A 144,179-nucleotide genomic window follows, 5' to 3' on the forward strand; every position below is an offset into this window, starting at 1 on the left:
GTCGGCTTGTGAGCCATGAGGCTCACGCCTTGAGAAATGCTGCTCTAGAACAATAAATGAATTTTATTGCATATTCAAGCCTACTGGTTTCAGAAATCCTTTCCAGACTTCAGAGTTGGCGCAGATTATGTCATCACTGCTAAATTAGGTATTTTCTTTGTTGCAGGCTGGAAACAGGAATCATCTTTCTGCTGGGTCAGGCAAGTGAGGCAAGTCCAATTACATTTATCTTGCTGAAAAGTTTCCTTTGTCCTCAGGAGCAACAAGGTGACAAGAAACTAAAGCTGAAGAAGTCATAGGAATATACTTGACATAACAGTAATAATATATTCGTGGGTTGAAGAAACAACGCATGATAGCACAATATTCACGATTCCTACCAGGCTAATGCACAACCAGTATGGCCTTTTAAGTAAGAGAATAGTCAGGAAAAAGATAAATGCATGCTTATTGAGAATGAAGTCCTTGCAAACAAAACTGCCAGCACCATCAGTTTCTTGAGAATTGGGACGCTTTCTCTAATGCCTCAATGCAAAGCAATGTTCTCTTTCCAAAGCACTTCAACATGAATATTTTAACAGTAGCTGGCTGGATAGGAAAATAAACCATGAAGTTCCCACCTCCAGTTTTGTGCTTCCCCTTTCCTCTGTACCACCTGGATTCTCTACAGCCCAGACAAGCCCGGATTGGACACTCTCAAACAACCCAAGGTACTTGACCTTCTGGATAACCTGAGCCTGTTAATCCTTATTATTCCATGCTATTATACCACCACATACCCAAATCTCTGTACCCTGGTCAAAGAAAGGCAGGAACATAAAATGTACCATAAAATGGAGAGCATTCTGTTAAAACAGGCACGCTGCTACCTAACTAAATAAATAAATAGAAGACCTTTAAAACTATCAATACAGAGACAAATGACAGTAAGCTAGTCAGTAAGCTTTAATCATCTCAGTTGCATTTGGGAAGAAGCTGAAATAGAATATTAGCTGTGCATGTAAAAAGCTATTGTACTAGAGCCCATTTTAGGTTGGATTCCGAATTAATCAGAACAGATCCACTGATAACTATGGGACATAAGCTAGTTGTGATTAGCCTAAATCCTGTTGATTTCAATAGGTCCACTCTAAACAGGACTAGGCATGAATCCAACCCATTGTCTATGTGGTTTGCCTTTGGGGCGAGGGTAGCAGAAGTGGTTCCCTTCAGATGTTGCTGGACTACAACTCCCATCACCCCCGATCCTTGGCTGGGGCTGGTGGGTGCTGGGGGTCAGCAACATCTGGAAGGCACAACATTGGCCACTCCTGCTCTAGAGGGTTGCTAGAGCTTTGCATGGCAGTGGCAACAGGAGCTGTCTACAGTCTCCATCTTTAGCTCAGGAGGTACACTTGCCTGAAAATGCAGAAGCCCCACCCTCATTTGTATTAGCCAGCACGGGGCTCAAATACACAAGCTTTGGTACTCTGATCACCACATTCTGAGCCAGTCAGCTACAGGAGGGAAGAAAGTGGGGGGGGGGGAGAGAGAGAGAGACAGCATTGCAAAAAGTTCTATTATCTATCGCTACTGTTTCCAGATAAGGATGAGAAAAACGCCTGTCTGTCCTGGAGAGCTGTTTCCAGTCAATATCAATACTGAGCTAGATAGCTCAATAGCATAAGGCAGCTTCCTGTCTTGGACTTCTTGTGCTTATATTCAAATAGGCCTGAGCAGCTTTATAGGATCAAATGGGACCTGCTTGACTCAGTGTCTATCCTAGTTGAGCTGGTAGATGCAATTGCACCCTCTTGCCACCTGCAGTGGCAGCACTGAAACATGGAAAAGAGCAGACCAACAGCTCCCTCCATTGGCAAACTAGCATTGTTGCGGAGATTAAGGCTCCTGTATAGGAATGGACTAACCTATGTTTCTATTTTTCATGGTTCCTCATTTTTCCAAAATGAAGTTCAGTTCTCTACATCTGTTTGTTATCTTTTCAGAAAGTCATAATGAAAATGCATTTGAATTTTAGTGTGAATCTCTCTTAATATACGCTTTGGAGTGCAATTTTGCCTAATACACAGTTTTGCAAGCAATTTACCTAAAGCGATGCATTTTGTATGTTTTTTTTATCCAATGTGCACATTTTTATGCACACTTCCCTAGTAAATTCATTTTTCTACATATAACTTGCCTGCAGAACCGCATTGCAAAATTTGGAGAAGCGTGAATTTTAAAGAGCAGTTGCATTTTGTTTGGCATCATGTTTCAGGAAGAGCAGGTGAATTCAGTTTTATTTTAAATGCAAACTGAATTGAGTTTCTTGTCCCTCCCTACTCCTGTTTCTGTGTGGAACAAAAATGTGAGGACGTCTTGTTCATTGCAGCACTCTGAACCAGCACTCTGTGGCCAACCACAAACGCATCACCGTGTACCATACAGAGTTTTCATTTATTTTGAGAGACATGCAAAACAATTTCTACTTCCACAAAATGAAATTGTGAGGCATTAGAGGAAACAGTTTCACAACCCGCTATTTTATTTATTTTGGCAGGCAATGTTCCTAAAGCATTTCCAATATAGAAATTTTCTAATTTATATCTGCATAAACAAATTGGTCATAATGGAAACTTATGAAAAACATTTTAAAAATCTCCCAGGGGCTGGCTAGTCCTGTACTTTTCTCCTTCATGTCCTGTTCTTATCATCTGATCAACCTCATTGTGGTGGTCATATACACTTTTATATTCTGGAAACTTCATAGCAGAAATAGCATTACTAGTTTCATTCAGTTAAACTCATATCTCTCACAGCCCTTCTTTTTTATGCTTCTGGCCTAAACTTGTTATTCTAGGGGACTTGAAATCATACCAGCGAGAGCGCACCCCTGCGCTAACCAAAGGTTTTTTTTTGGGGGGGGGAGCAGAATCAACACTTTAGAGCATTTTCTTCCCCTGTGGATATTGTTGAGGGCAATTATTGTAAGCACTGAATAATATTTAGGATTCAGTAATAATGACAAAATAACATAGAACATGGCTTCAGTTTCATTTATATTTTTCAATTTAAGCTGTACCAGACATGAATTCTTTCTCTCAGCAAATTAGCCAAAAAAGAATGCTTAGCTGGTGAAATTGGTGCCTCATAAATTTATTAAGCAATATAAAATCAGATCATGCTCGATGGCTTTAGAGATGCATTCCCCTGGAACTTGTCTTACATCCTATCCAATTATTAGCATTTCAAAGCTCCCGATCTCCCTTTTGAGCTTCGTAGGAGAGGTTTTTATCTGTATATTAACTTTCTCTACTTTGTAGCTGTGGGATCTCTCTATTTTAGCTGCTAGAAACAGCAACACTGTGTCCTAAACTGGGGTTGGAAAGCAGGCTTGCTCTTTCAAAATGGCTCCATGACCTAACAGATATTATTAAACCTAAACTGTGCAGGGAAATGAAAACCCCACATGAGGGATACATATTCAATGTGCTTCGCTTAATTTGGGCTTGGGGGATTTCCTTGGGCTGTGCACTGGATTTGGCTGAAGCCAAATCCTGAATCTGGGGCTGCTGGGAGATGGGGTATCAAGTGGGGAAGTGCTTGAGAAGGGCACCCTACAAGACTGAATATAGCTGAATATAGCCTGCACATATCAGACTTATTCCCCATCAGCTGATGTCAGTGTTGCATTTCATATGGAACCTGCTGGATTGTAGTTTCATCCATCCTACTGCTGTAATGGTTAAAGGCCACACCTGCCAATGACCTGGGGCCTTTCTAGCCAATGGTTGCCTCCAATCCAGGTTGAGTGATAGTTGTATGGCTCATATGACTACAGCTGCCAAGGTGGTGCAGCCTGAAACCTTGTGGAAACACCATGGAATGAATCCATGGCTAAGCGAGTCCCATGTCATAACAAAGTCCAGTTCTCAAATATCAAGGGGCTCAGAGGGTCCCTTGACCCCTTTACATTTGCTGTGGTTCCCTTGGCTACTCTTGCTAAAAGGTTGTGAGGAGCACGATCCAAAGCTACTCTCCGTGAACATTTTTGCAGGTGGGAACGGAACCGCTAAAGTTCAGTGCCACCAATTCCCATCCTACAGAGTCAGTCCAGGAGAACGTTGGTATTGAACACCACCGAGAAGTCAAGCGTCATCCACAGAGTTGCAGTACCCCTCTCTTGATAAAAGCCATTCATCACAGTGACCAAGACTGATTGGGTCCCAAAGCCAGACCTGAATTTGGACTGAAATGGTTCAAGATCATCGGTGTTTTCCAAGAATGTCTGTGGTTGTGCTGCCACCATCACTGTTAGCAGCTGGCTGATAATTGTCCAGCACAGTTTTTCAATTGTCCAGCACAGTTTTTCTTCTTTAAGTACAGTTGTATAACAGCTTCTTTTACAGTTGTTTAGAGAAAAGATCCTGTCTACTGTATCAAGGGCTGCCAGTTATAGTTTACTTCTGTCAGCCTCTCTGTATCTAATAGTGGGATGGGAGAGCTGAAAAAAATAATCTACCTATGTACTATCTGAAACCAAAGCGGTGCATTGGTTGCCTGCCAGATGCGAAATATATTGGCATTATTTTCAGCAATCTCACCCCACTATAAGGAATGTGACTAAATAAACATGTGGTTAACTCTGATAACAGCCACAGGGTGATTATAACAAGCAATTGGAAGATACATATCTAGTTTCAGTGCTTCTCAAACAGTTTAGATCAGTAGTTCCCAAGCTTTTTTTGGCCATGCCCCACCTAAGCATCTCTAAAATCCTGATGCCCTCCCCCTGTGACATATAATTCTTATTATTCAAAAAGTGAACTCCTATTCACATGAAGGAAGCCCAAAAGGCCATTAACTTGGTCTAACTCATTCTCGAATTGCCCCTCTTAAAAATCAAATTGCCCCGCTGTGGCAGACTGTCACTATTTTACAAAAACAGTGACAGACTGTCACTATTTTACAAAAGCAATGAAAGAAAATTCAGGTATTAAATTCAAGTATTAAAGTGGGATGAATTAATTAGAGTGGATTTTGTATGAAGGTAGGTGGCAGGAAACTAGGGATGCAGGTGACGCTGTGGGTTAAACCACAGAGCCTAGGACTTGCCGATCAGAAGGTCAGCGGTTCGAATCCCCGCAACGGGGTGAGCTCCCATTGCTCGGTCCTGCTCCTGCCAACCTAGCAGTTTGAAAGCATGTCAAAGTGCAAGTAGATAAATAGGTACTGCTCTGGCGGGAAGGTAAACGGCATTTCCGTGTGCTCCTCTGGTTCACCAGAAGCGGCATAGTCCTGCTGGCCACATGACCCAGAAGCTGTTTGCGGACAAATGCCGGCTCCCTCGGCCAGTAAAGCGAGATGAGTGCCGCAACCCCAGAGTCGGTCACGACTGGACCTAATGGTCAGGGGTTCCTTTACCTTTACCTTTAGGTGGCAGGAAAATGCAGGATAAAAATTGCTTGATGTGACACTGTATAACCTCCCCACAAACAAATCAGATTGCATGCTGAATAAACAGCTGGAAAGAACTAGCTGCTCAATAACCTCCCTGAAAACTTTGGACAAATACATCAGGATGAGTGCTGAGTAAACAGGTTGTCTAGAAGTGAGTTTCATCTATACACCTTCAAGAAAACACAAATATATACTGTATATTGAAAGGACTTTGGATCTTCTTCTTTCTTACTGGAAGCATGACTTAATCAAGATGAATAGGTTACTTTAGAGTGCTATCATACTACAGCCATCTATTAAACAGATGTTGTTGTGACTCTGCTGTCAGATTTATTTATTTTTTAATGTAGCTAAGGAGATAAATACTGCGTTGTTGTGCTGGAGTGGGATTGCTATTAAAAAATCTGGATCAGAGCAGAACTTAGGCACAGACTGCTCAAGAGAGGTCACTAGGAGGACTCCAGTGATCATTAGCAAAATTAGGCCATAGCTTTTTCATTGCTCACCATTCTTTTACGGTAGCCTTGCTGCATAGCAACAAGAAAGATCACACCATTAAGTTTGGTGGGAGGGAGGGATTTGAAAGCATTGCTCTTAGCAAATCACAGCATCGTTACATAACCTGATTTCACTTTCAGCTGCTGCAACCAATCCTTTTACGATCGCTCCTTCCACAATCATCATTCAATTTAATGCCTAGCAAATATTGAGCCTTTTCATCTCTGTTCTCAAAACCGTAATGGATATTTGTATTTGTATTCCGCGTTCGGTCTTTGTTCCTCCCTTGTTTGAATTGCGAAGACTTGCCTGGATAATTTTTTTGTTTTTCTTTGCCATACTATTATGAATTCCATGTCTCAAGCTGGTTATTGGAGTGCACACATTAGTGAATTGCTAATAATTCCCCTCTGATGCATATTTTGCATTGAATTCAAAATATTATTAATCCCTAGAATAAAAAGTCAGTACAGTACAGTAAATAGAGAAAATAACATAAGAAGAAGCTGCTGGATCAGGCCAATGGCCCATCTAGTCCTGCATCCCGTATCACAGTGGTCAACCAGATGCGTAAGGAAACCTGCAAGCAGGACTTGAACACAAGACCACTCTTCCTGCTCCAAGTAGTACAGTGACACCTCAGGTTACAAACACCTTGGGTTACAAACACTTCAGGTTACAGACTCCGCTAACCCAGAAGTAGTACCTCGGGCTAAGAACTTTACCTCAGGATGAGAACAGAAATCGTGTGGCGGCAGCATGGCCCCATTAGCTAAAGTGGTACCTAAGGTTAAGAATGGTTTCAGGTTAAGAACGGACCTCCGGAACAAAGTAAGTTCGTAACCAGAGGTACTACTGTATAAGTAAACATGCAATGATGGAGGAGAACAGGCGCCATGTTATGGGATGGTCTAGTGCTCTCAAAACCCAGATCTTTTTTGCTGGACCTGAGGTCTCCAGACCCTTCCTGTTTTCCAACTCCCTCCCCCTGAAAAAGAAAATTGCTTATAGGGAATCTGAGTGCACTACTAACTGCAATGTCAGTGAAACGACAGCCACTCTCCATCTTAATTGACCCAGAAGCCTTTGCTTTAGTTCTAACATGTGCATTAGCAGCAGTTCTTGCTAATAGACTGAAAGGTCATGTGGAGGGCTCAATCCACTACATGCAGGGCATTTCCAGACTTGTCACTATTTGTGGGTGGGATCCAATCACACAGAAGGAAATTCAGGTTGCAAAATTAGAATGGATTTGAAGCTCTTGTGCAACAAACCAACTTTCCCCAAAGAGCTGGCTTCTTGTGGTAAGGAAAATGAGGGGGAAATGCACTGGGAAGTGTGGGATAACACTCGCTCTGACATAACATCACCTAACATCTGTTAAATCAAGTAAAAATAATGCTCAATAAATAGATTGCCTGGAAACACCCAAAGTGTACCAGGCCCAGAAAAACCTGCAGATACTCATAGCTCTGAGTACATCCTAACAGGTGGACTCCCCTGCCACCCACTCAGAAAATCAGCTTACATTCGCATCTATACATACAAATGGATACATGCAAATTTATGTCATGATCTGTGCCCCAAATATTTTAACTACTGTATCTAGGAATATCCCCGGAGAGGGAGCTATTCCCTCCCCCCTCAGTTATCTCTTTTAATTTTTTTTCTTAATCCCATGTGATGTCAGATCTAGAGCTGGAGAGGAGGTATACACTCTAAGTTGAAACGGTTTTTAATATGTAAGTATTGGTAGCCTTGCATTCTTCCTTTTTCTTCTTCTAGATATGGTGAAACTTGACCTATGAAGCACCACGTTCTTAAGGGAATGTGATTGTGAAAAGGAATCCCCCATCATCCATCAACAGATGTGTCGGCAGAATAAAAACATTTTTGGAGAAATTAAGAACATCTATAACATGCCATCTGACTTGATATGTGTTGTTTTGAACAGACGGAATTGGATATTCATTGAAGTTGTCTGTCTTCTGCTGATTAGTTGTTCTATATGTACCCAAGAAGGCAGTCAAACTTTTCTTTCCCGGGACTGATTCGAGTAATTTCAAAGGAGAAAACTGTTTTTGATCCTACTGTGTGATGGAAAGCAGACTTACTTGCATCCTTGTTTTGTTCCCATCTTATGATTCTGCTAGCATGAAGCTCATAGAATTTTGATTATATCCACATTGTTGGAGTTTCCTATATCGGTGTGCAATGGTCCCCTGACTTATACTGCTCATTTCAGAACTGAGGCAGAAGATTTAACACCGCGACGGTTTCCACTTCAAAACAATTGTGAATGCAGATGATAACAGATGGGAGTGTTCCTCCCGAGTGCATGTTTGTGCCAGATATCCTCGTTACAGCTTGTTCTGAATTGCCTAGATTTCAAGAGCTGCTTAATTCCAGTGAAGGTGAAGAAACAAATAGGATGCTACATGAAAGGCAGACTCTGTGCATCCTAATGAATTTGCTCTGCTTATGTAGAGAAGAAGGATAAGTGACAGCTCAGATGGGCAGGCAAAGAGGCTGCTCGGTAAGTAGAATGAAAATTTTCGAAAGGCTGCTCTTCTCCTGAGATTAATAAAGAAAACAGAGGGGCAGCAGAATTTAATGAGAGGCTTCCCTTCTTAGATCTGATACCTGGGAGGAAGGGATGTAACACATTTGCTAACCCAGCCAGTGAAGAAGGCATGGCCTATGTGGGGCTAACACCCATTTGCTTCAAAAGCCAGGCGATTCAGGTGCAGAATGGCATTTGCTGGGACACTGGCAAACGGGAACCCTTAAACATTTTGTGAACCTAGGTTTGGCCTCATTGAAGGGCAGTATTTCAGTATGAGTAGGAAAATGAGAGTACCCCTAAACATCTTTTTTTTTAGAAAAAAAAAGCACTGCATAAACCTTTGCCCTGCTGTGGTGACTACTGTTCAGTTGTCTGTTTTATTGTGTATTAAATATATGGTAAGCTGCCTCAAAGGACGCGGGTGGCGCTGTGGGTTAAAGCCTCAGCACCTAGGACTTGCTGATCGAAAGGTCGGCGGTTCGAATCCCCGCGGCGGGGTGCGCTCCCATCGCTCGGTCCCAGCGCCTGCCAACCTAGCAGTTCGAAAGCACCCTTGGGTGCAAGTAGATAAATAGGGACCGCTTACCAGCGGGAAGGTAAACAGCGTTCCGTGTGCTGCGCTGGCTCGCCAGATGCAGCTTGTCACGCTGGCCACGTGACCCGGAAGTGTCTGCGGACAGCGCTGGCTCCCGGCCTATAGAGTGAGATGAGCGCACAACCCTAGAGTCTGTCAAGACTGGCCCGTACGGGCAGGGGTACCTTTACCTTTACCTTTAAGCTGCCTCAAAAAAATTTTAGTTAGTAGGCGGGGCATAAATACAGCAAAATTTTAAATTTAGGTTTTTATTGTATAGTTTTACTTTTTTATTGCTGAGAACTGCTTTGATTATATTTTAATGGCGTAGCAGTATACAATTTTTAAAGATGAATAAATAATAAACTACTGCTGAATCTTCATTGTTCAGCTCCATAGGCCACCAATATGTTGGGATACTGCCAGGGAGACAAAGCCCATCACTGCCTCCACGTCGACTCCGGACGTCCACCAATCTCCCGTAGATACAGTATCAGCAATTAGTGACATGAGCTCCAGAAAATAGCTTCCCACATTCCTGGGCTGATGCACGCTCTATCAGCAGAATTCACACAGCGAAAGATGCACAGCAGGAGAGCATTTTTCCAAGTTTATTCAGCGTTGGTCAGAACAAAGAAAAACATGACTGCCTGCTTGCGTGTTCAAGCACAGAGAGAAACGAAAGCAATAGAAAACATAAACATCCTGTGAACAGGAAATACGCAGACTCTGTGACTCACATAGCCTGCTCCCTTTTAAGGTGGAATGGAAATATCCTAACACAATACACACACACACACACACACACACACACACACACACACACAAATAGATGGGGAAATCCAAATCAATTTAGCATATTTCATCAAATAACATGCCTTCAAAAAGGAAATAAATAATGTCCCCTCTCCTGAACAAAAGGGGCACTGATGCCTGCCATTAATTAGCAGATAGGGGTCCCCCCCCTTTAATGCCTGTCAGAGACTGGCAGGATACTGAGGAGTGGGCACCGGGAGAAGGGAGGTTGGATCCTGACTTGGAAGAAAGGATCAGTGATCTGGGGGAGCCTGTGACAGCCAAGGGACAAGAGCCAGAGGCAAGAGAAGCTGCAGGACTGGAGAGTGAAGAATGGGCACAGAAGTAGGGAAAGATAGGTCAGGCTGGTGTAAAGGCTTCCACACCTCCTCCTGCTGCTGCCGCCGCCGCCGTCCCCACCTCCACTGCTCCACTGTCTCCTAGGACCAGGCGAGAACTGAAGAGGGAGAAGCAGTAGCAGGTTACACGCAGGCGTAGTCTTTGCCTGCTTGCGCACAGCTCGGGTGAGGGAAATACATAAGCTAAATAAAGTAAAAAAGGTACAGTATTTATAAAATGTGTCCTGATCTGTTGATTATTTTCCAAGAGCACCACTGACTTTGAGGCAAAGCTAACTAAGTGTTCCTTTTCTGCACCCTCTAGATGTTTTTCAAATGTTTAGCGGCATATCAGCAGTTGCCAGTGCTTGGTAACCGGCACTGCTTTGCATAGCAAGACAGACAGCAATGTTAACAGCAACTCAGAGATACCCCCTACTGGCAAAACGGAGCTTCCTTGTGGAAATATAAAATATATAAAAATATATTATATAAATATATATATAAATATAAAAGCTCTGGATATTGCTTTTATAATTAACTTCTTATTTTTAAGTGCATGTGCACGGATGTTTCCATTCCAGCTATTTTTCTGGGGAGTGGCTGCTGTGAGTTTGGAACTGGCATCTTTTGTTACTACTGCTGTATAAGGATGCATGTACAAATGGTTCATTCTCATCCATTCCTGCTAAATATTCACACTTCGATATAGCTTGGTAAGCTTTCCAGACACAGCCATTTTCAGTTATTTTAGCACTGAGTACATAGGATCATGTTGTAAATCTGCTAAGGACAGAGCAATAGAAAACTTCTGATTATCTGTGTATGCACATACTATTTTCCTAGCAGATTTAACTCTCCTAGTTTTGTTTTGTTTTCTGTTAACACAAGAATGTCTCACTGCAGAATATGTGCTTGAACACTAATTAGAGGCATTGCGTATCTCACTAAATGCTGCTGCGCAACCCTCATGCGTACCTTGCGATTTTCAGACTTTCTCCTTACAGCCCTGAGTCATATCTAGCATTCTCACCATTTTCTGTAGCATTTTCAGTGCTCTGGAAAGCACAAGCACTTTGCTCAAGAACACGAAATACCAACCCAAAGCAAGTAACAGAGTGCTGCTGAAGAGCAGGCCGCTTCATCAAACCAACCCAAACACTTCTCTTAGCAGCAGGCAGTAGAAGCTGGCAAAATCCTGAGGTAGTTCCATAGTAAACATTGCCTAATAATAATAATATTTGCACCCCTACCATCTGAGTTGCCCCAGCCACTAAGTAGCCTAGGAAGGCCTGAACAATTACTTTCCTGTGACTTGCAAAAAGCTCTCCTCTACTGACAAACACTCTAAAATGGATAAACTGTTCTTTTCTTTTCTTTTACACAGTCATTAACATTTTCCTGTCGTTTCACACCTCATAGTACTATTTTGATGTTATTGTTCTTTGTTCTATTGTTTCATTGGTTTCTGCAGTCCAGATTCGAAAAGCCTAAGACTGATTTTAAGGGGGGCAAATCTCTCCCACAAAGAGCAGGCTGGATAAGGTTTTGCTCAAGTGTGCACATTTTCATCAGTTGGACTGACTAGAGAAACTAGGGTTCAAATCCCAATGAAACTCACTGGGTAACCCTGGGCCAGTCATTGCCTCTCAGCCTAACCTACCTTGTTGTTGTTGATTATTAGATTTCTGTACCACCCTTTATCAAAAGCTCCCAGGGCAGTAGACAACATTAAAAACATCTTTCAAGGAACATAATAATAATAGCATAATAATAAAGAGCATAATAATAAAATAATCATAACAGTCGTCGTCCCCTTAAATAGACCATAGATTATTTAATGGCTGAAGGTCTGGGTAAAGAGGAATGTGTTTTCCTGGCGCATAAAGACATGTAATGGAGCCAGGCGATTCTCTCTGCAAAGAGCATTCCACAGATAGGGAGCCACCACACAAAAGGCCCGTTCTCATGTTGCCACCCTCCAAAATACCAGGCAGGGTTCAAGGATCCTTTCAATTGCAGCAAATTAAATTAATGCCACCTGCCCTCCACAATGAGGGGTGGGGATGGAAAGAAAGGCAAACATGGAACTTTACCTCATGCCCTTTTGCAGGATTCCTGTACCTTTAAAAGCCTGATAATGACAAGACTCCCATCCTGACAATGTGGAGTCTCTTCAGGATTTGCACCCCAGGCCTTTGCTTTGAAAGCCTGCTGGTTGGATAGCAGCACTGCAGCACTTGGGTTGAAAAATGGTGGGAGCACTGGTGATTTATTGTAAATATTATTATTATTTCTTAGTATTATATATGCAGTGCTTTTTTCTAAAAAAATAATGTTTAGGGGTACTTTCATTTTGACTCAAGAAAACCACCATTTTATAGTTCAAATCAGGGAAAATAAATACAGTAAATGGGCAAAAGTACAAAGAACATGCATTACTCATATTGAAATATTGCCCTCAATGAGGCCAAACTTTCATCAATAAATCACCACACATCCACATTCCACACTGCTTCACACATTAAATGCTTGCTTCCGTCTGAGACTCAGGAAACACCATGACAGGGAATGAGGCGGTCATCGGGGGTAGCAATGGAAGTGACGATTCACTGTGCTAAAGAAACGAAAATTTCAAGAGTTTCTTCTCCTGTTAAGTCACAAAACGTTTAGAGGTATGCACCCCTCTGTGTCCCCCCAGGAAAAAGCACTGTATATGTTTCTCTGACCATTATTGTTTTAATATTATGTAAAATGACGCTATAATCAAATGCTATGGGTTTGTTTTCGGAGGCTGTATTAAATTTTACATAATTTAAAAAATGATTAGTATTATATGTTTCTCATCATATAACAGCAAGCAAAGAGGTGTTTCCAATGTTAGTAATGATTTACTTTCTTGTATAAGATAGCATGACTTTTTTGGCAGAGTACTCCTCAGGGATCCAATTTGTCACAAAGGTTGGTTGTTATTATTTAATGTACTGCTGTTATAAAAACTGAATAAAAATAATTACTTAAAAAAAAAAAGCAGCAGCAGCCAGGTCGGAGTACTACATTTCCTAATTGCCTATCCTTCAACCTTTTTACAACAAACCAGGCTCTTGAGCTTCCACGCTGTCGTCTTCCAGCCCAGTTAATTTCTGTTCCAGGGGCCGCTGAGGAGGTGGGCAAGATGGCGCCATTATCTCCAAGCACTGCACTGAAGAACTGGAACTTCTAACGCTGGCCTTTTGTTTTCCCCTCGACCCCTCGAGGTACCTATTGCATCCACGTTGGGAGGCTTTGAAATGGTTCTGCTGAAAAATTAAAAAGCATATAATGGGCCAGAATGGTCTTATTTGCAATGGGGGGCCATTTGCTTTGGAACAGGTATGGGCCAGCTTTTGGGGGCTAGTGGGGACATTTCAAGTTTTGAGACTGTTGTGGGCTCCAGTCACAAAATGGCATGGCTCGATGCAACATGGCTGCCCAGAAGGAAGGCATGGCGCAACGTAGAATGAGAGAGTATGTGGCTGAAGCTTCACCGATAATTGTGCTTCCATATCAGAAAAGGCTTAATCTGTTGAATTTCTGCCTGGCACACAGCTCTTAAAGGCACGAGAACCCCGTTTTCACCAATTATCAACCCTAAACTAAAGCGTGGCTTAGTGACTAATTCATGTAGGGGTGCACAAAGAGGAGAGGTCTAATGAAGAGAAATATTTCACTGTAGCTTTTCAGTTTTTATATGAATGTGCAGTAGCAGGGTTTTTTTAACTCAATATTTTAACTTTGAATTATAAATGAGTCTTCTCAAGAGTAGCAACGACTTTTAGGTGCTGGTTTCAGCCATACAAAACAACTCAAGTGTACTGTTCTTGATCACAGCTCTTTATTTTATTTTTTCAAGTGTACAAAACTATTGACCAATGGTAGAGCTTTAAATTTACAAATGGCCTCTTAAACAAGTTGGAACTCAGCTGTACATTTAAGCATGCAGCACACAATTTCCACTTCTTTTAAAGGAATTACTTGCTTCTCTTATCACACTGCATGCAGCATGATTTTTTTTAAAAGAAAACAGTGCAATAATAATGCTACTTTACATGATATGTAGAAACAAAAAACTTTCATGAATAGGGTTTTCTTCTCTCTATATATATAAAATATGTGCATTAACATTCACATTGTCTGACATAACTTCTTACTTTTCCTTACATATATTGTATGCACTGGATTAACCACTGGTCTGTACAGCTTTAGTAAAACAGCCCATTTTCAGTTAAAAAAGTGTAACAGTATAAAAATCCAAGCAATGTGTTAAAGTAAAAAAAAAAAAATGTGGTGGGAACTGTGTGAAGCTCAAAAACTAAAGAATGTGAACAAGAGTTCAAGAATAGCAGAATGCTTTATATTTAAAAGTGCTTTCCAGATTTGAGCCAAAGTTTAAATCCACTAAAAGTGTTTTTTGGTTCACACAAGGAAGCTATTTGATTAGAAGTGTTCTTTTCCACAAGCTCCATCAAGAATTGGAGACCTAGTTTTCTTTCAATTCTTAGTAATTTTCCTCCTCACATCCCACACACACTTTTGTTCACAAAAGTTTATTTTCTCAGAATGTTTTGACCCATGAAAACCAAAGTGAAGCCAAAATAATCTGTCTGTGATGTTATGATTTTTATTATGGCTATTTTTGTAGTATCACAAACAAAGCATTGCAGCTTCATTGTACAAGAAGACACACTCCAAAATCTGGAGATCTTGTTGGGTCCTAGTCATTACTAGTTATTCAAAGAAAAAAAATTTGATGTGTTCTTCAATAAATGTACCATATCTTTTTCAAATTGTTTGTCTGATAGTTAATATTGGAAATATAGCAACTTCCAAGTTTAATGAATAGATATGGCACAACCTTGACAACATTGTTATCATAAACACACCTCATCTCTGTGTGAATTCCATCAAGGCACTATTACAATACTCAAGTTTCTGATGGCCTGCTCTCAAAAGATGCCCAAAAATTGAGGATACAGTAGAAACATAGCAGTCACAAGAGTTTAGCAGTTAAGTATTCTATTTACAACAGGATAAAAACCATGAAGAAAGTAGTTGTTAAAGCAAGTAACTACCATCGTGGTAGATGAGATGAATGTATTTAACTCTCATTCCATTTCATTAACATTGAATTGGCAAGAAGTTTTTCCCCAAAGGCACAGGAGGGCAGTGAACTGTAACATCCTTTGATACATACAGATTAGCTGTTAGAATGAACTTTTCATGAAAAGGAAGCATGCTGTACTCCTATAAGGGATGCTTAATAGTTAAAAACTAACCTAACACGTGAGTCACAAGTTTTTGTGTATTGCCAGAACTCTATTTACTACTTTACACCCAACACATTTAGTTTCTTTTTAGGTATGTTAATGGTTACATGGCATATTAAAGGCTTATAGTGCATTTCTTTTAAACAAACAGCCATAAATATGGCAGTAACAAGCAATTCTGAATATTTTCTACTTCTGTACATAAAATATACACAACTGAGTGAGAAATCAAGTGCTCTGCTTTAAATACTAAAAATTAACAGGGACGTCATTGCCTTCAGAGTTCTACAAACTGTACAATCAGGGTTTTTAGAACTATGTGCAGAAAACAGTTGGTCTGAAGGAATTTAAGGTCGTATACACATAGCTAAATATTATATATGAACAAACTAGGCCTATAATCAACCACATTGTATAAAAAAATTAATCAGGCAATAAATTCCTTTGCTTTGCTCAGCCAAGGAATTCTGTAAAGGAGCAAAGCAGGAATTTAAATTTTAAGAGCTGTGCTTTTTATATTTGAGACAGGAGAAGACAGGACTCTTGTGACGTAAATTTGCCACAGAAAGTTTTCTTAAAAGCAAATAAATAATGAAATGCCCCAAAGAATAAAGCAATTGAATACGTTTTCCAGCTCTACAAAAAAAATGCACAAACAGAACATATGTGCAAGCAGGCAGACATAGAATATATTAGCTATGCACATTAAGCAGACAGGGGCGAAAGTCCAGTGAAAGCAAGTTAACATAACAGTTTTGACCACTGGGTATTGCAGTGTATGAACAGCTAGTTGTCCCAAATGCTCACGAATACATATAGATCATCAACCTCAGCATAAATATTTGGTGGTGCTACTGTCACTGGAGTTCTTTTACCAACTTGTATTTGTAACTATGACAGCATCCCAGACAATCTGTAAAGCATCCAGCTATGCAGACTAAACTGCCTGCTACAACCACATTAAATCTTAACTTTTGATTTGCAGCACTAGAAACCTGTTAATACACTGTTATGGAATTGTGTGTTAAATGTGCACTATTTGATGCGTATTTAAAGATGATTTTAAAAATTTGGATTTGGCAAAAAGTCCACAAGGCAGAACAAAAGGGAAAGACCTGAAAGACAGGCAAGACCAGGATGGGAAGCCTGTCCAAATATTGCTGGACTCTTCACTCTTCACTTTTAGAGCCAGTAATGATGGGAGTGAAGAGTTCAACAATATCTGGAGGGCCACAGGTTCTCCATCTTGGGCTGGACATATGCAAATATTAAACCAGAAAGATTTGAATCCAGGATATCTTACTCTGCTTAAGTTGTTTTAGACTACATAACAAAAGTAGTAAATTGACAGCTTCTTATATAACATTTGACTGCTAAATTGATCGACAGCGTGCCACATACGCTTGTCTTACTGAAAAAATTTATATTTGCTGTAAAATAAGATCACTGAAAATTGGGACATCCTACTTTTCTGCATGTTGCCTTGCATCTTAAATTCATACTATATATGTCATGTAAACAAGCAGAATAGCAGGACTAAAAATTGGTTTTGAACAGATTTGTCTTTTGGAAATTTGAAAGCATCCAGTAAGATCTGAAGACTGGGTTTTTTTTCATTTACAGTGAGCGCTAGGATCTAGGCCCCCTCAAAGCAAATGTTTATAAACAGCACTGTGTGGGAATTACCTGGCTCCTGGGATTTATTCTTGAAACGCTGAGGTTGCTACCCAAGACTGTATATTATAGCATAACTGTTCAGACACAATTACATTCAAATGGCTCCATTAAACCCAATGTTTGTTGAAAACCATGCTGATGCTTCATTACCCTAGAAAGTCTTTTCTGGTATCAAACAGAACCCTTTTTCTACCCCAACAGTAACCACGGCTTCCACTGTCTACATCTCAACATAATGAGTTTCTGAAACTGTTCACTGTATAATACAGCACCTTGCAATTTGCCAACAGACGATGCTGTTTGGGAAGAAATGAACTGAATGTGGCTGAGCACACAAATCTCTCTCTTTGGACTGTTGTAATGGTATTTCTCCTAAATTCACTAATGTGATCAATGGTATTCCATTTTCATAAACTAAGGAAAACTGCAGACAATCACAGAAATGTGCGATTAATGAAATGTTGGACTAATTGCGTAAACATCTTTTAATGGCAATGAACAACTGAGTAGTTTAATCTTTTTACCACTATTAAGTTTCCAAATGAGTATCACTGGATATAATTTTCCTAATGAATGTATGAAGACCATAATTCCCACTAAACTCTGAAGACGTTTTAGGTTAGAATTCACTTGTTTTGTTAATATGACCACTGGAGATTATATGATTACAGTGAAGAAAGATATGTGTTTTTGAATTCCCAGACTGCTATATTCTGTACTGGTATTTATCAGAGCAGTCTACAACACTTTAGAATATGCAAGGCAGTTATCCAGCGTTTTAAAGATGTAAAGAGAAAGGTACTGGTATGTAAGCATTGTTCATGTCATCTGGATAGGACGGAATATAACAGACATTGCTCCATGTGAGCACAGCCTTTTAAGGCCAAGACTTAAATCTTCTGTGTCCCTATGTTTTAGATAATATTGCCTTATTTGACGCCAAACCAAGATGAAAATATGGTCCCACGAAGAACATGATATTTCCACTTCATATATTCATCTGTCCAGTCATTCTATTTAAACCAGTAATTGATTGCAAGCTGCAGGAGAATCATCAGTAAAATGAAGACATAGTGCTTGAAGTTAAAGAAGTTATTATCTGGAGTCTGTGAGTTTGAAGTCATTCTGGTTCTTAGAGCTGTGATGTCTCTGCAAAAATGTATGAACAAAAGAGGTGAATTCAAAAGGTTGCTAATTCTGAAATCAGCACCACAGAAATTATTAAAATATCACATACTAAATACATAGCAATTAGATTAGGATTTGTTTCAGCTATTTTAGAAATTCCTACAGTACTGGTTTTCACCAGCATCAGAGGCCACAATTAGAGCCTTGGGATGAAACCCCAAGTTCTAAAAATGGGAGACCAAAGGGGGTGGGGTTCACTTTAGAGCTGGCACAAATATGTGGGCCCAACTTCTACAAGCTCCAATAGTGAAATATTTGGAAATTTCTGCTCCAAAGTAACTTTTGCAAAAGCATATATTTGGCTATTTGGGGCATGAGTAAAGCAAAAGACAACTGTTTTAGGGATGGTAAAAACTGAACAAAAAGAAATACCATATGACTATCCTCTAAGCAATGCTCCTATACAGTTGCCATTAATTTCAAAGGGTTTTGGCGAGAAACACACATTAGATCGACTCCTTATTTAGAAAGCTAAAACAGAATCACATTTTTGGTCTGTGAAGCTTTAATGAGTTTCAGTAGTAGATTTATCAACTAAAGTTTTAGTTAATCTACCATAATAATAATATAGAAATTTCTGGTAATCCACTTCTTCAATGTGGAAGATTAGACCTAGATATTAACTCTCATGCCATAGACAAAAATGCCTGATAACTATTCTTAAGAACATAAGAGATCTTATGATCGAATGTTGTCTTGTTTTGGCCAAGACAAACACAAGAAACAAAACAGAGGATGAATATTGTGCAGATCTAAAGGATGCACTGAGGCACCTGAGACAAGTACTCCATGAAACAAACATGGAATTTTCCTACTACTGAACAAAACACGGGTAGACACACAATAAAACTAGTGAATTCCTGGTCCACCCCACAAGTACAAAGAAACTGGCCTCAGAGATTATATTGCGTTCATTTAAGAAACTGGTCATGCCTCACTAAAGAAGTCTGATTTACACCTTTGAGAACTGATGACCTATGAGGATGATTTGATATAATGTATTTATTTAGCAGTTGATTCATGTATAAATAAATGGCGTTTTTTATTCTGAACAAAGCACTCGCAGTAAAAACAGACAGAAAAACTTTCAAAAATACACACCTTCTAATGTCTTCTTGCGTCTCTCTTATAGATTCAATGGCACTTTGCAGTTCACCAAGGTCTAGTGTCTTCTTTCGGATTCTTGCACTGTGTTTGTGTTGCCCTTCAGAAGTAATTCAAATAATGCAAGATAGGTTAAAGAATGGAAATCTTTAAAGGCGGCAAATGCTTTTAGTTCACCAAATAAAATCACGCAACTTTTCTCTTTTTCTGCCTTTCATAACAGGACAAAAAAACTGTTCCCAATCCTAAAATAAATGCACCGTTTTACAACACAACCTCTTTAGTCTAAAGGAGAACGAAGTAAAGGCATGTAACTACTACTGCATTCTATCCGAAAAGAAAAAAGGATAGTGTGAACTTACCTTCACTACCAGAGGAGTCCTGATTATCAGGTTCTGGCGATGAGAAGCCACTCTCCCCTTTCTTCGATTTTGCAGACCTCTTTATTTTTGCAACACTAACCTGCAATTCATAAGACTTATCTGCTCAGTAACAAGACAGATAAAACACTTGCTGTGACAACCTGCTTTGATATTAGAAAGAGGGCAGTCTGTTCATCATTTTGACGAGGAATTGTGCACTTTAGAGTGGTCTCTGTAAGGCTGGAGGGATTGACTCTGGTTGTTGTGAACATTGTGGGGTGGAAGAAACATCTGACCATGTTATATGAGACTGTTTGAGGTATATGGAAGAAAGAGAGCCTCTGCTTCATAGAATTTGTGAACTGGGTACTGCTAATCTGTTCTTAAGGGCTGCTCTTTGAGACCAAAACCTCTGGGGCTTGGTGTTGGAGATTCTATGGATGTTTTTGAGAGATACAAGGATTTATAAAAGACTGTAAATGAAGTGAAATAATACTGTTTCCAGTAATGGGGCCTTTCCTTTTGGCCTTGCAACACCATTAAACCCAGGAAAAAGGAGAAGAAATGAACAACCAGCTTTCATGTTTGAAATGCAAGGTAGGGATGGGAAGGAGTTATGCTGACTGTCATTTAGCTTCTTCAGTTCTGCTAACAGTGAACTTTCCTTGCTTATCATCAGGTAAGAAGGAAGGATTTCATTAGAGTTTTAATCTCTCCAAGGCAACTGGCCATGAGACAAATATTGGACTCTGCATTCTAAAGGATAATCTACTGTTTTTTACTTGCCCACTTAATATCATACAAGAGCTTACCATTGGTGTCCGATGTCTGACTTTTGTTTGGATAGCACAATCTTTTTCAAACTGTATCATATCATTCAGTGGATCCCAAGGTCTTGTGCTGTGGGCAACAGAGAATGGACACAGTACAAGTTAAGTAAGTCTATTCAAAAAGAGAAAAAAATAATAATCCTGTTTCTTTTCAAAATGCAAGGTACTAGCATTTCATGAAGAAGATCAAGACTGGAATATGCATCTTGTCTGATCTGGAGGGTCATTACATCTAAAGGAAAGCATTATCTGATATATCTGCATGAAGGATCATATTACCAGTCAGACTATAGACCACAGCCAAGTATGTAGTATGTGACAAGCTGTTTCAAAATTGTTTGCTAGTATCCCAAGTAGAAAGGGAAAGCAAACCAAAACTTACTCTGCAAATCTGTAGTTCCATTCCCCTGTGAGTGGATCTGGCTCAAACAGTTTGCATACCCACTCTTCATCTGCAAGTTTCCTTTCTTTGGCAGCCTTTCTCTGTGCTTCTTCAAGAATACATTTCTCCTGAGTTGCTTCTGATTGGTCTTTGTTATTTATAGCTCGGGTCACATGTTGCCAAAGTCTAGCACATACAAGTAATACAACTGTTAAGGATCAGACACTGGTCCAAATATATTCATTGCAAGTTTATTTCTGCTGTATCATCTGAACAAACAATTACCACATAAGCTTGATTTCAATTTGTTACCTATTTTAGAAATTATTTCTCCAATTTACTCCAACTCAAGTTCCTGTATTTTTTGCTGTACTATGTTTTTCACCCTCCACCCTTCCTGCTTCCAGCCATTAGCTGCATGATGCTTGCTATGTATTAATCTATAAGAAAACAGGTTTAATATGAACTTACTTCTCTGACTCAAAGTCACCTTGCTCCTCAAACTTCACTGTGTATCTTCTTAATCTGCGCTGTCTGATCTCAGGTGTTGGATTCCAGAATGTCTCTGAAACATCTGTCTTTTTGTCCCTAATAATAACTTCACTGTCCTGTAATGTTTAACATATTAGATTACTTTGTAGTCAAAGAGTAAACAATCTTACAAAGTCAATAAGAACAAAGACTTCCTTCAGAAAGTCACTTTTTGCAACCATGAGGTTTGTTCTGCCAGTTTGGCATACGTGGTTGGGGACAATTTAAAGTCAAATCTGAAAATAGATCTCTTATTTCAGCAAGAGGAACTTGATTTAAGGGAACCTGAATTACTTTCAGTCAGGTTTTGACCTCAGATGCAGTACTTCTGCAAAACTTTTTGCTACCAATGGAATCTAGAAAACAAAGAATCTGAGGTGGAAGTTCAAATTCTTGAAAGGCCTCTGAAAAGGTACAATAAATATTTGATCTGAACGGCAATTAGGGTAATCAAAGGGGGATTGGAGGGGGGAATGTGCTATTCTTAACAGCATTATGTGCCAATAATTCAATGAATGTAAGAGAAATTTTAAAGGGCTACCCAACAATTGAAAATAAACATGCTACTCACCCAGTGGCCTTCCAGAGTAGCTAGCACTTCTTTTCCAAGCTTAATTTTCCCCATTATCTGATTAACACTGTCATTGCTGCCCAAAAATGGCTATTAAAGAAAAAATATTAGATGCTTGATAATGCTGTGTAGAACTTTATAAGATAATGTCTCAGTTAACACATTGCATTATGCCAATATTTTAAAACAAACGATGGGTTTAACGTTAAAGTTCCCATAGTGCTCCTTCCTTACACCTATTGTGCTGCAGATGAAGTAAGCCAAAGGGAGGCTTGCCATGTCTTCTGACCCAGGCACGTGGTTTGTTTATTCCCAAATCATGAGCGGAAACCAATATTTGTTCTACTGCTTGTGGTTTGTTTGGTGAGAAACCAAAAGCTGATGTTCAGAGGACACAACAAGTCAGATTCTGGCATGTTTGGTCTGCAGAAAATGACAGCAGTAGGAGAGAAGTTCTTTGGGAACTTCTGAGCAGTGTGCACCAGCATGCTGCTCATTCACATCAATGTACTATTTATTTAAAGTAGGGTTTTGTGTGACAAGCAAATTAGGCTACTAAAAGCTGCTAAGAGGTTTCTGAAATGTCAGCCTAATGTATTTCAAAGATAATGTCTGTCATCATTCCCCCAGAACTAAGTAGAATCAAATACTGAACTCTTCTTTCATTCCTTGAAAGATATCTGAAGAAAATTATCCACAAAGAAAAATTACCGTATCTTTTGCTCTACAGGACGCACCCGACCATAGGACGCATCTTGTTTTAGAGGGGGAGAACAAGGGAAAAAAATTCTCCCCCTCTCTGCTCAGCGCCCCTTCAGCGAAGCGGCAGGAGAAACGGAGCCCCTTCCATTTCTCCTCCCGCTTCGCTGAAGGGGTGCTGCGCAGCTCTCCCTCTCTGCTGAAGCCAGGAGAGTCTTCCAAGTTCCCGCTGGGCTCCAAAGGCTTCAGGCGGCTATCCCTGAAGCCTGGAGAGCGAGAGGGGTTGGTGCGCACTGACCCCTCTCGCTCTCCAGGCTTCAGCGAAAGCAACACGTAGCCTCCAGAGCGCGGAGGGAGTGCTCCCTCTGCGCTTTGGAGGCTTCGCATTGCTATCGCTGAAGCTAAGGATCCTGCATTCGCTCCATAGGACGCACACACATTTCCCCTTAATTTTTGGAGGGGAAAAAGTGCGTCCTATAGAGCGAAAAATACGGTATGCTGGAAGTGCACAGAACACATCATGACTAGAGCAACTAATAACTATGGCACTATATCTGAGCTACAGAAGTATTAAATTTACTACTTTATTTTTATTTAAATCAGTGCTGGGGGGAAATCTATGGCCTCTGGATGCTGCTGGACTACGATTCCCATAATCCCTAGTGTCCAACACCATTTGGGAGGCAGCAGGATCCCCATCTCTGGGTAAAATGAATGGATTAATATAAAAGTCTTGTTTTTCTGCATAGTTTCTAAATAAATGTTATGAACTATTCTACTGATTAATAAATACAGCTAACTTTGGGTCAGATTTTTTTTAAAAAAACAGAGAGTGATTTTTTTGTCCAAAACTGTAATATGCTTAAGGTTGTGCTGTTTACTGAGAAATACGTCTCACTGAGTTCAATAGGTAAGTGTGAAAAGAATTACAAGGTACTGGAGGGTTTATCATGATGATTATCACCATCACCACTAATATTCAAAGGTTGCTTCCAGCATTTCAAAAATAAACTAGGCCAGTAAAAGAGGTCTCATTTCCTCTGCAGAACCAAAAGAATGAATGCACTACTCTGTATTTTCTAACGCTAAATCCTCTTGTGCCTATAAACAGGTTTAACTAACCTTTAGCTTGAATTCAAGTGCTGCACTGTATCCAGTTTTTTCACATGTGATGCTAACAGTTCCTCCAAGCTCTAAAGTCATTGTGCCATACAGAATTCCTGTTAAGAAAGAACTCATTTTAATTCTAATTCTGTTACAAAGTTACCTCCATTTTGTACTTCCATTTCTACCTACAGTATAATGAAAGATGGTATATTAAAGCCCATGCCTTTTGTTACATTCCAAGAAAAATTAACTGATGGCAAGATGAATAACAAGAGGAAAAATTCACCAATATGGCTAATCCTTTTCTTTAAAAAGCCACTGTCTATCAAAGGCTCATAAGCCCTCAAGCAACAAACAAAGTCAGCAGAAATCTTCAGCTGGTTAAATTCAAAAATACTAAAATCCTCACCGGAAGACATTACTTATTGGAAGTAATTATTTAGAAGACATTATTTATTTGACTGCTTTATCTTCACTGCAGAAATTCAGATTGTTTATAAGTTCAAATATGCATAACTACTGTGTGATAACCAACAGCACCATATACGGAGTAACTCTGCTGATTTTAATGAGTCTGCTCTGAGTGTGACCAATGTTTGCTATCATTCACTGTATGTAGCACTGTGTCCTTCATTGTCCTGTTCTTAGGTATACAGAGAACGCCCTCCAAATGTCCCAGCGCTGTGCAAAGCTCAGTTATGACCTACAGCTATCAATTTCTCTCCCCTTGGAGACTCACAACCCTAATCTTCTTTTAGAAATGATGCAAACTATCTGGACTGTTCTTTCACAGAGAGGGCTCACTTTTGCATTGAGTAGGAGGGTTTTAGCATATTTTAAGTTCCATCTATCATGTATACCCCATTATTCAATCTTACATGAAATAAAGGACACCGCTGAATGAAGAAGTGGCCTTTGTGCAGCACAACTAAATATTTATTGAAGGATTTTTGCAGACAGAATGTGTCTGCCAAATTAGGGAAGGACGAAATTCCCACAAAAAAATGATTTTTTGTGTGAAAATTGGGTCATACTCTAGTCCATGATTTCTCACGGGCCAAAACAAGCAACAGTTACTTTTTAGCAATCCTTTTTCTCCCTGAGTTATGGTTATGAGCAAAAGAAGAAACAGTAGTCATTTCTTCTCCAGTTTCTTCACTTAATCACACCTCCATACAAGTCGGCCCAGACTTTGTCTCATTCTCAAGCTACCTGTGCTTGCCAGAAGTAAGTACCGTAGGCTGGATTGGCCAAACTGGTATTTTTACCTTTACAATGTGCATATGGCATGGTCATTACATATTCCTCTCCTCTGTTTAGGAACAGCAGCCGTCCTTCACCATCAAGAATGGCTGATAATGAATTTCCTGAAAGACAATAAAATGTTAAGATTCAAAGAAGCACATCCAGAGAGTGTACAAGACTAAATAGTGTCCTCACAGAAAATTCTGTAGACTAATATTAATTTAAAAGAACTATGGCACTCTTTTTTGTGGAGAGAAAGCTATTTCAATTCATTTTTATCACTGCATTCATCAAATTCTTATTATTTAACACACTTTCATCATTAAAAATAGGCACATTTTTGTAGACACTGAAAAAACTAACCCAAGATCTTACCATAAAATTTGGATTTGGCCAAGATATTACCACTAAGGCAAAATCCATCCTTTCGATTGCTTACATAGAAGGCAGATATTGGAGGATGATGAGATACCTGTTGAAAGCAACATAATTCAATATAAGCAGGTGAGTTGCTCTGAAAATCTGTGGCAACAAGCAAAGGGTGCAGAAGAATTATTTTTTGGAATCCTAATCACTAGGCAAGTGGATGTAATTCACCAAATATGCAGCTACACACCAAGTATTATTGAAGATACTTGTGCAAAAACATGACATCAACATAATTAAACTAACGAACTAACCAGAAACCTGCAGTAGTTATGACTGCTGATAATTGGCTTATTGTTAAAGAGAAAGTAATAGTTACAAATGAGTCAAACTGAGATACACATGTACATACCTCACTATTGCATTTCAGGCACCAGTTTTACTACTAGACAGAGCCACCATCTTTTCTTAAAAATTACTTATTATTTTGCCCTTAAATTAGCATTCCACTCATAAACTCTAGTCTGTTGTGGAGAACCCATCAAACTTGAGATACTCAAACATATATCCCAAAAGAATATTTACACATGGGCTAGAAAATTTGAGAACTGTAACATGTTATTCTTAATTAAGGTGGGAAGTACAAACAAGTCATATCCAAATATAGAGAACCGTTCTCAAACTTCACAAGTCAGTTCTCAAGTGAGTTGATTGCGCATGTCCTGCATATAGACACATATATCACCACAACGCTTGCCTTCAGATTATCAAACTTTGTGAAACAAGTTTACGGGTTTCAAAACATCACCTAGCATATCAGAAAGAACCTCAAATTTTGTTAGAATTCCCGGCTCCATGATTGCAGTCATGGGATTTTTGTCTTTCACATGACAGTATATGTTTTGACTCCACAGAGTGGGAAGTGACGGAGACAGGATGTTTGTGTTACTGTGTTCCATGAAGTGGGACTATTGCCCTTTGTTCTTTTTCTCTTTGTTGTCTGATGCTAGAGAGAGAGGGAGCCATGTTGCAGTCCTCCGTGTGTGTTGATATGTAAATAAAGTAGATTAGCCAACATGCTGAGTTGCTGAGGTCTGTCACACGCATGATGCGCAAACTCTGCGGATCCCTAAGTGCGCTGGTTGGCATCGGTCGCTGTGATGTTCGGGCAGAAGAAAGCTTTTGAAGCTCCCAAACGATGGACCAGGAGGGAGGGAACATGCCAGTCGGGCATGTGTCTCTGCCAGGGTCCTACTCGAGTGTAGGCTGAACTCCTGACAACTCCTCAACAAAGACTTAGGATGATGTTGGCTAAGAGATTCCTGCTGACATTTGAAGGAGATCTCCACAGTGTCACATGGAGTATTTTGGAATCAATGCCATCAGCAATGGAATCTGTCTAATCTGTGCAGTTAAGATTCTTTTGGAAAATATGTTTAATGTATATCCCAAGTCTTATGGGTCTTCCACCCTAAAAATTGCAGTCCTGTACACCTTTGTATGAAAGATTTATATGATCTGAAGAGAAACCAGTCACTTGTCCTTTTGGTGTTTCCTTCAACATAGGAAAGAGCCCTAGGCCTAAAATAATAAGAACCGTAATCTAACCAATATCCCTAAAACAGGAAAGGAAAGAAGGGAAAATGAAACATGCTAAAATAGAAGTGTTATGGTTCTATTATGCCAAGCTCTCCTCTGGTCATCTTCATTTATTTGATGACACTGTAAAGAAATACAAAACTTGAAGAAATGCTGTTAGTTATAAAAAAAAATAATTGTTACATCTTTGGTAATACCTGTTCAGCTATATAGTAAGTCTTGCTATTTGTTCTTGGATGAACCCACAAGCAACGGAAGGTCTCACCAAGGATAGGGTTGTAGGGTTTTTTAAGTCCCTGAAAAGAGAGACAATTTTTGCTAAGAAAATACATTCCAACTGTAAAAAGAAGGGCCTAATAGTTTTCAATTTGTAAGTATTTATAGGAAAGCCCTATGGTGACATTCTCTCTCAGGATAAGCTAAGGTAAATTTCATATTTGTAGGGCATATAGAGGCACAGCAACTATGGAAATGTATTTCTGTGACTCACATTACATTTTATTAAACCAGTCCAGTAGTCAAATCACTAGACAACACTGCCTGCCAACTTTGCACTGTAGTACCGCAGTGCTCACATCAAAAGCAGAAGAGACAGCACTGTGTGTTTATTTGACCAAATACTAGTTAAGTATTGGATTGACTGCATTTTTAATCCACATTTCCTCCAAGGAGCTCGAAGTGGTATGCATGGTCCCTCTCCCCATATTATTATCACAACATCCCTGTGAAGTAGGTTAGGCAAAGACACTGTGGCTGGCCCAAGGTCACCAGTGAGCTTCATGGCTGAGTGGAGCTTTGAATCCTGGTCTCCCATGTCTCATTTCAACACAGTGCCATGCCAACTCTCCATATGGCATGTATTTCACAGGGACCTTTGCCATAGCTGCTATTTGGTGTCTGAGGAGTCAGTCAACCAGACATAGAGATGACTGATTACGAGTGTTTAGGGAGAAAAAATAATGTGCAAAAAGTATGCCTTTCTTAACATAGAGGACTATATGTACTGATTGGTGTATATTAGTTGTGCTAGCAGAATGGTTTGTGCAGGAGGATAGAAAGCCAGGATGGTTCTCGAAGGTAGTTGTGCAACAGACTGCTGAAGCCCTGATACTTTTTGATGTACAACTTGCTGCATAACAAGCTACTGCTAACACAACTATTGTGCTAGATTTTACACTGCACAACCATTATTCTCACCCTTAAGCTCCCACAAGAGCTGTCACTATTTTGGGGCTGAGGGTAAAACTGACCAACGGCCCATCCTCCAGAAGCCACATGGCATAGTGAGCCAAAAGTGTTTATGGTCACAGAAGACCTTTATAATTAAATAAAAATTTTAATTCAGGAAGGTATAGAGTGGCAGAAAAGGGCCCTCTTTAACCCACCCTGCCTGCTACAGATATAACCAACAAACACCATGATTAAAGCCACCACCCTACCATCCTACAGGCTTATTATACTAGTATCCAGAAATATCCTTCATGAGTATATAGGCAAATTTTGATCTGCACCAAAGTGTATGGGGGTGGGGGCAAGGAAAAAGAGTGAAAGGGGAAGGGATCTGCTACCATAAAAAGTGTTCGGAAAGTGTTACCTTTGGCTTTTTGTAGAATCCTGACAAATACCATTTCACAACTTGTTTCATACGATTGTAAGCATTCTCTTCAAGGGCAGCTCTAGAAAACAAGATTTGTTAGGCAAATCTAAGTACTTTTTTGGACACAGTCTTTATTTTAATTAAATAAAAATGTACAATAAAATTTGAAACTATTAACATGTGAATAGAGTAAAAAGCAGATCTTGTCTGCACACAATAAAGAGCAGTGTACAAAAGTGTGAATAAGAACTAATTCAAATGCAAGATGGAAATACAATTAAAGCCAGTAAATATATATAACAAGGCAGAAGACAAAACAAATTAAAACTAAAAAAAAATCTCGTGTACAAACTAGAAATAATAACAACGCTAAAATGCCTGAGCAAATAAGAAAGCCTTCTCAAAACACTGAAAAACTTGCTGTTTGAAGTCCTTTAGAAAGAAATTCTAAAGTCAGGGCAAAGTCTAGAGCATAAAAGGCCCTCTACCTTGTAAAAACCATAATGAACCCCTAACTAAAGGCAGTACTTGGATCAGCACCTTTCTTGCTGCTCTCAAGACATGGGCAGGTTGGTGTGGGAACAGACACTCCTTCAGATACATGAATCCCAAGGTGCTTAGGACTTTAAAGGTAAGCCCCACAAAAGGAGGGAAAATTCCAGGGGCTAGAAGTATGATTTATTGCAGGCCTGACATGTTTTACAACTTATTAAGAAAGCAATGTTAAAAAATGCTTCTGAAAACAAAATACTGAGCGGATACATCAAGTTAGTTTTTATTGTAGAGGAATGAAATCAACTCACTCAGATAAGAAGTCTGCATGATAGTAGTAATCAGAGAGTTTATCCAAGAAAGAACGAGTTTCCAAAATAAACGTGGGCAGCACCACCTTGGAGAGGTCCATTCCTGGGCGTACTTGTTTTAGTAATGTCCATATCAAGCTTTTGTTCTCTTCTGATACTGTTTCTGTTTGGGAAGCTTCTCCTGCCTTCAACAACAACAAAGCAGAATAGAACATAAACATGATACTAATTGAAAGAGCACATTTGCAGAAGGTATTTGGTTTCAGTCACTGTGGTTCAAAACTGCCAATGCCTTCTCTATGACGTGGGGTGAATTCATATTTATTTTGCATTGGTCAGAGCCCATGTTTGTTAGTAAACTTGCTTTACCCACCCATCAAAAATACATAATGCTGCAAAGGACAACTTAAGAGAAAGCACTCCAATTGACTCAACTTTGGGCAATTTATTCCTAAGCAGTTTTGTTTTTTTAAATTAAAACCCGGAGCCTGCAACCCTGAATGAGCAAGGGCCAAAATATAACATGTGAAGCAATTCACATGCTGCACTTGGGAAACATGAACTATTTTTTTAAAAACACCGAACAGCTATTTATCAAACCAAGGCTAGATAACCTGCAACACACTACAACTTCCAACTCAACCATGAGATTCAAAATTTGTGTTTCACCTTGATTAATGCCCTTGGGCATGTCCTCGCTGCTGTTATCCGTTGTCAATCTAGAATAATCTCTGTTTACCTTTGGGTCGGTTCAGGTGAATGGCTGGCTCTTAGTGTTTTGATTTGTCAAGTTATTTCTAAATCTGCATCAACTTTAGCCAGCCATAGTCCCTTGGCCAAATCCTACCAGTTTCTTTTGCTTTTTATGGTGGCCTCTTATGCTTAGATATGCTTTAAAAATTAAGCAACCAAAGCAATTAATCTACCAATGGTCTGAAAATTGACCTACAGCTAGAGGGACATTAGACAAGAAAGTGCGTGTTAAAAAGGCAAAGGAAACCATTTTGCAATTCAAATGTTGCCAAACTGACTGCCTTTCCAAGGTACAATTTTAGTTTCAAAACCTTAAAACCAAAACATTACTACTGCATAAAAACACTTTTTTTTAACCTCTCCAAGCTCTTCATGAACTTCTTCCAAATACGTTGTTTCCTTGATATGATCAGGTTCAGGGTCAATGTACGAGTCATCCTGCCGCTCAGATGTGTCAGTGTCACTTTCTCCCAAGCCATCATTATCCGATTCATCGCGATCATGATCATTTTCCCTATCTGATTTATCAGAATACAGATCTGGATCTTTGAAGTGATGCCTTTCAATTTCACTATCATTTAGCCTAAAAAAAGAAGAGATAGGTTTCAATCCTTTATACAATTTAGCAACTTAACTCAACTTATGGCTTTTGAGTGGTCAGTTCAGTAAACATTAGGCACAATAAAGTCAAATTTAAGCACTTTTTAGTCTCACTTAATGGAAAAATTAAAAGCATATTTAAATGAGTGGGACATAGGAACACTTACATCTGGCTGGGATCTATCCTAAGTTTTAATTTATGCAACTTCAATTCCTAACCTTTTTCATATGGTTTTACCTCTGTTTATACTATAGCATCAATACTTTATCACTAACCAAGTAACTATGCTTAGAAAAAGAACTGCAATTACTACAGCTTAGACTGCAATTGTATGTTTTTCCTTAGGTTTTATAACAGACCTTACCCCATAGACTCAGAGAAACAATCCATACTTTCCATTTTAGCTGTTTAAAATACATTTACACATACATAGGTAGTGATCAAATTAAGAATGTACTAAGCTTGCCAATTAAAATTGTAGATAACATTTTAGTATTAAAATATATGGCTTTTCTTGCAAAATACATCAATATGAGTTAATACAGAAATGTTTGTACAGCTACAACACTGTAATTAAAGAAATCATTGCAATAATTTATCTTTGAATTGAGTGCTACAGTCACAGTGTGGGGTCTTCTAGCAGTTCAAGCCAGTGGTAAGTACCAGCATTGTGACTCACAGCTAACTCAACCAATCACCGCTCTGTAGTTTGTTGCTCCTGCAGTTGTATTGAGTGACTGAAACATAACAAGTGAGCTAAAGAGGAGTAGTAGGTGTGTGGCAATAGTTTCTATTTGTAGCTGTTTCATAACTTCTGGCAAAACAATAACAAACCAGTTCCATATCATAATGAATGTTTACTACAGGTGCAAACCCTATTCCAGAACTGGTGGTACTCAGCTATTTAAATGTCTTTGGGAGGGAGAAGATTACAAGCAGCTCCCCATTTATGCACGTTCAATATGTGTCCAACTGTGTATATGGAAGTGTATATGGAACTGTGTATATGGAAGTGACCAGGAAACGTCATAAAGACATCACTGAAATTTCACTAAAAAAGCAGGGCAGGGGGCAGAATGGGGTGTTTGCAGGCTTTTCCAATGGCTTTCAAATATACACAACTTCACCAACGTGTGTGATGCCTCAGAACGTAACCCCTGTGTAAACTGGGGGCTACCTGTGTAGCCTCAAGGTATGGTGGAAATGGCCAGGAAATTCTATTTCCTAGGTCCCTCTACAAGTCAGCTCTATAATATTGATAATTGGGGGTTTTGGGGTTGTTTTTTTAAGGAAATCATTATTGTGTTAGCAGGGAACAGTAAAAAAGAATTGTAACATTGGTGAAGGGTGCAGGGCCGGAGGCGGCTTTTAAGTCATTCATTTGCCCATTTACCTTGTCTACATGGACCCTCTAGCAGTGTTAGAAACTGAGATATGGAAGCACCTTAAACCTAGCTTATGGGCGCAACAACGGAATGTCTAGGCACATTTTTAAAAAATTAAAATACAAAGCTGAAAATGAATGAACTGCAGCTAAAATATTGTGTTCATTTTTCACATGGTCTTGTCCTTCCCCTGCCCCTAATATTCTTAAGAGGATCTCTTCTCCAGTCTTCAGAGGGTAGCTGGAAGTGGGCCCTCCTTTCCTATCACTCTGCAGTTTTAATCCGAAATCTTAGGCGCAGTACTGCACCCAGAGCTCAGAAACTGCTTGCGCATTAATGAACTTCCCCGTCACAAAATGTGCCCAGAACAATGGGAGTTGCGAACACTGCCCTCTAGGATAGGTCTTCACCAGCCTATGAGAAGAATATGAGGCGGGTGTAAAAGAAAAAGGGAAGGATGAAAACGTCTCTTCCCTCCATCTTATGTCCTTCCACAACCATAAACTAGCACATATATTAACACAATTGCATCCTTAAGCATATCTGTACTCAACAGGTTAACATGTGAATATATAAAGAAACTAAAAAGTTACTTTTAGATACCATTATTTTCATACAATGTGCCTTTTGTGTGCTTATTTAAAAATTCTAGTGATATTTTCAGTAAGTATAGCAAGCAGCAGTTTTGCCAAGACAGTGAAAAAAGTAACCAATAAAAGGACCAATAAAAGAAAACATTGGAAAACTATTTAAACGACAGTAAGAATTTAACCTTGGAATAGGCTTCATGACCCCCCCACCACCACAATAAAGGTTGTAAATCTGAACAACTTACGGGAAGCTTTCACTACTATGCACGTTGTTTGCACGTAGCAGACCATAGAAAGACACGTGTGCACCATCTGTTAAGGTCACTTCATGCTCTTTACCTTCTCTAATCATTGTGCGCTTGAGCAAACCTGAACACTTCAAAGCCAGCTCCAATGCATCCATCCAACACCTACCTAAAAATACATATTTTGGTTAGTATAATACCCCATGTAATTGAGTACACCATTTGAACGGTATGCTAGATCTGCATTTCATATGGATGTACCTTTAAAGCACAGAACTAGGATTTTATATCTGACCTCTTAAGACCAGAAATGATTATCTGTGCTCTTTCAACACATAGCCAGATTCCAACTACCGTATTTTTCGCCCTATAGGGTGCACCGGCTCATAGAGCGCACCTAGTTTTTTGGGGGAGGGATAGAGAAAACAAATTTCCCCCCCAGGCGTGGGGCTGGGGCGGGGGAAGCCCGAGCTTCCCCCGACCCCTGCCCCCAGAACAGGCTGCTATCCGCAAGCCTAGGGAGCCCGGTGGGAAGTCGCGCCGGTCTCCCCAGGCTTGCGGATATCTGCCCGAAGCCCGGGGCATGCTCTGCTGTGCTTCCCGGGTTTCGGGCTGCAGGCTGCTGTCCGCAAGCCTTGGGAGCCCGGCGGGAAGTCGCGCTGGGCTCCCAAGGCTTGCGGATAACTTTCTGAAGCCTGGAGAGCGAGAGGGGTTGGTGCGCACCGACCCCTCCGGTTCTCCAGGCTTCAGCGAAAGCCTGCATTCACCCCATAGGACGCACACACATTTCCCCTTCATTTTTGGAGGGGAAAAAGTGCGTCCTATAGGGCGAAAAATACGGTATATTTTTGGTTAAGTCTCATTTACTTCAATAGGACATGTTTTTATTCACGTATGTTTGGGACTGCAGCACTAGTAGCTTCTGATATACTGGGGGGGGGGGAGGCACTGAACTTCGGTCTGTATCCAAAAAAGTCTTCCCTCGTTAGCACAAGGAGTTCCTCTCCCTCTTCTCTTTCTGCACATCCCCCCATCTGTTCTCAAGGTTCCCCCCCCCCAAAAAAAAACCCCTATGGAGCAGAGGCGGGGAAGAGGAAGTCTCATTGCAAAGGCAGGAGTCTGAATATATAGCCACAGAATCAATGAGTCATGTACATTCGACCAGCTGTGCCTTATAAGTCTTATAAGGCTGAAGTCTTCTGCAGGGAAGCCGTACCTATATTGCACTATCTTTGTATTACCTAGCTCTGGTTTTCATTTTTTTTAATTTTATCTTACTGTGAATATTTTGAGAAAAAGAAATCTGGGGACAAAAAACATCTGGGCTACACACGGTGTTGCTGGTAAAAAAATATTTCCTGAAACTGTTTAATCACATTAGGATTTACTGTGTTGCCCTTCGCAGAAAATGTTATTGACAGAATGTGCTTTTATTTACCATCTGATTCTGAAGCTGCTCGGATGATCAAGTAGCTGCTGGGTAATGGTTGTGTTATGGATCCAACAGCTTCACCTTTAGGACCCTTAAAATACAAACAATATAGATACAAGAGATTTAGATTAATTTGAAGGCACAATTTTAATAAAATATCTAGGATTCTCTGTCAATCAGCAATTGCTATTGCAATAACTATGTGACCAATGGTCATACTTCACTGGAATCTGCTCTTCAGATTAATTTTAAAAATATCTCCTATTTTGGATCCCCCTCCTCCTCTTAAAAGATCTTTAGAACTAAAATTTCCAGGTGCTTCTCCCACTCACTCCTGTATTATTATTTTTCTAAGGAAAAAACATTATAGAGGCCAAAATATTGGTGGCATTAAAAACTCTGATTACTCATTCATGTTGGGGTGGGAAGCAAGAAAGAAATGACAGCAAGAATACATTTAAGCAGAACATGCAGCTGGCGAAGAAGAAAGGCACAGCCAACACCATCTGTACGCTTTCTTTCTTCAATCACTGTTGAGAAATTGGAAGGTAGCTCAGCTACAAGAAAAACGTCACACATTTCGGTCTGGAGAGTTGGAATGATCCTCATTTGAAGCTCATGGACTCCCAAATGTGTGTAGATAAACAGGAGGGGGTGGACAGAGGACACTACAACTTAGTACATAAGAAGAGTCTGCTGGATCTCCCAACAACTGCTCGTCTGGCAGTGGAGGTGGAACACAGCCATCATGTAGCTATTGACAGTCTTCTCCTCAATTAATTAATTTATTTAATCTTCATTAGAAACCATCTAAATTGATGACCATCACTTCCTCCTGTAGTAGCGAGTTCCATAGTTAACGATACGCTGTGTGAAGAAGTCAACCTTTCCTCATAAGGGAGCTGCCCCATACAACCGCCCAAACATTTTGGTTGGGTTTACTGGTTAGCATGCAGAATATTCAGTAGCAGAGCCAAAAGGCATAGAAGTTATACTGCCTCATGTATCAAGAGATCCAAACATCATTAAGTGTAATTATGGATTATCACAAGAGATCCATCCACAAATGGACTGGGCCCTTTTTGGCTGCCTTGGGGATGAAAGTACATGTAATTCAGGTGATGCCTTTGTTCCTAATGTCCAGGGCTGATTTCTGCTGCTAACCCATTTTAAGTGGACTCTAGGCACTACATAAGACCAATAAAAAGTAACAAACAGGAACTTAAAACAGCAAAGTAAAAATGTGGCAATTTTTGATGTTTTAAAAGAGAATCTTCCCAATACGATTTTAAAGCACAAATCATTAAAAAGCCTGAGAGAATGAAAAAATATTATCCTAATGCCTACAAGATAATAAAATAGGTACCATTAGGGATTCAGGCGCTGTTACACAGCATTACTGTGCACATTTTGTATGGGCAAAGATTATGATTAGTGGCTGCTTTCACAATAAAGACCACACAGGATTATGCAGAGGGCCAATACTTCTCCAATGCAACCACACTGCTCAGGGCTTTGGTATGTCAGAAAATCAAGCAAATTTAGCAAAGGGATAGCTGAGCTGACAACTGAAAGCACACTGAGATCATTAATATTTAACAGTGCAGATAGGTTTAATGTGTCATTGGTGTAATGTTCTATTCAACGCCACCTGCATTAAGAATACATATTCACTTACCTTAACAGCCCAGATGGATTGCTCCAAAGGATGGAAAAGTTTGAAACAAAATCCATCCTTTTTTGAAGGCCGCTCAATGAGTTCACAAGCGTTCAGAAGTACTGTTCCCACCCACTGGCCGTTTTTGGGAGTTTTGTAAATAAGCAGTACTCCAGGTTTCAACACACACCAAAGTTTGGTCCAGCTTTTCAGTGTACCTCGAATCTTAACAGAAAAAAGAGACTTTTAATTGTAAGTACATTTTAAGTACATTTCAGTCCCAATCCCTCCTGGCCAAGCAGTAAGACCCTTCTTACAACATACACAACCAGTTCAGAATTGCAAAAATGAAGAAGAGTTATTCAAATCTCACACAAATACTTATAGGCACAACACATCTTAATGTTTGTATACTGGTAATTGAGTGTAACTAGTAAATCAAATTACCAAAGGATATCAACTGCACCATGCAGACAGTATTCCTTTAAAATGAAAACTAATTTACTATGTCAGACGTTATTTTACATATGTAAATAAATACAGAAACTTGAGATGATTCCCATGCCTGCAGAATATGTCTCAACTGACACCAGTAGAACCTACTGGTTAGGGAATGTACTTGAAATATGAAATGCAAGTTCAAATCCCTAATCAGAAACAAAGATCACTTTGTAGCCTTGAACAAATCACACTCTCTCAACCTAATTTAACTTTCATGGGTTTGTGAGGATAAAACATTGCCTTTGAGAAGAGCAGGATACAAATGTAATCAATCAATGAAAAAAAGTAGTATGTTAACAGCCCTTACACTTTAGCCAATACAGGAAAACAAGGTACAAACAACAAGTTCAGGTGGAATATTTTATTGATCAGCAGAAGTAATTTAATTCTCCTGTGACGTGCAAGAAACACACTGACATTAAGCAGCTTAGATTATTTGATACCCGTGCTACTTTTACGTCCTCTTCCTGGAGCTATTCATATCATCATTGAAATTCACACATTTGAAACTCCCAGAGCTTTAGGCTATCATGTATGAAATGTGGCTTGGTGAGTCTGCAAGAAGGAATCTGTTTTAAAGTAACAGTTTCCTGTTTCCAGAGGAATCACTCATAATTCACATTGTATTGAATATAAAGTGATCACCAATTCAATTAGTCACTGCAGACAGATGTAGCCATGGCAACCACTGTAAAGCAGTGGCAAGGTGTCCCCGATGGTTCCCTATGCATCAAGTACTGAGCCTCTGGGATATAATTAATGGAGTTTTTTCTAGTGGTAAACATCAATCAGCAACCAACTAGGATCTGAATTCTTTTACATTCTGACAAATAAACAACAGCTACAACTTTCACTCAATATTACACATAATTCCTGACCTTCAGCCAGTCAGCCATAACAATGACTGATGGGTCTGTGATTGTGCTAAGTAGTTCTTTTGTGGCTCTTTTCTTCTCTTCCCTGTAATTTTTCTTTTGAACCTGTAAATAATGAACGAACAATAAATGCAGAGGGTAAGAAATTTAAGAAAATGGAAGTCGTGGAGCCATAAATGCAAAGGTCAAAACAAACTGCAACATGCTTAGTTCAATCCATAGTAGTATGAAGAAAACGAAACAGTGGCATTACATAATATTGCCTTCAAACCAATTTCATATAAAGCAGGAATGGGGAACCTGAGACCCTTCAGATATTAACTCTACAGCCCCCATCAGCCCCAGCCAGCATGGCCAGTGGTCAGGGATGATGGGAGTTCAGCAACATCTGGAGACTTGAAGTAGGGGTGGGTTATGATATATTGATATTTTGTCTCTTACTGCTATGAACTCCAGACCGCAATAAATGTTTCATATTTTTTTACCCTGTAATATATTGAGAATGCACTGCCCAGCTTGCAGGCAGGAAGCAACACTTTACTGCAAAGTAAAGGCCAGGTTTTTTGCCTGCCCAATCTGCAAGGCATAAGCCCATGCCGCCTCCCAGCTGGCGTTGCAGAGTAAAAGGCTTTACTTTGAAGTAAAAGCTGCAAATATCCACGTGGCTTTGCTCTTGCTTTTGTTATGCAGGTTGGTTTAAGGCACACACCTCACTTCTTGCTAGGCAGAATAGAGACCCAGCTTCCTGGCTGATCTGATAAGCAAACAATGTTTCTTTCCCCCTCATAAGATCCACATGGCAGAATAGACACCCAGCATATTATCAGGCTAAGCAGACATTAGAGTCTCTACAAGAGCCTTGTGGATCTTATTTGCTTGCTTATAGGAATCTTTGGTCCTCAGCAGTGCTGTGGACAGAGAATCGGCAAACAAAGTTTCTTCTTCCTGATACGATCAGTTTGGCTTGGCTTGGCTCCTGCTTCTGTACAGGCAAGGAAGCAACAATTTACTTTTGCAGTAAAGGCTCTATGCATTTGGAAACTAAGATGCGGACAATGCTGATGACTGGGCTGCTGCCGCCAGTTCAAATTTTAATTGCTGGTTTTAGATATATAGTGGTGCATTTTAAGTATTGTTTTTTAAGCAGTTTGTTTTTATTATTCTTTGTTCTATGACTGGTGTTTTTAAATGTTGTAAGCCGCCTTGAATTTCAGCTTGGCAGGATATAAATATGTTATATAATAAATAAATAAAATAATATGAGAGGCAGTGGGGTGGAAGAACCCATGGAACGCCTTTCACTCAGCAAAGTAGTAATGGGCTGGTAACACATTTAATATTTCCAGCAGAAACAAGTCATGCCACATTCAAAGTGGTGGACAGCTTCTGTGCATCCCTAGCAGCAGCAGCCAGCACACCATATATACTTTTATCTGTAGCCTAGTTTTTACAAAGGTGATGAAGTCATGTCTGGGCTACACCATTTTAGACCACAGGTGGGAGTTAATAAGGCTGAATAATACCTGCATGAAAGTGAGCCCATAAACAGGTTTACAAACTCAAATGAGAACCAGATCTGCAGAGGGCAAAAAGTAATTTAGCTTCTTCTGTGTCCTCTCCCACACTCTAGAACTAGAGGGCTATGTTCAGGCTAGAAAAACACAGTGAATTCTAGAGAAAATTATGACATTGGTTGAAGAAACAGCAGCACATCTTGGAATGTTCTAGCATTTCTTTAAAGTTATTGTGTATCTCACATTTATCTTCTGAGGCCACTTAGAGGTGTCGTATTCTATAGCCAAAAGGCTGGAGATGGTAGGTTTTCTATTCTGGAAAGCAACTCACCTTAAGAGACTCCTTCTTTGTGAGCTTGGTAGTAGAGGAGCTGGGGGAGGAGGCAGTGATGTCCTTCTCAGAGCCATTATAAAGCTTAGATTCTGACTGAAAATATACATAACACAAGGAAATAATTAATGAAGGATTAGAGCAGTTGCTGTTCAGTCAAACTTCAAGCGAAACATAGAAGCTACAAGTTTTTCAGATTGCTGCTTGCTCCCTTTATGTCGCTTCATTTAATCAAGGCATAGAAAGAGCTTGTAAATGAATCCTTCGTGTGGTACTTCAAAACATTGGCTTCTTCTGTCATATCATTTAACAATAACCCAGTTTGAAGAAAGGAGTCAAAAACTTGACATTGTCCACTGAGCTTTACACATGCAAACACAAATAGCTTTTCTTGTCCAGTGCCACCTACACACTTACTTACCCCCTGGCCCCTCAAGGAAAACATGGAATTTCTCCAGACTAAGATCTGCTCCCTGAATCTGTTATATCAGTGTTATTCAAATACATTATTACAGCCTGCTTTCCCCAAAACACCCTCATTCTAGAGATCCATAACTTCACCTCACTTAAGTGCCTTTAAATATTTCTTTATTAAACATGCTGCTGTGGCATCACATGGCTTTTATTTATCCTGCCTTGAAAGTTCTAAAAATGGTTTCTCTGCATGTGCCACCCAATAGCTTGGGGGGGGGGGAGCTGGTTGAGAATGACAGATGAACCCTGCAGAGTTGCAGAGCTATTCTAGCAGTCTATCATCACTCAACATTGGTTGATAATGTAACCAAGTTAACTCATTAGGAACGTCTCAGCATCTTGTACTGACTAAAAATAAACTTTGGATGAGTTACAAGGCATTTGTTACCCTGTATAGGAAAACACGTTTTATTGACACAAATTGTTTAACACTGAGATGCCCAGGAGCCAGCCAAATCTGCTGGCTAAAATTAAGGCTATTCCCCCCCCCAAAAAAAACTATTTTACTAAGTTTTCAGAGACAGACAGAGGAAGGGAGGGAGGGAGGGAGGGAGGGAGGGAAAGTGAGAGAGCACACACATAAACACCCACCAATCTCAAGAAAATGAGACAAAAACTCTAATCTACCAAGCTCAGTCACATGTACACATACGAAAGTACATACTTTCTTAACCTGGATTTGGCACAGTGAAAGCTTTGGTCACCTTGGCTTTTTATTTGTATGAGGAGAGGAACTCCAACGTTGTTGCTTCTCCTTGAGCTCTCAATGGCTCTTCATACCATTGACCATGGTATCCTCATGGACTGGCTCCATTAAACAGAAGTTGGAGGCAGTGTATTACTGTGGTTCTGTCCCTATTTGATGGCCCAAGTTTAGAGAACCGCTCTGGGAGATTTCTGTTTGTTCTCATGGCAATTATATTCTGGGGATCAATTCTGTCTTCCATGCTGTTTAACACCTAAGTGAAGTCATTGGGTGCCATCATCAAAGAATTCTGGATGAGTCATCATCAAGGCACTCTGATCTATATCTTTTCCAACAGAAGCAGATGAAGCTGTTCAGAAGCTGAACTTGTGCCTGGGGTGGGGACGAGTGGGTGGTCTGGATGGGAGCCAAAAACCAAGCCTGAACCCTGAGAAGCATTCTATGGCTTGGTAGTTTGTATCTTGTTCAAGTGTGAGTTGCACTCACCATAAAACATATAGCATGTAGTACAGTAGAACCCGCAACTTACCTGGGGGCTATGTTCTGGGGATTGCGCCTAAAACCAAAATCATGTATAGTCAAAATTCATTGGATTCAACGGCAGAGAGGATTGCCAAAGTCATTTTCCCCAGAACCCCACCCCCTTTCTATTTTTTAATTGACATGCATGTAAAGCTGAATGTGCACAAGTGAAATGCACATAAACTGGAGGCTCCAATGCCTATTGCCAGCTATGGCTAGTTCATCTAAAATAATATGCCTCATACTTAACCAAGTAGCTAATAGAATTCACCAAAGGCCCACTGCATCTCCTGAGCAGCCCTCACTTTTTTTTCACAAACTGGCTTTAAAAGCAAATATTAGTGCTTGCTTTTGTGCTATAACCAAAGATTACACATAAACATAATTCACCTTACGATTTAAAATAAGCCACAAATGTGATGCGATTAAATTAATTGCAGCTACATACCCAAGCTCACTTAGATGCATCAAACTGAACTATGTTCTCTGAAGGTTAAGGTGCTCACCTTGCTTTTTGACATTGATTGTGTGGAATCATCTTTACTTTGTGAGGCATCATCCTTCCCTCTGTCAAAACCTTGAAGAGAAATTGAAATGGTTTCAAAAAATCAGTGTATCCCATATGCCATTAAGGTTGAAATCCTAAATAAGACAAAGCTATTAAAACTCTGACCAAATATACTTAGGGACATGGTGTATATGTCACCATTTGTTCACCAAATGTTTTTGTAATTCCTTTACAACTAGGATTTTTTTTCTTTAATATTAAAGCCATGTTGTGTGAGACCTAGGGTCCAAAAGTGGTTATGTTCCCAGCCTACAAAGTTGGTAGTTATCAACCCTGTCCCAATTTAATGCATTTGTATTTTACCTTCCAGGCATTCAGAGGTACCTCAATTACTCAGTTATATGAAAATATCCAACTACAGTACTAGTAGCACGTAGCACAACATAGATAAGCACAGAGAGTTTCAGTCCACAGGAGAACTGGCTTGCCAGCCCAGCCCCAGGTTACAGCAGTTCCAACAATGCAAAGCCTTCTCATCAGGCATCAGAAAAATAAGATGGAAGTGGAATCTAACAATAAATTCATGATCGAGTAAGCCGCTAGGATTAGGCATTATCATATTCACACCATACCACCACACACATCCAGGGATGTGAACTAATCAATGGAGCATAAAACAGAATGAAGCAGAGCTTGTGCAAAGCCAAGTATGGAGAGTAGTGCTAACAAGCCGTTTCTACTCCTTGTGTTAATAAAGGCAGATCGGAGTAACCACAAAGCGGCAAGTGAATTCACTTATCTTAATCAGAAATTCTTCAGCAAAGTATTAGCTGCAAATGTTATCTTCCTGGTAAACTTACCAGGAGCTTGGGAAATTCCCTAGAACAATTTGGGATTAACTGAGATTTGGCAGCAACTTCTACATGCACAGCCTTTCTTTGGACATTTGTAGGGCCAAGGGGCAAGGGCCAGTGCGCAACATCTTACTGCTTCAAGCATTCATGTACCTTGTGATATGTCTAGAGAATGGGGCTCATGACACCACAATTAATGTCTAGGGTGCTCTACTCTTCATACAAAGTCAGTGAGCAAGTTACACGCACATAAACTGGTTTTAAAAAAGAAAGAAGGAATGTGAATCAAATGCCAACTACTGACATATTTAACAGCATGAAATTCATAATAACATATTGTGTTTCCCTCGCCCAGATAATTCATGTAAAAGACTATAATTAAGGTAAGGTTGCAGTACCTAAGTTACACTGCCTTGCATTTGAGATCTAGCACACATACATCTCACTTTGTCATCTGTGAGTATTAAACCACTCTAAATGCCAAACTGGACTTTTAGTAAGATATGGCAAAAACTCAGTAAAAATAACAACATACTTCCTTACAAGAGTTGTTATGCAACTTACTGGCTTGGTTCAGATATCCTGAAAACCAAACTATGAAAAGGAAACATGCAATGTTGTGGTTACATTCAGAACTCTGCAATAAGTGACTGAAGCTGCAGTTATACAAGTACAGCAAATCTGCTTGTCCTTTGTTTTGTTGTATAAACGTTTATTACTTACACAAAAAAACATGAAAAGAGGGAGCATTATTTTTAGTTTCCAGGGGATTCACATCATGTTTGTGTTGAAACTACTAACCACAAAAGAAGAGGTAGACAACTAATAGGTACATTAAAATGAAATTAGCTTGAAGGTTGCAACTGTCTTAAATAAATAAATTTTTACAGTAGTACTAACTCACACATTTACAGTAACCTTGCAATTGTGCATTTTCAAGACTGATCAAGTCCATTAGAACCAATGCAAACTAGATATACAACATTATGAGTATTTCCAAGTTATTATTTACATTATTAAGGAATGTAAGGATTAAAGGACACAACACTGATTAACATGGCCTCAAATTTTACATTTTAAGATTACTTCTAACAGTCAAAAGTCCTGCTATGTTGTCTACTCCAGATTTCAAAAGGACCTGCACCTAATTAGAAGCCATGTTCCGTTTACTTGAAAATCATTTGGTTGCAGATTCCAGTATGTTGAAAATTCTCTTAAATTGCAGGTAAGAAAGACACCACCCATATTCAGTCAAGTATCATTCTCATTATATAATATCATCATCATCATCATGTACAATCACACGCAATCTACAATGAAGCACTTCGTTCTTAATGCTGAACTTAAAGAAAGCGCTGCCCGAGAACACATGCCAACCATGAATCATTATTTCCAAATCTCATTTTATTTTATTCAACGTGAATCCAGGTGCTTTTTCAGCTTAGAAAATTAGTATTTGTAGAAGCTTTTACAATAAATATTTTCATGAGAACATTAAAAAGTGAGACAAAACAAACCTCGGAAGACTGGTGAAAGTGCATTGTATCCTCCGAATGAAGCATTCCGGACAAGTTTCCGACCATCAGCCCGTGGAGGCAGCGAAACTCCAGCACATGAAGAAAACCTACGTCGCTGTGGACCTTCTGCCTTCATGAGTTAGATGCTCTGTATAATGATTATTTTCATTCAGAAGGATGACGGGAATAAGAACGTTGCAGAAAGTCTTTTCCCTTCACATTCAGATTAGCAGCATGCAAGACCCACAAAGATCAAGTGCCATGTGCACACTTTGAACAAGGAGAGATGCCAGAGGCTGTTGAACTTTGTAACCAAGCTAAGAGATGTTTATGAATTCAATCCAAGCTGCTACCATTCCTCCATCAATAACATGTCATATTTCAGTCAGCATGCCCCGAGACAAGCTGTTACTCTTCATTGTTTTGCAGGCACCAGACAACTGTCATGACAAAGTACATCAGAATGGAGGAGTTATTAAAGAAATTCCTTTGCTGCCTAATCATTCAAGTTCTATTTTATTGCACACAGAACAATTATGAGTATACTTCTAAAATTCACGCAAGAAAATTAAGAGTACTACTGAGAATCAGAGAAGGAATTTCCATTAAATGGAAACCCATTTATTTTCAGTACTTTTTATTGTGGATTAAATAGCATTTGCCAGCAAGGACTCACATAAATGACCCTGAAAGAAAAAGCACTGCTTCTGAATGCAGTATTAGGGTACATTTTAGAAGGCAGGCACTAACTCATATCATTTAAGCAATACCACCAAACAGACCCTTGCCAAAATAATTTCTGATACAGGAGTCAGAACTTCCGTCAGCAATTTCCAGAATTTAGCACAGAGTAACAAGTATCAAAAAAGTGTAAAAATGTTTATTGATGACTTTGCTTTTTAACATAATTAACAACTCCAGAGAAAGGGGGTCACTTTTTCATTAAATAGTTTGACATGTTTTCAACGTGTTGAAATACAAGCTATGGTATTTGCTCAACACTATACAACAACAATACTCAATAAATATAAGTAAAAATGTTATCTTTAGAAACCACAGGCTAACTCTTTTAATGGAAACAACTGAAACAGAATTTAAGCTTAAAATTTCATTCAAAATTTTGCAAGCATTTGAATGCTTCATTTGCTCATCGTGCAAATTAGTTAGGTGGTCAGTTTTGCCTGCTTTCCATTCGAAATGTCTAACTTTACACAACATTTTTTATTTTAAAAAACCCTTTCAAGTCAATTTCCCCTTGCTTTGATGAGTCATTAAAAAACAACAACAGATATTCTATAGCTGAGATCCAAGGTTGTTTTTTAAGCCATCATTTTGCCTGAATTCATGAAATGAAATATAGCAAGAAATCTAAAAGCTTGTACAGTGGGGGGGGGGGGAATTAAACCAATAAAATACTTTTCTTATATCAGATGATGATCAAGAAAATTCTTAAGATTTCAAACTATTTAATCTCAATGACTAACAAAACAGAAATGACTTGGATCCAACTATTTGTACCATATAAATCTGGCAAATGTCAGGTTTAAGCTATACAATAAAAATATATTAATTTACTATATTTTTATCCTGCTTTTCAGACAATTACTGTCTCCCAAAATGGCAAAGAGAGAGAGTGAGTATGCGTGTATGTAAAAGAAGGGCCCACCATCATTCTATTCATATTCTTTTGGATCTCATGCTTTTCATTACTAGATACCAAATGTTCTCGCCCATTAACAGAACATAAACCACTAATATATCCCTCCCTGACCTGATGGGAATCCTCATCCTCTGAGCTCACACAGAAGGTCACACACATCCTATTAGACTCCTTTCCCTCCTGCCTGCTTTTCCAGTATAGAAGCAAGACAGTGCCAACATTCCAAAGTAAGATATTCTGCTTTGGATACCCTTCATGCATCTCACTCTCAATTTCTCACGCTGTATGTGAAATCCATATAACCCTACATATGGACACAGCTTAGATCCCCTTAACAGCTAGAAAACTGTTAACTGAAAGCTATGGCAGAGCTTAGTTCTCATAGGTACAATCTGTTATAACCTTTGCACCACAAAGGCTCGCTTTATATTTTGTCACTTTAATAATGGGAAATGTCATGCTATTTAAAAAGAAAAAAGTGCAGTTTCACTATTTATTATAATGATACGTATTATAATATTAACACACCCACAGAACCTGCTCTTGAGCATAGGGGTCTAAGAACGGAACTTGAGGTTACAAGAGAAACAATGGTTTCCTTAGCAACACCAAAGTGGGAAAGGGAGGCACCTGAAGGAGAAAATCAGTGGGGTGGGGGAATAATAGTATTTAATCCGTTCTCTATCCACGAGTTCTACCCTACAAATCCACACACACACACACCAACTGGCTATTTAAAATTTGTATCTCCCCAGCCAGGCCATGAAACAGGAAATAAGCTCAACGGAGAGAAAACCAAGAACATTTGTGAAAATAAATCACCCTGCATGGGAGGATTAAGCACCCCCTCCCCTCCCTCTTGCCCCTGACCCTCCTTGGTAAGTGCCTTTTACCCTATAATATGCTTGTTAGCCATGAAAACACTAATGGACAGTAAACATTCAAAAAGGAGTGCACCCCAAATCTGTCATATGGTTTAACTACTCAAAAAAAAAACAGGGTCTCCACCCCCATTGTTCAGCCCAGACACTTAGGTCCAGGCTCCGAGGGCCTTCTGGCGGTTCCCTCATTGCGAGAAGTGAAGTTACAGGGAACCAGGCAGAGGGCCTTCTTGGTATTGGCACCCAACCTATGGAATGCCCTCCTATCAGATGTCAAAGAGATAACAAATTGTACAACCTCCTATAGATAGCCTGAAGGCAGCCCTCTATCAGGAAGCTTTTCATGTCTGGTGTATCGTGTATGTTTTATATTCTATTGGAAGCTGCCCAGAGTGGCTGGGGCAACCCAGTCAAGATGGGTGGGGTACAAGTAATAAATTATTATTATTACAGATAAACATGGATCAGAAGACATCTAGTGAGAAAGCATCATCGTTATTAAGTAATGTAATTTTGATTCAATATTCTGAAGCAGAGGGTTGTTGTGGTTTGGGGTGTTTTTTTTACATCTATGCTACAGCACCAATATTTTCTACAGATTTTTCCGCAGGCATCACATGTTGAACACTCATACTAATCCCTATTACTGGAGCTTATTTCTGCTTAAAGAGGTCTCTAATCACCTGGTGATTTGGCATGCCTGCTTGGAAAGGCAGTTCGCACTCGGACCTAGTTTTGCCGAGATATATACATGCCTGTGATGTTCTGCTTTTAGCTGTAGAAACAGACTTACTTGCAAGATGGAATGTTCCATTATGACAAAAAATTCTGACACACAGAAAGGCACCATACCAGGGGCAAAGCTACACTGTAATCCTTCTTTGCAACATCTAGCTTTCTATAGGCAAGGTGTGTGTGCTGTTTTCAAACTTGAGCAACTTCCCATCAGGTGAGCCCTCACTTGCAGTCTGAAACAGTTCAACAAAGACACAAATTTGCCACTTTTAAATCTCCAGGCCAAAGCTGATAGGGGAACACTACTGCCCAAACTTAGTTTTTATTTATTTATTAAATAAATAAATAAATTTGTCAGGTATAAAGGGTGAACTTTTACATATATCCTCCTTGTATCAATTTCCATTGTCAAGTCTTTTTAATATCAGCCTTATATCAGCTTTACCTCTAAATCCTACATATCTTTCTCCCTTATATCCCTGCTCCAAATTCCCAGGCCTAACTTCCTCACTATCTATCTTTTTCTTCTTCCTGATATCTTTATTGATCTCTTTATTGATCTCTATCTCCCCTTCCGCTTTTGCTGCCCCACCCTCCTGAGCACTTTCTACATCAGGAAGGCAGCAGGAACAAAGTGCAATGTGATTTGTTTCCGCTGCGTATTCCTATGTCAATATGATGGTTCTCTTTCCAGACTGTTTTTTTACACTGTGGAAATACATTTCAGTGCCAACAATATTCTATTATTCTTTTCCATAACCCACAACAAACAGCTTTTGGCAAACATCCATTCTTGGGATTTTTTGATATTATTTTTGCTACTTCCTCTGTTAATTCATATTTCTTACTCATGCATGGTGCATTGAAAGGCATAAGAACCTCACAGCAGTCATAAGATTCTAGAGGAGAAAACGGGCTCAGCACTCTTTCACAACAAAACTTATTTCATTCTTTGACATTTATATGCTGCCTATTCAATGCAATTAAATATAATGTTATAGGGAAAGGGTTAGTATTTTGAAAAATCTTCATTACAAATAGTAAAGATAAAGCATCCTCCATCTTGTGGTCTGGCAGGGGACAAAATGAAGAAAGAGCCAGAAGAACAGCAATTTGAGACAGAGATGCATGCAGAGCAGCAAAAATAACCATTGATGCTCCTCCAAGGTAAATTCAAGAAGGTAATCAACAATGATAGCTACTCAACAATTTTTATTTTATTTGTTACATTTATATGTGCACCAGTTTACTCCAGTAAAAGTACAAGATTTAAATACTGAAACATGGCGACTTAAGCAATGCAAAGTTTCAGGACCCAAAAAACAAGTTATCTTACCATTGGATCATTTAAGGCTGCAATCCTAACTACACTTATCTGGGAGTAAGCCCCCTTCAATTCAATAGGACATACTTTTAAGTAGACATGGTTAGGATTGTGCTGTAAGAAAATAGGCTACTGTTCAAAACCTCATTAAAATACAACTGAGGCATGGTTAAACTCCACAGAAAACACAATTAACAGTATAGTTTCTGCACAGGATATTGGAAAAAATAAATGGGTGTCAATTATTGTATGCACAGAAATAATCTGTTTCAAGTAAAAAACATTTGCAGTGGTTGTTGGTAAAAGAATAAAGGGGAGGGGGAACCCTTCAACCACTCCTGTGACTGATACCTTGAAAATTCAGGTTCACTATTAAGATGGTATTGTTCAGCCAGTGAGACAAAACCATACAAGATTCTCTGTCTAATGAAGCCCAAAGAGCAAAGAAATTGTAAGGATTGCAGGGTCATTAAGACTATGAATACAGAAGGCGATCAGTGAAAATAATCAAAATGTGTTAGCCATTACTTTCAAAGCCTTATACCAGGGTTCTCTAATCATTTTTGGGCCTGAGGACACATTCAGAATTTTGAAAAACTGACAAGGGCACAACCACAAAATCACTGCCATTGAGGCATAACCATTCACAAAATGACTGCCTCCCACTTAAGATCACCCTCTCCAGATTAACTCCCCCCCCAAAAAAAACCTCTCAGAATCTTCCCCATCAACTCTATCATGACTGTACCAATCATGGTCACTCCTTTCCCTCCTCCAACTTTCCCTCCCCTCCCCCTCATTACTTTCACCTACCTCTACCCCCATGTCCTAACCCGCTGCCCCCATGTCCTTGCCAGAGCAGGTGGAAGTGGCATTTCTGTATGGGAGCCACAATGAATTTGGGGGATTCTATAATGCCCACTTTGAAAGGATATGGGAGCTAAGCAGCCCCCATACAGAAGTACCACCACTCACTTGGGTGAGGAGTTATGTGACTGGGAGACAGCCTTTGCAGGTAACCAGGGCATGGAACTGCAGACCCTGATGTCTGCAAGTCCTGCTTTGGGAATGCCCACCCAACACTGCCTGGTACTTGCACAAAGATTGAACTGATGGAGATTCTTCGCTACAAGACTGCAGCTAACAAGATCAAGAACAAGAGTCTTGGCTATGGGGGTGAGCAACACTGATGCAGAATACCTAACAAGCAGCGTCATTTTGGTGTCATATACAAAGTAAGGTTATTACAAAGGTATTTAGCATTGCCAAGTCACTCTCTTGGCAAGAGCTTTGCCACAAAAATCACTTTAACCATTTGGCTAGAACACTAAGCTTAAGTAACTGATAATCTTTTTTTGTCCTTTTGTTTCTCCCTTTAAGTATTACAAAAATCAGTGTAGCGGAAAATATTGAGAGTTTCTGATGTATTTATATACTTTTTTGTAACAATGACATGCCTATGGTTTTCAGTTATGCAGAAATAACATTCACATATTATTGTTCATTGCTTATTTGCATCTAAAAGAACAGCTTCCAAAAATGATTCCCTAGGGGGTCATTACTGAACATTACGAGTTTTGATATTCAGCATGGTTTTAGTCATTATTATTATTATTGAAATAATTAAAGAGCCTTGTTGGAACAAATCAAAAGTCTACCTAGTCCAGTATTCTGTTCTCACAGCGGCTGACTAGAAGTCTGCAAACAAATCATGAGTACAACAACTCTTCCTCCTAGTTGTTTCCCAATAACTGATGCTTTTAAACTATTGAAATTAAACATCATTGCTCATTTTCAAAATATATTTGGTGCTCTGTTCCCAACAGCTATTCAGATGAGTTTGAATTCCATCAGTACTAGTTATTTTAACATATAGCCCTAATTGTACTGTAACATGGCATATTGCTATACATATGCTGCACTCATTAATTTGGCTATCAATGAATTTTAATCTAGAAATACATTAAAGTTCAATTGCATGTTAAAAATGCACATTTTCTACTTCAAAATAATAAACATGAGCTGAAATAAGAGCAAAATAGGACATAACCTTGACATATGTTCAACTTGAAATATAAGGGCTTTTTGAAACCGGCCCCCCAAAATTAATTCTTTTGCTGCTGTAACAGCAACAGATACTAGAATGTGTTACATATCCAAGACAGCTCACAAAATCAATTTGTGACTCTGTGCTCATCCTGAGGTGGTGGAGTTGTGGAGAGTCAGCTGATTAGTCCCAGTACTGTCAAGCCACTTTTCCGGTTAATATGATTAAACACTACAACACACAAACTTATTACATCAACAAACCTACCATAAGAAAGAAACCTGTGATTAAATCTGCATTACCTACATCTATGTGCAACATGTGACCTTCCTCATGCAATGAGTTTGTTTGGAAAACAAAGTCAGCTGCTAGTAGCTATCAGGCTACTGCTGTATAATATGCAATCCAACTTAAAAGATATTTAAGAGATATACTTGCCTTTAGAGATGTGTCTCCAACTCACACGAATGGAAATCCAAAACACAAAACAACTGTATATTACAAGAATGGCAAACTGTTTTACAACCCAAAAACTAGTATTCCCAAGGTTGACAGAGTCAATGCAATCTGAATTTCTCCTGAAGCAGTTCCTCTCAGTACACCAGGTTACAGCTCAGGCACTTTTTATAAAAGCAGCTTGCTTGGCCATAGACTTGCATCTCAAACTGCTCTGTTCCACAACTCCTCCCACACACTTGTTGACTACTCAGGTTTCAGTTATTTTATCCCAAGCAAGACCTCTGAATTACAAGGACAACAGATTAGGCTCAAATGGGTCAAACTGGCCAAATTTAATTCCTAAAGAAAGATTTGTTGACAAGTCCTTTCTTTACAACAAGAGAACAATAAGCCAAGACAAAAAGCTCTATTCTAATTATATATCCAGGGTGAACAAATACATATAGAGAGGAAAACGGGATCTCAGCAGCAGCCTTGCCACTGCTCTATGCTAGTCAGATGCCTTTTAAACACACAGGGTTCCTCTGCTAATACCCAATCAAAATGGTTGGACACAGCACACACAATTCTGCTCAATGCATTCTGGTAGATACTTTAAAACTAGTTTAGACAGTTTCAGCAAAACAGACAATCCCCAAATAACCCACAGAGAGCTTGCTTCTCATGAAGGGGAGGTTAGATAAAATATGAGGCATGGTATAAGAACGTAAGAAGAGCCTGCTGGATTAGGCCAATGGCATTATGTTCTCACAGCAGCCAACCAGATGCCCGTGGGAAACTTGCAAGCAGGATTCTCCCCTCCGGTGGTTTCCAGCAACTGGTACTCAGAAACATTACTGCCTCCAACTGTGGAGGCAAAGCGTAGCCATAATAGCTAGCAGCTATTAATAGCCCTCTTCTCCATGAATCTGTCTAATCTTCTTTTAGGTTGGTGTCCATCACTGCCTCCTGTAGGGGCTAGTTCCATAGTGTGCTGCAAAAAGTACTTTCTTTTATCTGTCCCAAATCTTCCAACATTCAGCTTCACTGAATGTCCATGAGTTCTAGAGTAATGAGAAAAACTTTTCTCTATCTACTTCCTCCAAACCATGTGTAATTCTATAAACTTGTGTTTGACTCAGTTTAGACTTTTGTTACAATGTGCTTACTCTGTTTTTTCTCATCTACCATTGTGTTGCCCTGTCACCCAGTGGGGCAAGGAAAACTGCAGCCTGATTTGATTTGATTCATATATGGTACTATTGCTACTTGCTACCAAGTGCAGATCTTGGTGACCTTAATTACAAAATTAAGAAAAAGCTGAAATTCAGGATCCTTGCTGTGCCGTGTCTGAAATGCTCCATTCTGTATTGCACAGCGTCTAAATGACTACTCTGTAACTTGGTTCCACTCCCAGTCATTATCAACAAAAAAACCCATAAGGTGGCAATCTTTTAAAGAGCCGTATATGAAAGGGATCCCATCTGAGAAGAATGGAATAGTTAGAGCTGCAGAAAGCTTATGAAATATACATGTCACAGGACGTGTGGATACCACCTTCACATATTTTAGTGGTAAATGGATTTTACACTGTGCAAGCATAGAAACATGTACTGGTACAATACAGGGATGTCCCCCTCCCCCAATCAAAGTAAGATATAATGGTTTGAAAGGAAAATGAAACATATTCTAGTCCAATGCTTTGCCCCAATGTTCTGGGGTTTGAGGAAATAAAAGATCAAGTTGAAAGGAAAGAAGAAGGTATTTAAAATAGTTTTCACACTTTTCTAGGAACTGATGAAAATCTTTGAATTGCATGTGATTTGGGCTTTATGTGCTATCCCTGAAACATGACCCCCCATGCAAGTTGAGAGTTGCCTGTACAAAGCCCTTAAAGAATTGGGTCCAGTGTACCTTCAGAACCACTGAAATCATCTGGAGGAGCACTGTTAATTGTCCCCAATGTTACAAAGGACTAACTGACTATAATTAGAAGTTGGGCATTTAGTGTTGCTAGTCCATGGAACACTCTTGCAACAGAGATGTTTTGTGCCTACAGTCGTTTAATTTTTTATTAGTCTGTCACCTGAATGATTATCTGCATATGTATTTTAATTTCTGAATGATCTTCTATGTTTTAGAGTGTAGAGCACCTGATATTTTTAATGAAATGGTGGCATAAAAGTCCTTGAATAAAATTTCCCCAAATACCTACATTTGACAAAAAACACATTCCATTTCATTCTCCTATAGTACTGTTAGACAGATTGGCCCAAAACTACAATACTGTAATAATTCCTTAGGTCTATTGTTCTTCCCTCTTGGGATGCGGGTGGTGCTGTGGGTAAAACCTCAGTGCCTAGGACTTGCCGATCGTATGGTCGGCGGTTCGAATCCCCAGGGCGGTCCCAGCTCCTGCCCACTTAGCACCCCTAAGTGCAAGTAGATAAATAGGTACCGCTTTATAGCGGGAAGGTAAACGGCGTTTCCGTGTGCTGCGCTGGTGCTGGCTCGCCAGAGCAGCTTCGTCACGCTGGCCACGTGACCCGGAAGTGTCCTCAGACAGCGCTGGCTCCCGGCCTCTTAAGTGAGATGAGCGCACAAACCCTAGAGTCAGACACGACTGGCTCGTACGGGCAGGGGTACCTTTACCTTTACCTTTTATTGTTCTTCCCAGTTAAATGACCATTCCCTTATCCCTTGGCACCCACAATTCTACTCACAATAAAATCATTTTCTTCACTTAGAATGCAGAATACATTTTAGTCAATGAGTTGCTGTGTTACATTATAGACCAGCCAGATATGTATGTACAGAGGTTGTTGAGATTGCAAATGCGGCAACATGTATGATAATGACTCAAAGGCATTGTACTACATTCAAAGACATGTGAATCAACTATAAACTGTTCTTAATTTCCATAAAGTAGATGGAGCTGGCTTTCTGCTAGCTTGATAAATGTTAACCAATTTAAAAATAGCAATATATAAGCAGGCATTTTACAAACATAGTTGTCTAAAATGTTGGACATTAGCTGTACAGTAGCAATATGAATGTTCCTGCCAACTTAATGTATTAGAGAAGGTCAAAATGGTTAGTTGAGCAGCCACAATCTCTAAGAAAAACTTAAACAGGAGACCAACAGAAATTAACATTTTAGAATGTAGGTTTATTGTCATATTTATTTCCAATATTTTTATAAAACAAACAGGACACAAATAAACAAAGCCAGTAAAAAGGAAGGAAGAAAAGAAGAGTAAGAATTCACTTATCAGGGGAAAGGAGCCAAAAATAGTTACAACAAGAAAAAAAACTGTTCACAGAATTGAAGAGGTACCTATGAGACAATGGGTGGTGGTATGCCATGCACTCAAAAGGGTGCAGCACTCAAGACTTCTACTCTTTGGTAAGCAGATGCAGAGGATTTGTTCTTCAAGTATTGGAGTGCTAGCCATTTTAACAATAGAAGGCATAAACATCTACCTCTTGTGGGCTTCTCAATATTTTAGAGAGAGGTTCATGTAGGAGAATCTTAGACCAGTTTTCACATGATTTATCTGAAAGCACATCTCTTCTAAGAAGAAAGCCACTGCTGGCCATTGCCACATCATGTGTAACAATAAGTCAGGGTTGAATCCACATTGCCAGCTTTTAACTTCAAGTTGTTTATTGTTCTGAAGAAACAGAATTGTGTCAAGTCGGTTCCAAACATCAGTTTTTGTTGTATTAAATGCAATCAAAAGGTCCAATGCTGAAAAGCAGATAGTGGCAAGAGTTGATGTAAAAGTCCTCAAACTGTGGCCTATAAATCACAAACTCAATTCAGGTGATCCATAAAAGGTTGCAGAACAGTGCTTGGTCCTGCACTTGATTATTATTTTTCTGATGGAGATCAAGGTTGTTTTGACTTAGCTGGATTATCAGATAGGGAAATCCATGATTTTCACAATATGATGCTGATTTGATTATGCTGGTGCTAAAGAAAAAGTGCTCTTAAAATATGAGTTGTGGTATGTGCTTTGATTTGATTAATAATAATAAAGTAGTCAGAGGAAAAAAAGCTTGCGAACAAGAACCAATGAACATCAGCTATATTTTTCTCTTACAAGACTACATTCAGCCTTCCTTCCACAGTAAGCTAGCAATACTTGAATTTGCAAAAGTATGGTACTGCCTCAGAGTCTGTAACAATCCTGGAGGACTTGATCAGTCTTTCTTGTACTTAACAAATCAAAAATACCTATGCACAAATGACACTTGTGAGTGTCTAGATACCAAACCCTCTTGAGAGGAATATAACAGAAAATGAAAACTTCCAGCACATAAACACCAATACAGCTGTTCTCAGTAAACCCAGTTGTCCTGCTATCTGTAAACATGGATTACACCAAAGCATAAGCTTAGCATGGTTGAAGGAACTGAAATGAAACTACCCTCTGAGAACACAGCATGCCCCTTTGGCTACCACTACTGTGGGGAGGAACAAAGTTAGTTCATCCATAATGTATGGATCCAAAAATGACCTATTCTGAGGGCAGTGGCAAATAAAAAGCTTATAGGATAGCCCATGAAAGTACCGTGGATAGAGGGGAGGGGGGGCCCTGCCATTTTGGGTAGGAGAACGTAATTGGTCTCACAAGTGAATTTGCAATCTAAAGAGGGAAACACAGGGAGGGTGGTTAAAAAAATGAGACATGTCACTGGGTCTGGGAATGTTACAATGCAGTGGAAGGTGAGTAGATGTAATCTTCCCTTGGACTGTACCACTTGGAAAGTTGTATGACATTGAGGATACAATTCTGCAAAATTGGCAGATGTTTACTTCATCTCTAAGCTGTGAGAGCCTGTTAATAAAAGCAACCATATGAACCATATGAACTTGAGTATCCATATGTATATGGCTGTGTGTCTTTCCTACGGCTCTAAGTCAGTCCCAGAGGATCCAGGGACCAAAAGCAGGGGGAATAAAAATCAATGATTAGTATTTTTTCAATGAATTTTTTAAAAAATTATGTCAGAATGACATTTTCACAAAATGTTGTGAATACTAAATTTCCTTTAATTAAGTATGGTAATATTAAATTTTGGTATCATATGGTATAAGGATGTTAACACTATAGTTTACACCTCAACTGATCAATACCTCTGCCAGAGACATAGTTTAAGGAGGCGTCTGTATGTAAGTGATGAACCAATTTGATCACTTCTCAAATGTTAATATTTACACAGGCATTTCATTTTCATCTCATGAAAACAAATTGCTCTGGTTTGCTCAGTAAATATCAAGCCCTACTTCGACCTATCACTCACAGGCATTTCATTTTTGTTTGATACTCTGTTTTTGTGAGGATGGGGCTGTGCCAAGGCAGAGTGAAGAAGAAAGAAACAGCTTTGAAAAGAAGAATCATGGAATTGTAGACTTGGAAGGGTCACCTGAAAATGGCAGCAGACTGGAAGTGTCCTCACTCAGGAAATGCTTAAACAACACAATGAGTTTCAGACCAGGTTGCTGGGACAAAACAGTTGTCGTTATTTAAGAATAATGAACCATGATGAACGCTACAAATAAATTATAATACAGGTCAGGGATGCCAACATGGAACCCTCCAGATGTTGTTTGACTACAACACTCATCATCCCTGTCTACTGGTCATGCTGGCTGCTGCTTTTGGGAGTTGGAGTCTAACAATCTCTGGAGAGCACAATGTTGACTATCGCTGTTCTAAGTAATCTGAAATGTTACAGGAAGAAACAACTTGCAACTTTCTATATACCAAATTCAGCTTGCTTTACCTACCCATTCTCTTCAACTTTTGCCCAAAAAGGCTGCATAAGTTTACAACAATATGCACACACACATTACAGACAACCTGCCATAAAAAGCCACGGGTAACTAGCCATAGGGGCTAGTAGTGACAACTGATAAAAGGAAGAAAGGGCAAGTAATGGCACCAAACAGACACATTCAAGCTAAATATTCTCTAAAATTGTCATAATGCCGCTTTACAACCCATCTCACTATGATTTTGAAAAGAAACAAAAACTATAGTAATTGGAATTAGAAAATTTGAAATATTTCCATTTTCTTGGTAGTTTATTCAGCTTGCATTTGGCCTGGGAACCTGGCAAGCATAATCCCTGCTACAAAAAATGAGCAGCACAACAGCACAAGTTAAGGTTTCTCTCTTTATCAATCTGTGCATCAGAAAGCTGAAAAGATTCCCCAAAAGTAGAATTGCTCTTCCTCAATTCAAAGAAGAGTTCTGAGGCAACTGGAAGCAGCTAAACATTTACAGCCCAAATCCTTAGCATTTTCTCAGAAGTGTTATTTTGGGCAGTGAGGCTTGTTCCTAGGTAAGTGTGCACAGAATAGCAGCCTTACAGCCTACAGTATGTTTACTCTGACAGAGATCATGCAAGCATGAACAGGAGAACACTATTTAGCAAAGGGCAGACTAATTTGCAAGCCTCCAAATGTTACTGGATGACATTTCCCATCACCCCAGTCAATGGTATGGTAGTTCAATGGTAAGGAATGAGTATATTTGTAATCCACCAATATCTGGTCCCACCCCCTAATTTATGTAGAGGGTATTAATTCAACCAATTGGTGTTCTCTGTTATTAAGAATCATTCTAATCAATTCAAATCTGAATCGCAAGAGTGGAAACTATTCACAAACTGCAAGGAATTTCAGGCAGTACAAAGCACAAATTCCAATTTTTAACCTTTCGACTCTTCATTCTATTTTTAAAAATCAGAAATCTGAATAGCCATTAATGGTGTACAAAACTGTCTTACAAATGCTTTTAACATGCATACAAATGCAGCCTTAAACAGCAGACTGAAAAGGGAAGACATAAACTTACACATTTATTAAGGTAAGAAATTATTTTCTGAACCAGATGAGAGGCAAAGAACAGAGAACAATTTTCAGCTCATCCAAAGGATTCCACATTTTTAAACAGTTTTTACTGACATGTAGATGAACACATTTGCTGCAAGTGCTGCAGTAACTATTGAAGACATTATGGGCTGTGGAAGCCTGTGGAAGGGCTCCCATTGGTACAATGAAGCTTTCCTCCCTCCTCTTATCCCTGATCTGCTCTGGAAGGTTGGGAGAACTCCCAGAATAGCGTGGGACGATGGGAGAGGAGGGGATTATTCAATCAGACAAGCAGAAATGCTTCTGCTGATGAAACAATCTATTTAGGACTAGGTTGAATTCCACCCTTTATCCAGTTTGACATTCCAGTCATCTAATGAAATGCTTCTTACCATGGCCATGGACTGTTCCTGGACTAAATGATGGCTGCTGCAGATCTTTGGTTGGAGTAAGATAGCCTTCTTTTCCTTGACGCTGGCTCATCTTTCCTGGACTCAGAACATGAGCTTCATCGTTGTTTGTTACCACACCTGAAAAACAAAGAGGATTATTAATTAATTATTCACTGCACACAGTGTTTTACAGAGTACAGGTCCATGCACAAGGAGAAGCAAAGGAGGGGGATAAACTGAAGGCAGGGTATATAGGAGGCCCATCCAGCTCCCAAGAGACTGTGATCTACTTCCAGTTAAAAAAAACTGACAGTGGTCTACCAGAGTTGAGGTGTTTTGGGGGGAGGATGCCCTGGAGTTGTTGAGCTTAGACCAAGTTACAGCATGGCACGGGAATGAGAGGCTTACACCAATGGCTTCACACAAATGGTGGGATTTGAGGGAGGATTTAAAGGAAAGTAAGAACGCACAGTTGTTCTGGGAAATGGTTGCAAATATGGGAGGAAAGGGTGGCATCTTTTGAGAAAGCAGGATTTCTTCAGGGGCTGGAGCTGGACGAGGTAAAATTATGGGCAGGGATGTACTGGATATAAGAACAGGAAGATCAGGGTGGACACATGAGTAAAGACAAATGAATGTCTTCCAGTGTTACTAAGAGTAAAAAGGAATTTGCTGCCCCATGTGGTCATCCCATGCCACTCTGATAACTTTAAAATAGCATTTCAGGCACAAGCCTATGAACACAGCTGCTTCCCAATCCAGAGGTCTATAAAACTTCTTCCTATATCAATTTCAGAATTTTTTGTGTGCAGCATTTTCGGTCCTACCTATACTATTAATCACATCTGTTTAGACCAAACATTCCCAATATTAAATTTCTAAAGCTAACCAAATAGTGGTACCAACAAATTGGACAGATCCTTCCATGTTCAAAAAATGAAAAAGTTATGTCTTAGAGTTGTACACGTTTTAATTAACAGCTTAAGTAATACCCAAAGCATCATAACACCCATTCATAGATTCAATCCCAAAAGAGCATAGCTTTTATAGAGGATTAACTTCCAATCTAATAAAACATACCTGTTTATTTTTGAGATACTGCTGTCTTTTTGTTAATAAGAATTGCACATTCTGATGTCATGTCATGTTGCTTCAAAGCCCCCACTTTTTAAATCTTTCAATACTGCTACATTGCCCTCTAGAGACTTCACTATGGAAGTGCAAATTTCTTAAATTTTTCTACCAGTAGTGATTCTGTTCTGCTCTTGGAAAATACTGCACTCTCAATATTAAAATATTCACCATAAATTTATTGTGGTTAACAGACCAGAGACAAGACCAAAAATACAATGTACCATACTCTTAAGTATAGGGCAAAATGCAAAGCAAAAGCTTGGGTAAAGCAAATTCTAAGGGATATTTATTTTCCAGACCTTTTGACTTACTCATCTGCAAACTGCTCATCTTGTTCCTTAGACTTTTTTTATTATGCTCCTTTTCAGTTAGCTGCTTATTTTATGAGCATTTTAGGAGTATGCATGTATTTAAACACAGTGTGGCTTTTACTCATAATAACCAAGAGGTAGAATCTGTGGAACATGTTCCTTTTCTTTTTGTGATGTTTATGCTGGAGCTTATTGGCAAAAGATTGCCCTGAACTACCTAGAAGGTCAGCTCCATTTTATATAAAATACTTGCTGGGATATAAAATCCCAAAGGCTTCAACCATATAGGTATACAACCATACAGGCTGGATCTTCCAGAAGCCCACCAAAGGGTTGTGTATGTACAAAATATCTAATTAAATTACTCCAACATACAGCTATCCAACACACGTAAGCATGAAAGCATCCTAGTTCTCAAAGCGTTAGTAGAATATCTGAGATGTACCACTTCCAAGTGGAAACTCACATGTTGAATATTTTAGGATACAAATACATCCCATCCACATAGAAAGGCAGGTATCAGGGAGAAAGTTGCATGGGGTTTTAAATATTTTTCAGATGGAGGAACATTTGATTCTGCAATTCGCCACATGCACTTAGAAGCAGAACATCTCAGAGATTTTAACCCCTCAATGATAATTAGGGCGTAATTACCAAGTCTACTCTATCGTAGAGAAGATCCTGACATGACAGGTTAAGCCACTGATTTATCTGCAAAATTTAAAAAAGAATCCTCAGAGCTCCCTTTGCCAGAACCTCCTAGTCTTCCTGAAGATTGAGCAAAATCTCTTTTCCTCAGCCTCTTTTTACATACAGCAACCATCTATCCTTTGCTTCCCACTCAGTTCAACCTCTTTCCTTTGGGAAAGCAGGGGGTCAGTAGAGATTTATCTTGCCTAGGTTGACTTGAGCTGGTCTTGCATAGCTGTTCTCTTCTTACTAAACTACCAAACCCTGTCCCAGTTATAAACACAGCAATATAAACCCACTGCATCCCCTAGTGGCAGTTGCCACTCTGTATATATGACACAAACTACACTTTTCTTCATTGATTCAACGTGGCAAGTGAAAAACATTATAACACTGAGCACACAAGACTTTAGGGAAGGGAAATAAATTAACATATATACCTGATTTTTCATTCTGAATTTTGAAAGGCTTGCAGCCCACCCCCCTCCCTGAATCCTCCATTTCAAATTTCATATGGGTAATATGAGTCATATTGATTTTTATAAAGGAACAGAATTTGTGGTTTTAATAGATTGTCTCACACCTTAATTACAGAATGACGCCTATGGGTCTTTAATATAAGCGTAATGTGGGCAGTAATTATAATAAGAAATACACATAGTTTAGTCTCATACTTAAAAGGTGAAGGCTTAGCCCGCTAGAAGGATTAAGCATTTAGTTATGAGGTAAAGTCTTGGATAGGAGTTCCTTCGGAGATGTTATTAAGCAACCATAAAAGCTTTTAGTTGCTTGAAGCCCACTTGCGTTCAAAGAACAAGTGAGCTGAGCTACCGCATTGGTAGGGAATCTGTGGCCTTCAGATGTTGCTAGACTATACAACTGCCATCATACCTGACCACTGGCTATGCTTGCTGGGGTTGATGGGAGTTGGTGTTTAACAGGTTCCCCATTCCTTGAGGTACAATCTGCTAGGCAAGGAAGGGAAATCCTCTTCTCAACTTGCAGTCACACACACTGAATGTGGATACTGAGAAGAGATCCCAGACACTAACATAAACCAGAAAAACAGGAATCCAAACTCTCACCATTCAGTTCCAGTAACATGATTACTGAAGAGGCACCTTTCAGTGATGGTGGAACTTCCAGGTGAGACAGAACTGCTGCTCCTATATAGGGCTCAGTCTAAGACTAACTGCTGCTGAAGCAATATCCGAGCAGGGCACACTTTGAAAATATGGCACCCTATGCAAGGCTAAAATTTGTGTAACTGCCCCACCCGGTTGTGACTAGACACTATCCAACAGGAGCCCCACAATGCACTTATGACTGGATTCCACTCAGCACTTCCCTGGCAATCTCAACTGAGAAGCTGGGATTGGGCGAGAACAAGTGACAAAATATTGGTGTTTGAATGTTGAGTAAATGCAACATTCACACAGCAGAAATTCAGTTAAGAGCAGATATATTGATAGTCGCAACTATACATTTTTCTTTTTTAAAATGACTACAGAGTGCCTAAACTGTTTAAGAAGTACAAATTCAAAACAGAAATTCACACAATGGAACTAGTTGTGTGAAACTTTGGATCTCAGTCTCTACACATGATGTCTCAAGACTTTTCCAGTACAAAAAGGAGCTTGTCAACCTTGCTCACTATAGTAGTGTGTTACAATTAGTTAAGAGAAGAGCTCTTCAAAAGAATGGTGTCAGCTATCTGAGAAGACTTTAGCAGGCAGTTCCTTTTAATTGTATTCCAACAGGAGTAGTGCTAAATATTGCTTATTTATAGTCCCAAGAGAAACATTTGATAGCTGCCTATATATTTTTCATTTATCTCTCCAATACTGGGTTCTAGCAAGAACCCCTGGCTGGATTAGGAACACGGTACTGAATCAAGGCCTCTCAGCTGCTCTCTCTTCAAAATAGGAGCAGCAGCATTATGCACACTTTTAAAAAAGCTTAAAACAAGTAACACACTGTTTAGCCCCCGCCAAAACGCCATGATTCTTTGCATTACACAGTAAGCTAATTAGAGCTTACCAGGAATGCATAGGCTCCTGAAGAGGAGCTCATCCCTCTTTGCTTCTCTCTCTAGTCCTTCTTTATTGCACTGAGCTAATCCACGGTTTGGCAAAGTGTGGTGTTCAAACCTGGGCTCACAGTTAAGCTCTCATCTTGTTAATTTTGAGTTGTAGACAAGAATAAACCCTGGCTACAGCTCATGGCTAGTTAAGAGAGAACTTCACCACACACTTGGGTTTCGGTGGCATGCTAAACATGGGAATAAAAAAGGCTTGAAGAAGCAAAGCATCTGTGACTTCTCCAAAAGCCTGTGCAGTCCCACAGCCATAGTTCGGCTTACTGGGTCATGCGAACTAGGCCAATGAAATATTCTTCAGAACTATTGCATTATTCACATGCAAACTTAGGCAGATTTAAAGCAAAACTCAGATGATTAATTGAATAAGATTTCCTTCATCAAGCAACAGCACTGCTGTAATAAAATCAAAATACTGAGATATAACCCCACAAGAGAACCTTAGTAAATTTAAATAATTAAAAAATAGCTAAAGATATTTAAGACAGCAAGTCAATATAGAAACAACACAATTCTGTGCTTTATCTATTTGCAAGATCTTTTATTTGTTTACTATCACATGGATGGCTACTAGCTTCCACTTTTCTATTAAAACAGGGAGATTATCGCCAACAGAACAAGGTTACTAGTCACTATAGTACAGACTAAATTATACTCTAATCAACCGAGCCATATATACGTGTTCCATTTTGAGAATGATTTAAATTTAGTTTTCCAACTTTAAAAAAACCTAAGGCCCCTACTATTTTCACATTCTTGTTTATTTTCTTAAGTCACAGCAGACTTAAGCTTGTGCGCATGTACACACACATGTGCTTGCACACAAATGCGCAGTTTCTGTAGTTCAGCTATTCCACCTCCCTCTGGTACTCTTGTGTCTGATCATTCATTAAAAGCTCGGCACTTGACAGTGTCTAGTGGAAGAACCTAATCATGTCACGATCTGGGAATATGATAATATAGCTCTTTACATGTTGTAGCAGAAATCATTTACTTACTTGAGGATCCCTGGCAGTCTTTGATCTCATCATGATGCTTGAGGTGACGTGCAATTGAGTACGCAGAACAGCAGACAAAAGCAGCAAGGCCAAAAATGGAGAGGGAGAATATAGCAGAGGAGGCAGCCACAATTAAAGGCAAGAGAGAGAAAGGGAAACAGCATGTTAGTTTAAAACTAAAAATAAAAAATGCACATCAGTCCTGATTAATTTTCTTAAGAACAACACAGCACAAAAAAAGAGAGAAAACAAAACAAGTGTGCTTAGCAACAGGCCATTATTAGCTTTGCTACAGTTAATGAATGACTAATTTCTCCAGAAGGACAAATACTTTTCAAAATTATTTTTCACTCATCCAATCACATAACACACCAACTTCCACTGTAAAAGGGATGCCTTTTACAATAAAGGAAGTTTAATTTTCATTCAATCTATTAATAGTAGAAAGTAGCTGCAGAACTTAAAATCAAGTCTTTACCTTCAGTTGACAACAGCTAACTAAATTCTACTGTATAATACTACATCAAATATAGTGAGTTAGAATGAAATCTTGCTCTGAGGGAGATGCATACAATATTGTCAAGTATATTATTAAAAATATGGATTTCAACTAGGCATAGTAATTTCTTCCAATAGCAAACTGTGGTAATTGAATGAGTATCAATTTGGAAGCAAAACAGGGTAACCCAAAAAAAGGTGGGGGGGGGTGAAGTGGGGGGGGGGTTAGTCCATAGGCAGCCTTGGGGAAGTGGGTGAGAAAAACGTTTGATGAATAGTATGAAGGTTAAAAATACTTCCTTCCTTCAACTACAGTGAGATAAGTCAACCCTAACATTAGGCAAAGTGAGGCAACTGCTCCAAGCAGAAGCACCACCATCACCAAATGTTCATTCTGTGCAACTCCCATTTCCATTTGTTGCTACACAACCTCTCCTGGGTACCCCTAAACTGGCATGTTTTCTTAGCATGATGAAGAAAGCAACCTGAACATCATGAGAAGATTCCCATTTCCATTCAGCTAAAGCTCTGAATAGAACCTCTCATAGACGGGATGTTCTACAACTCTTTGGGTTCCCACTTGAATGATATAAAATTACATACTGAAAGAATTATACAATATCCTTTGTTATTATTAAGCATTGTTTTAAAATTGCACCATGCATTTAAATTATTTAAAACCTGACCGGCACAAACAACTACTAATAGTACATCAAAACTGTTATCAAGAGTTGCTGTAAAAGGCTGTCAGTCTAAGCAGAGGAAGAGATGCTTGGCCTTCTTCATTTTCGTCTCTCCTCCCCTTGTTCAAACATGTCTCCCCCAGCTGCTTTTCCACTGGGGGGGGGGGTTAGAGATGAGTACAGGGGTAGGGGGAGTTCTTCCTTAGGGAAGAAAATTAGCTGTGGGGGATTTTGAACAATACATTCTGAAGGGAGGGTAGTGTAGTCTTTCTTCCATGGTTACTTTTAATATAAAAAGAAACACAGACCATCACACACATCTCTTTTGGCCCTTACAGATATGGGAAAGCCAGAAACACATGTGTCTAACAGTTCTTTGTCATTCAGCACTTTAGTGGAGAAAGAAAAAAAAATCATGATAAAATCAGAAATGTATGATTTTTAAAATAGTATCCTTTTGGAGGTGTTCTTTTGTTAAAAGTGAAAGATCTGCTATGTAGTCTAAACTTGATTCGTACCTACCTTAATAAGCAACTGTCTAAATAGTTGCATGGCTGAATATTTACATGTTCATTACTATAATAATAATAATATTCAGTATGCATCTGAAATTCATTATGCTTAAACTATGGTGTTAACTAAAAACCTTACCTCAAATCTATTAAAATACTTCCTTCTCTGTTTAAAGATTCCTGTCTGTTATCTCTACTAAAGGAAAAGAAAATGTACCATATTAAATCAAGTTTGGGGGGGGGCTAGCATAGCTCAGTGGTAGACTATGTGGTCTCAGGATCAATCCCTAAAACCTCCAGAGAGGGATGAGAAACATCTCTGTCTGGAATCCTAGAAAGCTATTGTCTGTCAGTGCAGACAATAGTGCGCTAGATCAGGGGTAGCCTTCCAGTTTTTGGTGAGGGCTTGTGGGAGTGGGGAGTTGTAGGTCAACATCTAAAGGACACCACACTGGTTACTCCTGAGCTATGTGGTTCTTAGTCAGGCTGTATAAGGCAGCTCCCCATGTTTCAAAAACATGGGGAGTGGATCATGACACACTCTGAAGTAGGTTAAACTAGCAACACTTTTGCTAAGAAAAGTAGGAAGATCTGCACACAGTCAAAAATAAAAATAACAATCAGGACTGTGTCCCGTATTGCAGATAAAAGGTTATAAGCGAGTTCAGTATCTGAAAAGTTTGAAAAACAACTTGCTACAAGAGAACTTTTGCCTTGCATTGGCGGTAACATAATTAAATAATGTTCAAGATTATGGAATATGTTTGCACTGATAATGTTATGGAGGCACTTTGGGACTGTTTGAAGTTAGCATAACACATCTGAGAGCAATGCTACACATTTTAACGGACTTTTATTTTAGTTATAGATTTAAATAATAATAATGGTAAGTCAAACTGTCATGAAACAATAGATCGAGTGTTGCAAATCAACTAGAATAATCACTTGCTAAATGAATGTCTTCCAAGCTCATTGTGAAAACTACATGTCATCTCTCATGCAATGCTTTGAAGAAAAGAGGAGGAGAAAGACAGAAATAGCATCTTAAGCATAAATGACTCAGATGAGTCTTACAATGGAGCAACTATATTATCAGTACTTACATGATAAAATAGAGCAGAGGATAGTCTAGCCACTAAGACCTCCACAAGCCTGTACAACTGAGCAAATGCCAACAAGAGAAGCACTGAAATGGGAAAGCTGAGTGAAGCAGATAAAAGCTGATCGTCCAAGATTATTGTAATGGCCAGTATGTAAATATTTCAGCACTGCATAGCTAATTACTTTCAAGGAGCTCCTAAGCAACAGGCTAACACACAAGTCTACTGAGATCTGCTACTGCTATATTGTACTTGTGAAAAAAATCCCTATATATACTGTACTGCCGCAAACTAATTAAAAGAGCTAAACTACAATTTGACATATAAAAATCACAGCTCATATTATGTAGGAAATAAGCAAGAATTTAGTTTTTCAAACTCTTACAATGTAGTAGTTTACTTGTTGAATATAACAATTTATATAGAAGAAAATGACTTTTTCAAAAACTGGGATTCAACATTTTCTATCATGTTGCTTACCTAATTAGAGATATAGTTATTTCTTTCACTTGTTCATTTAAACATTTTTCTAAATCTCAAGCTGATTCTGGTGAGCCTAGAATACAGGCACATCCATTAGAGACAGGAAAAATGAATAATTTCACTAGTCAATGGCATCTATTTGCCTTTGATTTTTTTGTCCTGGCCACAATATCATTAAATTGAAGCTTTAAATTAAGAAGTATATTCCAATTTGGTTGTGTTATCTCACACTTTTACCTTCCACATAGTTCAGGAAAAGCAGCCCAATTTTCAGAATGGCGTTTTGTTTAACACTGAGATCTTCTATGCTTCTTCTATGCTTTTTCTGTTCTAACAATATTCCAAATCTTTGCAAACTACCACATGATGGAAGGCGGTTGCTTTCACAATTCTTTAGCTACCACTACCATTTCCTGTTGCAGTTGCTATATATTCTGCTTCTTGTGTAACCCTGTTATTTCTTATTTCCTACCAGGTTCAACGTGAGTTTTCTACTGGACCAGTTTAAACCAGCTGTCACCAACCTGGGGCCCACCAGAAGTTTGGGACTACAGCTCTTGCCAGCCCACCCATGCTGATGAGAGTTTTAGTCCAAGAGATCTGGAGGGCACCAGGTTGGTGGCGGCTGGTTTAAATTAAATCAGAAGTGTGAAAAGGGAAAAAGCAAGCAAACTGCAAGAGTTTATAAAAAGTATATTTGATATTCAATTTGTTGGGAAGTTTTTACATTGTAGACACGCAAGTTATGAAACACTGCAAGGTTCTACTCTACACTTTCTACTAAAATTCATCTGCTTTTGTGGTTTAAATTAGGTGCTACCAAAAGAACAAACCCACCAAAGCATTTCCCTCTTTTTTTCTTTTTTGGGGGTAGGGAATTCTTCTGACGATATGTGCTCAAACCTCAAATAACTCTCTTTTACTCACCTTCCCAGTGGGGAAAATTGTTGATGTTTATTGTAAATGGGAAGGGGCGCTCCTATTCCCACTTACCTGAGATTAAGTCCTCCTGAACTCAATGGAATTACTTCTGAGTAGACATGTTTAGGATTGCAGTGTTAGTTGGTTGTGAAGCTAAATGGCTGTCTGAGGAAATGCCCTTTGTTTAGGATTTAACCATTGCCAGTCACTATGTACAAAATTACTTACCGAAGTTCTATCCGGCTCCCCTTCAAAGCTAGTTGTCTCCATAATGAAGCAGAACTTGTCTTTCACTTAAAGTCCTTCCATTCTGTATCTATCAAGAAAAAACACACCTAAAATTAACTGTGAATATAGGTAACATATTGCAACTGAACGAATTACGTTTGATGAGTAACACAGCAGGACACATTCTTCACCACCAATACTATTTATTTCTAAAAATAAACAAGAAAGCAGTATTTGTAGATGATATACTGCTGACTTTGTTAGAAAATAAAGAAAAGGTAGATAGGTGAGCAAATTTTGTTCTCCAAAGTATTTACACGATAGCTAACTGGATACAGATCGCTATTCAGTAATAGGCTATGTGAAGATTACTTGACTCTCAATTTAAATCAGTAAGTTGATGAAAATAAGCTGACGATACAATGAACAAGCTAGAATCGATTTCATAGTTCTTTGCAGTTCAGTGGTTGTCAAAGAGTGTGGCAAGCCACACTGGTGTGGCAGGAGGGGATGGCAAGTGTGGCAGGAAAATTCAAGGACAGTCTAAGAAATATTTAAACATTTCAGTGTAATATAGCATATAGTATCAAAATAGTTGTTGTTTTTTAATTTGCAGAATATGGATAGATATCTTTTCAAAATGAGAGCAAGAACGTCAAGTGTAGGGCTGCCATACATTTGGGATTCATCCTCCGAAAATAGCGTCCGGGCAGATTTCTCAGAAAGCAATTAAAATGTCCAGGAAAATCTGGGCATATGGCAGCCCTTTTTGGGGGATGAATTTCCTAAAAAATAACTCAAAAAAACCTCAGCAACTTTTGTGCCTGGATTTGAACTTTTTGAAATATGGCAACCCTAACCAAGTGATACTACAAGCTCACATCGCTCATTGAGTTTGTATAAATACTTAAGGTACAAATGTAAGAGGCTCATTTATAATTATATTTTGGGAATGATTCATGTTTTATACTTTCTGGGTGTCCCAGGATCATATTACAAAGTAATTGTGTCCCGTGTTATAAATCACGCACTATTAGGAGCTCTTTCTTTTTGCTTTCCAATGTATTTCTTATCCATAAAAAAGTTGGTGTTGCAAGAGCAATTTTTTTTTCTGAGAGTGTGGCCCAGAGAAAAAAGTTTGAAAACCACTATTGTAGTTGATGTTATTAGCTTTTGGGAAATCATGAAAGGACTTCCCCTCAAGACATTATATGAGCAAAAACACAGAAAGCTGTTTTAAGCATAATTGGTGCACTGGGAAGTTGGGGGTTACAACTGAGGAAGGAAAGGTCAACACTTTTTCATCTGATGCAATCTCCATGAAAATAACACAGTCCTCCAGCAATTATGGTTTTTTAAAAAAGCTAAAGTTCCATGTGGTGTGGTAAGTGAAAGAGAGGAGGGGTGAGTGGGTGCTATGTGTGGGGTTGTATGAATGCATGTGTGTGTGTGTGTGTGTGTATACAAGAGAGGGAATGACCCCATCGACTTTTTGCATTGGGTGCGTCTAAAACAGGCATGTGGCCCCCATAAGGTTAGCTATAAGGGGATGTGCCCCTCAGGCTGAAAAAGGTTTCCCATACCTACTGTAACCAATTTGCATATAAATCACTTCTGTTTAAGAAGTTTTGAAGTACCATTTCATCATCATTATCAATGCCAATTAAATTCCCAGAATCCTGTGTATACCATCCTCAACAACTGGTCTACAGTATCTGCAGCCATGATGTGAACTGCTCGCAGAAATTGTGGTTTCCACTAAATTTTCTGTATTGAATATAAACAGTACTATCCAATAGTACTGAAAGCACAACACACAGAAATTTTTTGCCGTTGTACAAGAACTACTGACAGTGACTAGTGCTGGAAAAAGTTTATAAATCCACCCTTCCCCTATAAAAGAAGCCAAAATAATTTTGTTATTGATGTTAGCAACAACAGAAATGCCATAACAGAAAGAAGAGTCTTTAAATCCTTAAAATCAAAGCAGCAAGATGGTGAAAGAAACACATCCCAGCAGGAAATGTTTCTTTCATTCTCTCTAATAACACACAAACTTCTAGATAGAGACAGATATCAAAAGCTTGTTTGCATCAATGTATTTGAGCAATGCCAGGACAAAAACAAATCAATAAAAATCTACGCAACTAACAACCCAATCATATGCATATTTACTCTGAAGTAATTTACTTCCGAGGTGCCAGTGCACATAGCATTGCAGATTGAGGTCCAGTTGAAGTATAAAGATCCCACTCCAATGAACCACTGTTTATCAATTCAGGAACAAGCCTTGTACCTTTCTAGTTATTCCTTCCCACCTTCCATCATACACTCAACATTGATTAAGATACCTGGTTTGTGAAGCCACAGCTTCTTGTGTTGTCTGAACCATGAAACAGTAGTTTTAAGGCTTCCCCCAAATCAAGACCTGAAAGTAGAATCAGATCCTGGTTTGAAATGAGGTGGGGTTTTTTTTGTTCAAACTTCCTAGAAAACTGTGGATTAAAGAAACCATGAAAATTCCATCAAAGGTGGACACACAAAGGGAGAGGGAAGCGTTAGGAAAAATATGTGAACACTATCATTATCAGATGAAGATACTAATGTCTGCACTGGGCCTAAAGAAAACTTCAGCTGAATTTAACTTTTAGAGGTAAGGCCTCATACTTACTGCACAGAACAGGCAAACCCCTGATTATTTTGTTCCGAACAGCAGTGGAAGCCATGGTAATGTTAGCAACTCCCCCACCCCACCCAGCAATGTGTAAGGCTACAAGTTCATGCATCCATGCATTTTGCTGTAACTCCACCACAGTATCTACCCCCATAGGTTATCTATGCAAAAGAAGAAGGAAGGGGTGAATTTGATACTGCCTTCTGGAATATACCAACTCTACATGGCCACCAAAATGAAATTTGAATTAAAATATACATACTAAAATAGAATGGCCAAATTGCATGTTATTTCAAAGTTTTAAGTTTAGTCATTTGCTTAGGACACAGGACTTACACATTTGGGGACAGCAAAGGGTAGGGATTCATTGGTTTATTCCAGCCTCACATTTAAACCACAAAATCTATACGAAAATATGTATTTTAAAATGTATTTAATCTCAATGTATGCATTCTAAACATATTTTATCCTAAAACATGCATTTATAAAATATGTTTACACTTTATAAAGCTGAGAACTGTATCACAAAATTTAAAGAAGTGCAAAACCTGAAGATACTTATATTCCAATCAGTGTATTATTCCAGGGGCTGTGATTTAAGTCAATTTGCTTAAAATGTGGGTCAAATGAAGTCTCCACCATCCCCAGCAAAGGACTTCAAAATAGTCACTGCTTGGTCATGTAACACATATTTCTTCTCCAATCAGTTACAGAGAGAAGTTTCTGCAGGCAAAAATTTTGGCTGTATATTCTAAAAATAAAGACAATTCTAAACAATGATACATGTTCTCTTAGCCAAAGATATTTATGCTTAACATCACTTAGACAGAAATGTAAAATTCAAATTTATAAATGGGGAAAAAATACTACACTCACTAATCCAACAGATGGGCATTTACAAGTATTTTCCTCATTCAGCAATTAAGGCTTAAGTGAGAAGAAAATGAAGTAACACCTCCAACGCTTTCAACATGCAACTGCCACCTATTTCTATATACTGTTTACAATTAACCTGCATAATCATTCAGTCCCAAAACATGAAAATGCAAATTGTCATATTGTATCTTCAGAAGCAGAGGAACAGATATTTGAATTCTTTCCCTATTCGGCCCATACCTAACCATTAGGCAAATTCCTAACACCATAGTAAAAACACCTTTTGTCAACCAGAAGTTGCAATATGTAGCAATATGTATTTACTGTGAATCCCATGGCTTACCACATTTATGAAACTTGCATGGTCATTTTATCCATTTAGTACTACGAAGTCTACATAATTACAATGTTTCTCATTCACTCAGATGAGACGTATAAGCTCATTTACTCAGAGTAGTTTTCAAGCAAAAGTTTCTTCTCTATTCACAATCTTCCATTTTTAAAATGCTTTTTACTGAGCTTTTAAACAACACATACGAGAAACAGAAATCTAAAAATGATATCCAACAGTCTCACACAAAGGAAAGTTACCATAATATAACCTTCCCTGTTACGTGGCAATAATGTTACTTCCCTTTCCTTAAAAATCACAAATTCTGTGTCAAAGTACTCTTGCAGTCCACTTGGTATGAAAAGTTGGGCCAACCTGTTACAGATCACTGGGCAACAATTTTTTACTTTTTGAATGTTGTCTAGATTGCTACAACTGATTTAGGGTATTTTTGCACTGCTGAATCAGGAAATGGCATCCGTTTCTCTCCATCAGGTCAGGTTTACTGTAAACTGAATGGTGGGCATTGATAAAGGTAAGTACACGTAAATTGCATGTTGCTTCACCATTTTTTAAACTTCAGGGCTTGAACTTCCGTTTCTTGGAACTCCTGGAATGCTCAGCGGCAGGGAGGCCTCTCTTCAGAGTCCAACAGTAGTCGGCCATCATGACTGCGTCCCAGCAACCCTGATACCTGGTGTCCATCTCTTTCATGTCCTGATGGAATCTCTCCCCCTGCTCATCAGTCATTGAACCCAGGTTCTCAGGAAACCGGTCCATATGTGAAAATAGGTAGTGCATCTTCAGGCTCATGTTGCAGCCCAGGTTTCTGAAAGCAGTCAGCATGTTGTTGACAAGTTCTGCGTAGTTTCTGGCCTTATTGTTGCCAAGAAAGTTCTTCACTACCAGAACAAATGCCTTCCACGCTTCCAGTTCCACTTCGTTCACTGAGTTTCCAAACTCTGGATCTCTGATGAGCTGACGGATCTGAGGACCATCAAAGATGCCAGGTTTCAACTTATCCATGGTCAATCCTGGAAAAGCCTGGCACAAGTAAGTAAAGCAGTCACCATCCTTGTCCAGAGCCTTGGTGAACTGCTTGATTAAGCCGAGCTTGATGTGCAGCGGTGGGAAGAGTATTCTGTCTCTGTCCACCAGGGGGTCGTTGATGACGTTCCTTTCTTTGCAAGGCACCCATTCCTCCCGCACAGGCCAGTCCTTCTTCGTGTAATGCTGAACACGGTCCCTACTATCCCACATGCACAGAAAACATGGGTACTTGGTGAAGCCAGACTGTTGTCCCAACAAAAAGTTCACCATCTTCAGGTGAACACAAATAAACCACTTATGCTGATCATAACCAATTTTCTCCAGCACATACTTCACCGCTTCATAGTTCTCCTTCAGTGTAGTCGAGTGAGCCAGGGGTATAGAGGCAAACTGGTTGCCATTGTGTAGCAGAACACATTTCAGTGATCGCTTGCTGCTGTCAATGAACAGTCTCCAATCTTTGGGTTCGTACTGTGGCACTCCAAGCTTGAGCAGAAGCTGCGCAATATCTGCACAGTACACCAAGTCCTTCTCTTCCGAGAAAAAACGGAGGTACTCTTGATGCCTGTTGCGGAAGAAGCTGATGCGAGCACTGTCAGAGAGGAGGTTTTTTTCCTTCAATCTGGATGCCAACAGTTCAGCAGAGTCCTTTGACAAGCTGAGGTCGTGAACTAGATCATTCAACTCCTTTTGGGAAAATGGATATGGAGCATCATCTTCAAGAACCACTTCTTCTTCTTCATGTCCTTCAATACTGGAGGCATCTTCGTCACTAATGTCAGGAAGTTCTCCAAAGATAGGCACTGGAATTTCATCACAATGAGCTACAGGACGATGTGCTGATTGAAGATCAGGATACTTCGTGGGGCGACTGCCCCATTAACTTAGTTTTGATCCCCCAACTTTATGCTTTGCTGCACCAATTTATGGAAGATTTCGAGGTTTTATGACTTCAAACTGATCCCTTTTCGACATAATCATCCAGAACTATCGGACCTGAATACTTCTTGTCATTAAAGTAATCATATCCAATCAAAACAATTATTTGACATGGCATTTTACCCCCACCAACTTCTTCTAAAATGCTCCACACAAGTGTACATGTGAACAAAAACGTAAAAAAAGACATGTGGCCATAGCTCAAAAACTTGACCTGATTGAGCAAAACCAATGTGATTTTTGGATTCAGTGCATCAGATTCATCCTAAATCAACTGAAAAAACGCAGACAACAAATTTGTTGTTGACCAGTGAATTCATGAAATAAGCTGCCCTAGTGGTCAAATAATTTCAGTAAAGAAGACATGGCTGCTTGTTTTTCTCACTACTATAGTTTATTTAAAGTCAGTCCCTTATGGGCTTCAAAATGACCCAAGGAACTACAATGAGCAAACTTGATTTAAGTGCCGCAAACAAGTTAAATACATGATTAAACATGGTGTCTTTGGAATCGTACCCCACAAATCCATTCAAACTGTTATAATGGAAGCAGTAACAATGTGAGTAAATGTGGGAAAGTCAGAAAGTAGTTATTTCTGACAAAATTTTTACATTGTGGCTATAGTATGCAGCATAGCTTCCACTGCATTTTCAACACAATTACCTGCTGAAATATTAGATGTTAAATTTTTCACACTATCACAGATCAAAGTCAGCAATGCTTCATAAATGAGCAATTCAATTTATTACTGTAATTAATGAAAAAAATATTACTGATCAGAAGAAGAAGGTAAGACTATAAACAGTTACTAGCTTTAAGGAAGATAATATTACCAATAAACGATATCACCCCTTTGGATAAACTCCTGGAAAGGCTACTAATTAAGGTAGCCCTGTTACAGCCTTGGGCTTCTTTGGAATTACTGAAAATCAAGCTTTCCAGTTTATCAAGACAAATAGAAAGGTAAGAATGAGAGGCTGTCATGTGTTAATTGGGCAATGAATCAGAGTACCAAATCACAGAGATACTTTGTGACAATAATGTTAAGCAGTCATTCCAAAAAGGCATCCCATATGCTATGTGCAAGGAAGTACTTTGTATACATGTCACACATTCACGATATCCCATTTCTAGGAGCTCCACTACCCTGTCATGAAGGTGGAGAGCAGAATTCCTATGCCCATAAAGATGATCACTTAGCAACCAAGTGGCAAAGGGAAATTCCAGGGGGACATTTACATCTCCTTTGCCAAACAGTAAACTGACTCTTCATAACAACTCCAGCATGGCATGCAGCAGCTCCCACAATAAGCTGAGAGACCAGGAGGCTTGTAGCAATATGCAGCTTCTATGTTCAGGCCAAATCATTTAGCAGATAAATGTTTGAACAGAAAAGAGACAATGCCAAACTTAATGTCTCAGGATTGCTCAGCTGCAAAGCACACTGCTTTGAATCCCATAGCTCATAATCATACGCTTTGAGAGGGGTTTTTTAATAAAAAAAATACAACCAAGCAGTATATAATGTTGTGAACCAGATAAATAGGTTTTACCCCATTAAGTAGCCATTTTGCTTGGGTTAAACAAAAATGAGTGCCTCTCATATTTCAGAGTTCAGGACAAATCACACTGCTTTTTACTCTTTACCATACAGAGATACTATGGAGGAGTAAGGGACACGGGTGATGCTGTGATTTAAACCACTGAGCCTCTTGGGCTTGCTGAATGGAAGTCGGCAGTTTGAATCCATGCGAGGGGGTGAGCTCCCGTTGCTATGTCCCAGCTTCTGCCAACCTAGCAGTTTGAAAGAACACCGGTGCAAGTAGATAAACAGGTACCACTGCAGTGGGAAGGCCACTCCCCGCAAGGCCCCTTCCACCTGGCCTAGGGGGCGGGGCCCACACCTACCAGCCCCACAAAAGAGGCTCCTCATGAGGCCAGAGGAACATCACCCAGCTATTGTTTTATTGATTTATTGATTTAGTATGCTGTAAACCGCTTTGAGATTTTTATTAAAAATATAAAGCGGCATAGAAATTTAAAAAATGTAATAAAATTAAGTAAACGGCATTTCCGCGTGCTCTAGCTTCCATCACGGTGTTCCGTTGCGCCAGAAGCAGTTTAGTCATGCTGGCCACATGACCCGGAAAGCTGTCTGTGGACAAACACTGGCTCCCTTGGCCTGATAGCGGAGATTAGTGCCGCATCCCAGTCGCCTTTGGGTGGACTTAACTGTCCAGGGGTCATTTACCTTTACCTTACTATGGAGTAAAGTCCAAGCTGTGGACATGATGAGCAGGCTACCAGAGATATAATGGCAACAAGACAGCACAAGAACTGCCTAAGTGAGTCTCCATTTTTTAATTGTATTGTTTAATTTCACTGCACACAGGTGGTGTAGTGACATTAAAGGTTTATTATTATTATTATTATTATTATGCTGAAAAGTTTCACTAACAACAAAAAAGAACATGGAAGTCTCTTGCAGTGAACTGGAGACTTTCTGCAAAGAAGAAACAACCATACCTCTAGGCAGTTTCTTGAGCAACCTGCGAACATTTTAGACAAATTCAAATAATCTGTATAACCTTTGATCCTGCTTGTTCCTGAAAATACATAGCTGTGGGCAAACTAGTGAGCAACTCACAAAGTCGTTCCTAGCAGAAACTGAATACCACTGACAAAATATTGCACTATGTTAGTGAGGTATTGACACAGCCTTTCTCTTAGCCATTGAGGATTTTAATAATAGATAAATAAAACCATCAGCAGATAGCAGAATTGTAAGAATTAAAGATTTTTAAAGATCAAGATAAATAAAAGATCTTTAGTACCAAAAGGTCATTAAATTTGACATCAGATTAGCATATCCAGGGAGAGAATGCCCCACACAGCACCTCTGCTGCAAAAGCCTTCAGATAAAGGGCAGCTGGGGAAAAGAAGGGGGAATTAATGTGTAGGATTAGGAGATCACTATTACCACAAATGCTACAAATTATAGATTTATTCTACTCTGCCTCCAATAATACACACCAAGATCCTTTAAATGGCCAGTAACCACTTTCTTTCACTTCTCTAACAAGTGGGCAAAGACAGTAAAATAAAAGCAGAGTCAAGATGAAAACGAGAGAATGGAAATGAAACAAGAGCAGCTAACATATGCAGAACAAGACACCATAGCAGAAACAGGATAGTAGGAAGCAAAAGGTAGTCACCACTGCCTTCAACTTTACAAATCCTTAGTCAACAACTAGCTTTATACAATTTTAAACAGAGGAACAGAACCACATAACAATGACTTCACTAGAAGGAGAACCTCCAAGACATACTTTTAAGATTGTCTAAAAGCTTTGGAGCACTTTTTCTGGAGTGCAGCTATATATCCTGATCCCCATCATTGGACTTGGAACTCACACTGTCACCACAAGCAGGTTGTTTAAAGCTTTTATTTAGCAATTCAGTACGGCGCACAAACGTGAGCCTACAGGTTACAATGTCATAAAGCACAGAAGACCTCTAAGGTGCATGACTAGGTATTGCTAAGACGTTTATCCAACAAGTGACACATATCCTAGACTCTGCTTTTGAATGCATGGGCATGACTATTTGTGCAGCAAGCAGCCCAAGTCTGAAGACTGGCCAAGCACGCCTCTGAGCAGACTGGGCATGCAGCACTGGCATGAGTGAAGATGAAGATGAAGGCATCAAAGCTGGCTCACTACCCATTTTCTACCCAGGTGCCTCTCTCAAAGCAGACAGCCACTCCCTCACAGGAAAAGGGACTCAAGGCAGCTCACTTGCAAGTACTGAAGCCTTCAGAAGGCCCACAGGCAATTCACTTGCAAGTACTGAAGCCTTCAGAAGGCCCACAGGCAATTCACAGATCCCTCCTGTGGATCTGAACCTCTTCATCCCCCCCACTTCCTGTGAACCACCCACTTCTTGGGTTCCTGAATCATCAATCCCCAACCCACAAGAGCCCTTGTCCAGATTGGATTCCTCCAGGTCCCTGAGCTCCTCCCATTCTTCCTCTGAATGATACCACCTTCTCCAGGAATTCTCCAGATGACTCAAAACACCATATGGACTTGGGCCTTCTTTGTGGTAGCTTCCTCAATTGTGAGATCCACTTGCCTTACTTCTCTTACCTCTCACACACCGTCACACGCCTTTTTTCCGCTTTCCACACTTAAAACTAATGTTTTTAAACTGACAACAAGCCTCCTTACTGCTATATGAATCTGCAGTTTGAACAACAGTGCTGCAGAATCTTTGATAAGATATCATAACAAGTGTAAATTTTTCTAAGTAATCTATGCAAGTCAGCCAAGGCAACCATTTCCCAAATTATTTCCAAAGGCGGCAAAAGCAGAATAAGATCTTGAAGACCTGATAGAGTAAAGTAAGTTTACAGACAGTCCTCAAAGCACTTGTACAGATAGAATCCCCAAAGGAAAAACCATTTGAGAATTGTAAGCATACACTGAGAAATTTGAAACTAAATCAACACTTTAAAGGATGGGAGGAAAGTAGAGGAATACAAAATAATATTAAGACAAGGAATGCATGGTTCCAAAGGCACTCATACACTCTAGTTTGAAGAAAATTTGCCTGGTAACTCTGCATAAGAAAAAGAGTACACAATAGAACACTGGTGCTATATGTGGCACACTAATTTATCTCTGACCGCTAGAGAAAACTATTATGCAAAAATATTATGTGAAAACAATCATATTTAGGGAATAAGGAACAAATCTGGGCAACTACATATTTTTTAATGAAATGTTACATTTTATATCAGATAGTAATCTGATCTATGTAATTCAGTGAAAGGGGTTTTTTTTAATGCATATTTGAATTGCACACTAGACGACTGAGCTGCAGTCTAAAATTAAACTAGCATATTGTTCTGTTGGCTGCTACAGATATTTGCACAGCAGTGAAACCAACCAATATTTGTTTTTGGTTTAGAGTTCTGTTCTTCAGAGAGCCAAGATCCAGTTGCATCCTTTTGGGGATTCACAAAAATGCCAGCAAGGTAAAGAAAGAAAACAAATTACTTGTAGTATATGTGCAACATATGTGAAATGGCTAGTTTTCATGAGATTTTTTAGGACTGAGGGCCCTTGAAGAAATGTAAAAGTAAAATTACTCCACAGGAAACAAAAATAATGTTTGCAAAATTTCTAATGGAATTAGAATCATTTTACAGTGAAAAAGATTTTTTAAAAGCCCTGCATCTGTCAAGACTCCCAGATATATTAAAGGTAGTGTGCAATAGAAAAGCAAATGTCAGCAGACAAACTTTCCAATCATAAGCTGATTCCGACATGCTTGAAAAAGTAGAACTTGGAAAAAGGATACTGGAGGTAGAGTCACAGATTAAATCATACTCAAACTGAATTTGTACAAGGAAATCCTGTCTGCTCTCAAATGGGAAAGAAACATTTTTGCTATATGGAAGCAAAATCACTGAGATTTCTGAGAAAGGCAGCCCAGTGGGGAAATATATACCGTATTTTTCGCCCTATAAGACGCACTTTTTCCCCTCCAAAAATGAAGGGGAAATGTGTGTGCGTCTTATGGGGCGAATGCAGGCCCCCTGGCTTCAGCGATAGCAACGCGAAGCCTCCAAAGCCTGCGCTCCGGAGGCTTCGCGTTGCTTCCGCTGAAGCCAGGGGAGTCTGCTCTTTGAGGCTGGCGGTGGGGAAAGCAGCGCTTCCCCCATCGCCCGCCCCAGAGGATGGGGGCAGCAGGAAGGCACGCGACGCCTTCCCGCTACTCTCCAACCCAGCTTCAAGGCTGGCGGTGGGGAAAGCAGCGCTTCCCCCATCGCCAGCCCCAGAGGATGGGGGGCAGCAGGAAGGCGTGCGACGCCTTCCCGCTACTCTCCAACCCTCCTGTGGGCTTTTGTGGGAGATGGGGGAATTCCTCCACCTCCCGCAAAAGCAGGCAAAAGCCGTGCGCTCTTTAAAGGGGCTCCGCGGCTTCTGCTGGCTTTTCTACGAGGGGGGGGAATTCCCCCACCTTCTAGAAAAGCCCGTAGGAGCCGCGCACCCTTTAAAGAGCGCGCCGCTCTTGGGGGCTTTTCCTCGAGGAGGGAGAAGGGACTGACTGGCCATTTCAGTCCCTTCTCCCTCCTGGTCAAAAAGCCCGCAGGAGTCACGCTGGGCTCCTGTGGGCTTTTGCGGGAGGTGGGGGAATTCCACCACCTCCCACAAAAGCAGGGAGAAGGTCTTGGAGTAGCACACAGGCTGCGTGCAGCCTGTCCACTGCTCCCAGAGCTGCGGGGGGGGGGGATCATATTTTTTTACTTGATTCCCCCCCCCCTGAAAACTAGGTGCGTCCTATGGCCCGGTGCGTCCTATAGGGCAAAAAATATGGTACCTCAGAAAGACATCCAATAAAGAACGAAAAAATCTTTACTGCAATCACTGTTACTAAAGAAATGAGGCAGCAGGGAGACTGGAAGGAATACAGTAAACGCGGGGCAAAGGAGATAAATGCACATATTACTGAAGGACGTATAGCTTTTTCCAACAGTCAGCCCTCAAGCACCTGGGCAATCACAGAAACAGAACTATACACTTGCATGCACGCACTCAAAATCCTGTCTCTTGTACAATGATTTATAAGACAACCACATTTATTATAAACGTCTATGCTGAAGTATTCTTCCACAGCTGTGTGGTCTCTGTAGTTACAAAAAACAAAACAGACGAAGCAGTCTCCTTATTAAATTCAATAAACTTGTGTTGGCATGGAAATGTGCAAGTTTTTTAGTTACACAGAACCATGAAGCAGAAGTGATCTAGATCACAAGTTCACAAAAATCAGGATTAAGGTTTTAATCACTTTAAACTGGCCTCTTCACAAAACAGTATTAGTTGACCAGACTAAAGAGATTTGTGTATGTAAATAAGCTCTATTTTTTACTGCCCAATTCAAGGTGCTGGTATTTACCACTGAAACCCTAAACAGGGCTAAATATTTGAAACACTCCCTTCTTCCATATGAACCTGCCTGTCGGATAAAATAATAATCCAAGACACTGCTGTATACCCTACCACCAACAAAGGGTTAGTTAGCAGAAATATGGGACAGGGCCTTTTCTGTGGCAGCACATTGCTATGGAATTCTCTTACTAGGGAAGTTAGACGGTCTCCATCACTGGCCCCCATGACAATTTGAGACTGAAAGTTTAACTCTGCTCTTTTTGGATTTTGATATTCTAATCCTGATATTGTTTAAATTGGTTTTTATTTCATTTTAACTTTTGTAACCTGTCTTGGAGCCATTATTAGGGAAAAAGGTGATATATCCACAAATAAATAAATGTTTGGTGTTATATACATCCTAGATGTTGTAACAGAAGAATTCACTGGGTCATGGACACAATACAGTAATCAATGCTGTTTAATTTATAAAAGGTGAGCCAGTGGCAATGAGCCACCAGAAACTAGAGCTAGCCTCATTTCCAGAGTCAAGCATGAGCAGTCGGCAATGTGGAAAATGGGATTTAAAAGATCCCACTACTCCTTACCTGCTATCATCACTGCTGATAATTCTCTTTTCCCCACCCCTATTAAATTTCCTTTTGTCTTTTTCCTTTCCTGTGCCCCACTGCATTTTTTATGTTATTTTTTAACAGCAAAGTATCCAGAAGCTAGATTCTGGTGAGGTTCCCGAATAAAAGGCTGTAAAACTCTTGTACTTGCAACCTACCTCAACTTGGTGACACTGCTGGTAAAAACAGCCCTGCCTCTACAGATTCATGCAAACAGAGACCTGTTCATTGCCACGACAACTGGCAAATTATGTATGCATGCATCATGCTGGATTCACCACAAAAATATATCCTCCTGCACCTGCAGTGAGTGCAAAAGACATGTTGATGTTTGCTAGGATAGAGGCAGCATCAGCACAGGGGAGGCTGTTTTAAACAGTCAAACCAACTATAGAGTATTCTTAAACCTGGCTTGGTACTAAAAAATTGCCCAATCTTGCCAAACACAACTGCAGGCCATATACAGAAAGTCTAGCTGGTCCTCTGACCTTGCAACAACTCATCCTTTCCTCAGATGTTTTACAACACATTTTTTCCATTATTTTCTGTAGCTGCAGAATTTCTGAATGGTGCAAGGATGCACCACAGAACTGAGGGAGAGCTTCTATTGATTCAACTCTATGTTACAACACCAGTCACAAAATCTAAAGTGTGAACAGAATCATGGTCTAGTTAGAAACATGTTGTTGGCATCTGTCTCCAGAGACAAAGCAGTGCACCTCCGGGGTTAAAGTCAAACCGCTGCGTTAGCAGCACCTGAGTGACCTCCCTGGGATGCAAGCCTGAACAGTGTGTATGGAGGTCCTGGGCTGTCCAGAAGAAAAGATCCCTCCTCTTGGCTTTGATGATGTGGTCCAAAGGAAAGAAAAGCAATACGTTTGGCACCAGCTTGGCTGCAGGAGTTGATAGAAGGAGGCGTACAAGGCGCCATCCAATTGTCTTAGGGACTCCAGATTTGTGTAGGATTTACTCCTTAGCCTTTTCATCTCCCAAAGATATCCCGCAAAGCAGCAGAAGTTTAGAATCATAGTTTTCCTTCTCCTAGATGGGTTACCTTCCCTTCCCTTACCTTGACAAGCCCCATTTGTCCCTCACTTCCCTCTGCAGCACATGAAGAAACCGCTTTCTTGACCGCTGGACCCGTTATTGGTCTCATCCTCTTAATCTGCTGGATCCTATCTTTGAATGCAGGGGAAGTCCCTAACTCACTGAGGGTTTGAGACACATCAGTTATACTCACCTGGTTTAGCAGGCCAGTTGAAGATGTTCCCTGGGTGTGGCCACTGTCACATGCTGACAGCTTCTAGGAGCCACAGGTGAGAACTGAGTGCAGGGTGGGGACAAAGGGCACAACATGTCCCACTAGAGGTAGTATTTCCCACCACAACACCCCATATACCCCTTCAGAAACAAGCACTATATAAATTAGAGGGATATGCTGGCAGATAAATTTGCATAGAACCAACTAGAAATTGCATTCATAATTATTTAGGAGCACATAATACATACCTATCCTCAGAATAAATAACCCAGCTGCTGTCATACACTCAGACTCCTAGTAAACAACTGACCAACCCACTTGCACAGGGTTGACTAATTGGAGGAAGGAAAGCAAGTACTGAAAAATTCATGTCAAGTTGTGGGACCTGCCAATTATTGGCAATGACAACAACAAGGTAGGGTGTGATTACTTTGCAACTTATATGGCACCACCGTATTGCCTGGTTTTCTTGCTTAAGCCTCTTGCAGCACCTTTCAATTCCCCTCCGCCCGCAAATTGGTTATATATATATATATATATCCCTTAGCAGCTCTGCAGAGGGGCAGGGTAACTGGCACCCTTAGTTATAGGTGGAGGAAGCAAGAGAAAAATTGCCTGATTGCCCTCTATTTACAGGAAGTTACAGAAAACTGAAAACACGTGTTATAAACCGAATATATAAATATGATGAATTCAAGTAGAGTACGGCACATTAAAATGTGCCTTGTCAGGAACCTTTATTCACCTGACCTATTGTTACAGAGATAAAACCCACGTGGGCAAGACCAGAGAGCAGGTATAAGAATTAGGACTCACTCCCAGTAGTTACCAGTTTCCATCGCTTCCACCCCCGCTCCCTTGGGCCACAACAGCTCTTTAACTTTTTTTTATGACAGCAGCACCGGAGTCCCCTCTCGCCTCCGTGGCTGCTGTCAAAACCGCCAGGGCTGGGAGACGTGCCCAAGGTCACGCCGCGCCAGCGCCCAACCCGGGACCCCCCTCCCACAGACTCTCGTCTGAATGCGCAGGGGCCCCACCCCCGCGTCTTCCCCACCGCCGCGCATCCTCACTCTGGGCCAGCAAACGCCCAGTGGGACAAGGGCGCCCCACGGCTCGCTAGGACAACGCCCCCACACCACCCCAGTCCCGTCCTTCTTACCTCGGTTCCCAGGGGTCCCCGGGCGAAGGGGCGGAGTGACCCCCTCCGTCCCCCGGACCCGCTACCCCCGGAGAGAGGGGCCGGGCCAGAGCGACCAGAGATGGCTTGAGGAGGAGAAAAGCGGGACGCCGCTGAGGGAAGCGCTGCCTCCGCCGCCCCCCCCCTCACGCCGCCGCTCGCGCTGACTGGAGCCGGTCGGCCGCGCGCCCGCCTGCTCGCTCTTCTCCCCCTCCCCTCCTCACTCTCCCTCGCGGACTCGCTGCCGTTGCAGGTTCGGAGTCGCCGCTTGATGCTCTCATCAACGGCCGCCGCGCTACCTCTCTATCTCCTCCTGCGCACAGACCCTGCTGTGGAAGGGGACCGGCGCGCGGAGGGCGGGAGGGTGAACCTTTCGCGCGCAACCACGCCCTTCTCTGGGATCACGTGATAGGGGATCCTGGGCACGGCGCTGAGGTAACAGGCGGAGACGCCGCCCTCTGGGGTTTTAATTTTTTTTAATCCGCTGGTTCTGCAGAGCTACATGCAGGCCTCGCGCTGTGGGCCCGCCCTTTTTGTCTCGCGGTGTCCCTGCGCAGAACAGCCTGGCGAGAGAATACGTACTTGGCCCCAGTTCACACGCACGCATATAAACACACGCGCGCTCTCTTCTTTCCCCAGGGCCAAGCAGCTCAGGACTTAGGGGGGCCGGTGCGCGTTCAGGGCGCCACCCCATAGACAGAAAAGGCAATTTTTTGAACTTTTGCTGCAGTCGTCGCAGCAGGATATTTAGCCCAGATCATCACACCCCCGTCTCCCTCCCATCAGGTTTGCAACCTCTGGAACTTCATTACTAGGGATTACTAGGGAAGATGTGGAATAAGCTCAAATAATCGTAATCTTTTTTCCATTAGTTTTCTTCCATTAAAACAATGTTTTATGTAAGATCTGAACTGTTGCTAAAAGCAAATTTTCGCTCATTCATCCGGGACCTGAAATTATGTTAACATTTTAACCTTCTGGTTCTGCAATTATCCAGCTAGCTGCTGCTTCCTATACATAGCTGAAATCATTATCGGAGTTCTTCGTGTTTGATCTTGCAGCCCCCTCTCTAGAAACTTCTTAAAACACTCTGCATCTTTCGGACAAGCCGCACTAATTTGGAAGCATACTTTTTGGATGTGTGATTCTCTACACTGCCCCCCACGCCTACTTTTATATGTAGCTTAATAGCTAAATATACTTGTGTAATGGACATGGATGGCTTAGTGATGGCTGCTTAAGACTAAAAGCTTGAGAAGAGTTATGTGTGCTTAAGCCTATTGAGTTCAGCGGGTTTAGGCACGCCTCTCTTGATAGGATAGGCTTGGATTGTACACCATAGTTGGTGACTGACTGATTGATGGTTGTTAGTTACTGGACACCCACCTACTGTGGTGCAGTTTAAAGTTTTACAGAGTTTTCCTTCGAAATGGGCTACCAAGTTGAGTTTTTGTAGAAGGCTTCCAGAAAGGGGTGGGGAGAGCTCCAAGAGAATTTGCTTTCTTACCACTTTTATTGGGCTAACTTATACAGTGGTACCTCAGGTTAAGTACTTAATTCGTTCCGGAGGTCCATACTTAACCTGAAACTGTTCTTAACCTGAAGCACCACTTTAGCTAATGGGGCCTCCTGCTGCTGTCGCGCCACCGGAGCACGATTTCTGTTCTCATCCTGAAGCAAAGTTCTTAACTTGAAGCACTATTTATGGGTTAGCAGAGTCTGTAACCTATAGCGTATGTAACCTGAAGCGTATGTAACCCGAGGAACCACTGTACTGTTGAGAGCAGCTATATAGAATTGAGATATAGAGAGACAAGGAAGTGCCAGCTGATCGTAAAGCATATAAGGTGAGTGGGTGTTTTTAGTGTTTCAACTAATACGTGAAGGGAAAGAATTAAGAAACTGCTCCTTCCCTGCTCACAAGCACTAGCTTAAGTGTGGCTGGCTTTACATAACATGTAGAAGAGAGGCTGGATCTAAATGCAGTGGTAGGAGGTGGTAAAATGAACTACCATGCCAGGTTGCAGTTAGAGCAGCATCCCCAACCAGGTACCCTCCAGATGTTTTGGACTACAACTGGCATCAGCCCCAGCCAGCATGGCTAATCGTCAGGGCAATGGAAATTGTCCAAAATATATGGAGGGTCCCTGTTGAATAAGGATGAGATAGAAAATTACATCCTGGGCAGCTGAATAGGATGGGTTGTCACTGCTTTTACTGTGAACTAAAATGTTGCTTGACTCATAATTCAGAAAACTGTTCTGCATTTTTGGCCTTTATAACAAGCTTTGCAGCTCAGCAACCTTTTCAGTAAGCATTTTTCTGTTTTTCCTTTGTGATATGACTGCAGCACAAAAGCTGCATTATCTGATTCTAATGTTTATTTACATCACAGTTCTGTTCCTTGAAGACAGGTTTTGCTGTCTTCGGTGTATTTTATTAATAATTCTTCCCCTAGAGCAAACCTCTATAAATAAAACTCCTACATAACAGAAATATTCCCAAGAGTCAAACATTAAATGCTCTCCAAGTGTAAGATTTCAATAGATTTGCTAACTCCCTATCTTTAGACGGCTTTGGCTTGTGAGCTATGGAGGGGAAGAAGATGGTCAATGAATCTACCTTCCCTGTCCCAGTTATCTTGTCTTCTAGATGGAAGTGGAATACAGTAGAACCTTGGTTCTCAAATGGCTTAGTTGATGAACAAATTGGAAGCCAAACGCCGCAAACCCAGAAAGAGATGCTTTGGTTTGCAAACTTTTTTCGGAAGCCAAACGTGCTACGCTTCTGTTCTGAGTGCTTCTGCTGAGGTCTGTCGGCTGGCGAGTCCCGAGCACCCACGCAACACAGAGTTGATACAGTATTTGGAGCTTATATTTGGTGATTTTGTTTTTGCGACTTATTCGGTTTATTTGTTTTTGTGACTGTGGAACCCAGTTCAGCTACAGTATTTTCAGAAGCACTCTTGCAATTTGATTGTGTGACTGTGCGGAAATGGACAAAAGCTGCAAAACCAAGAGAACCACTAACAGAACAACAAGTCCATGGGCTTGCAAGTGAGTAGTGATGATGTGGAGGAGTTAGTGAAGGACCACAAAACTGAGCTCATCACAGAAGAACTTCAAAACATTATGATGGAGCAGCAACAGACAGCAACTGAGGAAATATCTTCAGAGCAGGAGGAGAGCAGAAAAAGTGTATCTACTGCAATGATGAAAGAAATGCTTGCAAAATGGGCTGACATGCAAACTTTTGTTGAAAAATATCACCCTGATAAAGCTGCTGTAATTCATGCCACTTACACTTTCAATGAAAATGTTATGTCTCACTTTAGACAATTTTTAAAACATCGGAAAAAGCAACTTTCCTTTTTAGTGAGGAAAAGAATTAGCGGGTCTGAACCAGATGTCAGTGGTTTAAAAAAAGCAAGGGAAGGAATGGTAGGAGAGGAGTCACCGATTGTGATTCTGGAAGAGGACCCCGACCCTCCATCCAAACAACTATCATCAGTGCAGGAAAGAAAAAATTACATTTTCATTTTTATCATGTACAATACCGTTTTATTTATTTTACAGTACAATACATTGTTTATTGCTTTCATTTTATGGATCATTGGTCTCGTTAGATAGTAAAATTCATGTTAAATTGCTGTTTTAGGGGTTGTTTTTAATCGTCTGGAACCGATTAATCCATTTTGCATTACTTTCTTTGGGAAACACACTTTGGTTGTCGAACGTTTTGGAAACTGAACGGACATCCGGAACGGATTTAGTTCGAGAACCAAGGTACCACTCTACTGTTTTCTCAAGAGGGTGTGAGACAAGGATGGACTATTTGATGCACAAGTAGAAATTGCTAAATATATTCACTTGTGAGCTTTTAAAGGGCTTTTGAGAAAATAGTTGGGCAGGGCTCACTTTGTTGTGCTGGATGCCATTTAGATGTTGTTTATACTGTATCAGTTCAACCTAAGGAGAAAATTGGACAGCCCAGCAACCACTATATTTGGAATTCATTCAGATCCTGTTCCTTAGGAGACATTACAAGCAAGTTTTAAAATAAATTGTACATAATATATTGAAATTAAAAGGCTGTTAAAAATAGCTCCATGATGTGTAGCTTTGGCTAACCTATTTACATTTAAGTAAGTTGTAGAGGAGTTGCTGAGAAACATCTGCATGGGTGTTCTGCTCTCATCTAGTAGCTCAAGTGATGCAATGCTAATCTTCTAATTGAGAATAATAATGTTTATGAAACTTCATTAGAGACCTAAATACTTAAGCATACTACTTAAGTGAAACCGATCAGAACAAAAGCAAGCAAGAAACCGGACAGAGCAATTCTCTTCTAACGTTGCACCAGAACCAGACATACACTAAGCACAATGCCAGATGAGCAGCTCTTACATTCAATGCATGCCAAGTCTGGGAGAGGAGGATGAAAACACATCAACCAGAAAATCAAACATTTCCACAGCCCACCAGTCAGGGACTGTTCCAGCAACATAGCCCACATGCAACACTGAAACGAACTCTTAACAGTGGGAACATGTCCCCTTTGTCATAACACACAGCAAGCAAATATTGCCAGAGCACCCACAATTCATCAACCCTAGTGGCAATGCCAACAATACTGCTTCCAATTCCAAAGCACCCTTACAAGTATTCCAATCTTCATGCTTCTCACAATCACAACTTTGGAGCAAAAGAGAATAAGAGAGGAATATCTCCCATTGCACTGAATGCAATGATTTGGAATCGAATTTTTTTCTCCTAGGTCTGGGGCTAGTGTAAAGTTGTACTTTTGATGAGGGTGTGGCTGAAGACTGAACGTTTGTGGGTCCCATGTTAGTGTACTCCTCCCTTGTGCCACTCGGTGTTATGTTTGCCAGGGGATCCTGTGTTTCATTGTAATGCTTTTTGAATCTCTTTAGCTCCTGTGCTTTGCAAGCCTCAGAGCTCCAAGGTGAGGCCCTTTTCGCAGTCTCATTTTATAGCACTAAATGACAGTTGTGTTTAAGAGGCCTGCTACTTCATCATGACACACTCATGAGTCCATTTTCTGCCAGCTGAGTGTTCCAGCTGTAATCTCTTAGCCAACAGATCTTCAGTACTGTATAAGATTGATTAACAAAAGTAGAAGGGACTGTTGCTGAGTTGGGCACATTCATTTATTCTATCACAAAGTAGATTCCATTCTCTTAACATTGCTGGGTTGAGTGGATTAAAAAACATGAGTCTTAGAGCAACTGTTAAAACAGTTACTCATAATGAAGGAAGAGCAAAATTTAGTTCACATGACTTAATAAAGAAATCACATCAGACCTTAGTGGTGTGATTTCATCTCTTTATTTCATCAGCATGAGTTACACTTCTAACAAAAGCACAATATAATTATTTCATTTATAGTCCCTGGCAACACAGAACTGAGAAGTCAAGAACCTCAGCCTTTCAGATCCTGAAATGTCGAAGTCTAATACATAGAATTTTTCAAAGTAGTTAGATTTTGTGGATAAGGATCAGTGGGAAGAAGACAACCAGCAGCCACAACTACTTAGAAATACAGCTGGAAACCACCCTATTAGTCAATCCATGAAACAAATAGACCTACACAATATAAATAACAGATTTCCCTAAAAGTGGGGAAAATATGCTTTTGACTGGCAACAAATACATACATAATCCCCCTGTTCGCCTTTTCCACTGAAAAAGCTATGCTAAAGTTGCCTGTTTGGGGAGGAGAAATCTCCTGTGACTTTGAAAAACACAAGGCAAGCAGAATATAACAAGTGAGTTTTTGTCCCCACTGCATTTTTACACCAGTAAAACCTTTGCCTGCTCTAATTTTGGTTTGGTGTGGCTAATAAAGGCAGAGGGAAGGCCACTGGCTGCCCTCATTCCAGGAATATCCCAGTGGTGAGTGGACACAGCTTTTACAACCCAATTCTGTGTATGCTTACTCAGAAACAAGTTCCACTATGTTCAACTAGGCCTATTCCCAGGTCACTTTCATTGGATTGCAGCCACAGGAAAGGGAGAAAGCCCTTGAGTGCAGAGTCTCCCTCGCTAAGACTTAATGCTCCCTTCTGTAAAGCTTTCAGTAGCTCACTGAAGGAAAATACATTATTTAGGCACTTCCAATGTGGCAGTTAATATTTGCTAGCTAACCCTGAACTTTTACAAAATCCAGAATTAGCACTAATACAGCAGCATACTCTTTGATGTGGGACAACCACACTCAAATCCCTTTACTTGGCAATGTGTTGAAACTCTTTGTACTAATAAAACAGGGATTGATGGACCCCAAACCATCATGAGGTCTAGTGACAAAGTAGAAAAAAATTGTAAATAAATACTTTTTGGGCTCAAGCTTCATTCTCTGCTGTGCTTTTGTGTTCTTTTATCTCCCTTGTTGTACTAATTTGCCGCTATGAAAGTCCTGCTTACCTTTCTCCAGTCATGGATATTTAGTCTTACTGCATTGGAAGAAGCTCACTTCTGAACGTTTCTACTCGTCCTTGCCTTTCTGAATTCAGTAGAATTCCTTCGGGATATTTTATACACAAGAGGAAAAGACAAATTTCAAAAGTGAAGGCACTGAAAAGCTGAGATTGCTGGCTTCTCAGCTGTAACCAGGGAACATGGAGGCCATTTATTACTGTACTGTGTTTTTGATGAAGCAAGCACACAAATGAATCTTGGAACACTTCAGATATGAAGTGGTTTGTGACAGGAGTGGGAAAACTTTGTCAGCCCAAGGTTTTTATTACATTGTGGAGGCTGCATGCCACAAGTAGGCAGGGTCAGAGACAAAAAGTGGGCAGAGTAACTCCTACCTTTGTGCAGAAAACTACATTCCAGTTATGCAAGTGTTAGCAGTTTCTATACACTCACCGCTCACGTGCACATCTTTCACCCAGGCAAGCAAGAAGCATTATTGCAGTTCAAGGACACATTAGAGCCAGGCAAAAATACTTGAGAAGAATGTAGAGCAGATCTGAGATTCCTCAGCCCTTGTTTACTGGGACACGAGCTTTTATATACTCAAGTCTACTGCATCAGATGTATGATGAAAATGGACATCTTTACATTGGGGGTGAGGGACCGTGAAGGATTGAACAAATTAAAAAGATGAGAATGAATGATAACATGAATGAAAAATTACTTCCTAGCTAAGAAGTAGCTCTATCTGAGCCATTTTTTAAAATTTCCATTTTGTATTCCGCAGGCAATCTCTTCTATCATCCCTGACAGAAGAATTGCTGAAGAAGAGAGGTAAATTAAGAAGCTCTACTGGGAAAGACTTCTGCCTAGGACAAAAATAATAATAGTACTTACTTTAACCACTGCCTTTTTCTGGACAAAAAAATTGGAAGAGGTTGGCAGCAGTGAGCTCTCTCAGGTCTGCTTCATATACTGCATTTGTAAGGTAAAACAATTTTGCATGTACATGTGAAAATGTAAAGGATAAACATGACAAGCTTGTTTGAACTTGTGTATTATACAAATACACCTGCCAAAAGCCCCGGCTTGGGTGTCTGATTAGCTTACACCCATTGGCAAACACAGGTGTGTTTTAAGTAACTATCATTTGACTGAACCCAGTATCTTTTCTCATAAACCTGATTTTATACGTACCTAGGTTGGTAAACAGCTTCATGCCATGGAGGAGAAGCATAGGCACACCAACCCTCCATAAGCAGATAATGTCACCTGGGAGCTGGGCATTCATGTGAAAGACTGATTGCATGAAAGTCCTAATTGTGTGATTCTTCTCCCCACCTTACATTTATTGGAAAGGTCTCTTTTGAGAGAGGAGTGGAAAACCTCATGAATAGGCTCTCTACATGGTCAGTGCTTGGAGCACCCAGGTTGCAAGTGATAATATTTGTGTGGGAGATTGGAGACACAACCATTCTATCTCTCCATAATAAAAAGCCAAGTATTAGCTAAAGTATGTGTGAGCCAGGCTGCAGTTCTATGCACACCTGGGAGTACGCCCCAGTTAACACACTTTGGATAGCTACTTAAGCATCACCAAAGAAAAAGAGAGGTAATGCACCAAACCTCTCCCCCCGGCCAAAAATAGAGGACACAGATTTGCAAAATATCTGCATGGGCCAATGTATATGTATTGATGGAAATTTAGAAATAATTACTGCAATTTAAATAGAAATGCAACAACTTCACCACCATGGGGAAGACACCGAACAGATGACTGAATGCCGTCTCAGTGTGTTGTCCAAGTGCTTAAGTGATGATGAGTAACGACAAGCCCCTTTTTAATGGTACTTTGTCTGTATACTGGACTCAGACTTGACAGCCTTTAAACAGGGAACTGTCATTATGAACTAGGACATATGGCTACACTAGAATTACTTTTGACTCATTACTCACACAGGATGGTCCTGGAGCTTATGCTGGCAATCGGTTAGGCTTCCTTCAGTCTATTTATGAGTGAATCGGATGCTCTAAATAAGAATAGGACATGGTCCCAGGTTGAATCTTTTCTGAGCTAGACTCTAGTTCTTGTTTTGACTTAAAACAGTGCTGGATTTAAAAGCTGTGGTTATGTTATCAGTAGTTTTGATACAGAACACATACTCTCTGAAGTTTCCAGTTGACCTCTACAAGGCATTTAAAGAATTACTTCCAGAATAAATTAAGCCAGAATTATAGAGGGTGGTATTCAACTAAGTTTTATTCAGAGCAGACCCACTGAAATTAATGAACATGAATTAGGTCCATTAATTTAAGTCAGTCTACTCTTGAGAAAAACTTAGTTGAATACCACCCACAATATTTACTGTAATGTCATTTAAGCATATTTGACTTAAGTAATTTTTCTGGATTGCATCAAGGGTCAGCAGTCCTTACAGGGATCTAAATAATTATTTGATTTGGTATTATCACCATCCCACAATGTTTAGTTTATTTCTCTTTTTCAAGATACTTTTAAAAGAGGGAAAGAAACGGTGTGAGGTTGTGATGATCTCGAGAGAGAAAGAGGGTTGGGTGGGTCTGGCCTCAACCTCCACTGGCTCCGTCCTTAGCCCTGCCAATAGCTATCATATCTTCCCCAACCTATTTCCTCTTAGGGAAATGCAGACCTTAGTGGTAAGATTTCCCAATCCTTGTTTAAACTAACCTCAGTTTCAGAGTTCAACATAATGACAATCTGCAGTTAGTTTGAACCAGGAAGCAGATGTTTCCAACCTCCATCTTTTCTCACCAAAGGAGATAAACATGGGGTTATGCTCAAGGCTCAGGCACGTTCATTCCCAGATCACTCAACTATGGCTTAACATTATGTCTGAACCAGGCCAGAAAATAATGAACAGCACAGTTAGGGCCACACGGGGCATGGAGCTGCAAAATCTAGGTCCTAGTGTTTTTCTGGACACTTCATTATGTTCCATTCTAGAGAATTCTAGAGAACATGACCTAATTCATGAATTAGGTCATGCCATAATCATTAGAACAGGAACTCGAGAAAGATTCTGTGTGAGCATGCCTTATGGAGAAGGCTTATGCAGGAACACAAATCTTTTGTTTTTGTTGACATGGGACCTTGATATTTCCACCATTAAATACACAATATATCTCATTACTAAGGTCTTTTGTATGCTGGCTTGGTACTATACAAAAATTTCTGAAACAATTTCACATGGCTAAGAAAATGGATACAAATTCATCATTGTTTAGCTGTGTTTTGATTGAGTGATTAACTTCACCAGTAGATGCTAAATATCTAAATATCCTTGACCTTTAACATATCCTATCTTAGGTCTTTGTTCTGTTTAGCTGCTATAAACACAACCTCTTTTCATAATAAAAAAATTATTATAGAGCCTTGTTTTAATTCTATCTGCTTCTGAAAGCTGAATATAAGATTATTACATTGGTGTATTTTTGTAAAAGGAGCTCCACGGCTCTCATATGAATTATATGATGGACATTATCTGATTTCAGCACAGTTATCATTTCTGACAATTCAGCAAGATAATTCTAGTTTTCCACTATCCAGTACCAAAAGGAGGTCCTTTCCTCCAAAACAATCTATTTTAGCTGTAGCTAAAACAAAACATTTTTTTCTCACCAACATTTATCATGCCACATTCCCCATTTCCCACATTTTGACTGTTTCCCCAGTCAAATATAGTCACCTCTACCTGCACAAAGACTTACTTGCTCATAGCACATGACATTTCCATCATATTATATTTAGCTGTTGCAGCAGATTATTAATTTGAGAGCCGTGATGAGATGAATTGCTTGGTAGCAAAAGCACAGAGTACACCTGCTTCTCCTCCTGTTCCAACTGCTGGACTCCAGTATCTGTTTTTTTAAATCTGTTTTATCATAATTTAGCTGTGTTGAAAATGAGTTTGTCATGTTTTCGCATATTAAATATTTGTATCCTTACTTACCTGTAGCATACTCATCTTGATAGCAAAGAGCTGTGGCTTTGAGTTAGTAATATCCTGTGTTTGTTTGATAATGGATTAAGCTTGTTGGGATGCCAAGCACAGTCACTATTAGAGCTGTAGCTGTGTCAGTGAAATTACATATTTCAAAAGCCAATTAATCAGTGACATTGGCCTCAGAGTACTGCTATTTTTGCCTCATCTCATATGGGATAAACATGGAAACTGTTATGAGTATTTCACTGTTGGCCTCCATTTTGTGCTCAGGGGTGAACCAAAGATGGGTTTGACCTTATTTATAATCTTGCCATTGATTTATCTGTGCTTGACCTTCTTGCCAGTAAGATCATGAGGATCCAGAAAGTTCATTTGACTCACTAGAAAGCTATGTTGCAATAATGGTAATAAGGTACTGGTGAACTAAAGATCACTTTCATATGCAAGGCACAAGCTTCCTCTACCACACAGAAATTCGGTAGAAATGTAGACCAGATAAAACAGTAGCATGTGCAAGGCAACAAGAAGTCACTTGCCATAATCATTGTTCTTGATAGGCAAATCCATTCAGGAGGACTATACACAAGGTAAAACCTTCCAGATGAGCCATCCTTGCTTGTTTATATGCCACAGTCTACCACTTACCAGAACCTTCCCTATTACATTACTAGGGTTTTCCATCCTGAAACCCCACCTGGATTTTACCCAGTCCCCTTTAATTCCCTTATTTTGATTGCTTCTTATCAGTCATCATGCCAGCTCATGATGCATTAATTTTTACTAGAAAGCTTATGCTTTGGGTACCTGCCTTGAGTCATCTGGATAGGTCAGGCTATCCATTTAGATAAATAGTATTCTGGAGTAGCAATAGGAAGACTTGATTTCTCTTCACCCCACGTTCATATCATTGACATTGTAAATGAAAACATATTCTCCAATACAATACACGTGTCTGTGATTGTTTTGGGTTCCGCAAGAGGAGTAAAGTAAGAAAATTCAGAATAGAGATAAGATATTATGCTTTCCCTGCTAAATCCCAAGGCACAATGCTCTGTTCCCCCTTGCTCTCTAAGTTTGCAATTAAGTTTGTGCCAATGCATATATCAGCTTTCCTGATAATGCGAGTGAGTGGATGAGGGTTTTTTTTACAACTTGGCGTCACTAAGCCCAGACTTTCTCTCAGATTTTATCCAACAAGAACCTTACAGCAATCTGATAGGAATTAGTAGAAGTCAATTAGAAAATAGCCCATCAGCACTGCAGAACATCTGCTTGGAGACTGCTACGTTTTCATGCAGGTTCACAAAGTAATTTGCTGATAGCTTTCCATTTTAAAAATGGTGTGGGTTTTCACAAAAGGGTAGTCAACCATGTTGCTGCTATCGCAGAGCTCAGCAACTCACTTTTAAACGTTGTTTATTTTAAAAGAGGTCCCTTTGTGGTTTTTCTCAACAACACCCTTTATTGATGCTATGAATTGGCAGCTGCTGCTTCATTCTTTTATACTACTCTTGACTGCTGTGCCGCAGTTGTGTGAGATTTGATTTTCAATCTGAAAGTTGCCAATTCAACATGGTGAAAAGGTCCACAAAAGTAAGTGCTGCTGTTTGCACTCATTTTTCATGACTGTTCAAAGCCCCTTGATTTGCTGCTGCTTCAGCGCCATTTTTTTTTTTAAGAGGGAGTATTCCATTATTTGTTGCATTACTGCATATATTCACATCTCTGGACCAGGTAACAATTGATGGCCATATTGTTGGTTCAATTAAGGCAGTGACATCTCTTTTCTTCTTTTACTACAGTGGTACCTCAGGTTAAGTACTTAATTCGTTCTGGAGGTCCGTACTTAACCTGAAACTGTTCTTAACCTGAAGCACCACTTTAGCTAGTGGGGCCTCCTGCTGCTGCGCCGCCGGAGCACGATTTCTGTTCTCATCCTAAAGCAAAGTTCTTAACCTGAAGCACTATTTCTGGGTTAGTGGAGTCTGTAGCCTGAAGCGTATGTAACCTGAAGCATATGTAACCTGAGGTACCACTGTATTTAGATTTTCTGCTGATGATCTGCAGAACTTTGCAAATGAGCCATGACCCTTTTATATAAAGGTATTTATAAAGGTATGACTGTATTGTCATTTCATAAAAGATTGGGGTGGTGTACAACAGAAAACACCATTAAAAACAATACAGAGAATCATTAAAGTGACTGGCTAATAAAATAAAAATAAGAAGCAGCATTGGCCTATGGGCATCAAAAGGTCTTCCAAGAGACATTGAAACTGTCAGTGATTCAGTTGACTATTATGTTTATATCACTACTGGAAATAAAATTGTTTGAATTTTTTGCAGGCTGTCTCTAGTATGATGTTCTCTTGAGCATGCTTTCTATGTGTTATAAAGCAGCAGGGAAACCCAACCCAGATTTCAAGCAACTGTCACTACTCCAATTACCAGCGTGTTGCTTGGATCAGCATTCTGCTTCTTTTTTCACTACAGAGGGAAGGATATATTTGTTGTTGTTGCCCTCTGCATTTTGCATGTTTCAGCCAGGTGGAAGAATTAATCTTCTCTTTGCAGCTGGATGGAGATGATAACAAGCAGCCTCTGACAGTCTTTTTCACTTACAGCTCCCCCCCCCCCTTTGGGGGCATACTATCTGTAGTACTTGCTTACATAAACAAAATATTGCTAGGTACAGAAGGTGCATCTCTATTGATTCGATGTTTTTAGTAGTGAGGTTTTCCCACACTATGCTCGATGCATTTCCAATATTGTTGGCACCAATGTCTGTCAGAATCTATAATAATTTCTACAAATATAATGGGCTATATTAGGAATTCCTTTTGTTCAGAAGAATGTTTTATTTTTCAGTTAGCCATGGAGTTCAACCAACTAAATTGTTTGGAACATTATCACTCCAACAAAAAGGAGAATCTCTAACCCATTTAAGTAGCTAGCAGCATCACTGCAATGAGACAGCTGGAATTTCAATCGGGGTTTGGAAAAACCCAATGCCCAATGGAGGAATGAAAATTGGGGTAAGTGAGACCATTAAATTGTTCAACAGCACAGTCTATTCAGAAGTTCCATTGACTTCAATGGGATTTACTCCCAGGTAGGTTTCTACACACTATAGGATCGCAACCTAAGAGTCTAAAAATTGACCGCAGTTAGCTTATAGTATATGGCTTATTGAGTAGTAAGAGAGACTAAACAAGTAACTGTGGTTTTGCTGTTATAAGAACAAGCTAGTATAAGCCTTGGACTTGCATGCTGTTCCTTGTCCATCATGTGCAGGAGGAAGAGATCTAAATAGTGGTTTGTTGAAGTCACAATTTGTTGACAAGTCAGGACAGCAACTTGATCCTGGTCAAGACTAGGACCAGTGTGACCTGTGTTTGGGGGTGGGGGGAGATCTCTACTCAGCCATGAAGCTCGCTTCATCCAGTTCCTCATCCCTGCTATTGTCCAGAAGTTTCAGAGAGAAAGTATTTCTCTATTCCACAGTCCAGCAGGTGGCAGGCTATTCTCAGTAACATTGACAGACACAATGAAGGATTCTCTTAATAATTTATGGAGGGTATAATCTTTCCTTACATTGCTTTGAACCTTGAATCCATCTCCTTAAATATTCAAGAAGACATGCCAGGATTCTTGATACATGCCAGATGGGTAGGGTAAAAATAATAAAAAAAAATATTATTTATTTTGGAAATGTCTACCTTTCACACTACACACATTTACTGAGAGGAGATGCTGGTGCAAAACCTGTGTAGCTGTGGCAAACACAATTTCTTGTGTGAAGCAAACCTCACTCCTTGCATTCATAGCTGTGATGGATTGTGACAAGCTTCCTTTACAAACACAGGATTTCCTTCAACAGAGAACAGGAAGAAATGGATATCGAAACATGGTGTTGCAAGTATAATCTTTAGATGGCAAACAGTAAACAGATATATGTTCAACAGGAGATTGTACCCTGTCCAAAGAAAAATAACACCTTACATTTCATTTATTTAAATGAATTACCACTTTCTGGCTAACAATGAGGCTTTGTGCCTGAATAGAGCATGGGCTGGACCACAGCACACACTGGCTAGCCCCTGCCTGTCATTGCCTGGAGCGGCTGTAGTGATGCTGGCCTAATTACTGGGAATGGAAAAGAAGCAGATCATAAAGGTTGTAAAGTGACATTTTTTAAAAGATTAAAAGGGATGCTCCTACCATTAGGCAGAATGAGACAGTCGCCTCAGGTAGCTGTTTTTGGGTGTCAAAAAGGATAGCAAATTGCTATCTATAATATTATTGTTACAGACACTTTTCTGCCTCGGGTGCCAAAATTACTTGACCAGCTTTGGATACTGCACCTTGACTTGAGGTAGGTGGGCTTCGTTGCTTGATGTGCCACAGGCAACAAATTGTCTTGTGTCAACTCTGTTGTCTTTATTTACTGATGTGCTCCAAACTGGCCTTCTCTGAATATGGTAAGCTACTGAAATGCATACAATTTAAGTGCTATAATCCACAATTTGCATTGGCAGCCAGTCAGCAATTGGGCTACATTCAAAGTATTGGGCTTGGTGTACAAAATTATACAACTTGAGACCAGAATACCTGAAAGATGCTCTCATCCCTTATACACTCAACTGATACTCAACTTGAGGGCAGTGGAATAGCTCAGTTGGTAAGAGCATGAGACTCATAATCTCAGGGTTGTGGGTCTGAGTCCCATGTTGGGCAAAAGATTCCCGTATTGCAGGGGCTTGGACTAGATGTCCTTCATGGTCCCTTCCAACTCTGCAGGAGAGAGCATCTTCCAGATACCATCTTATCAAGAGGTCGATTCCACACAATATGGAATATGCACAATATGGAAATCTGGCATCTACTCCTTGGAACTCTTCCATTACATAGCAGACTGGTGGTGTGGTGAGTGGTTTGGGCAAGGCAGCAGCACCATGAAGATGTCCGAGTGAGCAACTTAACTCTTAACAGAGGTGGACCAAGGCCTTCTGCCTCCAGTCCATCTCTTGGGCTCCACCCACTTTATGAGAACTCCAATCCTTAAGGGCCAACCCTAGATGGGCATGTCTGTGTTCCTCAGCCTTCTACCTGCTCTACTCTCTGTTCCATTGGACTAGTGTAGTAGGATGGGTGGTACTCAGTTCCTTTGGCCAGGGGAAGGTGACTGAGAGTCCTGGCTTTTTTGTTTTGTTTGTTTAATATTTTTGAACTTCAGTGGAGTTTAATGTGTCTGCTATGTTTTATAAATGCTGTTAGCCACTTTGAGGACTCAAGTAAAAAAGCAGGCTATAACTCTCCTAAACAAACAAACAAACAACCTTTTAAAATGACTTTCCATTTTAAAATAATCTTTCCATTTTCAATTTCATATTATTGATAGGAGTGATGCTCTGGAAACAGAAAGTTCTTGGTGCTACTTCTAAAAATGCCCTTGGTATACATTGTGGAAACCCTGATTTAAAATCTAAATTTGCCTGTACATCTTGACACCTGTAATCGTCACAAGTAAAGTGAGAAAATATTGATTGCATGTATACTGTGTGTTAGCAAAGCATCCAGACACTAACAAAAACATTAAAAGTAAATACCTATCAGCCTTCCTATATAGACAGAAAATGTTTAGCCAGAGATGCAATATATTCATTTTTTAATTTTAAGGACTCTCTTGTAATTTTACAGCCTGTAGTACCCAGGTTATGAAGACAGTTTCCAATTCAAATAATGGAAATCACAGCTGTAAAATGCAGACATACGAGAAGGGAGCTTTCAGCTGTCATGACTTCAGCAAAGGCTTTGACATATATTTGATAAGATCTGCTATGGAAGGTGCTGAAACAAAGCTGGCTGTTAGACAGATCTTCCTCCCATTGGATGAAAGAGATGGGTAAAAAGAGTTTAAAACATTATTCAAATCCCATGGGACTAGTATGGGGCTTGTCAGATACCATTTGGAGTGAAATTGACAAAGGAACTCCACCAAGAAAAAGACACAGATTCCACTTTCAAGATTTATAGTTTCTTAAATTTATATGCTTCCCAGACACATAAAATGCACCGAGTTGTTAACATAATCATAATAAGATTACAACTGAACACAGCAGCTAAAATACAATGGCAACCGACATATCAAATAACATTGTTAAATATGAGATCTCTAAAAACCTAACAGTGCAATCCTTTCTTCGACTTACACTTACTAGAAGAGAACAGGATTGTGGTAAAAAAAATTCTCTTGCTGGGTGCAACACAAAGATATAATGGGGTTGTAGATGTAGACTGCTGTTGCAATTCTTTTGCGTAGGCATTACATAATGCCAGCATGACTGTAAACTCCACTGTTACGTTAGTGGTTCAACAGGAAAATCTGAAGAGGGCTGGGGCTTGGTGGGGAAGGAACAAGCCTGGCTTTAAACCCTAGGCTTATTTAGAGGTTGATCCCATGCATTCCTCTCCACCTGGCATCATGTTACACCTTCAAACGAAGTGATGCAAGTTAAAACATTCCCTTGAAGTTAGCAGAGATCTCAAGACATCTGTACTGGCACCTCCTCCTTCCCATCCCCACAGTCACAATGCAAAGGAAGATGTTCTTGATTCTTCCTTGGAATCACCTACAGTGGTACCTCGGGTTACATACGCTTCAGGTTACATACGCTTCAGGTTACAGACTCCGCTAACCCAGAAATATTGCTTCAGGTTAAGAACTTTGCTTCAGGATGAGAACAGAAATTGTGCTCCGGCAGCACGGAAGCAGCAGGAGGCCCCATTAGCTAAAGTGGTGCTTCAGGTTAAGAACAGTTTCAGGTTAAGTACGGACCTCCGGTACGAATTAAGTACTTAACCCAAGGTACCACTGTACTTTAATTCAAGCCTGCAGTGCAAAGGATCTCGAGCTGCATCCACAAAGGGAAAAAATATTCCTTTGTGATTGACAGGTCCGTAGCCCCACCGACTTCTCAAAATGACTCTTGTGGGTGGGGTGGACAGATTCTGTTCCGCACCTTTGGCCTATGGGAAGTGTACAAGCAAGTCGTGCCCAGCCTATTACCACCACCTCACTCCTCACAAAGCAGAGAATGGTCCAGCAGCTCAGAGTTTCTTGAACGAGTAACATGCCAGTGGCTATAGGGTGTGCATCCAGGTCTTTGATTGCTGATTGCCCCAAAGGGTGAAGACGCAGAGGGCTTTGGGTAGCTGCTGTGCGTTCACTGAATCAATATGAATTATAGGGAAATGCTTGCACTTCAGAGGCAGGGATGGTGAGGCTTAGCCTGCTGCCTTTGTTCACAAGTACAGTGGTACCTCAGGTTAAGAACTTAATCTGTTCTGGAGGTCCGTTCTTAACCTGAAACTGTTCTTAACCTGAGGTACCACTTTAGCTAAGGGGGCCTCCCGCTGCCGCCATGCGATTTCTGTTCTCATCCTGAAGCAAAGTTCTTAACCTGAGGTACTATTTCTGGGTTAGCGGAGTCTGTAACCTGAAGCGTCTGTAACCCAAGGTACCACTGTAATCTACTGGCAAATAGAGTTGCCTACTTCTGCTTAACAATTTCTTCAATGTTATTATAGTTACATATATATATATATATATATATATATATATATATATTTACACCTACAGCTTTGGCATTCTATATCTTTCTCTCCCCCACCCCACCCCCGTGCTCTTACATTAGATTCAATGTGAGATAAACAGTGAGTAATAAAGAGGTGGATCATCCGGGTTACTTTTTAAGCTCATAAGCATAATGCATTATAGCATAATACAAATTATGTAAGAACCCACTCTTCACAAATGTGGAGGAAAACAGCATAGAAAATGAGGAGGAAGGCCCCCCAAACTCCAATGCAATTAATGAAAAAGCACTGTGATTATTATTATTTCAAAAATGTGTTTTAGAGCACTTAGCTAATCAGCAGCTTAAACTGAACAAGTCGGTCAGAACAATGCAGCTCTTCATTACTTAATTCCATCACACTCTTACTACACTAGAACAGCATACTGTAAATGTGACAGTTCTGGTGGTCCTTGGGACACTGGACAAGTGCTGACCCCTGGAACTGTTGCTCTGTCCCAGAATATCTTCTCACATCCCACCTGGTTTTACAAATCAAAATTGCAGCTGTAAAAACCTCCAGTCATTCAGTTGGCATAGAGGCTGTAAATATGGGTGCTCAGTCAGCATCCCACCACAGGCAGTACCTTGGATAAATGTTCAATTTGTCCTACAGGTGAGCTTGCAATATTAAGCTGCATTGGTAAGGCAGATTCCCTATAGCCATGGCAGGGTAGAAAGCAAAGGCTCCCAACTTTTGGGGGGCACAAAACTATTTTAAAAGAATAATTGTGAGGGATAGGCAGTCTTGGTAGATGCCGAGGGCAGTGTCTGAGAGTGTAATGATGCCCATAGGTTCCATGTTGGAGGTCCCAGGTACAAAATAAAAAGTACAAAATTGTACTGTCCTATTGGGCATCTCTGGGCAGGTGCATTTCTACTGCTGACATCTTCCTTATACAAGTAGTCACAGCCACAAAGTATATAGAACTCAAAAGCTACTAGGTATAGCAGCACACTCTAAATACCGCAGTTTATACCACTGATCACATTCAAGAGCTGTCCTGCAAGCAGTAAGCCTTACTATACTTATTCAAGCAAGGCAGTTTTTCTCCTGGCAGCTCAGACTCAGCATTTTTCTGGAATGGGCACAAAGAAGGGGAAATCTTTCTTTTTTTCCATTCCAGATTTTCCCCACACTGCTACGTAAGTAAATACTGAGGTAAAAGGGTCTACATAATGAGATCTGCTTCCCTGTCTACACTTACCTCCTTCAGAGACTCTGGATGGCTCCTTTCTTTACCCAAAGACTGCAGTTCATTGGGCACCCAGGTTCTTCCAGTTCCTCCTCCTCCTGGAGTTTTCTGGACTCCAGCTTGCCTCTCTGCCTTTTCTGAATTCAGCATCAGTTTATTTGCTCACACCCAGCCCATCATCACTTCCAAACACTTAGTTGGAGTTAGGAAAGTGTTGGTGAACTGCACTGAAAAGGGTAGGATGCACAAGTGGGACATATAAATCAGGATGAATTTGGGATAAATGTGCATTGCTGTATACCTGGCAAGCAAATCAGGATGAATGCTCAATAAACAGGTTGTCTGGAGGAGTCCCAAGTTTTCATTAATAAATTTAAAGCATACCGGGCACCTAGAAGAAATTTTATCCAAGGACAGACACAAGTTTGTTATTAGAATTTTGCATCTTATCCAACATGTGAGACAGGGCCAGGGGTCAGCAAACTTTTTCAGCAGGGGGCCGGTCCACTGTCTTTCAGACCTTGTGGGGGACTGGACAATATTTGGGGGGGGGGAATGAATGCATTCCTATGCCCCACAAATAACCCAGAGATGCATTTTAAATAAAAGCACACATTCTACTCATGTAAGAACACGCTTATTCCTGGACTGTCCACAGGCTGGATTTAGAAGGCGATTGGGCCAGATCCGGGCCCCAGGCCTTAGTTTGCCTACCCATGGGCTAGGCTGAAGAAGAGTGATTGGCTCAGAGTTGCCCAGTAAGCATATTGACTCAAAGTGGATGTGAACCTGGGTTTCCACAAACCTAGTCCAATATACTAAACATGCATCACATTGGCTCTTTGCCTATAACAGGGGTAAGGGAATTTCAGGACAGATTAAAGGAAGTTCTTCACGCTGTCCAAAGCCAACTATAGAACTTGTTGGAAGCCACCCAGAATGGTTGGAGCAACGCAGCTGGGTGGGCAGGGCATAAATAATAAAATAATAAAAACAATCCTAATTTGAGTGGCTTTAAAAGAGGATTGGACAAATTCTTGGAGGTTCAGGCTATCAATGACTACTAGCCGTGATAGATGTTTTTTGCCTTCAGAATAGGAGGTAGAATGCTTCTAAATACCAGTTGCTGAAAACCACAGGAAGGGCGAGTACTCTAGGTCCTGTTTGCTGGTTTCCCACAGGCATCTGAGTGGCCACTGTGAGAACAGGATGCTAGAATTGAGATACATAGGTCTGATTCAGCAGGCTCTTACTATGTTTTTATATGTTCTTAGGGAATCTTCCTGTAATCCTTCAGGTGTTGGTGGACTCCAATTCCCATAAGCCCCAGCCAGCATGGTTGTAGATGATGGGTGTTCTAGCCCAACATCCGGACAGCAGCAGCTTAGCCTCCCTTGGTCTGTAGGGAGCAGCAACTCCCATGGCACTTGAAGCATATAACACAATGGTTGTGTGATGCATTGCACTCATATATTTGACAAGTGTTTTCTTCCCCCCCATGTCTTGAATCCGAGGCAGAATTTCTCTTGTGCACTAGAAATGGCCTGGCTATCCTCCTGACTCAAGCATTTATGGGCAAAAGCCTATTCAGGAACACAGCTGTGTATGAGGACAGAAGACAAGGCAACGAAATGTTTCAGATCTGGTTTGTCCAGTGAATTAACTAGGCTATAGAAGCAGAGGAGTTTTACATAAAGGATTTTGCCTAGCCCTAGTTCGGGGGCTGGGGGAGGCAGAAAAAGAGGCAACTGGGGGCAAAACCTTACAAGGATAAGTCTAGAGATGGCCCACAGAGAACCTGCCAGATGGAGAAAAGAAGGGAAAAGTGCCAGAGCAGGTCTGCATATTACAGCTGTTGGGGGGCGAGGTGTGGAGTTGCGAAGTGAGACTGCCAAGTAAATGGAACTGTGAGTAGAGGTTTTAATGGAAGAAGTGGGTCTCAGCTGATATCGGGATAACACTTATTAACTTCTAGGCAGTACGTGATCGTGACTGACTGTAACAGCACTTGTGTCAGTAGTCACTAACACCAAAGAAACGCACACATTCTTTAAATGCAGAATTAAAACGGAAGGTCGGACATTTCTAAACACCTTAAAAAGTGCAAAAACTTGCTTTTGGGTCAACAGCATGTTGGAAGCCTCGATTCTTTGCTGCCACTGACATGGCTTGACTCGCTTGCATGACCTGTGCGTGGGACATCCTGGCTTCGCGGGTACCGGCCCACGCAAGGCACTTTTCTGAAGTCTACCTTTCCCCCCTCTACTTATGGGCCGCTGTCATTTGCTTTGGGTGACGTGGGTGGACCTAGGCGACCTCCCCCCCCCCATCTAAGGCCCTATCTGGGATCCACGCGCAGCAAAAGCACAGGCGTGAGCGGCGGGGCCCAGCGGCTACTGCTGGAGAGCGTTCGCTTCCTCTCTCGCGCCTCGGCTCTCCCCGTCTGGCGGCCCATCCGCTCTCTCCCCCCCCCCCCCGGCTTCCACCGGCGTAGAGCGCGAGAGAGCAGGAGCGAGGTCGCGAGGGAGCGCGTTACCCGGCATGCAGCGGGAGGCGCGTTCGCACCAAGATGGCGGCGCCTCTGGAGGAGTACGAGAAAGAAGCGGGCTGCGTCCCTATCCTGCACCCTGAGGTGAGGCCCTGCTGGCTTTAAGGCCTCCCTCGCAACCCCGTCAGCCTGGAGAAGAAGCTGGGTGGCGGCGAGAGGGAGGAGGAGGAGCGGGAAGTGGCGGCGGCAGCGGAGGCCTCCGCCCTCCTCTTGGCACTCCTTTCCCAGGCGGGGGCGGAGGTTGGCCCGGAGGCGCGGGCAGGATTGTCTGGGAGGGAGAAGCGGCGGCGGCGGGTGCGCCCTGGCTGGGCTGCGGGGAGGGGAAGGGAACAGGCTGGGCAGGCAAGCTCCCCAGTGCCCAGCAGGGGTGGGTAGGTAGAGGACGAGGCTTTGCCCTGTCGCCCCGCTTTCGTTAATTCTGATTCCCTCACAAGGATATTTGGGGTGTCCTCCTGGGCAATCCGTACCCAATGAACCGCTTTCCCTTAATCACACATAAAGGAGCGAGGAACTGCAGGTGCCCTGAGTTTACTTGGAAAAAAAAGGGGGGTGTCCTGAGTCTCAAAAACCTCAAGAGAGAAGTGTCACACTCCTCTAGTTAAACGCTGAAAAAGGCTTTTGAACCTGCTAATGGCCCAAGCGCGCAATTGCACAATTTAGGGGCCCGCAGGGCAGCTTTCTGGTTTGGCTGTTCTCTGCCTGTTTGGGTAAAAGGATTCAGAGCTAGATTTAAACAAGAGCAATACTCTCTCTGGTCTTGTGGGGTCATTGATCTCCTTTCTCCCTTTTCGCTGTAGAGTTTGGGGCCTATTGTGGCTTACAGCTTGGTCCTATAAATTAGGGGAACAACAAAGAGTGTGGTAGCTCTCTGAGGATGGGCATATTTATTATGGGATAAACTTTTGTTCATTTTTTAAAGGCGTAATGTATTTGTTGATTTTTAGGACATAATACAGGGTGATTGTTTTAAAAGAGGCCCGGTGGAACATGTGTACTCTATATCCACGGTGCCTCTTTTAAAGCACTCACCCTGTATATTTGTTAGTTTTTAAAGATTTTACAAAGTTATGTTTTTCTCTCTGACAGATTAACACAGTTTCTGGAAGTTGCATTAGTTACAGACTAATTAGTTACAGACTTACAGAGAATAGACTTCTTTGTAAGATTTACTGGCTTCCAGGCAATCAGTTGCTGGGAAACACCAATTTCTTTTCTACTCCCATAAGCGTGACTATCAGAAAGATGACTGCAGTGGTGTTATGGGCACCTAATGAATAGTGCTCTGTGTTGTCATTAATAGGTGCCTTAGTTGTTTCTCAGTTACCTGCCAGTGTACTTAAAAATGCCAGTGCACTTAAAAACAAAAAACAAATTCCAACTGTTTCTCTGTCCATTGTGCTTATCTTTCTTTTGAAGATTTATAAGTCTTCTACATTTTAAAAATCAAGTCTTTCCTGCCCCAGAAAGACTAGTCCAGTATAGCAGGGACATATTATATTTTGCTCTTTAGATGCTGGTGGTGGAACAGTAGCAGAGATAACCTGTGCCAAGAAAATCCCTTGGTAGTCATCTTATTTTGAAACGTTAACTTGTCAATATTCTAGAACTCAAAATCTGATCACTTTATAGGGCTGCAATCCTATAATAAATGGTCTTGAAGGCCATTTTTGTAGTTTTATAGCTGCTTCCTGCATACTATAATGAAGGACATGCTTGGGTTAATTATGAAATATTATGTCACTAAAAGGTGTGCCAAATATCGGGGGGTGTTTGGGTTTGTTTTTTTACTGAGCAGATGGTATTTTTCTTAGTCAACTTATTGAGGATTTGTCTAAGACTGTATCTTAAATTTGATAATCCTTTTCCTTCCTTTTGATTTCATCAGTGAAAATAATGTAATTGAAGGTATACAATAAAATATTTATGGTAAAAACAAGTAAAATAGTAGCAAGACATGGCTAAGAAAATGTCATGCACTTGGGAGTATTTTACATAGCAATCCTATACTCCAATTGGGGAGGGGAGCTGGGGAGATCACCACTGTGCTAGTGTAATCACCCCCGTAGTCTGTTTATAGTCAGCCCTGGAAGCGGGTGGGTGAAACACAATCAGAAAATTTAAAAATGGCATATAAATAGCAGATATGTGCCCAGCACCTCTAGAAACATCAATACAATCCACTAGTTGGGAACTTTGCCAGTGAGAGTGCCAACATGAAAATGAGCCAATGAACTGTGTTGGATGTTAGCTTGTTTCAGACAAAGAGTTAACATTAATCACTGTTCGTTAGTTTGTACACTACAACAAACTGTGGTTAAATAAAAAAAGAAGCAAAAGCTTCCAAACTTGATGCAGCTATACCAGAGGAAGAATGCGAATGATGGAACATGTAAGCACATAAGAAGACTCTGGTGGATCAGGCCAATGGCCCATCTAGTTCAGTATCCTGTTCTCATAGTGACTGCCTGTGGGAAACCTGCAATCAGGATTCAAGTACAAGAGCACTCTCCCCTTTTGTGGTTTCCAGCAGCTGATATTCAGAAGCATTGCTGCCTTGAGTCTAAGGCTCACTGCAGCTCATTCCCATGATGCTAAACTGTGGTTTAGCATGATCCCCGAACACATTCACTGAATGTCAAAAAAGAAAAGGGGAAAAAGAAGACAATTTTTGATTGTTGTATCTGGGCCTGTGTTCTCAGCGATGTCCATGCATGGTGTAGTTAAGTCTCTACAATTAATGAAAGCCATAATACTTTTTCTGTGTATTTATTTTCATGCTCCACTACAAGTAGTCTTTTGTTGAGAAAGCCACATATGATACATTTAAAGGCTATTCGGTCATTGAATGTTGATTAACCTTTTAATGATAGCTAAATCATTTTAATGATGGATATATAATAAGGAAATGTTAAAGGGAAACTAAGATAATGGGGAAGCAGGTGGAGAGAGGAGGGGCTGGATCTGAACATTCTCAACAATTCCTGGTCTTTTTTAGATCAAACTAAAACTTAATAGAGATGGCAGAGCTGGAAGACTGATGGTTGATTTAAGTAGTCTTCTTATAGTGTGTGGTTCTGATTCTAAGTTGAGACTGATCAAGAGTGTGATTGAGTTCGTGAGATGTTTTAACATTCTCTAGATTGCTGTTGTAAGTTAAAGTGTATATCCTCAGCTTTTTCCAAAACATGGTTTCTTAAGGTATTTTCTTTATGTAGGAGAGATGCTGCTGGTGGCCAACCAAGAAAAGCTGAATGTTGAAAGATTCAGCACAGACAAAAGAAAATATTTTCACTTTGCACATAGTTTACTTCTAGATCTTGCTTCCCAAAGATTAAGTGATGGCCATCAACTTGAATGGATTTAATAAAGGATTAGACAAATTCATGGTGGATTGATCTATTAATAACTGTTAGTCATGATGGCTGTGTTCTACCTCCACAGTCAGAGGCACTGTACCTGATGCCATTTGCTGGGCATCACAAGTGGGGAGAGTACTGCTCCACTTGGGTCTTGCTTGCAGGCTTCCCATAGTTGGCACCTGTAAAAACAGAGTGTTGGACTGGTTGGGTGTTTGGTTTGATCCAGCAGGGCTCTTTCATTGCTTTTTTCTGGTATGAGACCTGGCAGAGGCAGATAAGAATATTTTGTTCCAGTCTCACAACTTCAGAGGTAATTATAGAGATGGAGCATATGGTCTGTAGACACAGAGATGGTGTGAGACTGCCAAGTAAATGGAACTGTGAGGAGAGGTTTTAATGGAAGGAGTGGGTCTCAGCTGATATCAGCATAACACTTTTTATTAACATGCAGGTGGTACGTGACCATGATTGACTGTAGTAGCACTTGTGTCAGTAGTAACTGACACGAAATAAATGCACACATTCTTAAATGCAGAATTAAAACGTAAGTTTGGACATTTTTAAACACCCTAAAAAGTGCAAAATTGAGTGACTCTTACTTTTGAGTCGGTAACATGGAAGCCCTAACTCTGTGCTGTTGATGAATGGTGATTAGCTAGAATGTAAAAGTCTCACACCATTAATTAATTCTTGACATTAAACATCAGAGGAGCCTTGAGTGTGCAGGTGTATTTTTAGGAAATACAGAAATATCCTTAGCATTTTGTGCTTATTGGAGCTCCATAAATAAGTAATTCTATAGGAAGTGGGCAGCTATGGTGGACACTAAAGGTAAAGGTAAAGGGACCCCTGACCATTAGGTCCAGTCGTGACCGACTCTGGGGTTGCAGCGCTCATCTCACTTTATTGGCCGAGGGAGCCGGCGTACAGCTTCCGGGTCATGTGGCCAGCATGAATAAGCCGCTTCTGGCGAACCAGAGCAGCACACAGAAACGCTGTTTACCTTCCCGCCGGAGCGGTCCCTATTTATCTACTTGCACTTTGACGTGCTTTCGAACTGCTAGGTTGGCAGGAGCAGGGACCGAGCAACGGGAGCTCACCCCGTCGCGGGGATTCGAACCGCCGACCTTCTGATCAGCAAGTCCTAGGCTCTGTGGTTTAACCCACAGCGCCACCCGCATCCCTTGATGGCGGACACTAGTTGTCACTAGACAAGATTGTGGCACAACAAAGGGGGGCTCTGAAATCCATATACGCCTCAGTGTTTTTGGGTGTGCGTGGAGTATACTCCTACTATCTCCTTTGCAAATGGGCTCCATCACCTAGCGCCCCCCCCCCCAAGCCAGGTCACCTGTGGTCTGAAACGGCTAGGATTTTGCTGAGCTCAGCGTTAAGTCTTAAAGGGTTTACAACTTGCACAAGAACAAAGAAACATGGCAGCAGTACCGCCAAGCGGCTGCCTTGTGGCAACCCACGACTGCTACCAAAGGCGTCTGTGTTCCACTTCTAGCAACAGCTCCTGTGGAAGTGCTGAATATGGGGAAGACATCCCTCACCATCCAGGTTTCCCCAAGTCTGACCCTGGGCACAGTAGGGTGCTCCACCAAGTAACCTCACTGCAGCATCCTGCACCAACTGGAGCTTCCAAACCAACCTCAAAGGGAACTTTGCATTGAGGGCATTATAGTAATCCAGTCTAGAAGTTACCAGTGCATAGGTCACAGAAGCCAGGCTGTCCTGGTCCAAGACTTGGAGCATTTGATATATCAGCCAATCCAGTAGAAGGCGCTCCTAGTCACCATAGCCACCTGGACTCCTATGAACAAAGAAGAGTCACAGTGGACTCTCAAATGGCATATACAGTCCTTTGCAGGAAGCGCAACTCCATCTAAAATAGATTGGTTTCATCACCCAACTCCTGGATTGGAATCCACCCACCCATAGTCTTGCCAGGATCCAGTCCATTTCTGCATCTGGACCCTGAGATACGACGGAACTGACTATCATTAGCACATATGATATTCATACTGTTTTGTTATACAAACAACTTCAAACATGGTTCATGAGATAGTAAGTAGTCTTGATAAATACCAGTATTTATTTAACAAATGTGACTAAGATCCTCTGTCTAAACTTGGTAGCTCCAGCCCATGTCTGTAGTGTAAGAACTATCCCTGCAAGGTACTGTTTAATTCCGTTAAGAGTTACTGTGCCTCATCTCTAGTGTATATTTTCTGAAGCAGAAATTATTAAGAGTTGGCTTGTAAGACATTCATTAGCCTATGTGCACAAAACATTGGTGCATGCCATGAAGTTTTTCAGTGGTCTCCTTTCCATTGTTCCCTGCTGGACAGTTGCTTTTATGTCAAAATAGGCTGCACTGATTTAAAGAAAATGTGACGAATGCTAGAATAGCAGTCAGGTTTTCTATTGCAACGAAAACAACAGAGGGTTGGATCCAAAACTGTTCCTGTGTGTTGAACTAGAAAAGTGAAACTAAAACCCAAATAGGTTTTTCCATGTGTGCAGGCTGCTGCTCAAGTGGAATCAAAAGAATTGCTGGATAATTTACCTGCATGAATGTACCAGGAACTCTTTGTGTGCAAATGGCTGTGAAACAGCACTAGCAGCTGTTCTAATTCTTCACATAGCTCTTTGTGTTCAACACAGGGTTTCCTGTGGCATATTAAAGACTGTCTGATACTGCTTGTAATTTTGTGTGGTGTATGTAGAGATGGAAGAACCCTGCTCTTTTATCCACGTGTCTCTTCCATGTCCCTCAATTTCCTTTTCTAGTTGTGTAGCTGCTTCATAACTTTTCCCGCTTTCCAACCCCACTGCCTCCCATTTCTGAAGACCTACAGTAGAGACTGGGATGGTTCTGGTGGGGCAATGGAATAGGACAATGTTTCTCAAACTTGGATCTCCACTCCACTTGTAGTTGGGTCTCCACTCCACTCTCCCTGACCACTGGTCTTACTAGCTAGGGATGATGGGAGTTGTAGTTCAACAGTAGCTAAAGACTCAAGTTTGAGAATGGTAATAATACACTACATAGTTGAGCACATGTAAATCTTACTGAAATCAACAGGATTTAAGCATGCTTAACTGTAGATTCTATTATACCCAGGGTTTTTTTGTAAAGTCTTTGTTACATTTCCCCCATTTAAATTTATGCTACATGAACAAATGCTATTCTTAGAAATTTAACTAAATCCATATGCTGTTAAAGAGGTGTTCTCAGTAAACAAATGTTTGAAGATGTTATGTAAGAATAGAAGAACAGTTTGACAAGAATACTTGACCCTTTTAATACTTCTTAAAAAAACATAGATTGACACAGCAGATTCTATGGACTGGTGAAGTCAATAGAGGAAAATCTCCCATTGATTTTAATGCATGTGTATTTCAGCTTGAATGAGTAAAATTTAACTAATCTGAATGGTCCATTAAAAAAAAAAGTGACAGCTTATTCCATGCCAGCTGTGCATGAAATCACATGATCTTTCTGACCTCCAAATGCAGTGTTTGGATTAAAAGCTCTGGTCATGCATCTGTCCATCCCTTTGTTATGTAAAAACAGCATAAGCATATTGGAGAATGCAGGATTAATCAGTTAGTTAAATGACTGATTCTTGCTGAATAAAATTCCCCTGTTGTTTTCTATTAGTTTATGAGAACTATTTTTGAATATTTTTGAAAAAATGCGATTTGTTAGGGCTGTTTGCTTTCATAAATTGTTTCAAACATTGTGCTTCTTGTTTCTGCAGTTAGCGATTTAGTTTTTATATTTATAATGGCACACACTTTCTCCTGCAGAAAAAACAGCCTAAGGATCTCTAGCATATTCTCTTCTCTATGCAAAGCTAGCACTCACAGAATATCAGTCTGAAGTCCTTTTGCCCATGTTACACGCATGTAGTCAGTTATTTTTTAATAGCATATTCCATCTTTCAAAATAATTGGCCAAGTTTGTAAACTAATAAATAACTGAAACCAAACTGAAAACAATTGTTAGTTAAACAAAGATAATTGGTAGCAAGAGTAATAATTTGTGCACAACCACAGCAAAGCATTGGAGTACATTGTTCGAGTCAGTATACTGGGTTTGGGATATAAGAAGCTGCCTTATACCAAGTCAGACCACTGGTCCATCGGACAGAAATATTTCCCCAACCTTACATGGAGATTCTAGGCCATGGATTAAACCTGAGTGAGACCTTTTGCTTGCAAAGCATGTGATTGGCCACTGAACTGTAGCCAATTGGGTTACATCCATTGTGGCTTTGCACTAGTGGAAATTGCTTATGCAGTGCATGCCATCCAATTTTCACTGATCTCTGCCTCCACTGCCACCACTGGCCACATCTACTGCACCTTTCTCTACTGTATTCCATATTGTTGAAGAGTGTGTCTCAGTTTTTATGAAAAGCTTTTTTCTGGTGCAGCGTAGTCTGCAGTTAATAAGGGGAATTGGGGGGAAAACAGGTGCCCTGACTTGCCCAAGCTGAAGTGCTTTCTAGTAGTAACCTTATTTGTATCTTACCCAATAACCAAATAGGCCTCAGTACATTTCTAATAGAACATTGACTAACAGTAACCCCCCCCACCAAATAAATAATTATAATTAAAAGTCTTTGAAAGTCTTAACGCAGGCTTCCTCGGCCCTCCAAATGTTTTGAGACTACAATTCCCATCATCCCTGACAACTGGTCCTGCTAGCTAGGGATCATGGGAGTTGTAGGTCAAAAACATCTGGAGGGCCGAGGTTGAGGAAGCCTGTCTTAACATGAACTTTGTAAGCTAAAACAAAACTCTTAACTACTGGCTTTGTTCAAATGTCACATTAAACTGTAGTTGTGTTAAAAAAGAAGTTTGTGGATTTTATTAAATACGCAAGAAATTATTATTTGAGCAAAACAAGCCACAATCTTTGAATCAGATGTAATACTAAGCCAAAAATTGTGGTTTGTTTGTCATGCTAGTGAGGAGGAGCAAAGCAGGTGAAATCAGTGCGTTCCTAATAAATGATTAACTTTATTTCATAATGACGTGCAAACTGAGCCACTGTTTCCTGCTTGCAGTCTGGCTGACTTTTCCACATATTTGCATGCAACTACCTTCCATTTTGATTGATGTACATATCAGTTTTGATTCCACCTCACTCTTTTTGGACTATGGGAAGATACAGTCATACCTTGGTTGACAAATGCCTTAGCAGTTAAACGTTTTGGCTCCTGAACTCCACAAACCCGAAAGTGAGTGTTCCGGTTTGCGAACATTCTTTTGGAAGCCGAATGTCCGGTGGGGCTTCTGCGGCTTCCAATCAGAAGCCGTGCCTTGGAAATTGAATGTTTTGGAAGTCAAATGGACTTCCGGAACAGATTCCGTTCAGCTTCCAAGGTACGACTACAAGAAGACAGAGGGTGCTTGCATGCTTAGCAGCTTCCTAGCAGTAGCTGGCCAGGGCAAGCCTTTCCTTCCTCTTCTTTCCACTTCTACTCCAACACACATTGATGGTGACTGTGAGAGCTCCTCAGCTCAGTGTGCTCTGTACTCTTTCCCGACTTTGTTGGAAGAGTTTGGGATGTGCTAGTTATGGTAGCTCTTCTCTGGGCATCTGATGCACTGGAAGAGGAGGATGAGTTTACATACACAGCTGCTATACTGTTAGAAAGGTAGTAGCCACAACTCTGCCTAGTGGCGCCTCATCTTTAATAGACTGAATGCAATAATATATTGATTAGTGTCACTTTATGTGGTCACCAGCAAGGGAAAGAAGATCTTGGAATTATAGTAGATTGAGTTATTCTTGGTGCTCTGGATAGAAAAATAAAAGCAATGATGCAGTGTTTTTCCATTTCCTTAGGAGGTGGAATCAAGATGTTCCTTTAGTACTTGCAATATACTGTCTGCTGTACATTTTGCAGCTTCTCCCAACTGAATTTGAATATTTGTTACTAGACATTAGATGGATTTCTTATCCTGAAGGATTGGTTATCATCTATAATTGGGTTTGAAATGAAGAGATTCTTGCCAAATAATTCAACTGCCAGGCACCCTTCTAAATTATCCAGCAGCAGAAGCTGGGTTATCTTACTGAAGCATGCATATAAGGGAAGCAGTGGCTCGTACTAAATCTCCATTATATGTAGGGATTGGCCCATTTTACTGTTCACAACTTTCCCTAAATTAGGGGTGGTTAATAGAATGCTGTAGAATCTTTTCCATCAGTCCATTTTGTGAATTCATCACTGGCATTGGTTGTGGTTTCCAAATTTGATGAAGGGTTCCATTACGTAGAAAGCTTGGAAGTTTGGAAAGCTTTGGCACAAGGCAAAAGATGAAGCTATTCTGTGTCTGCTGTGTAACGTGTATTTCCTTCCTCCTAATAGTAGGTGTTTTAAACTAGTTATCAATTATTTCAAGCAAACCAAAATGGTTTCCTAAAATCTACATTGAAAAATTAAAGCTAGTTGTGTTGGTCCATGAGAATAAATTCCAAAATCTAGAGTTAGACAGTATCTTTATTAGGACAAACTGAAAAGTCACACACGTGTGACAAGCTTTTAACTTGCCATACTCCCTGCTTTGTGTGACATCTAGCCTGATGGAAGAGTTCACAGAGAACTTGAAAACTTGCCATACTTTTGTGACATTTCCCAACTGTGGATTTTTTTGATTTCCCGCCCCCTAGAGGCTAGTGCATCTGTTAAATCTAAATCCACTTTCTGTTAAATGTCAACACTTGCAGGTTGTTCATATATACCTTATTTACTCTCTCGTAATTAGCACAGGTTGCTATTTAGAAACAAATGCTTTAAATAGTATAAACTGCACTGAAATCAACATAGAATTGTTGAAATAATTCTTTTTAAATCAGGGGTTGTCTGGGGCCCACTAGAGGTGGCTGAAAATTGCTGATGCCCTCCAGTCACAAAATGGTGGTTCAGTGACACAGCCAGTCTCAACGTAACGGCAGATAGAAGCAGAATGTGGCACAATCAGTTGAGAATTACTGGCACCATTTTGTACTGATATCTAATCTATCTTTGGATATTGCTTTGTCATAGTGTTTTCCTCATGGCAAGGAGTTCCATAGCTCAGCTTTTCTCCATTCAGTAAAAAGGGGATAGAGAAAGAGAAGAATCCCAAATCAGTTGGAGGGGTGTGGTGGTCTGTTATACTGCTAGAGAAGCCTCAGGAGTGTGATTTAAAGAAGATTGGGAAACTCACATAAAGAACCACCTTGTTTTGGAACCCAAGTATTAGGAGTAACACCTATATAATTAGCTGAAGAAACACTTTATGTTTTACCAGTTTTGTTCTAAAACAAAATCTTTTTCTTGCTTAACTTCCCCAAGTCTCCAAGTGCCAGACTTTAAATAACTATAAATTAGCCTGTAGTTAAGAGGGGGTTCGCTGCAACCACTCTGGGGAAACAGCATGCTGGAATGGGTGGACCAATTGCCTGATGCAGCTGAGCTTTTCTTCTGTTTTAGAAATCTTAAAATGAATCTAATAGTGTAATGAACTTCTTTTTGTAGGAAATCAAGCCCCAAGCACATTATACCCATGGATACAGTGAATCTCTTGGGCGCAAAAGTCACATTGATGATTATAGCACATGGGATATCGTCAAAGCTACACAGTAAGTGGGTTTATTTGACAGCTTGTCTATTTTGGCACCATGTGGAAAACAATCCTCTGAAAGTGTCTGCATAAAGATTTTGAGGAACGGAACAGCAATTTTGGACTGGTACTTCTTGAAAAGTCTGTGGAGGAAAGAATGCGTATGCAAACACACTTCAGTCTTGTTTGTCTGTAGCTTCAGTTTAAGAATCCAATAATGTGAGTGTTAAAATAATTAGAATAAGAGCATCACAGAGTATATTTGCCCAGTTACATTTCACCAGTCCTCTGTTCGCCAGCCCTACTACCCTCTTCCTGCCAGCTACTTAACACTGCAAAGACAGCAGCCATTACTACAATATATGCTTTTGCCCTGTTACTCTCCTAATGCTGCAGCTGTTGCTACCAACTGTTAAAGTGTGAAAGTAGGAAGATGGGAGGGTGGGTGTCCAATCCTGGTATCCACTGAAATGTGGACATGTTTAAGGGGCTGTGTTCAGTGTAGGAGAGACTAACCCAGCACAAGTGGAAACAAAGGAAGAGCAAACAGTCACTTGTGCATTGTGGAGTTTTGAGAGGACATTTACTGAGACCTTTTGCAGACATAGGAAGTATTGGCAGACACACTGGTGCTTGTAGGTGATGCATTGGTGACCCTTGCACTACACCATGGAAACAGTACACCTTGATTGATGTAGCTATTTTTCTGCCTTCTCTCATTTCTCAGATGTGATTATACTTAACTTGAATCATATCTCTTCATTCAAGCAGGTACCTATGCAGAGAGCCACCAACAGCAGTTTTAATAATGGAAGTGCCAAGAGAAGAGGAATTTGTATTTAATCTCTTCTATATTTCCCCCCTCTTCACAGTCTAGTGTTAAGATTTACTTAATAGAATCACGGTCATGCAGAGTATGCATTGTTCTTCCCGTAGCTGTAATACTAGAATAAAGGTGTTTGTCTTACAAATGTGATAACTTAGAGAGCAAGATGAGATAAAATTGAAGATGAATTATCTCCCTTCTGTTCCCAAGATCCAGTTAAGGTTGTAAGTTAAACTGGATAACAGCTGGAAGAAGATTTCATGCAAATATAAATGGTGATGATAGTGTTTTATCTTAAGATATTAGTAAAAGCTGTTTTATACTTAAGAGAAATGTGGAAGTGAGCACCATCTAATGTTTTGCCTAAAAATAGCAACAGTGTTTTAATATCTGAACACTAATTTTCTTCTCTGCTGTCCCTGAACAAGCTAAGATTGTGCATTTAGTTAATAATAAAGCCCAAAATTAATGGTTTATAGTAGATTGAAGGTTTATGTTACTTTTGCTTTAGTTATGCAAAGTAAACCTCAATTTTGCATTTGTATGTGTAAAAGTAAACCTGAAAACCATTTTGTCTAAACTGTGGAAGTACAGTGGTACCTCAGGTTACAGACGCTTCAGGTTACAGATGCTTCAGGTTACAGACTCCGCTAACCCAGAAATAGTACCTCGGGTTAAGAACTTTGCTTCAGGATGAGAACAGAAATCGTGCGGCAGCAGTGGGAGGCCTCATTAGCTAAAGTGGTGCTTCAGGTTAAGAACAGTTTCAGGTTAAGAACGGACCTCCAGAACGAATTAAGTTCTTAACCCGAGGTACCACTGTAGTATGGAGTCGTACAAGACACTGTAATAAGTTAGAATACTTAAAGTGTGGTACAGTAAGCCTGCAGCTTGCATGCATTTAACTTGTGCACATTCAACGTTATCTGAGTGGCAAAAAAAGAAGAAAAGAAAAAGGGTGGGGTTTGGGGAAAAATGACTTTGGCAATCCCACCTGCCATTGAATCAAATGGGTTTTGACAATACACAATTTTGGCATAACTGCCACGTAAGTTGCAGATCTACTGTATATTCAGCTGAAGAGCCTTTTTTCTTTTCATTCTATGGAGTACTGATGCTTTTGCTGTTGTGAACTCCTGTATTTGGGAATTACATGCACTGTACTTTAACATAGTTGCAGTGGAATACGTTTATGTGTTCAGATATTTATGTCTCTCTTTCTGTACATATACACATTTATAGAAAAACGTACTTGAAGAGCAGAAATGTAGTTGAGGGTAATTAAGCATGGGTGATATCCAATGTTTGTCCTACTTGGAGTAGAACTATTGAAATCAATGGGCAGGTAAATTTTCACTTATTTCAGTAGGCTTACTCCAGGTATGACTTAATTAGATCTTGCTCCATTTGCTTAAGTATTTAGAAACAGTAAAATGTAAGGCTTGCAACAGTATCATAAAGTATACATTCTTACTGTGATTAATCTAATATGACCAACAAATTTGGCCTCACCTTGGTTTCAGTACTGAAAATGTATTCAGTTTTTATTGAAGTAATTGATTGTGAAGGGCAAGCACAACTTGACATCTGGGACCTTGGAAGTATGTGAAGGGTAGATTGTGAATAAACTACAGCTCGCATCAAGGAACACCTGAGGAAGGAAAATAAAGTAACTGAGCTCCATGGGGACACACTGGTATTTTTTATAGATCGTGTCCTGTTTTTAAAATCACAGACGCAGTATATATAAAATAAGATATTAGGATTCAAATCTGCTTTGTCTTTATTTGTCGAAAATATCTGATTATCATAATGGAATCTTTTGTCTAGGTATGGAATTTATGAACGTTGTCGAGAGTTGGTGGAAGCGGGCTACGATGTACGGCAACCAGATAAAGAAAATGTTACACTTCTTCACTGGGCTGCAATCAACAATAGATTAGATTTAGTGAAGTAAGTAGTACTCTGCTACCAAAATGAATTCATCATTAGAAGCATACATCAATAAAACCCTGCTATATTAGAATAAATGAGTGCATCAAAGCAAAGTAATTTAAATAGCTATTACTTTTTATACTGCGTGGTTTTGTGTCACTCCCCAAAGCTTCATTCTACCAACTTCTGCAGGTATAAGAGTTTGACCCTTCTTGGCCACATTGGTTCCTTCAAGGTTGCATTACTACAATGCACTTTTATGTGGAGCTTGCCTTGTGGCTGATCTGGAAACTGCAGTTAGTGCAGAACGCTGCATCGTGATTACTGATGGGAATGAGATTCTGTAAACATATTATACATGTGCTCAAAGATTTGCACTGGCTGCCAGTTTGTTTCTGGTCCAAATTCAAGGTTTTACTAATTGTATATAAAGGCCATAACAACTTAGGGCCAGTTTACTTCAAGAATCACATTGCCTACACATGCCTAGTTGACTGCTTATATCTGCAGAACTTGCACTTTTACAAGTGCCACATAGTATTTGTTCTGCATTTGCAAGGAGTCGCTGTTTTAGTGTAGCAGTACATGTCCTTTGCAACTCCTTGCCTATTGATTTTATCTGTGTGGTAATGATAATTATTTCATGTATATTGTTTTTAAATAGTTTTGAAGGTGTTAGGTGTGTTTTAACTACAATTTTATGATGCATACTGCTCTGATTAATAGCTTATATATATTTCCAAATAAATAAATATAGATGATACCAAAAATGAAGTCAACATTACTTATGGCTTTTGGTTGTCATTTTTTTAACAGTATATTTCAATTTTCCTGTGCAGTGATGTTCCATTACATGTGTTAACTGATCTGAAAAGGATCTGCTGTTAGGCAGGTCATCAGAGAATCACAGGAACACTGCTTAGTGCGGAGGGGAGGCGGACCATCAACAGGCTTCTTATTCAGCCTCCTAATAGCTATGGATTTCACTAGAACTGTAGATATCAGTTTGCTCATATTGATGAGCTCTATAGAAATGCAACTTCTGAGATTTTATTCATAAGATTATATATATTCTGTGAACAATAACAAAAAACTTCAAGAAAGCAGAATAGGGAGACCATTTTTTTAAAAATAAGATAAATGTAGAAAAACCATCAAATGAAAAACATTGCTTTTAAGGCCCCGAAGAATAGAAAGGTGTTGTTTTGTCACTGAAGAGATAGATGCATAGGCATCAGGCAAGCATTCTTGGGGGAGAAATTCCATAAATGGTGTGTCACAACTGAAAATATCCTTTCTCCAGTCATCATCCACCTCATCAGTGAGGGGCACTCAAAAGAAAGCATTGCAGATGACCTCAGTGTACAAGGAGGTTGATGTTGGACACTGGCTTTACACTGCCCGTAAGACTTCTGAGGATGCGCCTTGAGTTGTGATGTTTTAAATTGCAGTGTTTACTCTCTACAGTGGATATGGACTTGTGTGTGGTGTGATTTTCTTTCCTCAGTCAAAAAGTAATGCTGACAGCATGGATACTCTCCCATGTCAAAACTTTTTTCATTAGTTAATTGCTGTATATTAAAATAAATGATAATTATAAATATGTTATTTAAACTCTAGTCACTAAAAGTACCTGGTTTCTCCTTAATCTTAAGCCACTGTTATAAAGGAGAACATAATTACTGGGCAAGCTGTGAAATTATATTCATTTCCATAGTTGCTCTTAATGTGTTACACCTCTTTATACCCTTGTCTTTAATTACTATCTTGCATTACTACATTTGCACCTGTTTTATGACTGCAGGTACTACATATCAAAAGGTGCTATTGTTGACCAGCTAGGAGGGGACCTGAACTCCACACCACTTCACTGGGCAACAAGGTGGGGAAGATTTCAGCGTTTTTCTCTTCTGTGTTGTCAGAGGAAATTTGTTGATTATTAATCACTGCATCTCAGAGAGGACATTGAAGAGCTGGAAATGATGCAGCCAATGCAACCAAAATTATCAAGGGGCTGGAGAAATGTCCTCATGTAGAAAGGTTACAAGTTTGGGGTTTCTTAGTTGGGGGGGGGAGATAAGGGGTAGGGGCAGGCATGATATGTGCAAATAAAATTATGCAGGGTATGGAGAAAATGGATATGAAGATGTTTTTTTGTTCTGTCATCATGCTAGAATCTGGGTCATCCAGTGATGTTGAATGGTAGGTGAGTACTTCTTTTTGTCTGCCCTGACTCACCTACCATTCAACATGGTAGGTGCAACATGACAGTACATAGTTAAACTAAGGCTTTTATTACCAAAAGATGCAGTAATGGCCACCAACTTGGATAGCTTTAAAAGGGGATTAAGTGAATTAATGGAGGATAAGGCTGTCAATGGCTAATATTAATGATGATTATATATTGCCTTTAGGCTTGGAGGCAGCATGCTGCTGAACAGTGACAGAAAGGCACTTTCACTCATGTCCTTCTCTTGATTTTATTTATAGTCTGTTTATAGATAGTATGAATATATTTGTATACTGCTATTCAGAACGAAATATTTAAAAATCTTTCATGAGCATAGACAATAAAAACCATGTAGAAGTTTTAAAAACAGATTGGTTAAGTTACAGAAAGATAGAACTCCCAGGTGCTTGGCTGTCCAAATTCTTAATGACTAGAAATACCCCAAATAAAATTCTAATCTTCTGTGTGGTTTTGACAACAGGACAAGTTGACTTAAGTATATTTAAAGTAGCTTATTCTTGAGCAGTTAAAAAAATTGGGGTGGGAGGATGTTTTTGAGTCCTTGGAACAAAACCCAAAAGTAGAGTGCTATCCACGCAGGATTGTGTGACTCGAATAAACCGCTGGCACAGATGGGCTCCAAACACATCTATTGTATTGTGTGGCTTATTCAGGTCACATCCTCGCCATACATTTAAAACACCCTTATACCACTTTGGCAGTCATGGCTTGCCCTGCCATAAAACTCCTGGGAGCTGTAGTTTGTTAGGAGTGCTGAGAGTTGTTTGGAGGCACCTCCCAGAACTACAATTCCCAGCACCCGCAACAAACTGCAGTTCTCAGGATTCTTAGAGTGAAGTCATGGCTGTTATAAGATTGCTTTAAATTTATGGTGTCGAAATGACCTCACTCTTAAGAGTTTGCACTATTTTTTTCCATTGCATCTTCTTTCTACTTGTGGAACCTTGTTGTCTTCCTTAACTTAGGACAAAGTGTCTAGTGGATAGATGACCCTGCCAGATATCAGGGGATCAGATTCATGTTTGCTTCCTTCTATATGTGCATTTTTTTGTACCAAAATAAAAATGAACCTATGTTGCTTAACTAGGATTCAAAATACATTGCAAACGCTGTTTTTGAGTTCTTGATTTGTTGAACCTTAATGTTTGTCAATGTAAAGTTCTTAATGTGGTTTACTACAGTCTAAAGCTTTTTCAATCTTATATTCTTATTATTTCAGACAGGGTCATTTATCAATGGTTGTACAGCTAATGAAATATGGTGCAGATCCATCATTAATTGATGGGGAAGGATGTAGTTGTATTCACTTGGCAGCTCAGTTTGGACATACCTCGATAGTTGCTTATTTAATAGCCAAGGGGCAGGTATGTATGTACTTAACTTTCTGTAGTTTTTAGTGGTGGTAGAATCTAAAGACCCAGTCTTCCTGGGTTTTTAAAACACATCTTTATATATCACAAAATGAAGTTGTTCTCCAGATTAATAAGCTACTATTAGAGCTGTAATTCTTTGCACACTTACCTCACAGTAAATCCTGTTTAACTCAGTAAAAGTTGTTTCTGAATTAATCATGCTTAGGATTGCACCATCAATTTTGCATTGTTTGAATAAAAGCCCTTGATCAGTTGTACCATACCTATGCAGTAGGACCTCCACATTTTACTCCACGTTTCTCTCTGAGCTCTTCATTATTCAAGGATCACATACAGTAGCACCTTAGCTTACATTACCCTTGGGTAACGTAAACTTCGGTTTGTGAAAGCGGCAAACCTGGAAGTGTTTCGCCGCATGCGCAGAAGTGCTCTACCGCGCCGCACGCATTCGCGGAAGCGATCCCTCCGGTTGTGGAGGGATTGCTGCTGATTGCTGGCTGTATATTTTTCTTAGATTTGTATTCTAGATAGTGCATCTGCTTAATAAAATGTATGTATGAAATATAAGGTCTGTGCAGATGCAGCACCATGGTCTAGCAGAGTTGAGGTCTAGCAGAATCAACAAGGACATAAGCCCAGTTCAGTTCCCTGTTGTAAGTCATCCATCAAGGTGACCAAAGCTGTCTGTTTCCCATAACTAGGCCTGAAACCATATTGAAATGGATCTAGATAATCCACCTCATCAAGAAACCCATGGAGCTGAGATACCACCACACATTCCAGTACCTTCCCCATACAGTAAATGGGATATTGGAAACTTGCCAATAATTATCCAATATGGTGGGATTCAGGGAGCGCTTTTCCAATTCGTATAGGTCTTATAAATGCTAAGACCCTGCCTTGTGTTAAGCAAGGCATTGATCACTCCCTTTATCCACTCAACCCATGACCCACTGGCCCTTTAATAAGCCAGGAAGGGCACGGTTCTGGCACAGATGTGGTAAGTCTCAGATTTCCAAAGATCCTCTCCATGTCCTTGAGCTGCACAAGTTGAAAAGCATTCATTATCATGGGACAAGCAGGGCTCAAAGTTACATCTAATGGACCTGTATCAAATCTTCATGGTTTTCAAGTTTGCAGATTATTTCTGAAGCATCTGTGACTCTTAAAAGGATTGAACTGTAGATTAACTTTAACCAATATGATATTGTTAAACACGAGGAATTTTAAATTATTGTTCGCATCCAAAGATTCCTTTAGTCAAACTGCCAAAGTCTTGTACCTATAGAGTGGAATATTCTTGATTCTTAACTTTCTTACATTGCACAAAACTCTGTGATGTATAACAAGGTTCCCTTCTCTTTGAAAGCTGTTTAAAACGTGGCATAGAAGCCATCTGTTCAAGAAACAAAAGTAGGTCCACAGAACCAGTTGAACATTTCTTTGGATCCTGCCCAGTGTGATTATTTCATTCTTCCTACTTCATTGTTAATTCTGATTGGAAGATGTACATATTATTATTTGCGTAGTTGATTTGCAAAAATGGCAGAGTTGTAACAGCAGATGGTGCTGTAGCATATATTATGATGTTTGATCTCTTATATTACATGCATACAATGTGGTTTATTATGCATTTTGCAGTGTGTGAAAACCTCACTATTTAAAATATTTGCTTATTTACATCACTGTACCATTTAACACCATTTAACAGAGATGGGAAACATGTGGTCCTCCAGATGTTCCTGGACTACAGTTCACTTCATCTGGGGCCATTGGCTACGGTGACTGGGGCTTATGTAAGTTGGGAGTCCAACAACATCCAAAGGACCACAGGTTCCTACCCCTGGTTTATAATGATTTATTGACCCCTTCCAGACTAGACATCTGGAAGTTTGTCCTTGATATTTTTTCTTCAACTTCAATAAATGTGCATGTCTGATTACTGTTGCTCTTTTCATCAGGATGTAGATATGATGGATCAAAATGGAATGACTCCTTTGATGTGGGCAGCTTATAGAACACACAGGTAATTTGCTCATTCAAAACTAAACCAATCTGAAGCTTTTTGTACTAATCAAATAGAATAATGAACTATACAAAATGTGTAATATATTTTTACCTTAGAGGTGATTAATTTTTTTTTGTTATTTTAGTAAAGGGAGCTTTATTTCTAAGAATTCATGAGCAGGAAAACTGATTCAGCATTACAGGAATGTCACATTGGGACCAACATTCCTAGCATGTTATGTTGACATATGTTGAAAATATTTGTCTTTGTGGCATTTACACAAAGTGGATTTTTTACACACTTTCCTTCTTGTTATCATCTTCAGAGACAGACACAAGGTATTTTCTAGGTTCAGCGCACCTCCCTCATTTTCAAAATTTGATTCTGTCCCAACTTTAGGTTATTAGGGAGAAGAAGAGTCAAAATATTCTGACTACATCCAACATTAAACCTACTCACAATAAAGCCCTTTTGAAATGAGTGGACATAACCAGTTCTATTTTTCTAGAAAAAGAGGTACCGTAACTCACCACGAACACCTCCCTTGTTCTCTTATGGCAATGGCACCCACCTGAAAGGTGCTGTAACTGTGTTCTGGTGAGCTCTGGCTGAAAAAAAGTCTTGAACATGACTAACCTAACCCTGCAAAATTTCAGTAGTCTACTCTGAGCAGAAGCTGGCTATTTTTTGTGTGTTTTCTGAGTAGGCAAATATTCTTCAGATTGAACTGTCACCAGTATTGTCTGTGTTAAGAAAAATAAAACTTTTGGAAAGGGGCTAAATAGTAATACTGTTTTCGAAAGAAGGAACATCACATTTTGAAGGCAGGTCCAATTGTATGTCTAAACCAGGTTGGGTGTTTTCATACTATGGTCTGTGGCTGTGAAGAACACACAATTTTAATTCTATGGAATTCAAATTATAATACAATGAAATAAAATACAATACAAGAAATAAAAGAAGCAATACAATACATTTAGGAATCATACGGCATCTAGCACATAGCAATTTGGGGACCACTGAACTATGTGTTCTCCCTCCCTCTGTTAATATCCTAGATATAAGCTGAAATGACATTTTTGTGATTTCATGTTGAAATTGACCCCTGGGCATCTGAGATAAGGAGGGGGAAGAATATTAATTCATGCAATGCAGATCAAATATCTAGTCTTGTCTTAAAATTGCTAATGATTTTTTTTTTTACCGCTTCTGGGAATTGGGGCTCTCTGTATAAAATGCTGCCTCAGAGAGTAAAAAACCCCAACCCTAATCATTAACTCTTATTTCATAGAGTATTTTATAGAGTTCCATGGAAGAAAATCCCCTCCCCCTGCTCATTAGTGCTTTTAATACTGGAGAAAGAAATCTGATTAGTATTGATCAAATAAATTATCTCCAAGGGGATCTGATCCCTGGATTAATATGAAGATAATGATAAGTACATGTTTTTATGGATTTAATTTTGCTTTTATTTTGCAGTGTGGACCCCACTCGGTTGCTACTTACTTTTAACGTTTCAGTGAATCTGGGAGACAAATATCATAAGAACACAGCACTACATTGGGCAGTGCTAGCAGGAAATACCACAGTGATTAGTCTTCTTCTAGAAGCTGGAGCAAATGTTGATGCCCAAAATATCAAGGTAAATCTATGTTTGTTCTAACAGAAACCTGCACATTCGGTTGGTTGGTTCTGAGCCATGTGAAAATCAGGTACTCCTGTTCATACAACTATGGGAGGTTCTCCCACTTGCATCCTGTACATCCATGAACCCTCTTTCCTCTTACTCTAAACCCATGCTCACTGCTATGCTTTTCTACCCTCAGTCCCTACCATTTCATGCACATCCTCCCGTCCCTCCCACCCACACTCATGGTTTTAGTACTCCACCTTTGTTCTTTGAGCTGCCATGACTTGGATTGGGCTAGTTTAACTCCCTTATCTCCTTGAGCCCTTTCCCACTTAGCTTCCTGCCACCCCAGTTGTATCCAACATTGGTTATTCTCAGAATAAACCATGTTAAATTAATGACCAACTTAAATCCAGTTGGATACAACCCAGTGTTTATAACATTGCTTTCATACAAAGCAATTTTCACTTAAAATTTTCTACTGTCAATATGTTTTCGTTTACTTCTAGATCTCCCTAAATACAGCTCCTCTAGTCTGGAACATTTGTGTTTTCTCTTCAGTTAATGGCAAGCAGCAGTATGCCATGGTACCTTTCTGCAGACATACTTTTTCATACGAAGCAATGGGATACCAATAAAAAGAAACAACATATAAGAACATGTAACCACATACATAAATAAAGTACCATATTAATACGTTATAGAGAAAACACAGGAAGCTCTCTCCATCTTGGCAGATAAGAGTTGCAGGGAGAATATTTTATTTAGTCTTTAAAATGTTTGGAAGAGAGAATAAACAAAAGTGGTCAGATACTTGAACTGAAAGCTCCTATTCATAATATTAGTAAAATGCTGCAGGTTAATACTTCTCAAAAATTTGAAGCCGGTATCTCTTGGAAGCCACCAGCAGGCCACTTACACTTGATTGCACCAGGAAGCTAAATAATCCCTCCCTTCCAGTCAGTACAGTAGAAGAAATTATGTATCTTTGTGCCTTTTGTTGACTCTGTATTAGGGATTAAAAGCTTTCTCTCTCTTTGTTTGCAAGTATTGTGCAAAATCGTAGGTATTATGCCATATTTTGCCGGCCCATGCTGTTTTGTTCCTTTTACCTGTTTTTTTTTTACTTTTCTTTATCCTTAATAGACCCAGGGTAGAGTAGACGTATGTCTGTGTTGTCTCTGCACCCTAATCTGTGCACAGTGGACAGTACACATTGGTTCTGCTACACTGCCTGTTGGTAAAAATATTGATGGATTGATACAAAATATTGCCACCTATTAAGAATACACAACTGTTGTAATCTAAATGCATCTAGGACAGCAGGTAGGCTTGCCATATTTCAAAAAGTAAAATTCCCGACACTCCCAAAAGGAAAAAAACAGGGGGAAGAGTCATTGGCATGGCCTCCTCCCCAAAAAACAAAAAGACCAACACTCCCCCCCCCCAGCATCTCCAAGAGCTAATTCTTCTTCTTCTAGCAGGGAAAGAAAGGGAGATTCCTTGTTGAGAGTCCCCACCCCTTGCTTTGGGAGAGGGGGACTGAGGAGATAAGTTCCTTTGGACCTGCTCCAGAGCAAGTAGCCACAGGTGCCCTGTTCTCTTTTAGATGGACTCCTTGCTTCCTGCTCTGCATCCTGAAAAGGGGAGTGATTGTCTTCCTCGAGGCAGCAGCCATGGCAGCTTCGAGAAGGTAACGCAGTGGCTCTCGGGGAGGAGGAAGTTGGGAGCAGCATAATGGAGTCATCCCTCTGCTGATGGTTGGTGGGTGCTTGGGACTGCTCTTGCCCTCTTTCCACTGTCCTCCGCGCTCCCCTCCTCCTCCTCCTCCTCAGTTAGGGCTGCTGCTTGTGGCTGGGGTCACAAGCGTGCTTTGGGTCTCCCACATAAGAGGGGACATTCCTTCCACTACTCAGTGGGGCGTGGGGGTGGGGGACAGAAAACAGAAATAAAAAACTGGGTTTCCATACATACAGGAAATTTCAGACATTTCTTAAAATTCAAAAAATTTCCCCAGGACTCCATTTTAGGCGTCCAATTTCCTGGTATGTCAGAATTTTCCAGACATATAGCAGGCCTGCCTGTAGGGTACAGGCGCGTACTAGTTGCAGCCAGCAAAATTCAGACTCCTGAGGTGACCTGTTGCTGTAGTTTGCTTTGTGCTCCTTGAAATTGCAAAGCAAGTGTTGCAAGAGTAAAGAATATACACCTTTACTCATTTTTTCTTCCCTATCCTAATCTTTAGAACTCTTGCACAAAGTCTCATCCCATGTTACCTCAAATGGCCCAGGTTGAGGGAAGGAGAAAGGAGGTTGCAAAAGTTTGAAAGTGGCCTTATTCCTCTCTCTCCCTCTGGGCCGTATAAAGAAGGCTGGGAAGAGAAGCAAAGAAGGCAATGGAGAAGTATTCATCATTGCCTTTCCCTGGCTGAGCTGCCTGCAGAGCTAGTTGCTGAATTACTTTTTTAGGATGTCTAAAAAGTATACCGATCCTACTCTCAGTAAAACACTGATGTATATTAATGCAGAATTGGATTTATGCAATATGAAAAAAGGTGACTCCTTGAACTGTTAGCTGTTGCGAACTATGTGTTGTGAGCTGCTTTTGACTTCTAAGGGCATTGTGTCTTCAAAAAGAGTAATTCAGTTGAAGTGACACAGTGACCATCTTTGATTGTATCTGAGGTCTGAATGAACTTTTTACTTCAAATCTCCCTGTATGATGTGAGCAAACAAATCAGGAAACCTCTAACTAACCATAGCTCCCCATTTTGCCCAGACTGGGAAAGTGTTGTCAAGATGTTACACCAACTTGAGTGTGTGCTTCCAGAGTCTGCCTGATTCAGAGCAGGGTCTGAGGCTGAACCCACTTCATTGTTAAAGGAAAATGTAAAAAAATGATGGTACCTTTCTTTTCTCCCCTTTTGACAGAACTGGATGTAAAATTTGCAGGTGTTGTAGCCTATTCAGAGTGGATAAAGCCTGCAAATAGGTCCAGGAGATTTAGTGCTGCGCTCCTTTAAATTATATTTATAGATAATCTTCAGTGTTATTTTTTTAAGAGAATTGGATAAAATTTGTTCCTTACTGAGCGGATGACTCTTCCTGCAAAGGGTAGCCTTTTGGGAAATGGCTAAAAGAAAAAGATTCCCTCTGTTTCCCCATGTGTTTTGTCAGCAATTGTTATAAAAAGGGGAGGTATGTGGCCCCCTAGGTTTAGAACCTGCCAAATTTTAGACAAGAAGGTTTTTGTACTAGCCGCCTTTAAAGTTGATTTTTTGCGGGTTGGGTGGCTGAAGAGATTCAGTTTTCTCCTAGTGGTTTTGTTTATGGGCACCCAGGTAGCAGTGCACACAAAGCGGCAAGAAAAGTGATTTGAGTAGTAGGTTGGCATAGGAATTGGAAGCATTCATCTGGTGGATCCATACTTCCCTACCGCGTATCCTGCATTGTTACTGCCTGAGCTGCTGCTTTTTTGGGTGTTTGTGGGGGCGGGGGGCAGCTTGAGAGTCATTCTGCCGTGTGCACCTCTTGCCCTTCCTGATTGACTTGTTGGGCTCTGCCTTTTCCCTAATCAAGAGGACTGGTGCTGCCTGTGCAAGTACATTATAAAGTTGCTGGTGATGCAATGCCTTGGAACCTTCCTCCTACTCAGCTGCTTCCTGCAGTGCAGGCAGATGGCATAGTTTGGGTCCACTGCCAGCTCAAAGTAATCCCATCTCATGTGCTTGGTGTGATGGGCTGGTGGCTTTTCACAGGATGAGTGGTGGTAGTATAGGAGAGAGAATTGCTGGTTGCTGTTCCTTTTCCTCCCCAGCGCCCACCACTGCCATGCTGCTGCCTCTCTTGAGGAAAGGATACTGAAGATCATCATTATTATTAAGAGGATTTGTAGCTCGCTTTTCAGCTAAAAAGGCTTCTAGAGTGGCATACATGAAATCAATTAAAATAAGGCTGCAGGCTTGCAATCTACAAAAATATGGTGCACAAGGAAAAGGGGAAGGAAAAGGGGGGGGGGAATCAAAGTCCAACATTAATTCTTAAGCAGTTGTTCTTTAAATGACCAAGCAGCACACTTCAGTGGTAGGAGGTGACTGATCAAGCTGGTTGTTGGGAGTGATCCGTGTTTCCCATCTGTCCCACTGAGGCAGTCTGGCTACTCCCAGGTGACAGGTGAGATATACACTGCATCTGACATCTCCTCTGGGATACCCTGCTCAAGTTCCACACCTTACAAGCTGACCTTGCCAGTATTAGCCAGTGGCACAGCCTTGCCTCCTGCTTAACAATAAGAGAACTCTTGGTGGTTCTGGTAGTAAGACTGGCCTTGCTCCCAATGGTAGTTGTGCTGCCAGCCTCTGGTGTGAGTCAACTCATCACTGCTGCTGCAGTGAAGATGTGTTTGAGTTTGGTGGTGGGAGAACTCAGTATGGCCAGTGCTGCCACCATACACCTCTGCCACTGCTGACATAGAGGCAGACATACCATGTAGCTCCACACCAAGTCCAAATACACCAACTAAGGAAAGCCTGTTATCTAGCAGGGAAGTTGGCTAAATCTGGCAGTCATTAAGGTCGTATCAGCCCCATCTCCCAACTTCCCAAAGGTGGTAACACCTTTCTTGGCTGTGTGCCACTTATCTGATCGGCTGTTTAAAGCCATCTGTCAATCAAATCTTACTTGGGTTGAGAACCCTAAAAACTGGAATGTTACCAACATTCTGTCATCCATTACCCTCCCCTCTGACCACCCAAGATGCTGCATTATTTATGATGAAGGCCCTAGCTTTGTGAGTATACAGATCATAGACTTAGCCTGTTTTTCTAAAAGGTTTTCCTTATTTCCTAAATCACCATTCTCCCTTTCCCCTTTGTTCTCTTACCACCATCCTTCGTAAACTTCTTAAAATGGACTGTTAGGTTTCTTGTGTGTGTTTCACACTACATGTGGTTATCAGAGGGATTTGACAGAGAAAAGCAAACTTCCCCAGGCTGTGGTGAGAAATGAGTGAAAAGTTGGATGTTCCCTCTGCCTGAATTTGCCTTTTAAGCTGTCAGGAACGTCATTTCGATTTGATTGGGTTGAAATCAAATAGCTGTTTTTAATTTTAGCATGGAGTTTCTAGGCATATGGCTGGGTACCTTGGCCAGTGTATAATAGAAGTATGTAATGAAATAGTCAAGTGAGTAGTAGGGTACTTTGGCAAGCTTCTTCCCTGTAGGTTATCTCAGTTTTTTCATGAGTATCATCTTGGCTTTCTGCCTGTCCTAGGGCCTCGGGGTGGGTTTAAGTATTTTCTCTTTCTTTTCCCCTCTCTGAATTGTAAGAGATACAAACATGTTGCTGGTTGTTTGTAACAAGAGGAAGCCTGTAGAATCTTAAGCCCTGCAACAGGGTGGCAGATCATACCCCTTGAATTGTGGTATACCCTTTGAGGGGAGTAATAACGTTTTTTTTAAACTGTTGCTTTATTTCTGGCTGTATCTTCTGACACTCAGCTGAAATTGTAGGGATAAAGTTACTGTCATTCTTTAGCCTTTTAAGGGTTTTTTCCCCCCTTGATCCTTGAAAGGTGTGATAAGTCTTATAATAAATTATGCCCTTAACTTGCAGAATTCTTTGCTTTTACTGGAACATCTCCTCTGAGACACTTTTAAACCCAATACTTAAAAAGAAAAAGAAAAGCCTGCCTTTTTGATTGGATAGCAAGTACATAATGACTTCAGTAACATAAATTTATTTTTGAACAGGCAGTGTTGTGCCTTTGTTAGACATCAGGGCACCGAAGTGAGCAAAAGCATGCTCCCTCTTTTTTTTAAAAAAAAACTAATATGAGAGGTATCTTGGTGTGATCTAATTTAGGGCCTGAGTATGGATATAATTTTACTTTTTTTTATCTTGGATATTGTGATTATGGGGGAGGGGGGACCAGGAAAAATAATAGGAAAGTATGCATACTAATAGTGAATGTGCTACAGGAGTGGCTTTAAAGAACTTGCTAGGTAAAAATACAAATATACACTAGAAGCTTATGTTAGGAAGTTTTTTTGGTGATTCAGATCTCATTTGCTATGATATAGAACATGGTACATATTCGTAATTAATATATAGTGGTCTTTTCCTGCCATATATTTGAAAGAAAAGCATACATATCTACTTTTAACTTTGGTTTTGCAACTCTAGTTATTCCTCTAAAAGTAACCTGTAATTCTACTTTTAAGAGTCACCTATTGTATCTATTCCCACAGCTGACAATAAGGCTTCTGTCAGCAGAACTGGGAGGGAGGGAATTTTCGTCAGTCCTCCATTGCCTGCCCCTCTCCCCCCATCTGCTCTGGAGGGTTCCCCATCCATGGCTTCATATTACTGAGAGAAGCCTCAAATTTGGTTAGTTGATTTGTATGGTGTCTCTCTCCTATCTATCATATCTATCATCTATCTATCTATCATCTATCTATCTATCTATCTATCTATCATCATCTCTATCTATCTATCATCTATCTATCTATCTATCTATCTATCTACAGGGTGAGTCCTTTAAAAGAGGCCCTGTGAATACAGAGTACACATGTTCCATGGGGCCTCTTTTAAAAAACTCACCCTGTATCATTGATAATTGTTTCCGAAGCTGTGCAAATATAGGAAATGAGTGGATGTACTGACTAGCAGGGCATTGGTGCTTTTGAGCTCATTTCTTTTGCTTCTGCTGGGGAAAGTCCTGTTTGGTAAATTGATATCTTTGTGGCCTAAGCTTTTTCAATACACTGTTCAAGTGGAAGGAAACTCTCCCTTTGGAGACCAATAAATATTGTTGCCTGGTTTTTGCTGCTTTCGGGATCATCATTGGGCTAAATTTCCAAGTCACCCATAAGGTTTTGGTGCACAAATCCTATCAATAGAAATTAAATGCCTAACTCTGATTAGGTGTCTAGTCTCTACTGATGCTGGAATTTAAACGTGTACTCCTTGGCATTTATACTCTTGTCTCAAAGGCTATTTGCCTTTCCTTGGGTGATTTTTCAGTTTCTGGTACCTGTCTCGTTTTTTTTTAGGCGGGGGCCGAACGATGGAGGATTCAGCCATTTTTCAAGCCTCCATGAATGCTTTGTTTAGGAGGGGAGTTACCTTCAGTAGAAGAGTGGAGGAGTGCAAAACTGGAGCTGGAGGTACCTTCAGTTGGTTGTTTTTTGCCTCCTCTATACTACAAGAACAGTCACAACCTTTTCTTTCTTTCTTGAGGCAGTACGGTTCTGTAAGAAATCACTGTGATAGATTTAGGGTACAACCCCATATATTGTGAGGCAATTTTCATTTTGGGGTTTTCTTTTGCTTTTTAGATAGGGAGGATTTCTACAGTAGAGTGATCTAAAGGAATTACCTTGCTCTGAACTCATGCAATTGGAGTCATAACTTCACATATCTTTGTCCTTTGACATTGTTATTTTACGCAAAGTGGGTGGGGCTTGCTCAGGGAAGCAACCACGAATTGTTAGCAGTGCATGCACTGGGGGGGTGGGGAGGAAGAATGGAGAATCACATTTGCCTAAAATAGCTGTAGATGGGTACCTATTATAGGGCATTTTGTTCAACCTTCTGAATTGGGGAAGAGATTATAATAATTAGTCATTGCTTGGCTAGTAAAGGTATTTCTGAATGCTCGGTGAATAATACAAGCTGCCAATCAGGTATCCGCAATCAATACATTAGTTTGTTTCATTTTTTAGACTTTTAGTGGTGGTTGTTTAGAGTACTAGTGAATTGTGAAAAACCTATCAGTTTCCATGTGCTTTTAATGTGTGTACCAGATCCACGCATGCAGATGTTCCATCTGCATACAGGTGGACTGCTTCACCTACATGTCAAAATCCCTTGCTGTAGCAATGTTTAAAGGAGGGCAAGAGGAGCTTCAGAGAATGCTTCAGAAATCACTCTCTGAAGCACATCCCACCCTGCTTTTAACAGTGTTCTAGGACAGTGTTCTAGGACACCAGGGAGGGGGCACTCAGAGAGTGGTTTGCCAACCTTCTCTCTGAAGTATCTCCACCCTCATTAAACCTGGAACAATGCTAAAATAATGGGGCCAGCAGTAAGCAGGACCACCTGTTTAGTTGCTGAGTTCGGGCAAGCCAGAGAGCATATCTGAACTCAAAAGGAACACTCTCTTCACATTTGTGTAATCCTCATTAGCTCTGGGTCCCCACGAAAGGCTTCTAACAACCACATGCTTTAGGGCTTACATACATAGAATCCTACAAATATGTAATCTGTACACAGTAAAAGATATATAGAACATTCTGGTAGAACCTAGGTGTGTGTGACTCTACCCATCAAAGTGTTAAATCCAAAATGTGAAAATCTCGTAGGAGTAGGGTAAGCAAGTATAGTTTTGATTTTTCACTGCATGTAAGTGCATCAGAACAACAACCTAATACACACCTACACGTGCAGTCCACAAGAGGTAGAGATTGAACATCTGTACCAACTGAATGTACATGGCATTAATAACTAAGCAATAAGCATTGTTCACTGTTTGTGAAATTCCATGAATGGATATTGCTGCTTGTTAATATTTGAGGGAGAACCAATTATTCCAAACTAGAGAGCTAAGCAACTTTTAAACTCCCATTAATTATTACATGTGCACACTAAGGATAATGAATGAACTCATTGTTTCAATACACAGAAATAGCAAAGATGTTATTTCATTTGATGAAACTGATTAAACTGAGAAAAGATTGGAAGAAAGTAACTCTCCATAGCATAAAATAAATTAGCAACCAAAATAATGCTTTATAAGAACAACAACATAGTAATATTACATGTTTTAAAACTTTTAAGTAGTTTTAAATGCTTAAGTTACTATTTCTAAAAGTGAAATTGTTGTGCTTTTTTCCTTTTTAAAATTGTTAATCTTTCATACTCTTGACAGGGTGAATCACCACTTGATTTAGCAAAGCAAAGAAAAAATGTTTGGATGATAAATCATCTACAGGAGGCAAGGCAGGCAAAGGGGTATGACAATCCATCATTTCTCAGAAAGCTGAGGGCTGATAAGGTGAGAAGAATCTTTAAGTGATGACTCATGTAATGTGTTCTTTTAAAAATAATTTCTGACCCTGCTTAGATGACACCCCACTACAGTTTATACCAGGAGGTATTGGGAGTCTTGGGTTTACGCGTCTTTCTCATCCCCAAATTTGCCATTCTCCTCTCACTGCAGTGAGAAATGATTGACCAATCCTAGGCATCTTCCATTTTTCTGAATCTAGGATCCTTCCTAGTCTTGCAGATAAACCCCTCTTTGTACATATTAAACTTGCTATGAAGTATCTGAGTGTTAAAATGAAGCACTAACTTTTTATACAGTTCATAAATATCCAGGTTAATTAATTGTTGTTTGTCTTTTTATGTAGGAATTTCGTCAGAAAGTGATGCTGGGAACACCTTTCCTAGTTATTTGGCTAGTTGGGTTTATAGCCGACCTTGATATTGATTCTTGGCTCATTAAAGGACTAATGTATGGTGGTGTTTGGGCTATGGTTCAATTTCTTTCCAAGTAAGTATTTAATTTGGGAATATGTTGGAGTAGATAGTTTGGTTTTACATAAAATACTGACAGATGTATAAAAGCCCCACTCTTGGGGGGAAATATTTTACCTAATTCACTCTTCCATTAAATGATTGTTCAGGATAAGTAAAGAAAATTGTGTTTTGATGCCTTTCCATCCTGTCTTCCAGTTAGTTTATAGGAGACCTACTGTGCTAGATTGAAGTGGCATTCATATTTTAGCTCTGAGCAAAAAGAACCTTAAATACCACATCAGTCACATTATGAATCATCAACTAGTTGTGTTGTATGAAAATGTGTCTGCCTGCCCAACATTAATGTTTTCTCTTTCACAAACCAAATATTGAAATCCCTCAATAAAATGATTAGCTTATTTTCTATAGAAATGAAAATACCCTACTCTTTTATTTCCATAATGTAATGGTCTGTAATAAGCAGACTTCTTTAAGGAGGATATTTTTGGATTTTTTAAAAGGGATCTTAGTATTCATTGAGTGGATAAAAAAGGACAAGAATTATTACAGGCAATGCCCAGTTTAGGCATGTTCAAATGATACTTGATTGTGCATATGTGCATGGCTCTGAACCTGGAAGGAGCCCAAAAACATCACAAAAGGGGTGGGGTGGGCTTACACGGGCTCCACTGACAAGCACAGGGTTTCGGAGCAGAAACCCTGTGCAACACAATGATAGCCTGTATATGCCTCTTAATTTTTATGACTCTAATTTTAATGGCAAAGAGAAATCCATTCGTAGTAAGAACATTGTTAAACAAAGAAAGTTTGCAATTTTTTTATTGCCAGTGTAATATAGCACATGTCAGATAAATATTTTAAACACTGGAATCTCTTGTGTAAGTATAAGAGATTATATTACTACAGCTCATGTTCTGGGTTTGGCTTTTTCTTCAAAGTCTGTTAAAATAACTATCATTTTGAGTTTTGTTGAGTGTGCTGTTCAGCCTTATTTTTAACTGCTGTCAAAATGTGGCTTTAGAAGAAAACTTTATTTCCAAATCTACTTTGACAAAACACGTGCAAGCAGGAGTATGAAACTGTTTTAGACCTGGTTAGGGGACAGGATATGTAATATGTATGCAAGTAACAATTGGGGAAATTGACCTAAAAAGCAAAAATTACAAACAAACAAAAAAATAGAATCTGTCTGTTCAGGTGGTCACGTAATTTAAATTAATAATTTAATGTAGTGGTTAACAACATTTGTGAACATGCTTACAAAGCAGCCTGGTCATCCTGAACTCTGATCATGCATATGTAAAATCTTCTTCATTTGAACATTACAAACTGAACAGATTCATGTTCTGAACCTTGTAATTATGAACTCTTGCAACATTCTGAGGTCTAAAAAAGTGCTTGCTGGTTGTTGAGTAATTTAGATTATTAAGACCTTTTGTAGCAAACGGACAGGTTATTTAAAGCTCTAGTGTTTGTTTCTTTGTTTTTTAAAAATAAGGCTATATTTACTTGTTTGTGAATGAGCTAGCACACCCATATTTGAATATGTAATAACCTATTATGTTCTTTGTTTCACAGATCATTCTTTGATCACTCAATGCATAGTGCATTGCCCCTTGGAATCTACCTAGCAACAAAATTCTGGATGTATGTGACATGGTTTTTCTGGTTTTGGAACGATATCCTTTATATTGTGCTCAGCATTTGAATTTTTTCATTTTAGTGGGTTATATTCCAGTGCTCACATTCAAGAAAATTAAGAGGCTAGAATTTTAAGAAATTGAAGTTTTAGCAAGAGGATGTGCAAGTTTTATGGTTCAGACTGGTCATGGAAAAGAGTTAAGGGACTTCAGTGAAGCTGAAGCAGGAGACAAGCGAACACGAGAGGGAGTGAAGCATGACAGTAAGTAAAAGGGGACTGGGCCAGATGGAACAAGTAAAAGCAGATAGTAGGACATACAGATTGAAGGGGACAGACTTAATTACATAAGGCAGGGATGGGGAATCTGTTGTTGGATTCCCATTATCCCCAGACAACATGGTTAATTGTGTGTGTGTATACCCATTAGTTAAATTACTCAAAACACAAGCTCACAGGTTTTACTGATTTGTGGCAAAATAAGTTAAAATAAGAAGTTTTTGAACAAGTCCTTAAACCTAGCAATATTTAGTCCTAGTCTTCTACCCCCTTGCTTTCAGTCTCTTCCTTTTTTTTGGCTCTACATAAGTGTTTCCTTCTTGCTCATGTTGACTTTGCTTTCTCAGTAGCTGTGCTGATTGTCATATCCTGATTACTGGCTCCTTCTGAAGTTAATATTTATGAACATTTAATGACATTATAGCAGAGTACAAGTAGATACTACGTTTGCGATGTGGGTGCTGCCAGAACAGTCCCCTCTAAATCCTACATGTCAGTTTACTTTAACTGATTAATGTTGCCAGCCTCAATTATTAGTTCTTCTAGCCATTCAAGTTCTGCTGTCAGTCAGCTTGTCTGCAACTTGTTAGAAAAAAATATATGACATGTGCTCTGTTTTATAGAATGAAGTAGAAAAATTGTGGTCAGGGTAAGAATTTATTCCCATATGTCTTACAGTTTGATGAAATCAATTGCATCAGAGAACAGTGCCTTCTTTCTTCTCAGTAGGAAGAATAATGTGATATCTGACTAAATGTCTCTGTGGCAGCTTTTTATAAATCTGTTTCTGGAATATGTTTTGATCAGAAATAAAAGGGCATCCAGATTGATTAATTTAAATATCTAGAATTGACTTTTAACTTGTCACTAGAATTATGATGAAAAGTAATATTTTGTATTTACTCACTGCATTCCACTTGGGACTCTTGAGGTCTGTTTAGTTATTTCTGTGCTGTCTAGGGTTCCCTTCTAACCTTGCATCAAAACAGGCTTTGATACTGTTTTATAAACCTTAACATAAGAGGGAATCTGGTTAGCTTCAATAATAGCCTATAACAGCAGGAAAGACAACCTATAAAAGAGAGAAATTTGTGTTGGATGATACCATGCAATCCCCCTCAGTACTCTTACGTACTTTCCTCACCGTTATTAGGATAAAGGATATGTTGTCCTCTATTCCTGTTAAAGCAAGTGCTTTTCAAGATGTCTGCATTTCATGTAGCAACGTCTTCTTAACTTTCCCCACTTATATAAGTTCAGAGGCCCAACCACAGGGGTAGTTCTGTTAGCACATTGTGTAGAGCACTAAAAGCAGGCAAATGTGACCATACAAGGGTAGGGGGGAACCATCTAATCTCTTCCTTTGGCTTGGACCTATCTCTTGCTTCTTAGTCACAGGAACATACTGTCCAGTTTTGAAAGCATCTCTCTGTCAGAGGTTTAATGCCAGACAGACAATTAAGGGCATCTCCTTTTTCATAGTAGAACATAATACAGTTTTCTCTGCTAGCTTCTTTTTAGTGGTCTAAACATGTGGTTTAGTTATTGAAATGAATGCTGGTACTTATTAAAACATGTAGTCATACCTTGGTTTTCAAACAGCTTAGTTCTCGAACGTTTTGGCTCCCGAATCCACAAACCCGTAAGTGACAGGACTTCCGCGGCTTCCAGTTGGCTGCAGGAGCTTCCTGCAGCCAATCAGAAGCCACACTTTGGTTTTGGAAGTCGAACAGACTTCCAGAACAGATTCCTTTCGACTTCCAAGGTATGACTGTACCGTATTCTTTTGGGAGCTTTAACTGCATGAGACTTAGACTCAAAAGCCCTGTTATAATGACATTTTTCTACACAAAGGTGATGAAGTCCAATTGAAATTTGTGTCTTGGCTAAATGGGCTTAAGTGACCATGGTTTTCTTTGCATATAACATTAAATCAAGTATGGTTTAATGTGAACACGCAGTGTGCTCCTCCTACCAGACTGCTGAGAAACAAGCGCATGGTTTGACTTGGTGTTTTGTCTACAGAGCCGTCTTTCCCATAGGGCTTAGTGGTGCATCGCGCCAGGGCGCCGGTCTCTCAGGGGCGCCCCAGCGAGTGGGGGAGCTGCGCGGCTTTGCCGGCGGCCTCCCCTTTCCCTGCCCGCCCACCAGCTGCGCCCCGCCAACCATATGGCTGGCGGGCATGCAGCTTCCCTCCCAAGCCTCTGCGGGAATTGCTCTCAGAAACAAACCATGAGTCTGGATCTGGACATAGCGCTTAGCAGCATGGCAGGAACAAGCAGGGAATGAAGCACCCACAGTTTCAGCCGTGTTGCACCAACATGCTGTGTGTTGGCACTAATGTGCAAACCAGGCTTGTAAGTTTAAGGCTCATTGTTTTCTTGTTGATGATCTGCAACAACACAGTGGTTTTTCAGGCTTTCTAACTTCAGGGAACTCTTTCCCACATTGATTTCAGTGCTATGGAACCCCTTTACATATGCTAAAAATATTTTCCAATGTGTCATATTTGTACTTGAAACTGATGGGTCAACCATTGAAATTTGTGATGTTAGCTAAATAGGTTTTAAGTGTGTGTGTTTAGAGCTTGCCATTCCCTTGGCAATGGAGTGTATAAATGCTGAGGCACTGAAGCAGAAAAGGTGCTACTGGGGCCATTTGTAATTTCATGGTAGAAAATATTTGTTAAAATATAATTAGCTTTTACTATGTGCAAATTAATGTGAAGAAAATACAGATACCTAGGTATTAACAAAGTTCATTTCAAATTGTGAAGCAGCTGGAATTCAAATACTGGGGGGAAAATCCAAGGGTCTGCAATTTATTCCAACACTTTCATTTCCAGATAAAGTACATGTTCCTTTTTTCAGTAAATTATTAAGAGGGGAAGAAGAGGAGGAATCTTTAACATGAATGTAATCCTCCCCCCAAAAGAGATTATTATTGTATTCATCATTCCCTGTATAATCTCTTTTATTGTAGAGTGTTTTTTGTGATTTAGCTGGAATTTCAGGCCACTAATAGGCATAAACAGTAAAAAATATATTAAAAAATGGTTGACCATTTGAATGTTTTCTGTCAGAAAATGATTTAAAGAGATACAAAAGCTGCAATCCTAAACACATTGACTAGGAAATAAGCTCAACTGAATTCAGACTTTTGAGAGAACATTTATAATGTTGCACTGTTAATTTTGGAGCTATCAAACTAATTAAGACAAGATGATACACTTGAACAGCATATAATGACAAAAAAGGATTATTAGATGTCTTGACATGCATCTAGTACATTCCCTGTGAAATGCATTAGCAACAAAAAAAGTGTATTGCAGAATTCTATTATTTTCAGATAATAATTATTTTTAACAGGAAAGAAAACATATTTAAATTCCTTAACATTTAATACATCTAAATTTTGTGTTCATCCACCTTCCATTTCTTGCTAATAGTGTTGCACTTTTCTACAATTTTGGGAAATCTTGGAAATCAGACCCAGGAATAATTAAAGCCACAGAAGAACAAAAGAAAAAGGTAAAAAGCAAAACAGTCCATTCTTGTTAGTGGTTGAAGATGTTGTTTAGATTTTCTGTGTACACACTCAAAGTGTTTTCTAATCAAAGCAATTACAGGAAAGTGTCCCCCACCCAGCCTCCCGCAGAGGGGCACAGGGGGCTGCAGAGGCGACAGAGAGTTGCTGAAAATTGTTTCTGTCTCTGTTTTGCCAAGTTGTTCCATTTAAGAACATCAGAGGTAATTGTAGTCTAAGCAGAGTGAATGCTTTGCTACTGAGAAATCTGCTGAGGTCATCCAGATATTTCTGGTGTTTGTTTAAAACTTGTGTGTGTGTGTGTGTGTGTGTGTGTGTGTGTGTGTGTGTGTAGATACACACACACACATTCTCTCTCTCTCTCTCTCTCTCTCTCTCTCTCTCACACACACACACACACACACACACACACACACACAATCCCTCAAGTATGCATCTTAACTTCCAAGAAATAATTGTGGAAAGAGTTGTGGCACCTTGAAGGTTAAGCCCAGACAGATTACTCATCACATGGTGTAATTGTTTTTGAACCAGTTGAAAATGAAGGTGAAGATGTCATCCTTGAAAGGAAACCAGCACGTCCAGAAAAAAGACTAGGCTGTATACTCTCCTTCCCGATATAGTGTTCTGTGTATTGGGAGATTTTAATGTATCCCAGCTATCCTCTTCATGTCACCACAGCAGAACATAGGGTGGTAGTAACGGCTTCAAACTGAATGCAAGGGGATACATTTTTGAGGTTGGGAAGGATATGCCTGTTACGGGAGTGACCCAACAGCCCTAATGCTGGTGCAATCTTGAGAAGCAGCCAGAAACTACCGATCTTGCTGCTGGATAGAGTCCCCTTGTATCTTAGAGGCAAGTGGGGCAGAACCAATTACACATGTGTTTATGTAGGCTCTAGTGGTGCCGAATTTCTTTGATGTGAATAAAATGGCATTAAGATTAAGATGGACGCGGGTGGCGCTGTGGGTAAAAGCCTCAGCGCCTAGGGCTTGCCGATCGAAAGGTCGGCGGTTCGAATCCCCGCGGCGGGGTGCGCTCCCGTCGTTCGGTCCCAGCGCCTGCCAACCTAGCAGTTTGAAAGCACCCCCGGGTGCAAGTAGATAAATAGGGACCACTTACAAGCGGGAAGGTAAACAGCGTTTTCGTGTGCGGCTCTGGCTCGCCAGAGCAGCGATGTCACACTGGCCACGTGACCCGGAAGTGTCTTCAGACAGCGCTGGCCCCCGGCCTCTTGAGTGAGATGGGCGCACAACCCTAGAGTCTGGCAAGACTGGCCCGTACGGGCAGGGGTACCTTTACCTTTAAGATCTTTTTGCCCAAGCTTGAGATGGTGTTAAACTAATCTGAGTGTGTTAATAGAAGTTTGGATTTCTAGTGGGGTAGCTTTTGCAGTAAAAACAACCAAGAATCTCCTGGCACCTTGAAGGCTAACAAATTGTTTTATGACATAAGTTTGTCGACTTATGAAGCATGTATGAATATGGTTCTTAAATGATTAAATATTCTTCATTTTGCTTTTCTGCAGACAATAGTGGAACTTGCAGAGACAGGAAGTCTGGACCTTAGTATATTCTGCAGTACCTGTTTGGTAGTATGCTTTTTTGCTTACATGTAATTAAATTACCAATTTTAACATCACGTCTGTTTAGAAAATGTGTGTATTCTTTGACCTTGCGATATTCATACAGGGTATAAGTGAGCCTCTGCCAACTAAAATACTAAGCAAGTATTTGGGCATATGAATGCCACGCTTCCTAGGGATAGGAAAAGGCAAGTCCATAGTGTGGTTGTGATGGATCCAGAAGAAAGCAGGATATCAAAATTCCTTACTGGAGTCCCTGTCCCACTGTGTTAGGACTCTGTATTCCAGTGGGATGTCCTTGACACAAGTTCAGATGGATTTGGGTAGAAGCTTAACTTAAAACACCCACAGGTTTTTATATCAAAATACAGTGGCTCTCTTAAGTCAGTATAGAAATCTGGGCAGCAGACCGTTCCAGAGCTTCAAATAGAAAAAGATATGTTCTAGTACACTAGGTGTGCTACGGTATCTGTTGCCACTCCCTGTGGTAAGACTTTCCACTACCAAAGTATTTAGCAGGAGCAATACAAGAGTTCCTAGTAATTCTTAAAGTTATTGTTGTTCCTATGTATCATAATGACAACCCTGGATTAGAATGACAACCCTGGATTAGAATCCTAAAAATAGGAGAGAGAACAGGACTACTTCAGATTGTGACTAAATCAAACAAGTGCATAGATCTCCGAGTATAGAGCAAAACCATGAAAATACTTCCATTAACAACTTCAGATTAAATTTACAGTGCCATTTTAGATACACACACATCTTATACTGGATATTTTGTAGGAAATTTAGTTGTTCAGTTTGTGGTGTGTATAAAGTAAATATCAA

The 144,179-nt window shown here is 40.1% G+C and overlaps 3 protein-coding genes across 14 annotated transcripts in view; 2 read left to right on the forward strand and 1 right to left on the reverse strand.

Annotated features, from left to right (window-relative positions):
• Positions 1-14,062: 14,062 nt before the first annotated feature.
• On the reverse strand, positions 14,063-84,048 carry OSBPL8 (oxysterol binding protein like 8). 10 transcript variants are annotated; one of them, XM_053404542.1, is made up of 26 exons: positions 83,919-84,048; positions 82,739-82,821; positions 68,062-68,149; positions 63,637-63,673; positions 58,406-58,543; positions 41,670-41,740; positions 41,171-41,197; positions 39,462-39,557; positions 37,620-37,721; positions 36,262-36,465; positions 34,590-34,674; positions 33,152-33,320; positions 30,688-30,913; positions 29,578-29,762; positions 28,772-28,853; positions 27,375-27,473; positions 25,588-25,684; positions 25,236-25,334; positions 23,983-24,080; positions 22,162-22,251; positions 21,531-21,667; positions 21,060-21,245; positions 20,660-20,747; positions 19,848-19,947; positions 19,483-19,585; positions 14,063-18,342 (listed from the first exon to the last, which is right to left on the reverse strand). In XM_053404542.1, exons 3-26 carry the CDS (start codon positions 68,101-68,103, stop codon positions 18,207-18,209), a joined length of 2,697 nt encoding a protein of 898 aa, XP_053260517.1. In that variant the 5' UTR covers positions 68,104-68,149; positions 82,739-82,821; positions 83,919-84,048; the 3' UTR covers positions 14,063-18,206. The 10 variants fall into 10 exon arrangements, with proteins under 10 accessions (XP_053260517.1, XP_053260526.1, XP_053260516.1 ...); XM_053404551.1 differs by lacking the exons at positions 82,739-82,821; positions 83,919-84,048 and adding exons at positions 65,469-65,525; positions 66,433-66,515; XM_053404541.1 differs by lacking the exon at positions 82,739-82,821 and having other exon boundaries at positions 83,919-84,041.
• Positions 84,049-105,701: 21,653 nt separating this feature from the next.
• ZDHHC17 (zinc finger DHHC-type palmitoyltransferase 17) overlaps positions 105,702-144,179 on the forward strand; it is a 47,298-nt gene continuing 8,820 nt past the window's right edge. The window contains exons 1-12 of one of the 3 annotated variants that reach the window (XM_053404664.1): positions 105,702-105,824; positions 116,647-116,750; positions 119,388-119,510; positions 121,297-121,374; positions 122,963-123,107; positions 125,078-125,142; positions 126,604-126,766; positions 135,683-135,808; positions 136,167-136,309; positions 137,875-137,975; positions 141,620-141,744; positions 143,292-143,357. In XM_053404664.1, coding sequence (XP_053260639.1) covers positions 105,762-105,824; positions 116,647-116,750; positions 119,388-119,510; positions 121,297-121,374; positions 122,963-123,107; positions 125,078-125,142; positions 126,604-126,766; positions 135,683-135,808; positions 136,167-136,309; positions 137,875-137,975; positions 141,620-141,744; positions 143,292-143,357 — 1,302 coding nt within the window. In that variant the 5' untranslated portion in view covers positions 105,702-105,761. The remainder of the gene's footprint in view (positions 105,825-116,646; positions 116,751-119,387; positions 119,511-121,296; positions 121,375-122,962; positions 123,108-125,077; positions 125,143-126,603; positions 126,767-135,682; positions 135,809-136,166; positions 136,310-137,874; positions 137,976-141,619; positions 141,745-143,291; positions 143,358-144,179) is intronic. The other 2 variants (XM_053404665.1, XM_053404666.1) reach the window with 2 other exon arrangements.
• LOC128422427 (pancreatic progenitor cell differentiation and proliferation factor-like) lies at positions 110,332-110,775 on the forward strand. Its single transcript, XM_053406453.1, has one exon. It carries the CDS (start codon positions 110,533-110,535, stop codon positions 110,773-110,775), a length of 243 nt encoding a protein of 80 aa, XP_053262428.1. The 5' UTR covers positions 110,332-110,532.

Source organism: Podarcis raffonei, chromosome 10 (genome assembly GCF_027172205.1).
Source record: "Podarcis raffonei isolate rPodRaf1 chromosome 10, rPodRaf1.pri, whole genome shotgun sequence".
In the NCBI taxonomy this organism is placed as follows: Eukaryota; Metazoa; Chordata; class Lepidosauria; order Squamata; family Lacertidae; genus Podarcis; species Podarcis raffonei.

Excerpts from the sequence above, each read along its gene's own strand:
- OSBPL8 (XM_053404542.1), bottom strand. The coding sequence starts at position 68,103 with ATGGAGACAACTAGCTTTGAAGGGGAGCCGGATAGAACTTCG. Across the intron at positions 21,246-21,530 it reads GGTGACTTTGAGTCAGAGAA|ACTTTGGCAACATGTGACCC; the intron begins GTAAGTTCATAT and ends TGTATGTGCTAG. Across the intron at positions 19,586-19,847 it reads GGACTCCTCTGGTAGTGAAG|GGCAACACAAACACAGTGCA; the intron begins GTAAGTTCACAC and ends TTACTTCTGAAG.
- LOC128422427 (XM_053406453.1), top strand. The coding sequence starts at position 110,533 with ATGGCAGCAGTACCGCCAAGCGGCTGCCTTGTGGCAACCCACGACTGC.